The sequence below is a fragment of the Toxotes jaculatrix genome, chromosome 7, assembly GCF_017976425.1.
Source record: "Toxotes jaculatrix isolate fToxJac2 chromosome 7, fToxJac2.pri, whole genome shotgun sequence".
Lineage (NCBI taxonomy): Eukaryota > Metazoa > Chordata > Actinopteri > Toxotidae > Toxotes > Toxotes jaculatrix.
In genome coordinates this window covers 28,846,242-28,990,420 of record NC_054400.1, presented here as the reverse complement: position 1 = coordinate 28,990,420, position 144,179 = coordinate 28,846,242, and the positions used below count along the sequence as shown (strand labels likewise).

General features: G+C 41.6%; 4 protein-coding genes across 6 annotated transcripts; 3 read left to right on the top strand and 1 right to left on the bottom strand.

Moving 5' to 3' along the window:
- The first annotated feature begins 52,574 nt into the window (after nt 1–52,574).
- si:dkey-3h3.3 (uncharacterized protein LOC100144568 homolog) lies at nt 52,575–59,198 on the top strand. Of its 2 annotated transcripts, XR_005894288.1 has the most exons (5): nt 52,575–52,664; nt 54,159–55,154; nt 56,919–57,136; nt 57,415–58,123; nt 58,389–59,198. XR_005894288.1 is itself a non-coding variant. In XM_041041959.1 (4 exons), exons 1-4 carry the CDS (start codon nt 52,659–52,661, stop codon nt 57,482–57,484), a joined length of 1,290 nt encoding a protein of 429 aa, XP_040897893.1. In that variant the 5' UTR covers nt 52,575–52,658; the 3' UTR covers nt 57,485–59,198. The 2 variants fall into 2 exon arrangements, 1 of the variants encoding a protein (XP_040897893.1); XM_041041959.1 differs by having other exon boundaries at nt 57,415–59,198.
- A 1,978-nt stretch (nt 59,199–61,176) lies between these two features.
- Nucleotides 61,177–67,123, bottom strand: golph3a (golgi phosphoprotein 3a). The gene is made up of 4 exons (XM_041041960.1): nt 66,702–67,123; nt 65,224–65,355; nt 64,448–64,562; nt 61,177–62,866 (listed from the first exon to the last, which is right to left on the bottom strand). Exons 1-4 carry the CDS (start codon nt 66,909–66,911, stop codon nt 62,442–62,444), a joined length of 882 nt encoding a protein of 293 aa, XP_040897894.1. The 5' UTR covers nt 66,912–67,123; the 3' UTR covers nt 61,177–62,441.
- A 3,298-nt stretch (nt 67,124–70,421) lies between these two features.
- pdzd2 (PDZ domain containing 2) lies at nt 70,422–105,980 on the top strand. Of its 2 annotated transcripts, none has more exons than XM_041043138.1 (26): nt 70,422–70,602; nt 81,911–82,269; nt 82,965–83,443; nt 84,639–85,146; nt 88,505–88,650; nt 89,364–89,496; nt 89,758–89,910; nt 90,291–90,390; nt 90,628–90,776; nt 91,658–91,777; nt 92,732–92,846; nt 92,940–93,013; nt 93,131–93,353; nt 93,535–93,652; nt 93,770–93,902; nt 94,870–94,957; nt 95,175–95,278; nt 95,846–96,008; nt 96,113–97,047; nt 97,179–97,323; nt 99,849–102,453; nt 102,608–102,725; nt 102,806–102,907; nt 104,535–104,778; nt 104,945–105,079; nt 105,565–105,980. In XM_041043138.1, the coding sequence occupies exons 2-26, from the start codon at nt 82,150–82,152 to the stop codon at nt 105,723–105,725; spliced, it is 7,371 nt and encodes a 2,456-aa protein (XP_040899072.1). In that variant the 5' UTR covers nt 70,422–70,602; nt 81,911–82,149; the 3' UTR covers nt 105,726–105,980. The 2 variants fall into 2 exon arrangements, with proteins under 2 accessions (XP_040899072.1, XP_040899071.1); XM_041043137.1 differs by having other exon boundaries at nt 95,843–96,008.
- A 5,903-nt stretch (nt 105,981–111,883) lies between these two features.
- npr3 (natriuretic peptide receptor 3) lies at nt 111,884–130,594 on the top strand. Its single transcript, XM_041042867.1, has 8 exons — nt 111,884–112,889; nt 125,764–125,886; nt 126,237–126,406; nt 126,978–127,113; nt 128,111–128,205; nt 128,341–128,458; nt 128,576–128,660; nt 128,850–130,594. Exons 1-8 carry the CDS (start codon nt 112,229–112,231, stop codon nt 128,959–128,961), a joined length of 1,500 nt encoding a protein of 499 aa, XP_040898801.1. The 5' UTR covers nt 111,884–112,228; the 3' UTR covers nt 128,962–130,594.
- Nucleotides 130,595–144,179: the final 13,585 nt, after the last annotated feature.

Genomic DNA, 144,179 nt, shown 5'->3' with positions numbered 1-144,179 from the left:
CAAATAATGTCAACAGCGCAAGATGGCTGTGTCGGTTTGTGGGATATTTTGGCTTCAGGTTTGTACAGCAGGAGGAAGTGAAGACCTGTTGTCCATCTTTATATATGCCCATGTCGTCCACTCAACGCCGTGGGTTAGGCCAGCGTGCTCAGGTCCAGTCCTTTTTTTCATGGAGCTTGATGTTGGCTTCAGTTCAATTAGATGCAAGAAACAGATGCAGCCAGGAATGAACAAAAATACTGCAAGGATGAGGGTCATCATTCACTGTTCATCACCTGGATAGAGCATTCATGTGCAGCATGTACACTCTCAAGCACTCATATCTCCACTCTCACTCTCTCTCTCTCTCTCTCTCTCTCTCTCTCTCTCTCTCTCTCTCTCTCTCTCTTTAGTGGCTGCCCTTAGGCCGGCTCATATTAGGTAAGACCCACCCTTTTGAGACTGACTAACCAATCAACAGTGACAAATTACAAAAACTGGTGACTGTGACATTCATTACACAGCTTGAGCTGTAAACAAGCCTGACATAGCTGGAGCTGGAGATACAGTAAGTGATATACCTGATGGATAGTGACTCAACACATTAGGTTAGTTACTAGGTTAGTTTATTACCTCCATCATTGCTTCCAAAAGTATTTAAATCGATCTTTATTTGTAAAACATACTTACTGTCAAACTCTCCCTGGATAATATGGAAATGAAGGTTAAACAGATACAAAAGAAGGATTTGATATCTGTGTGTTTATGTTTCCACAATGTTCCAAAACAGCCTTTCTCCCCTGGATCAAAAAGAACATTCAATAATGCATCACAGTATGAACAATGACCTCAGCCTGTCACTGCTCGTTGTTGTGTTTACATGTCTAGACATTGTCTATATTGGGCAGATCTCTGTGAATCAATATTTCATTGCTGTAAAGACCAAACATTCATAAGCTTGGCAGGTCTGATAATTACACACAGCAGCTAAACTGAGGAGTAAACACACTGTGATATTCTCCACGCAGGCGAGGCTGTTGGTTCGAGGAGATGCTCACTTCTTAGTCGGACGGGTGGCATCATGACATCAAATGGACTCAAATCTGTTTTGCTCATCAGATTAGAAGAGATTTACTCAGCCAGTAAAAGGGGAGGATAGATGGATATAGAGAGTGTGTTTGAGCTGGTTGGATGCTCTTAGGGGTGTGTGTGTGTGTGTGTGTGTGTGTGTGTGTGTGTGTGTGTGTGTGTGTGTGTGTGTGTGTGTGTGTGTGTGTGGTGGGAGGGGTGGGGGTTGGGGTAGCTGTGTTTGTTCTCCGGTGCCACAGCCTCTCAAAGCCTTTCTCTGCTCTGATTATCTGTCTGAGCCTCATGCACCATGACACCCTCCACTTTGCCTGGAATCAAGTCAGAGCTGGCCCAGCAATGTATGTATGAGCTCGCAATTTGTTGGTGGTCAAACAGAATTCTTTAAAATTTAATAAAAACCATACTTCCAAGCAAAATACCACAAAAAAAACACAAGAAATGACTCACTTTTGTTTCTTTTGTTTTGTTTCTTTTCTTTTTTTTATGTACCTAAATTTACTGGGGCCACCCTGCTTGTAATTAAGAAGCCTCCCTATTTTTCAGAGTTGCTCCTCTTGCGTCTTACTCATTTCTTTATTAATATTTAATAATTACTTATGTTCAACATCTAATATTTTAATTTACTCATGATTTATAAAGCAGTCACTGTAGTTACATTTTTAACTTTGGACATTCCCATTCTATTATTTGAATACAGTGTCTCTTCAACAGTTTGTTCTGTTTTAATAAAATGTTTCAGTTATAAAGCAATGTGTTTCTATTTGGAAATAGTATAGCCAGAAATTATGACAATTCATTAGTAAATATTCATGACTTTGTCACTTCATAGTGAGCAGTATATTCTCACGTTTTAAACAAAACGAAGTGTCATGGTACAGGTAGAACTGGAGAAATCAAATGTTCTTACATCTAGGAGACTGTGTTAACATTAATCTTCTTGCTGTATCTATCAAAGACGAGGTCATCATTTATGATTGTAACTTGGTGAAATTAAGCTGGAACGTGACAAAAACATCCCTTTATTCAGAGCCTTTATTCAGAACAGAAAAAAGGTGTTTGGTCAATTAAAAAAACATCAAAGCTTTAAAGTTAAACCCATGGACCCTGGTAACAGAAATCTTTCACAGCTGAGGATTCTGCTCCCTGTGCACTGTAACACTGTTAACACTCGCAGATGTTTGCATGAAGTACAGTGCTGCTGGTGCAGAGCACTCAAAAACTACCTGCAATAGCATAAACAACCATTTTAGAGAGACAACAAAAATAACTATGAAAAAAAAATAACAAGCACTTTCCCACCTGACTACATAATTATCTGAACAGACACATTAATGAAAAAATAAGTTAAACAAATAAATAAAAAATGAAAATATGAATCCCTGCCTCTATATAAAATTAATTAGTAGGCAGTTGAATAAACAAATGAGACGACCTCAGAATTTATTCAAACATATCAAATAGAGCTGGAATTGAGTTTTATGAAACACATCATAATTCATTTTTTATGAACATATTAAGGACATGTACATTTTCCATTTTTTGGTTCCATTGCTGGCAAGAATAGTGAAATCATTTGTATATTGTTTGTTCTGTCCTGCTCTTTAGTCCTGAACCAGTGTAACGGATGAGCCACAGCTGTAAGTTTACAGTCTGTTCATCCCACAGAAAAGCCTCACCTGATCTGATCATTAATAGAATCATGACATCAGTTCTGTCCCACTCTCTGAATATCTGAATGTGTGTATACATATTTTCCTGTGTTTGTGTGTGGACAAATTTTGGTTCTAAACCATCGCTGTGAGGACATTTTAAAGGACTTAGGTCTTGGTTAGGTTAGGGTTAGGGGCCAGGGAATGCATTATGTCAGTGAGTGTCCTCGCCAGGGCAGAAGTACAGAAGTTTACGTGTGTGTGTGTGTGTGTATGTGTGTGTGTGTGTGTGTGTGTGTGTGGATGTGGATGTGTGTGCAGTGTATAGCAGGCGCCAGCAGACTGGAGAACAAACAGATACTCTGCAAAGAACATCCATATAAGTGAGAGTTTTTTTTTTCTGTGAAGCTCTTGCTCTTGAAAATTCTGGTCTCAACCTTTAAGAGGCTCTCAGCGAGACAAGTAGTGTATTATAAGATGTTTCCTTTTGCTGTGTTTCAGCCTTGAGGACTGAGTGAAGAGTTAGGGTACAGTGGAAAAGTATTTTGTCCTAGACACATGGAGAAATGTATGGTTGGATGGGAAATTGTCAGTCGACTGCCAAAAAACAAAGGTGAATTCCTGGGTAGGTAAAAATGATCCAACACCTCCTGAATGATCTGAAGAAGTAATGTTTCCAGAGTGAGTACAGAGAAGTTGTAAAGACTCTAATAACACCTGATTCTATGTTCAGACTGCTACAAACACCTCTTTAGCTATGGCAACAACTCATTTATAGCTTTGTCTGTTTTTAACAGGTGTTTGACTCTGGCGTAAGACAGAGAAAAAAAGTGAAAGAGCACTGAGGACACTTTAGATAACGGTATGAACATCACTCATACTGGTCAAAAAACTGCAGAAGAAAGTTAAACCTGCCATTGTCATTTCCACTCAAGCTGAGCTTTAACTTTCTGTTAATGTTGAGCCTATGCATATTCTGTTCTGTAAATAAAAGTCTACATCCACCCCCACCCCCACCTTTATTAAAGCTGAATCTGATACATGTAATCAGACAGACTGCTGAACGTCAGGTGTTATTTTTCCAGTCGGTGAAGAAGGTTTGAAACTGGTCTACTCTCTGTGCAGCCTGCTCTGTAAAAGGCTCTGCAATGAGTCTTGAATTACAAACCAAATAAGTGCCACGGCAGGTAATTCGATCTGTACCTGTGCTGAATCTCCTGGCGTCAGCTAGCCTGTACCACTCCACAACTCACACATAGATGAGATTCCAGCCGTGCCTTGTTATTCACTAAGTGAAACGGTGCTGGCCTATACCAAAACATGGAGGTATCACAACAAATGACAAGTGAAGGTGGATCCTTGGTCTCTCCATTCCACTCACCGCGCCACAGGAGCAGACTCTGGTGTCCAGAGGAAGCTGGACAAAAAGAAGGAAAATGAGTGCGAACACACGGTGAGCTCAGCTCAGATATTGCTCTGTGTTGCCACTCACATGCTCAATGGTTTTACTTCTGTATCGATGTGTGGGCACATTGTTAAATGTGGAGGTAAGTGCAGGGATTCCACTCCACTTCTTTGTAATCTATTGCTATCTCTTGTCTTCTCATTCCCATGATAACAAAAGTATGGAGTAGCAGAGAACCTAAACCAAACCAAACAGAAATAACATCCATGGTAATTTAAAGACCTGAACTTTTTCTTCAGTTCCTTTTTTTGTGATGCCTCCACAAAGGGAAACACTGGCAGTATAGGTCAGATTCCAAATTCAGACGCCAAAATTCAAACTTGAACAATCAGGCTCACATGATCCAAGCATCTAATTTGCTGAAATACAAGAAGAACATGTGTCCTTTGGTAATGCAGACATTCAAGTTCGTCATAAGTGAATCTCAAACACTTAAGTGAACACGGGTGTGATCCAGATCCAGCTGTCAGACCGCAGCTCTAATCTAAACTGAATCTGAAAGATCAGAGTCATTAACTGCAAACACAGATGACAGTGTCTGTACAGGAATCTGGAATGAAAGATTTGGTAGAAACAATATAATCACACACTGTTCCTCCTACAAACATCAGGTCAAAATATTATGTGCAATGGCTAAATTGATGGCTGATTCAAAGTGCAGCAGAAAGTGAGACTCACTGGACCCAGCAAGAGAGACCACATCTCCCCTGTACTGGTCTCTCTTCACTGGTTACCAGTGAGGTACAGAACTGGTTTGGAGATATGTATTTGTATTTTAAAGCACTGTGTGGACTGACACCAGGTCACATCTCTGAACTCCTCATCCCTCTGTTCCATCTCCAGACTGACCAATCACCGCTCTCCATTTCACGCCCCCACTTCAAATCCAAAAGGTGATGGAGCGTTTTACGCTGTTGGCCCTAAAATGTGGAATAGTTTGTCCCTAACAATGAGTTTCTTCATGTCTGACCACACTCCAGCTTTCCTTTGTATGCATTATATTTGTTGTGTGTATTCTGATTTTATTATGATATTCTTTGCTTTTATTAATTTAGTCACATCCTCTTATTTAGGCCTGTGTTTGATTATATTCATCAGTCAAATAATCCCATAATTCATCTCTCTGTGGAGCACTATGGTCAATGTTTGTTGTCTTTAAATGTGCCTTATAAATAAATTGATTTGACTTGGCATTCAGTGAGGTGCACCCATGCTGACAGTAAAACAAAGCTAAACTTAACAGTTCACTATCAGCCCCCGACACCTCTGATCAGGCCTGTGTTTCCCTTCATAGTCATGCAGTTCAATACATAAGTGGTATATAAAGAGTGAAATAGAGAGGTCTACCTGCCATCCATCAAAGTTTGCATTCCCATACCCAGCAGTGAGCTCTCATCATCCGCTAAAAGGTTTTAACACAAGGATAATGTTTATTCCAACTGCCACCTCACTCCAGAAATGATCCAAATATTTATATGTTCATTAATCCAGAATTTCCCCTAATGCATCACTTACAATAACAGAACAGGCACCTCCCAGGAAGTTCGCTGGTGTAAATGAGCAGCTGAGAGGATGAGTGTGCTCGTATTTGGAAATTTGGTGTCAAAGTTTGGTGCCCCCATCCCCGCCAAGATCCAACACTCACACCTGGATCAACTCAATGATTTCACAGCTCCAACATCCACATTTGGCGGACAGAAACAAAACGTGAAGGCTGGGAAAAGAAAAGAGGAAAGCTTGCCTTAGAAAAAAAAAAAAATCAGAATAGTTAAGTACTCCTGTCAGCTCTGATTTATAGACGCAGCTCAGAGCACATTAGCTATGATTCACCCCAGGGACTTTGATTATTTTTCACCAAAGTGCACGGATAAACACAGGAACAATGGCCCTCATTTATATATTTTTTTTCCTAAAAATTACTTGTAAAACTTTCATAAGAGAAAAAAACAACAAAAAAAATGATTCTGATTTACAGAGGATTCACAGGCCAGTTATTTGTTCTTATCTAGCAGCTTTTATCATTACCCTCAGGGCAGAAGTGTTATCTGCATGTTAACCATGTCTGTGGAAGGAATGTCAAGGAAAACTTGCAAATTTCACTTTGCCAGGTGCATTTTACCACCGTTACATTAAGAACTTTAACATAACATTTTTCCTGCATATAGGCTCCTGAAAGGTGTGTGCACTTAGCAGCTGCAGCTATTTACCTCAGCTGGCAAAAGGATGTTTGTGAAGATGAATGGTGTGTGAATGGTGTCCTGCACACCCTGTTCACCCTGTGTGTGACAAGCTGCACTGTGATATCACTCTTCTCAACTGACAACAGCTAAAATCTAACATCAGAGCATCCGCGGTGACACACACACTCACCCTACTTCATGCGTTTCCTCAAACAGAAACGGGCTAAGTTGGACTACAGTGACTTGATTTCAGTGCCAATAAATGTACATACAGCATGTTGTGCGGGGCACAGGGACTTCAGATACAATGTGTTTATTGACACTAACTTTAACCATTGTGGATGGAAGTCTCTGATGTCACAGTGCTGTACGTTGTACATTTATCATCCACCCTAAGAAAATCTTTGTGATTTGTACGGAGTGTAATGATGAAGGTGGGAAGCAGCTCTTTTGATTTCTTCTTAGCTATCAAGTGAACAAATTCAGAGATTTAAATGGTATAATAATGTTCATATCTTTCTGTTTGGTTACAAGTGAAATTCAAACAGATAAAAAAAAAAAAAAATTCCCATATCTGTATTAATTCCAAACAAGACAGCAGTGAATCTGCATGGGTAATATTAAACTGTCCCCATGCTCTCCCCTAATAGCAGTATTACATCTTTTCAGTGACAGCGAAAAGTGATACACTGAAAACTGTAATTATAATGTCTAATTGGCATACTTTAATAGAATGAAGTAAATTACTACAGCCTCATGAAATAATTGAAAAACAAAGCAATTATGGTCTACAGGCACCATTCAGTCTGATAATTGCAGTGCAGCTTGGTCTGACAGCAAACAGAATTAGACTGGGCGGAGTTGGAGGCTTCACTTCCTGTCCTTTCAGTCAACTTCTCACAGTCTGTCTCTTTTATCTGACAACCACTGACAGAAAAAAAAGCAAAAAACTGAGATTAAGTTACTTCCAAAACACGCATTGTGTTGACTACTTATATTATGCTGACAGAGAGTCAAATTAATCAAAATGTTCCATTTTTTCTGGACTTTATACTGTATTAAACAACTATGGATGAGACTTCAAGGAAAGCTAGATGCTGCCCATCCATCTGTTCATTTTCTGCACTTCTTTCTCAAAGAACCCAAAACCTTGACAAATAAAACTGATGCTGACCATCTGTTTAGATTCCACCAGGGATTCAATGGGAAATAACTTTTTGCCTTTTGAGTGGGTTGACCCTTTAAAACTACAGCAATGGGTCTTCCGTATTAGTTTCAGTGCACCTGTGCAGTACTATGCAGAATTGCCGAGGTACATTATGTTCACATACATGACCATTTGTATTTTTATCTGCATTTGTTAAGAAAGAAAAAAAAAGTTTTATATTTGTCTGTATGATTTTAGTGAGATAAAAACCAGAAATTACACATCTGAGATGTTAATAAATGTGGGAGAACAAAAATAAAATAAAAATCTTGTAATATCAAGCAGTAAAACTGTAGCCAGGCCAACAGAGTCATAGCTCCACTGAGGCGTGTAATCTATTCCTTTAACTCTCTGTAGTAATGACTTCATGAGCTCCTTTACAAATTAAATTGTAACTATTAGAGAGAAAAAAAATCATCACCCACTTCCCACCACAGTGGACTTAGAATTGGCCTGATTTAACTGATAACATAAATGCAGAGCAGGCTCTACCTTCTCAGGAGACTCATGTCGTTTGGATTGTAGGGGACGCTCCGTGGGTCCTTTTTTGACTGTAGTGGCATCAGCCATTTTTTATAGTATGGTCTGTTGGAGCAGCAGCATCTCTACGGCAGACAGGAAGAGACTCGACAAACTGAGCAGGAAGACCAGCTCAGTCCTGGGTTGCCCCCTCAACCCAGTGCAGGTGGTGGGAGAGAGAAGAATGGTAGTGAAGCTATCATCAATGATGGAGAATGCGTCCCACCCCATGCAGGACACACTGACAGCACTGAGCAGCTCCTTCAGTGAGAGGCTGCTTCACCCCAAGATAGTGAAGGAGCGTTATCGCAGGTCCTTCCTCCCTGCTGCTGTTAGACTGTACAACCAGCTGTGCTGAGTAGATCACATGCACACACACACACACACACACACACACACACATACCAGGACAGAAAACTGCAACAATCTCAAATTCAGGTGCAATATGTACAGCATTGTGAAGTAATCCACCTCTGCTTACACTCTCTGCTGTCTGGACTGTCTCTGACTACTGTGCTCATACTGTGTACAGTGGTTCAATATTGTATATACTGCTGCTTTATATTTTTTATTTTTTGTATATTGTGGGTGCCTGAATCTGTTTCTTTGCTGCTGTGACAGATGCAGTTTCCCCATTGTGGGACTAATAAAGGTAAATCTTATTTATATTCAGACTGCTTCTAAACCAGCAACTTGTGTTTTAGACCTCGTTCCAAAGAGGCTGTTCAAGAATGATTTACCTTTAATTAGCACTTCCATGTTTGATCTGATCAATTTATCTGAACAGGCTACACACCACAGGCTTTTAAAGTTGCAGCAATTAATCCTCTACTTTAAAAGCTAACTCTTGATCCAGATGTTTTAGCCAACCATAGACCCATGTCTGACCTGTCCTTTATCTAGAATCCTTGAAAATCTGTTGCAGGCCAGTTGTGTGATTATTTGCATTCAATCAGGATCTAGTGTACACTATAGCACAGAGTTATACCCAGACAGCACCAATTATATTCTCATGGCCTCTTCACTCATCCTGTTAGTCTTAGTGCTGCATTTGACACCATCGTTCACAAAACTCTATTACAGAGGCTGGAACATGTCAGCTCTACTCTGGTTTAAGCCGTATTTATCAGATAGATTCCAGTTTGTTTATATTAACAATGACTCTTTGTGCACACAAGAGTCATGGACTTCCACAGGACTCTGTGCGAGGACCCATACTTTTCCACCTATATGTGCTTCCTTTAGGCCAGGAATTTTATTCTACTGTGGAACCATGGACCAGTTTGGGTCCAGCAAGCAGACACTCTCTACTATGGAGCTGCAGGATTCAGAGCTGCCACTATCCAACACTCTTCATCATTATTATCATTATTATCATCATTATTATTATTATTACTTGGTGCTGATATCATCAGTGCTGTTATTATTAGTAACATTATTACGCCTATAAGTATCGCTATTATTCCCATTATAACAACCAGTCTTACAGAGCTTGATTCATGGTCTCTCTCTCTTCTCTGTCCCCCTCTTTCTCCTCTCTCCCCCATTTCTCTCCTCCCTAGATTCACACTATCACACTAGATTGGCATTCCTAATAAAGTGGTAAGTTGTTGTGGTCATTAGTTTACCCTCTTTCTGCTCTTGACAGTGTTGGTACACCCAGACTACATAAATCAAATGTTCTCACATACTTCCAGTGATATGCTGTTTCTGTTTGTCCAGATCTGTCTCTGTCTCTTTCCAAATGGAATGGAGATAAATGGAATTTCATTTTTGGAATGATCATTAAAACTCATTAGAAACATCGGTAAAGAATCTCCAGGTGTTTTCTTGCTTCAGACACCTTTTATTCAATGACATCCATTCTGCAGAGGGTATGTGCTGGTGTGCCACTTCTACCCAAGAAGGGTTCATCTGCTCACAGCTGTTTCACGCTGCTTCTCCCTCTCTCTGAAACAAACTAGTGTCCAAAAACAGACACAGACCAAGGGGGCATGCTCAGCTGTCCTTTGACCCCCTCAGATGGTACCTGTGCTCTGTTGATGCCCAACGACACAATTCTTGGCATCAGCTTTGGTATCTAACGACTCCATCCTCTTAATTTCTGGAGTGGTGCGGCTCTCTGAGTTGGCAGCTATCACTGCTGTTGACATGCTGCCAGTCAACAGATTTTCTCTAATTGGATGCGCCCACTATGACCACCAGACAACACAGCCTTGTCTGGTTTAACCTGTGCAGAAAGTGCCCCGAGTTTTCAGGACCTAATCCTGAGTCAGTCCTTTAACTGGTATTTCTGAGACTGAGTCTGATCTGATACTTACTTTTACTTAAATGTGATTCAGTTATTTTGACACACTCAAACAAATCAGCTTTAGCTGTCGTCTTCAAAATTTGGTCCACCTAATTTTTCACAGGCTACTTTACTGAAATACTGAAGGCTCTAGTTCAGAACCATTACATTGATAAAAAATAAATAATAATAATAATAATAATAAAATATTACTGTAATTAAGGAATGTTAAACTGAAGTGAACAGCCAGAGAGATGTTGAATTCATCTGTTGGATTTGTTGTTGTTAGTGCAGCGGTGATGCTTCTTTAACCTCACAGTCAGTCTTTGGCAGAGTACAGACACAAACCTGACAGAAGCCAGGTTTTATTCTGGCCTCGCATCAACTTCACAAAAGTAATGTCAGTTTGAGACAGCTGATGTGAACTCCCGCCAATAACATCTGTTATTAAAAAAACAGTGAAAACGATTGTCTGTACCAACTATGGAGAAGCTTCGTCCTGAATGTTTTCTACTCTGCTCTTTGCTAATGAGAAAGAAAGAGAAGAAAGAATAGTTACAGCTGGAGCCTGGCAAATTTTGCCAACCCTTGAGATGGAGCAGACTCACTGTGCAATCAAATGATTTTTCACATTGACACTTTAAATTTTTGTTCTTATATACAGTGAAATGTTTGCAGTGTAGAGCCCAGCTGTGATGGACAAAACACTGTACAGAAATAAACTATTATTATTATTATCCAATCCATTTCTTTGAATTTCACAGTAAACCTTACAGAAATATTTCACTACCCTTTGTATGAACAAGTAAACATTTTTTTCAGGTGGATTTTTTTTTTTTTTTTTTTGCTGAAGGAACAGAAGCAGTGCTTTCTATGGGTCTCCGGAGGTTTTCACAGGTCTGCTGAGAGCTCTGTAATGCATGTGACCAGAGGAGACCTTCATGTAGGTCAGATGTTTTCTAGGCATCTCTAGCCCACTTTACCCACGTACTGGGACCCTCAGTGAGAAAGCCTCTGCTTGTCTGTCTGCCGCAAATCCTGCCGTGCCCTTTCAGGCTAAGGTGACAGCAACTGTGCCTAATTGTTTGGAAGGGAGAAAGTGATGCGGGCCATGTTACTGTGGCGGGGTCACAGTGAGGATGCAGGGTGTGATGTGAAAGTTCAGCAGCAGAGAGAAAACAGTTTTCCTTCACTTTCTATGATGGTTCCTGGTTGCAACTTATCTTTGTTTACTCAGATGTTGACACCTAAGGTCACCGCGTCCAGTTCCTCTGTGAACATGTTCAGTATTTTCTTTTCAAATCATGTTCCTTGTAAACTTTGCAGTGGGTATCATGCAATTTAAATTCGATAGTTATTATGTTTTATCTTAATGTGCAAAAACCAAAAAGAGCCAAAAATAGTCTTCTGTTAAATGGCTGGGCAGGCAGCTGCCTTTAAGCACTGTGAGCTCCCAGCCTCCACCTGTCAGTGGATCACCAGCTTCCTGACAGAGAGGCAGCAGCAGGGGAGGCTCAGGAGAATCACATCCAAGACCTGGTCCACCACTGACGACATTTTATTTTCTGACCAGACGACACCACTGTCACTGTCACTGGACTGATCCAGGACGGTGACGAGTCTGCTTACAGACAGGAGGTGGAACAGCTGGTCCTGTGGTGTGGTCAGAACCACCTGGAGCTGAACCTGCTCAAAACAGTGGAGATGACAGTGGACTTCAGGAGAACCCCCACTTCCCTCCCCCTCACCATCATGAACAATACCAGTACCACCGTCTCCCGGGACCTGAAGTGGACCCTCCACATAGACTCTGTAAGAAAGAAGGCTCAGCAGAGGTTATACTTCCTACGTCAGCTCAGGAAGTTTAACCTGCCGTGATCATTTTTTACAGCGCCATCATCCAGTCTGTTCTCTGCACTTCCATCACCGTCTGGTTTGGATCAGCCACCAAACGGGATAAGACTGGACTGCATTGGACAATCCGGGCTGCAGAGAGGATTATCGGCACCGACCTGCCCTCCATACAAGACCTATACCAGGACAGAGTTAGGAACCGCGCTAAAAACATCTCTGCAGACCCCTCACATCCTGGTCACAAACTGTTTAAACTCCTCCCCTCCGCCAGGCGCTTTAGAACATTGCTCGCCAAAACCAGCCAATACAAGGACAGTTTCTTTCCCCAGGCTGTGGCTCTGATGAATGTGTGACTCTTTTTTCCCCACTACCTCCTTCAGCATCTTTCGTTTGCACAATATTTTCCTCTACCTCATTTCACCGTCTCTTTTTATGTTTGCACTATAACCTGCACTATTTTCTCAATAGTCTGAATATATATTTATAATAGTCTGAATATATATTTATATATATGTAAATAGTTATATAGTTATCTTTTTGCACTACCCACATTCAGACTATCCCATTGCACCATTAGTAATTGGAAAAAAAATAAAAATAAATGTTGTTCCGTTGGTTGTGTGTTGTTGTTGTTGTTGTTTTGTTGTTGTACTGCATGAGAGCAAGAAAAACCGGAGTCAAATTCCTTGTTTGTATGTACAAACTTAAGCAAATAAATCTGATTCTGATTCTGAAAACGGGTTGTTGTTAATATAATGACCTGGTTATTTGAATAATGGATCAAAAAAACTATGGTGGAAGAAAAAAGCTTAATTATCTTAACATGATGATACTGGATTTTAGAGCTCCAACCATGTTACACTAGCTGTGCTTTGAATTATGATAAGACCTAAATTAATATTCAGCTATATATAACAATGTGAACAATAGATCAATGTAAGTATTACTAATAAAGGCCTCTGTGTGAGGAGAGGCATGCAAACCGAGGCTATCTGACTGACCAGGATATTTAGGTCGTTGCCTGCTCTGGATAGAGCCTGGTGCTGAAATTAAGTCTAATACACGCCAGATGAGTATGACAGATAAATAATATAATCTCTTAAAATCAAATACAGTTTTAGTTCAATGGCTGTAGCCTACTAAACCAAAATAGATTTGCATCTCAAGTACAGAAAGAGCTGATTGTTGCACATAAATGGTGATAAAAAAGCATTGTAATCACGTGATTACCCCCCCGCCCCAGCGTCAATTTACCGGGGTCTTGTCACTCTTGCCTGTATTCAAAACTTGAGAGCCCTGTTTTCCTGTAGACCTGACCTGTTTCTGATCAACGTCCCCAATTTAACTCCCAGGTACAACCTTCAGACTTAAGTGTTGGGAGCACCGGTCAGTCTCTTGTCCTGTCATCAAAGAATTTTCCTTTAAAGACTGACTCCAGAACTCCTGTCACCCCGCTTTCTGGGGATTTTCGTGGTCAAAAAAATTCCCAACTCAACTGTTGAGAGACTGAAGCTGACCAGCTCTGTGAGGCTTCACCGTACTTTTAATTTCTCTCAGTTAAAGCCTATGCCTTCCAACCTTTATGTGTAAAGGAAGGTCTTCTTTTACTCACAAAAAAAGTCGTCTCCAGCAGTGGAAAGCAGCACTAGTGTTAACTCGTGCTTTGTTTCTATTTCCATCATTTCTTTTGTTCTACTGAGGTTAGTTGCCCAGCTAACCAGCTAGCCCTTGCCTGTCTCGTCTGGTGAACAGTTGTTAATGCTAGCGTTGGCTATGTAGCAATTGCAAAAAAATATTGCAAATAGTGATTTAGTATTTTCTGACCAGAACAATATTTCTGGCAGTTGGAGGTTTGCATTCAGACAGTTGTTTAGAGAAATATGCAACATGTTTATATATGTTGGTTTTACTACATGTCCAAAGACAAATGAGTGATCTAAACAGGACAGGATTTAGTAGCAGGTTATGGTCTGGATCTAATTGACTGTTGTAAAACAGAGTCTGCTTAGTGAGCGACAAGTGCTGCAGGCAGCAGTAGCATCCTATAACTTACTCACTGCTGGTACTTAATATATAATGCAATATTCTACACTGTGCCATTTGTCATTTGAAGCGAGACACAGATTATGGCTCAGGGCAGTGCATCTGTCCTAGAGGCTGCTGGGAAATGGACTAAAAGCTCCTCCAGCTGAGCCGAGCCAATCACACGCTGAACCCTAGATCACCCTCACTCCTCCTCTTGAACGCTCTAGCCTCACACACACACACACACACACACACACACACACACACATTCTTGCTGTCTTTCAGTCTCTCTCCCACACACACACACCACTCTTAGCTGGCTTTCTCGCCATTTTTCCTTCTCCCTCTCAGTCACATATGCACATTCACCAACACACATAGAGTAAACTGTTCCCTGCTGGTTTATCCTTCCATACAGGAGTTAGCCATTTCCTTTCTTGTAGCACACTAGCCTGTACACAGAGCAGCAGCAGTGCCTGCCTGGCTCAACCCACTGTTCCATACTGGTCTCTGTAGCATCTCCTCTCAACAGGCAGTCTAAGCCTAGTGGGAGTCTAAATGAACCATATTGACATCCTACTGGGGGCAGTCTAGTTGCTTTGACAAATCCTCCCTGGCATTTATCAATCAAGTCGTCCTCAGCGGAGTGGAGAACCTCTAAATCCAACCAGCCCCACCTAGGGAGAGGCAGAGCATTTAGAGTGGCTAAAAACGCGATTCAATTTGTGCCGGGCATCACTGCCACTCCCTTCTCGAACAATTTATGCGCACGTGCCACAAATTAAAATGAGGGGGAGGTTAGGGAATTGTCAGCCTTCAAATGGCTGACATAAGTTACAAGCAAAATTTTAATTAGCCAGGAGGAGTGGGGTGATAATTCAGAGGGGCCCTGTTCTGTCAGGGGGCTTGTCTACATTGTGTTTCTCCTTTCAGCAGGCATCTGGAGGCTCCAGTGAGGCCCCAGGAAAAGGTCTACTGAGGATAAAACTACTTGTGACACACAATGAAATGTAGGGACCTCCTCCACACCATCAGCTAAAGTGATATTCATACTGAGGATGCCTGTGTGGGGACTACTGACTGACTACTGCATATTTCAGCCCATTGATCACAGTCACATGACAAATCAAATAACTGTCTTTTTCTTTTCAAAGTATAATATTGTGTTATATATATATTTGTTGTTCTGCCCAGAATGCTGGCATTAATTCACCTTTCTTTTTTTTTTTTTTAATATTTATTGCTTAGATATTTAGAAAATCACTCTGCAGAGACTTGAAACTTGCATTGGTTTGATAATTGTGGAACAGTGAATAAAAATAATGGAACTTTGACAGACACTGTGATGGATCACCTGACCAAAACAAGACTCAAGTCTGCCAGTAAATTTTCATATTACAATGTAATGAGAATACAGCAGTGGTTTCCTGGACGACTGGAAATCATTCAGTCGGTTAAAGTGAGACAAATATAGCCGAATATATGTTTAGGAGAGATTTGTCATTTTGTTTAAATATAGAAAATGCTTCTTTTTGAAATAAATCCTTTTTTTCTTTTAAAGAATTATTGAAAAGTCACTTCTGGCTTGAAGCATGAGACAGGGCACAAACTCTGACCTCCAGTGTCAGAGTCCGATACTTTGTACAGTGAGTCAAACCATTAATGCTGACTTCCTCGGTGCGACTTCACTGTGATATAACAATGTCCCACTTGCAGCATGCATCCTAACAAAATTAAAGCTGCAATTCTGATTCCTTCAAAATGGATATGCCAGTAAGTGATTTTTATGAAGTGTTTAAATATCTCAAGAAATAAATTGAAGCTGAATTACAAGGAGAAAAAAAAGTGGACGACACTGAAGGTAAGCTAACAGCAAATTACACAACTGCACCTTTATTCTGTTTAGTTTGGAACATTATTTGCATGCTGATATTTTTTGCTGATATTTCTCTGTGACATGTTCACTGATCCTCTGATACGCTGCAGCTCATTCACAACAAAGCCCCCATCTCTGTCATGAACGCATCTTAGGAAGCCTGTGTCACCACTGCAGAAAGTAATCAGGATCATTAATATTTCAGAGTCCGCCCCGCCTTCCCGACTGTTATCCAATCTCAGTTCCTTGTTCCACAATGCACTTTATGTTGCCATTATTTATTTACTGATAAAGTAGGTGGCAAGGTAAACACCCTGCTGGGGAGGCTGGACGAGAGCATGAGGGGGAGCACTGCTGGGGTGGGGCTGGCAGTCGAGGGATATTAGAGATCTGCCCTCTGCCTTCCCTCACTGCCGGCTGTTTGGGGTGGGGGTCGGGGTGTGAAGGAGGAGTCCAAATACAATATTCAGTGAAGCACAAATGTTGTTTTATGTCTTGTGTATGTGTTCAGTGTTACAGTGGAAAAGCTTGTGACTAAAACACAGCTATAATCCACTGAAAACCACATGAGTTTTGCTTTTCCTGATCCACAGACACTAATCCACAGAAAAAGGCAGCTCTCTTTGTCTGATTATTGCTGATCAGTACCTGAAAAGCCACATCCAATCTAATTTGATTTGGTGTTGTAAAACAACAGGAAACCTTCTGTAGGTGCTGTAGTTTGATTCAATTTCCAGCTCAAGGTCTTAGTTAACTGATTTTATATATTTTTACACACTTCTTTGAGTGTTCCAGTGGCAATTTGTTTAATATATCCTGCTTTGGAAAGTCTTGGTGGAGTTACATTGATGGGAGGGAGAGCTGGCTGTTGAGCAGTGTCACACTGATGAGTTCTTTTTGTGTAAAGAAGAAGACACACAGTGAGAAAAGATGGACATGGTGAAAAGGAGAACGTGAACTTGACAGCTTCTTGAATTTTTAATGCTGATGTTAAGCGCCCCACTCAACAATGAGTTGAATGCAAACATCTTTCCAATAAGGGTGGGGGGGGGCAGGAAAACAGGAAAATGTTTTAAATAATTTGTGCTTCATCTGAACACAAATTATTTAAAACATTACTAATATTGTGCTTTCTATTAACACAGATACGCCATTTGTGTCTTCCTCCCAGACTTGAGGTTAACACTGATCAGGCTGCAAAGAGCAAACAAACTCTGACCTCTCTGTGACCATATGGCTGGTTAGGTTCATCTCCCTTCTGCTCAGTTTCTGAAGACCAACTGTGGGCTTTGATTGGAAATCAAGGTCCTTATGAACAACTGTACGAGGCTCTAAACAAAGTAATAACCTGTGGTGTTCACACAGAAAATCTTAATGCTAAAATCTATACCTGTCTGAATCAGGATACATGACCATGAGGGGTGTACATTTAATATTAAGAGGCTGTTTTCAAGGTGTGTGTGTGTGTGTGTGTGTGTGTGTGTGAGTGTGAGTGTGTGTGTGTGTGTGTGTGTGTGTGTGTGTGTGTGTGTGTGTGTGTGTGTGTGTGCGTGTGTGTGTGTATTGTGACTTTTTCTTCCAGTTCCTCCTGCACTGTCACTGCACTGTCAGGTGATTTTTGTTTTTGGTGTAGTGACCATAGTCATGTGACTCCCAGTTATACAAAAAGACCTCTACCCATACACAGTCACTGTGAGAGAAACAGCTGTAAAAGCAGAGAATACACCAAAATAATAATAATTAAAAAAAAAAAAAGGTCCTCCATCTTAATCAAATTTATGCAGATTTTCTTGCCTTCCCACGCCAAGACAGAGTATTTCAATATATGTATTTTACAGCTCCTTATTTTTATCATGAGTCCAGGGCCTCCTATTTAAAGTGGATCCATGGTCAATCAATGTACTTCTGGGCCTTATTTTTAGGTCCTGGAGATTCTCTCTCAGTATCAGCTGTGGTTTTAAGCTTCATAAAACTGTGTTCTGTTCACTTTGCCATTAAAAGAATTTTCTGTCTCACTTATTAGGCAAAAGTGTGATAGAAATCAGATTTAGGCCACTCATAACTGGAGTGAAAGATAGCATAGAGGCGTATTACAGATAGTAAATGTAGTGCATTTCTTTCACTTGCATTTCAGAACGTTGATGTCATCAGAGCGCACATTTCCACGTTTCTCATCTGTACGGTAGTCGCTGCCGGGGCAGGAGATAATTTGAGGGTGACCCTTGTTATCCGATGACAGGAAGTTGCTGCCAAAAGGTTTGCTACTTTGTATGAACACAAAATTACCCATCCAAATGCATAACTGCCTCTGCTTATCTTAATTCCAAATAAATCACATACTTTTGTTCTGGTTTTAAAACGATATTGCTACATAAATGAAAGTTCAACAAAGTAAAATCGGCTGCATTTCCATAAATTTCCCTAATGGAGTAATCCCTCTCAGACAAAGGACAAAATTTGCAGGATACTATTGCGTTTCTGCCTTTCATCCCAAGCTCCCTGATTTTCATATAAAAGTCTTTTTTGGAGGCACTCAGTGACTTGGCAGACAATACAATGCTAGTCAAGAGCAACACTGACTATGGATATTCATTTACGGCTAGATTTTAGAACAGCACTTGGAAAACAATAAAATATTCATCATCAGAATACAAATAACCCGGCTGGAGAAAAAGCTGCTGAATTGTATAGGATGCTCAGGCTTGTGAACTGCTGCAGTGATCTATGTCTTTGCTCTCATTTTATTTGTTAAACCGCTAAATGTCTCCTCACAGGCACCTTTACTCTCACTAAGTCATTTACATTTTTCAGAGACACACAGGAAGAAAGACCTTTGCCTTCCCTCATGAAAAAGATTTACACATTTGTCTGTTTTTTTCATCCACTTTCATTATTTATAATCTCATAAACTTTTTCCCATCATTATGAACAACAAATATAATAGAAATCAGGCCATTACATCTTGAGAAAGTTTGTGATGGACAATGTTTATCAAAGTGAATGTGGCACTAGAGAAAAGGTCACCGAATCATTACAAATTATCCTGTGGGGACCATGAATACATGTTGGAAACTCCACTGCAGACTCTGGCAGGATCAGATAGAAACCTCTGTGCTTGTGGGGCATTTCCACCATAACTGAGCACGGCCCAGTGAGGCAAAGACACTAACCAGCAATATTTGAAAACCAACACTGCATCTTGTGTAAAAAGAGTCAAAAATCTGCATGGTTGGGAAAAATATAGTGTCATAGTGTGGAAAAAAAGCAAAATACAATTACAAAATACAATGAGCAGTTTGTTGTTGACTTTCAAAATGACCTGTGTGAGTGTTTTCTGATCACATGATCCAATCAGTAGGATATTTGTCAGTTAAAAAGGTTCCTGCTTCTTCAACAGTCGTTCTTCATGAGCTCAAACAACAAGTTCTGTCCCTTTTCTGTCGAGGACTGTCCCTGAAAATCAAACCACATGAGCTGTGAATTAGTTTTATTCTGATTATAGAGAATGATGCTCATGTGAAGATTTGTCTGAGCCTTTGAAACAGGACGGAAAAAGTTTAAAAGCCTTGAAATGTGAACTACACAACTGAAGTCACTCAGTTAAGAATTGTGATTTTTTTTTTTTGTTTTTTCTTTTTTTTACTGGTCTAAGAGACTTTTGTAAATTTAACATGTGATTTAAACTTTGATTTCATTCTTATTTCAGATTTTATATGCAAAGAAGAGACAGATTTTCATCTGCTCTCTGATAGAGAAACAGGATTTTCAAATTCCACAGTTTTTACATTTTCTCCTCACAGTGATCTGTGTCATTCAGAACTGTGTGAACAGGTTTCTGCTAATCTGCCAACTAACACGTGGATTTGAGCTTTAAGTTCCATGGGATATCCTGTAAAAATAATCCATGGTACAATCCAGTACAATTCATAATTCTTTTCTTTTTTTTCTTTTCTCTTTTTTTTTTTTGGTTTTCCTTTTTTTTTTCTTTTGGTATTTTCTGTCCTGTTGGTTCAAACCAGACTTTGCTGTAGTGTTTTAGCGATGATGTGGTTTTTGAAATCGTCCATACTTTTCCTCAAAATTGATAAAAAGACCTCAAATCCGTTGTTCCTAATTTGACCTTAATTATCACTCATTCAAATACTGAGAACCTAAAAAGGAACCCTGAAGAGCACAGCTCCAGCCTGCGGGGTTGGATGAAATATTAGCCTGTGATGAGCAGAAGAGAACACGACTATAAAAAGAGGGAGGATATGATTATGTATTCTCTGGGGATGCTGGAAGTCGGGGTGGGTGGAGCGGGGGGGTCCTGGTTAACTAGATTGGGGTAGCACGACGTGAGGGGGCGGGTGGGGGGGGGGTGGTCCAGCTGGAAACGAAACAGATATGTGCACACAGAATAACAGGTGCCCCCCCACCCGCAACACATCCCCAACCTCAGCTGGTGCCACCATGAACCCTGAACCCTGACTTGACCTTGTCTATAAAGGCTTCTCTCTCCTCCTCCCCCAAGGCCTCTTGCCCTCACCCCTTTATTTTCCTCAGTGAGTCTTCCTCAAAGAGCCAAGCAGCACTTCAGGGCAGCAGAGAGACAGAAAAGAGAGGAGGGGAGGTACAAATGTTACTGTACTTGCTGTGGCGGAAACGATTTGAAAATGAATAATGCTTTTTGAGTCCCTTGAGGCACTTATGTCTTTCTCACTTTCCCCCTCTCTCTCTCTCTCTGCCTCTCTGTATTTGTGAGGGAGGTGTGGGGTGAGGCTGAATTAGCATAAAGGAACAAGCACAACAACTGCAGACTCTGAAAGAGCTAACCGGTGGGTGGATTAAGTATGTCATTGAATGGGGTTCTGTTGTAAATGATGGGGTGGGGTGGGACCTCATCCCCATCTGGTCTTTTTAAAGAATACCTTGTCGTAATTACCCCCCAGACAGCATTGTTGAGCGCCCGGGCCGTCCAGCCAGGTGCCTGCAAGCCCCGCTGTGTCCAGCCATTCACTGGCACTGCACGCTGCCCTGCAGAAAATAGACCCAAGGTCACCACCTGATTTTTTTTAGACTCCCACTTTACAGGGTTTTAAATAAATACAAATGCAGTGCAACATGGAACTCAATCCCCAGAACACCAGCAGCAGCAGTTTGGATGGATAGAATTGAACTTGTGAGGGAGGATCCTTCTTGATATTCAGACACATTTTCTGTCAACAAATATCTTCAAACTGATCATAAGCAAAGAAAAAAAACAAGCAGCCTGAAACAAATACTTCTCCCAAACTCACAGCATTGTTGTAACTGCTGCAACAGTGATTATTCAGGGTGTGACAATAAATCCAGGATCTCTTTAGAGTGTCCCTCTAAGCTCCCTGGAGAGCTCTCTGTTAGCTGAGTTTGTTTGGCTGCCCTCTTTCAGAAAGGAAAGTGGCTGCTCACCACTCTTGACCCTCCTAAGGGAGAAGACAAGTCCAGAGAATGGCTCTGATAAAACTCCTGAGGGGGTTCCTCTGGCTCTTTATTTTTTTTTCTTTTATTTCTGGAACCGCTGCTTATGGATATGACAGGGAATTGATTTTATCTCGAGGTATGACAGGGGGGACAGGGCTGCTTTCTTCACCGCTGCTCTATAGGTTGTCTTTCAAAAATATATCAACTGGAAGCTGGAAGGAAATTTTGGCTTATGGGAGGATTCAAATCCCTTTGGTACGGACATCTAAACACTGTATGTGAGTCACTTATAGCTGCTGCTTGAAGTGTTTAATTAAAAGTCAGGGCAATAAAAGGTGAGGTCAGCGCGTTGTTGAGCGTTAATAGATACAGCAAAAAGTGTGAAGTGAGTGAAAACATTAACTTAACCTAAAGCAAAGTAGGGGTAGGCAACTGCATATATTTATAAGGTATATATATTAATAATTAATTAATTAATAATTTAAAAAAAAAACCAACAGGGCCATCACCTTTTTAACTATGAAATGAAAATGTGTATATTTAGTGTAGAAATGTACAGTTATATAATATAATATAATATAATATAATATAATATAATATAATATATGATTTATTCTAATTAACTGAGGCAACATTGTCATACAAGATTTGAGAACTTAGGTTTCTGTAAATGTTCAATATCAAAGAAGTATTAGTATCTGTACCAAAACTTATGAATCATATTGGAAATGAAATGTTAAAAGATGCTTTCTAATCCTATATAGCATACACACCCGCCATCCGTTCGTTCGTCTACCCTTTGAGAAGCATAGACTAGAAATTTGTTTGTAGAGTACTTTCTTCAACAGCCCCTTATATGCAGTGTGTTCAAGGTGAGGTAGTTTAGAGCTGAATCAACACCTGTGTAAGAGGGAGCATGACAGGACAGGCACCATGACATGGCAGGACAGACGGAACAGACCTCACAGTGGCGAGCAGAGAGCTGTTCACTCAGGCCCAGTTTGTGATTAACAGTGCTCCCAGTAAACAATAGGTGCTTGACCTTTGGCTGTGACACATATAGAAGGTCCCCAGGCACTCATCAGCTTTTCATCTTTATTCATGAAGCGAATTGGAACAAATACAGAGCAACAGAGGACCTTAACTGTGCTCCACCAGGGAATAAGATTCATCTGCATACCATGGTGGGGCCAAGGTAATACTGCTCCATTGTTGCTCTCATCCAAGGACTCATTCAGAATGCCTGCTGGAGATTTGAATCACTACATACAGTCAGTGGGCAGTTTATGAGGTAAACACTGATAGAAACTAACAGTCTAATCTGATAAATCCTCCTTCATGAGGGTTTATACTGAAACTGTTTCAGAAGGATGTTGATTCAACTGTGTGATGGTTTTGGAGGACGTAGTTTCTGCCAAACCGCATTACAATACACAGAGACATGTTTCTGTTATTTAGCCTCCCTCACTGATGTCAATGGGGGTAGATAAAATAACAGAAACACCTGTCCATGAAACACAATGGGGCGAGGAGATTGGAGAGCTAAAGTATAACTGCTGCAGCTCCCAGTTAAAAAGAGTCAGTCATAATGGTTTGGGTGACTGATCAGCATGGGTGGTTTCCTCAGTAGCTTTTCCCAACACATCCAACTTGGTGTAGACGCTGGGGCAGACCTGCTATGGACTGGAAACACTTTGGACTGGAGGGAAGGACCACTGGGCCACCTCATTTAGCCTGCTGCAACCATGATGATGCTGCAGACCCTGATAAGCAGAAGAATTGGATGGATGGATGTTATTGCACAGCAGGTTTATATAGGCAGTAATGGCTGCCTGTTTACATGACATGCATGCTAAGAGCGGGGCTGTCTGCAGACAGAGACCGGTCTATAGGTGGCCTCCTGTGAGAAGCAGCAACACTATTGATTCTTTATCACAGCAGATGGGTTCACAGAGGCCGACTGCTCAGAGGGAAAGGTGTCATTTATCTGTTGTGACAAAGTACAGTCACTAAACACTGTCAATGTCCTGCTGCTTGTCCTCACAAATATCTGACCCAGTGGCATTCACCATACTCTCAGGAATCAGCCAAGTGCACACATACAGTAAAGATGAAGAGAAAAACAGGTGCAGACCACCTCGTGATCAAGAAAAATAAACGAAAATGATCAAACATCAGGAAACGAAAATGATCAAACATTTGTTTACATCACTGACCATATCAGAGGCCAAGGTGATGGAGGGATGTGTAGCAAGTCAGGCTTGCATGCAGGAGACTTCTTCTGTCACCGTCCAACAGTTAATATTTGTTTTTCCCCATGTTTTCCGCAAAAACCCCCCAAAAAAAACGTTTCTATTGGGGGAAAAAAACTGAAGGTTATCCAGGGTTTGTAGAAACCTCCAGTGTCAATACAGAGATGGAAATGTCACCATTCACAAAACTGCATGGTAAGACAGTGTCAACCCTGGGGATCAATACAATGTTATATTATCTTATATCGATGTCTTGAGAATCATTAAGCAACAACAATATAAGTAGAATGCTTACTCACTACATGTAACTGTCCATAACCAGTCAGTGACCTGAGACCTTGTACTGAAAAGTCAGACTCAGAAAAGTCCTCAGTGATCTCGCTCCACTACTGACATCTGCTCTTTGATCCTGCTAATGTTCGAGAATAGTAACAATTGAAGGTGATTCAAATGAAGGACACTGTTTGGAGAAATTTGAGTAAGAACCCAAACCTGAAACCATAAAAGTAGGCGGGATAGAAAAGGGATTTTGAAGAATGAGGAGGACATGTCCCTCACCCCCATATCCCCAGTGGAAATTACACACCTTGCTCCCGGGGTCTTCCACTGATGTAGTTGTCTATCTGGAGGGCGAGGCCTGTTGAAACTGCAGGGTTGAACATCAGCAGAGGAGAGACTGACACAGTGAGCTAGTGACCTGCTGTGGAGTGTCCTAACATCTGCCTGAACAGCCCTCTGCGGGGTCCTGCTGGTGATTATTGAGTATTGACAATTGAGAGACATTCCTGAGGGGACAAAAGAGCTGAACAGCGGGAGGGGAGGATCTTAGTGTCATAAATGTGTCAAGGAAGCCAAAGTATGTGTAATTGGTCCCCTTGAAACCATCATTAGCTTCGAAAACTTGTTTCAGTTTCACCGTGGTCCCCCTTACCCAAGGACAGTGCATGATTATGTTTTAGCTCACATTAAAAGCCAGGATCAGGCTTTATATTACTGCACACCATGAACTGGGTTTGATCCCAGCCAGTACCCACCGCCAACAGTCCGTGCTAATCCAGGAAACAAGGTTTTTCAAGGTTGTATATTAATGTTAATGTTCACCTTTTTAACTCTTTACTGTTTCACTTCATTCAAACATGTTTCAGGTCTCTGCCAGCTGATCTATATAGCACATGGAAATTAGTGGCAGCCAACGTTTCAACAAAAATCAAAACAAATTACGATGTGGTGTAATGGTAGGCAGTAATGTACACATGTTGAGTTGTAGAGTCAAATGACTGATTCTGTTTCCACTTGAAATGGTGATGATTTGAACTTTGACTCAGCAACAACAAGCAGAGGCTGTATTATAGCTGCTGTTTGAGGATGAATGCTCTTTAGAGGTTTTGTCACATTTGACCTAACAGCACAAAAACTAGCTGACATTATGACACATATCCATCAGTATCTTTTTTTTATCACCACAAGTTAAAACGTGGTGCTGAAACATCCTCGGAAACAGGTTTTGCTCTTTGCTGCAGCGTCTTCCTCAAAATGCAGAAGACCTTTTGTCCGCACATGATAACCGCTGCATGTTGGTTGGTTGGATGGTTCACAGTATTAATTAACGCTGAAATACTTTTTTTTTTTTTTTTTGCAACAACAGCTGTAGCTTCCCTGATAGAGTGCTATGCACTACGGCGAGTAAAATTATGCATGCACTGCACTTAAAAATGTACAATTATAGTGGCTGTGATGCTGAAAAGGTTGCGTTGGTTACATGGGCTCGATGTAATTAATGTTACTTAAAATGACAGAGAGATACAGCTCTGCCAAGGAAAATGGTTGTGATAAGCAGAATTTATGGGGAAGAAAAAAAAAAAAACAATAATCATTTACATCAGGAGCAGTTCATTTACACAGGGTTAGATTTGTCCATAAAAAGTTGGGTGGAAATGGATTAGCCCACACAGAGGAGAGGAGAAGGGAGCTGGGATTAATGTGCATGCAGTGCGATGATGGATCAGATGTCTGTGTGTTTCAGGCTTAATAACAGTCACATTAACACAATAGAGGAGGAATCACAATTTCCTTTTCAGGTGCTACCAATTTGTTGTCTTTGTTAGGCTGCGGAGGAAAAGTGAAACAATCAGGGCTTAGTCTGGTAGCTCTGTCTGTGCCCTAACAACTTCTTTTTCACAGTGGTGTCAGTATTTACAGCTACTTTCAGTTCACACAGGCGTCTGTTCTCATTTTTGTTGATAAGTGCTAAATCTTTTATAAATGCTAAAATCCCATGAGGTCTCCTTGGCATTTTGCTAAATTTACATGATCATATCTGTGTTTGGTCACTTGGCAAATACTGACAGTAAATAAAACCAGAGGAAGAACTAATGGTTTTGCTCATAGAAACAGGCCATGGACAGGGCCCTCAAAGAAAAAAAAATGTTTGTATTTATCTACAGTTTTACATGATAAGTATTATGTGACAAACTATGTCTTTTATTAGAGCCCTCTCCTCCGTGAAAGGTGCACTGAAGATGCTCCAAGTGTCTGAAATCAGGAAACACATTTAGCTTCAGAATGGTTTAGCAAAGTTATCTAAACATGGGTCATGAGCTAATATTCCAGTAGTTTGATGATGTGTTTCTTATTCAGTAAGATTTGAAATCTGATCTGTTACATGCCATAAAAATAAACTTTCAGCACTTTAATTACATTTAATAATAAATATTTAATATTTATTAAGACCAGCCTCTCAGGCTGAGAGTGATGGCAGGTTCCAATCCACTGTTTTCAAGTTTAGTACTGGAGCTAAAATTGTGCATTGTTCCTTTAAGTTTCTAACGTTTCATTACACAACTTCCCCACAACTAATTAACCTGAATTCTCCAAATAAAATATGATTCCTGTGAGGGTGAAGATTTATTGTGAAATATACTTTGACCTTTGATAATGACAATAATTCAACAGACACACGTGCCTTTTCCTGTCATTACACTTTTTTTTTTTATCAACAATCATGTACATACAGTACACATATGTAATATCCAAAAAGAAAAGAAGACAGAAAATAAAGAAGAATGAAAAGAAAAAGAAAAGGAGAGAAATAAATTCATTTAAATTACAAGTATACAGATATTTATTATTATTATTATTATTATTATTATTTCATTTATTTTTAGAAAAACAGGTTATTTCAACATAATAACATTTATTTCATCAACAGGTAAATCTTGTGTTATTTTATTTTTTTTTTTTATTGTCAACAAATCCCATGAAAAGCTCTGAGCGCTGCAAGCTCATTTTTTTCCTTTTTTTTTTAATGCTGAGTGAGTGATGTATAAAAACAGCTGGCCACTGCAGTTTCTCAGCAACTGTTACTAAACCTTCAGCAGATCCATATTCAGAGTTGTAGTGAGTATTTGGGGCAGCAGGTTGGTGTGTATAGTACTGAACCAGAATGAACTACAGTGTGTGTGTGTGTGTGTGTGTGTGTGTGTGTGTGTGTGTGTGTGTGTGTGTGTGTGTGTGTGTGTGTGTGTGTGTGTGTTTTCATGGTGATGAAGGAACATGTCACCCAGTGCAACAGTGCAGCTCACTGATGTGTTTTTAATAGTTTCTAGATAAGAATGGAGCTCTATGGCACAGAGGAATCAGATATGGTATGATCAGGCTTTGATACACACATTCTCTACACACTCATTCACTTCACCTTTTCATGGAACTGTTGACAATAAGTGGAAATAAATCACCTGATTTATCCCTTAAAGACACTTAAAATAAAAAAAAATAGCTTTTACTTGATCAAAAAAAAAAAAATTCTGATTTCACTTTTCTTTTTTTCCTTTCCTCCTTTTTTGTCAGTCACCAGTCTTAGTTACACACCATGTAACAACTGTTTTACTACAAGCAGGGGTGAAATCTTGATTACACACTGACCGTCAGCCATTTTAACCTTTGATCTCAAGCAGTAGTAGAGGCAGGTTGTTGGAAACACATGCAGGAGCTTGAACCCTGGATAAAGTCACAAGCAGTGGCAAGGAAGGGAAGTAAAAGGACAAAAAAGAAACATGCTGTTCACTGGTCTTTATTGATTCTGGTAGGGTGTTGAAAAGGTCTTTGGTCATGCCCTTACCAAAGGATACTAATTTGCTCGATCAAGTCTGTCGGAATATCGACTGGGAGGAGGCTGAGCGCCTGCCATTGTGTTGGCTTCAGCGGGGAGCTGGTCTGTGAAACAGGATTACTAGAGGTCAGGCAGCCAGTGAAAGGATGTCCATCACTTTCTGGGGGCTAATACAAAGGGGCGGGGCCCAGGAGACGTGATTGAGATGTTGAAGACCAGAGGGGAGGGGAAGCTCCGGCAGCACCCCACCCCCACCCGCATGCAGATTTGCAGCCTGTTAATCTGTACGTTTCATGGTTACAGACACCCGGGAGGCTTTGTTTTCAGCCACAAAAGATACTCAAAGGGTACGAGGTTTCCTCTTTCTCTGAGAAATAAATGTCATGTCCGAATGATTTGAAATAGTGGCATGTTGTTCTTCATCCATCAAATCCAGTTGCTACAGCCACTGACTCTGTGTAGGGTCAAAAATGTACCTACAACATTACAGATCCTGACCATAGCTTATTGTTGGTACAAAAAGACAGTTTGAATGTGATAACTATTTATTTGTCTGTGTAGAGCAATATTCACATTTTAATATGATCACATATTATATATTAAAACATATGACATGCATATTTACACTTATATATACATATATTTCAATCACAGTGACTAAACTCAGACCATGAATAAGAAAGCAGTCTCTTTAAAACAATAAGTCACATAATATTCTTAGATAATCACAAGCGATCATCATGGTTTGTAGAAATACTGAGATTATTAAGTCCAGACTCCTCCAGTGCAGCCCCCACCCCCCAAAATGTTCAAGCAGCCACCAAAAGTGTCTGTGAAATTGTGCAATAATAATGGTTTAAATATTATTTCAAAGGCTCCTCCACTCTGTCAGAGTGTGTGGAGGTCATCCTCTTAATATAGGGAAGAAAAAATATATATATGTATAATTATTATTATTATTATTACATCATGATAACATTATAATTTGATTTTAACTTTTTTCACAGCAGCTGGAAGAAGTCACTTAGATTTTTTTTTTCATTTGTTAAGTAAATGTATTTAATATTTTGTTTTTTTTTAGGAAGTTAAAATGATTTCACTAACATTTAACATTTGATTATTAAGTAAATAAGACTTATGAAATACATTTGTATATTGAGAGATACAGAATATATAAATCAACTGAAATATTTAAAGGGACGCTCACTAAACACTACTGTATGTGACGGACGGCAACATCAACTGAACATTCAGTTCAAAATCAAACAGTTGTGCATTTAAAAAAAACAGCAACAGTTATTAATTCCTTTAAATACCTTTAGAAATGTAACACTTATAAGGAAAATGTGTCTTACTGTGTTTGTAGAACACAGCTGAATTTGATGATATTGACAGTGATGTACACGTGTCCTCCAGGGTGTGTCTGCACACTGTGACATCACTGATGTATGGTCAGCTGACTCTCGAAGCTTCAGTGATACCCTCCTTTCAGCTTTGTGCTGTTACTCTTTAACTCTGTCAGAAATGTTGTTTGTTTGTTTGTGAATGTGTTTGTTTATATTTGTTGTCTGTGTCCAGTTAATTAACTGGAGACTGAAGGCAGGGCTCAGGTTTACTTTTTGAATTATGGATGGTGCCTTTAAACTACAGAATATGTTTTACATTATAATATATAATAAGTATTTTTTTATGTTTATGAGAGTTTAAATTATAGAATATATTGAAAATATTTTTTTTAGGTTGTGTCATCCAATTACGATCACAAATACAATCCTGCAGGGGATGTTTGACAAAGCAGGTGGACTGAGATAAAACTCTTCATATAAGAATAGAATGGAACTGACATGGTTTCAAGTTACTGATGGTTTGCTGGCACACTGCAAAGACGAATCCATTAACAGAAAAAAAAACAATAAAATCGATCACTGAATGTGAAATCATTGTTGGTTGCAGCATTTCATTGTTTTATAGAGTAGAGTCCACTCACAACAACCGCCGCGTGCTCGTCGTACCACTGTACAAACATCTCCGTTTTAAGGCAGCCTTGGGGCACCGGTAACCTCCAAACCACATGAAACCCTAGCCTGGCATCTGAAGAGACCACAGACCATCACAGACATGACCCCTTTGTGGAAACAAGCCTTTCTCTCCATTGAGCAAACAGCCAATTAGCTATTATGGAGACTGACTGCAAGGATGTGTATGTGTGTGTGTGTGTGTGTGTGTCTGCTTTTTTTGTGGATGAGGTTGCAGCCTCTTACCTCTATAGGTGGGACATCTGCTGAGGGTTTGTGTCCCTGGATAAGTACCAGCCGAGCACAAGCCCAGCACCTTTTCAACCTGATCACATAGGTATTTAGCTCTCAGCCCTGGCCAGCGTTTCTGTTTGTTTTATTTTCAGAGCAGGTGTTTTATAATCATTAGCGACTCCATTACGACCCCGGCTCTAAGTAGAAGACAAACAGCGGCCGCGCATCTATTCTCAATGGAACCATCTGGTGGCAAGGAGGAAAAATGGCTGTGTTTGGTGCCAGTGTTTGCCAATGGTCACATAATTGTGTTTCAGAGGAGAGGAGGCAGATAGCAGACAGAATGAGCTGAAGAGCTGTGGGTTTTATAGAATGTTTCCAATGTCTTTGTCTGCTCAGCCAACATCCTGGTGTTTGTATTCACCTGTCTACAATAAAGCCTTCCTTCACTGTCTTTTTTTTTTTTTTAATTTCCAAGAAATGATTTTGTGGACGGCCAATAATTTTCACATTCACAGAGCACACACACACACACACACACACACACATATAAATTTATATGTACAGCAGCTACACTGTCTCTGCTTCCTGTTCTGCTCCTGTTCCAGGTTTTTATATATATATATATATTTTGCTCTTAATTGTGTAAATTACATGTAAATGTTTTATTCATGTATTGCTTTTATTATTTTCATTTCAGCCATCTTCCAATGATTACATGTGTTTATGCAGATGAACAAATATTACATTCATTAAAAGAAAAGAAAGCTCCAACTCCAGTGGTGAAATCTACAAATTCTGGAAAAATCAGCCCTGTTATTTATACAGAAAAACACATAAAAACATAGGAAATAAATTATGTATATATGTATGTATGAATATATATGTTTTAATTTATTAGGTAAATATGGTGGGTTTAGGAACAGTACATGAAGCAGTGGATGAAAATGTGATGAAAAAGTGAACACACATACAGACAGTATATGATAGGACCAGAGTGAGAGGTTTCATTTAAATGAATAATAAATTGTACAGTGTTTAAAAAAAAAACAAAAAAAAGAAAAGCTCTAAGTATAAAGTCACACTGAACCGAACCTAGATCAACACAGAAAATGTTAGTTTCTCTCTTTTTTTTTTTTTTTTTTTTTTTAGTTTCTTGTCAAAGTGTAGCTAACGGGGGGTTCTGAGTTTGTACTAGTGACCTCATTATTTGTAAAATTCAGATTCTGGCCCTGAACCAGGGTCAGCGTGTTGGTGACTACGAGTTTTTATTTGTGTGTTATGTTGGGTCAGTGTTGCTTCTCAGGTGGAGTGTGTTGTTTGTGTTTCCAGCAGCAGTTTGTGTACGCCCTCCGCTGCCTCTCAGGGTTCTGCTTGTTTGTGGAAAAGACTGTCAATGGCGATAATTATTCCAAACAAAATGCTGCACCCACTACACATAATTATGCCACCGATGCTAATTACTGTGTTAGTTATTAACGACTCATTAAACAATTATGGTCACCGTCAATGATATGCTAATGAATTTCACATGAAACATGTGTAAAAGTAACTATCCAGCAAGGTGATGGATGGAGGGCCAACACACTGAGAGGACTAGATAGTCTGTGTCGTTTAGCTGGTCTGGATCTTATCAAGCAGCCTCACATTCTCAGCAGAATTCGCAGCTGCTATAATTACCATTATTACAATTATTAATAACTGGATTTTATTATTACAGCTTATTAGTTAATTCCAGCATTCAGATGTAGGTGACAGAGATGGAATTAGTTTAAACTTTTTTGGGGTGGATCTCTCTCTCTCCATACATGTGTGTATGTGTGTGTATATATGTATATATATATGTATATATATACATATATATACATATATGTATACACACATATGTGTATGTGTGTATACACATACACATATATATACACACACATATATATATATATATATATATATATATATATATATATATATATATATATATATATATATATATATATATACATATACATATATACACACACTCTACTTGTGCGAAAATATTTAATCATCCATACAAAGCAAGATTGGTTGATTCATTTCCCATTTAAATGGGAATTGCACAGAGTGTGTGTGTGTGTGTGTGTATGTGTGGGTTTTTTTTTCTAGAAAAAACAATGGCATACAAACATAACATGACATCTGTGCAATTGCTAGAACAAGGAGAATTTTGTGACATTGGGGCTGAGAAATCCTTTTGTAAATCATTGGCCACAAAAACACAATAGGAATTTTACATAGAAATATTCTTGACTTTGGCTACAGCTACCAGAGGCTGTTACAGCGGATGGTGTTATTTGCATCAGAATCATTTTCATCTAATGATCACAAGAAAAAAAAAACCAATCACGTATGTTGAGATCACGAGATCTTGATCACACAAAAACAAAGTGTGCGTTTTCCTGCTCACACCAGAGTTGGCTTGATTTTTCACTGAGCTGTGGCAGATGATGCATGTCTTTGCATTATGTGCGTGTGTGTGTGTGTGTATATGTGTGTGCGGCTGAGAAAGACAGAGAGTGGAGTGGTGCTTTATATGCTCCTGAGAAGCTGGCACAATGAACTGTTTCATCTAATGGCAAAATATCCTTCTATTTCACGTTCCTAGAGTGAGGACCTCGGTCAAATTGATGTATGTGTCCTCCTCCTCCTCCTCCTCCTTCTGGATCCCTCCTCTTCTTTATCCAGCAGCATTATGGGTGGTTTTAAAATATTAATATGAGAGTGCATTTAGTGGAGAGCAGCTCGTAAGGGTATTCTCTCGTGACTCCCTGTTCAGGTCACCAGGGAGCGTCTGCCTGTTTCTCTGCCTGCATGATTTACTCTAAATGCAACATTAAAGATTCTCTTCCTTTTGGAGGCTGGAGGCTGCAGCATGATGCTGTCTTTCCTCATTTCCCAAATATTATATATACAGAGAAAGTGGTCTCAGACTTTTGCACCCCATATATATGTATACATCTGTATATAAATATACATATAAATGCACAAAACACAGATCAAATTTTGTTGTCCGAGGCATCTGCTCAGATCTCAGTCGAGCAGCTCCTGAAAACACTGATTAGAAAAGACTAGGTGTCATATCTAGTTAAAACATGAGACAGACAGCACCACCCCCAGAGACAAACACACACGAATACATACAAGCATGCACGTTTATTGTCCCTGTGGAAGTAAGCACAGCTGTAGGGCATGCCTTCAGGCTACGAGCTTTTTGCCCCGAATTGTGTCGCTCTGTTTTTTTATTTTTTATTTTTGTTTTTATTCCACACTGAATGGAGTAGTGATGTGAGAGTGATGTAAAGCTGGAATTACAAGGTACGATCAAAAAGTTCAGTCTGCGCCTGTAACAAGAAAAAAAAAACCAAAACATTCCTGATTTAAATCATCCCCTCTGAAGCACTCACCTCTTGGATACACTGCTCCCAGAGCCCCTGACACACTCTGGAAGTCCTGTTCAGTGCATCCCAGTGTGTTATATGTGTTTTTGCCACCACTTGCTGAACTGTCAACTGACAATGCATCACTAACAAGAAGCATACGTTTTTTTGGCTGTACCAATACAATCGTCGCTCCCCACCCACCCTATTTGCGAGATATGGTTGTGCAAGTTCTTCCATTTCTGCAAAAGAAAATTCAAGCCAAAAGGTCGCCATTTTGAGGCAGTGGAGGAGCTCCATCGTGAGTTGCAGATGACCTGACCTGACAGAATTGAACTTCCAGGGAGTGCTCCAAGCATGGCAGGAGCACTGGGTGATTCATATCACTGCATAAAGTCACTACGTCAAAGGGGACGGCAGCCAAGTTTAAAGCAAGTACAGTTTTTGCCTGTTACAGGCACAGTGTCAGAACATCTTGATCACACCTCATATGCTTCTCTGGGCTGAACATCGGTGAACGTGCACAGGATCAGACCAACCTACCAACACGATCTGAATCAACCAACAAGTCGTTGATAACAGGCTGTTATGGAGGTCCATGGACCATCAGGCTCATAGAGACATTTACATGGATCTTTGGAGAAACACAGGTCCAGCTGGTTAGCTACACAGTAAATGTCTGTTAACTATTATGGTATAGGCAACACTGTAAAGAGACAGCACGATACAGTTGTCATTAGTGAATTTTTTTTTCTTTTATTTAAAAATATTTTTAATTAAAACCATATGTTTTATTTTTTTAACTAGTATTTATCTAGGCAATTTCACTAAGATTATTTTCCCGAGAAACAGCAGATACTAGATACTTTTAGCTTTATCTCAGCCTGTGGTAAAGATTTCTATCCACTTGGTTCCTTGCATCTGAGACCAAACTTGGGACCAGAGTCAGTCAGAAAGTTCGTCCCAACACTGTTGCAGATGTTCCCATATGTTGCACTTGCAGGTTGCAAAATTGCCTTTGTACAGACAGAGGGTTTGGAAGTCATCAAAAGAAGCTGACTCACCTGTAGGAATTGTTTGAATTAACTTTCAAGGCTTCATTTACGCCCACTGCTGTAGGTAAACTGGAAGTGAAAGGTTTTTATTTTAAAACCTTGATCAGTTTACTGCTGACCTTAACTGGAAAATGTCTTATACCTGAGGGAATCCGCATAATAAGAGCGGATCTCTGTCAGCTCGTTTTCAGACAGAAAAATGTGAAGCGCAGGGAAAATGACATGTACCGCTGCTCTTTTCTAAAGCAGCTGCTGATTAATTTGTGAGGCATGAAGCTGTTGCCAGTGTTGCTGTCTGGGTCTTCTTAGGTCCACCACATTGTGCATCGTGTCTAATTCTATTTGGATTGGATCTGACCCCTCAGACCCAATCCAACCCAGTCTGTGTCTCTCTTTTTCTTTTTTTTAATAAACGTGACAGGTGTGGATAGTTCTAAAATTAGGGTCATGTGAAGACCTTGATGACTGTAGCCCTTTGGGGGCCTTAGAGTTGCTTAGGCCGCAGTTTTCTTGAAACAAAATTGTTTTTATGAAGTGTTGACCAACAATGTGTCAGTCACATTTGCAGGCTGACAAAAAGGCCTGCCATCATAGAGAGGTGCAACACATGCTAATCCTTCAAATGTGGGTAAAAGCTGACATTTTCAGGCAGTCTCTCCACAAAGGCATTCATGGTGTTGCACTTGATAGTATACTAGAAAAGACAAGAACAAGTTTGTTTGTGAAGAATGAAAAAACATTTTCAAACGCTGCCTAATTTCTGCCTCCATGCCCCAAGGCAACTGATGATTAATATTGTTAAGTCCGGTTTGTAATGAAATTTGATTCAAGGATATGTAAACTAACATTCGATGCCAAGCAGAGTTGTCAAGAGAACAGATATTTAGTTGGAATAACTAAGTTGGAATAACTAAAAATTAGTGCTGTTTTATGCTGAAATGACTGCAAAGGCCGTGATGGACAATAACTGTGTTCAGCTGGAGAAACAGCCGAAACTGGCAACTTTATCCAGCTCCATAATCAGAAAGGAGATAAAGACAGTAACTGACTGGACTGAAGCCACAATGAATGCAATAAGAAACTCACTGAGGTAGAGGGAGTTCTGTCTGGTGTGTAAGCAGGAATAACTGTGTTGGATTGGGGATGGCTCTGTCCCAGGTATTTAACAATCCAACTACAATATCATTTAAAAGTGATGGAATCCAAATATCAATATGCATCAGCTGTATTGACCTGTTATTGAATCTGATTAGATTCATGTTAGACCTTCTGCAGCACATGGTGGATATCCAGAAAGAGAGGGTGTGGAGGACTGAGTGGTGGATTGGTGTGTATCTGAGTGACTGGACATGTTCCGCCAATGTAGCTTTGCATATAGGACTTAATCAGTACAACAAATCTGATAGCCATTCACCGTTGAATTAAGAAATGTAATGTAAACAAAGACCATCCCAAGTCTGTCTGATTTGTTTGGTGGTCAAAGGCATGACGTGTTGGTCACCATCTAACAGTCTGTCATGGTTCTGTCTACAATACACGAAGGCGCTGTTAGGAGAATATGAGAAGAGTGCTGTTATTGATCAGGCTCCATAGATGCTTGTCACCCAGCAGTGACCCTCAGCTTAGTTATGGAGTAAGGCTGAGTCCTGGGTAGGACAACCATGATTTACTAGCAGAAATGAACTAATTATCATACTGATGGTGGAGCATCTGCAGGGTATGGTCAGACCAGTCAATACCTCCTTAAAGACCGTCACACAGAAAGCTCCTGATGATCCATTTCTTCCTTTATGGACCTACTGTCTGACACTGACAGTAACCTCAGCTGATACATTTGTATTATGGTCTGAACACGCATATAATAAATACATATCCCTACAGAAAAAGAAACAAAGACCAGGACCAAAAAAATGACACAACACTGCTGTAACGTTATGAGAGGCTGAGGTGGGAGGAATAATATATAAAAAATGTGGACTCCTGTTTAAAAAAATTCATTCATGTTCATGATGAAGTTTACACAGACAGGGGTCAGTGAGTGAAGGCTTCTGTTGAAGCCTAAAGCCTATAGTACTAGACCCCTATACTTATCCCTGCAGGTGGTGGTCCCATGCAGCAGAGGCTTTTTATTTATGCTGAGGCCAGTCAAGACTCCATGGTTACAGACCTGGTCACCAGTTGACCACTACCAGGCTCCTATCCCAGGCATGGCTCCAGGAAGGGGGCCATGGTCTCCCTATTGTATGTGAGGTTCCTGTGAGGCAGATCCATAGAAGTCTAAGAATCGCTCTGCTGGGTTTCTTCATGTTTCTGGAGATATTGTGTCCAGATGTGGACAATTGGGTTGAGTGCTGTTACCTTTCTGCAGGAATAGATGATGCTTTTGCCCTCATACCCAACCACAACTACTATTACCAAATCATGGGACAGATGAGCATCACATGGGTGATGTTGTGTGATTATTTCGTCCATTGCACCAACAACTACCACCTGGAAGGAGATCTACTTTGATGCAGAGAAATGAGAGTCTATGAAAGCTGGACATAGTCTGCTTTGAGTATTTTCTGCCCACCCTGAGGAGATGAGGGGACCATAGATAGAGAAACCAATGGTAACAGTCATGATTTTATTTTATTTTTTTTTTTACACAAAGTGGCAGAGTGAGTTAGTATGTTTGTTAGTAAGCATTGTTTTATTGGTTCACTCACTGTAATCATGGAAAAATGCAGAATGAGTTTTGGATAACCCCCCTTGGTTGCCCTTTCTACATGGATCCTCAGGTCAGCAGTCTCTTGTGTGATTGTCATTTCTTCTTTTCCAAACTGCACACTTGGCCACAACAATGTTGGGATTACAAGTTTTACCTTTATATCAGTAAGGACATCTTTGATAAGAAACCCTTTATCTGCAAGTACATCACCTGGTTCCAGGAGGCTCAGGTAGCTGACTAAGCCTAACTGACCCAGAAGGAGTAATGTCTATCACTGACTTCAGTGGTGTGGTTCCTTTGTAATGAGAGTATGTAACTGTGTTCAGAAGCTTTAAGCCTGAGCTTTGGATGTTGCTCTCAGTGCAGCCCTTCCCCGCAAGTGATTTGGGTGCATCAGTTCATCTATTGCCTCTCTACGTAACCACACTGGTTGTGAGGCATAAAGTATAGGTAGTTGCCCCATGTTATACAAGTCTTTTTGACTCCAGAGCTGTACACCACCCACCCAGAGTACGGTCCTGTTCAAAGTTTCTACTTTGCTCATGGAGGGAAATGTTGGGGCTCTGTAGATAATATTCTAAAGAGTATGGTCTAGACCTGCTCTTTATGAAAAGTGCCCTGTTACGATTAGCCGCTATATATAAACAAAAATGACTTGACTTCACAATGTTGCTTCATTTGTCTGCTGCTCAACAGCAGATCATTACATGACTTCACTGCCCATTATGAATCCCTGTACTCTGGCCACCTGACATGGTAATCTTTTATTAAACTCCACTTACTTGGCGTGCGGAGTAAAAACGATGAAGAGGGATTTGTAATCTGATATTTCATCTGAATTCCAACACTGCCTCTCACTCCAAAAATCAACAGTAACAAATTGAGATGCTGATAATTGCTGTTATTAAGATGATGCAAAATGAATGGACGCTATACCCAACAAAGAACAGACTGACATATGGTGAAAAGGCAGCATCATATGTGATTTGTGTAAAACAGTGTGTGTGCTATGCACGGAGTGTGTGGTGCGAGCTATTTTAAACAACCACACAGCATCAGGCTAAGAGCTATGCTGCTCTTCAGGTGCTCAATAATTAACTGCATGCTGCTCACAGAGTGCCAGTGGTGTAGTGGAGGAAGTCAGGCAGAAACTAGAAGCAGGGTGTGTATGTGTGTGTGGGGTTGTGTGTGTATGGGGGGTGAGGGAGGTGGTAACATTGAATACACCCCTCCTGTCATATGGCTTACTTGTTGCAGTATATGAAAATTAGTCCCTTGTGTTTGTTACCATGTCCGTCTGATGAACGCTAAGATGGGATCCACACCATCATGACTTGCACAACACCAGGTCTGGGATGCTGATTACGGAGAAAGTCCCACAGCACATCAGGACGGGGGATGAGCAGAATCCTGGTAGCCTTTGTGTCAGCATTAAAGTTTCAGGTCGCGTGGGCCTGTTTTACATGGCTGCTGATTCCCGACTGATGCTGAGCTGGAAAGCAGCCATGGGCAACAGCATGTCAGACATCAGACTGCTGGTCTCCAGGTGCCACAGTGCCACAAACAAGTGTTGAATTAGACCCAGTGGGACTTGAAGTTACATACGCTAACATCACCCTGATGCTGTTAAAATAGCTGTTGTACATGAGGACTCAAAGGTATGCACTACCAGAGCCTGGGACTGCTAAAATGCAGCTACAAGGAGATGCGCACATGTATATAGCTGCAGCTGGGGAAAAACCTCCAATTCCAATTCTGGGAAACTAATATGTTTAAGTCAGGGTCGTGCAATTTCATCAAGTATTGTTGTCCTCTATAATGGTGGCCATGTGTAAATGGCTGTACACTGTATGTGTATACAGTGATAATTGGGTATCCAGTCAGAGATTCCATCATTTATTAAGAGCTCAATTTAAATTTTTAAATCAAAATTTTTTTGTTTTAAACTTCTATCTGCACAATACACCGTATTCTGATATACAGTATATAAATCAATGACATTTGCTTTGGGATAACAGAAGAAATGGATAATTACAAAAGGTGCATGTTACATTCATGATGTGTTATTTGTGCTCATGTTAATTTTGCTCATGTGTGACTGAATTCTTTCAGTATGGTCTCAATCCTTATGAAAATCATTTCTACAAGTTACATAGTACAGTACTCCTTTTGAATAAAGTTTATTTATTTATTGTGTGTGTGTGTGTGTGTGTGTGTGTGTGTGTGTGTGTGTGTGTGTGTGTGTACATATGTTTTGGGGGTTTTTTTCCTCATAGTTGAAATGAGTTTATAATGAAAGTCTGGCAGCCTAAACCCCCATTAGCCTACTTTCAGTCTCTTTCTTTTGACTGGCTGAAACACACACAAACACACACACACAGCAGCACACCCATACAAGTCTGTACATTAATAGAAGAAATGATATCTCTTCATTAAAAAATCATCTTACTGAATGGACAATCCTGGGCTTTGTGAATAGGTCTCCTCATGACCAAAACCACACCAGTGCAATGAAAGAGGAAAAAATGAAACATCCAAATTGCTACTTCAGTCTCCAAGAGCTTTGAAGTGCTGTTTTCATCCCATTTTGACCAAAATAAATGTGTATTTTTATTATAGCATGTGTCGGGAGGTTGCTAATGGGTTTGGAATAAAAGACAACATTTTGATTCAGCTGGGCACTGGTGGCACAGAGACCCTTTTTACTTCAGCTCATTTTAAAGCTGGAGCGCTGCTGCTCCCCTATCATTGGTTGATCAAGTCAAAGATGATGACCCACTCAGTGTTAATGCTTGTCTACAGTTAGAAGTGATCCCCATGAACCAAATCAAAAGCCTGACTCCCCGCTGAATTGATGCACTGTCTTGCTCTGCTGCCTCCAGTTAGGGATCACAGCAACATGTCCACGTGAAAGACTGAGGGTGGCTCGGCCAAGGCTGCTTTCTCCTCCTCAGGAGCAGACTTCACTGTTGCTGAGGGCAAGCTTATTCACGAGCAGGGACAAGTCAAAGCTGCCGAACAAAGCGGGGGAGCCAGTAAATGGCTACTGTTTGCTGCAAGACATTCTACACTAATGCAGCTAAAAATGTCTGCATGTTTCATTGTAGCTGAGACATTAACAAGAAGCTATTTTTTTTATCAAGGTTTTGTTTTTTGTTTTTTGGCAAATTTATCAATTACAACTTCAGCATACAACAGTTAAGTCAGGTCCTTGTCCATCCAGCTCGGTGTGCCCCCAAATACTGGACCATTATTAAACTGGCTCACAGCAGACATTCATATAAATATGTTCATAGATTCACATACGCATAGATAAAGAAGTAAATAGAAATAAAAATGATTACATACATTTAAAAAAGGAGAAAGGAAAAAAAAACATACACATGGGCTGTACAGTTATGCTGGTTGCTGCTGTGCCTTCAACAAAGGTTATAAATGGTTGTCAAGTGGCATAGGACCCTCTAATGGTATGTCTGATGTTTTCTAGCTGGACATGACACATAACCTCTCTGATCCATTAGCCATATGTTGAAGAGGGAGAGAATCCTTCCATTTGGATAGAATAAGCCCTCTGGCCAATAGTAAACGGCATATATGTTTATATTGCACCCACTGAGAGAAGCATCCACTAGGGACACAACAAACAGCAAAATTAATGGAGATGGGTCCAGTGTTTTTCCACATATTCTAAAGAATAGAATTAAATATAATTAAAAATGGATTTCCATAATCTATACAGCTCAGAACATTGCCAAAACTATTTTTGGATCTTAATTCAGTCTTAAGCTTTGATATACTCTTTGGATCAATGGAGCTGGAGTACAATTTTAAACTGAACTACAGTGTACCTAAGGCATGTTGAGAAGGAGGGTCTCCAGTAAGGGTCCCCCGGCTTACATACCCCAATGCTACACAAGCCTACCTCAGAATATGATCAAACATATAACTAAAACCATACCGGGCTTAGACCTTACCCACATTAACAAGGTGAATAAAGGACTGATGGAGTGCTACTGCAACAAAAGGCGAGAGGTTACATGCAACGTATGTGGGAACTATGGATGAGTAGAAGACCAACATCCACACTGACAAAGAAGCAGCTGAAAGCCCAGTGCTCTAACATTAGTAGAAGGAAGCTACTATCAAAGCTGGAGACTGAGAGGCTCCAAAACAATGGGAATACTGCTGAGTTGAACCCAGCTGAGGCAAGCAGTGCTAAGAACTACATGATACACCACCACCGTACACATCCACAGAGCAAAGGACTACTTGCAGATGTTAACGCAGCTCTACTCCCTATCACCACTGCCACCATCATGACAGAAACCAGTGAAACTGCATATACCAGTGCAGCAGTAATCCTGGGGATGCTTGGATATAAGATCCAGAATGCGGCAAGCAGAGAGAAGAAAGCTAGAAGCCAAGATCAAAGGGGCATACTCTTAGCTGCAAGGAAACTGGAGAACAAGGACAGACCTACCTAGGACTGAGACTGAGCAATACTGGAAGGAGACATGGGAGAAAGAGGCCCCACATCAGCAATGCCATACAAGGGTACAGCACCCTCGAACTACTGGCCGATAACCTGCCTCTCCACAACCTGGAAGCTGTTCTCAGGGATCATAACACAAGTCACCATCAAGTACGACATTTACCGAGTTGATTCATGGCCCCTGCTTCTGTTCTGCATAGGCGATGATGTTCTTGCTTTTGCCTCTTGTATGTTTGTGTAGTTTGTCCTCTTTCCAGGACTTCATGATGGAGAGGAGGTAATGTGGCTCAGGTCTGCTGACGACACCTGGAAGTTGCTTGAAGTCCTCCTGGATCATTTTCTTCATATACTGTATGTCTACAGCCTATAATGTTGTCATCCTACGGAAATCAACTTATGTTGATATGTTTTGTGCATGACACCTACTGCATGTCTGTCCTTTCCAAAGTTATGGATTTGAATAAAATGTGACAAGTATAAATCAAAAAATACTAATTTGTTTAACAACAATTACAAGAAAATGATCGGTCAGCCCTCCATTATTATACTGTATATCCAAAGAGAATATGTTTGGATTGTTTCATACAAGCTCACCGAGAACAATGATAACTGCGAGGAGGAGGTTTGCACTGGAAATGGTTTTGCTAGATTACAAAATATAGATTTGTCAGGCATTAAGAAGAAAAAACCCAAAGAGCAGGAGAGCCCTTTTTACTTCATGTTGTCTTTACTATCAACAATCTCTACTGGTATTAATAACATGTAGCAGACCAGACTGGCCAATCACAGTTGACGTTTCCCTCTAAGTTGACAATGTCAGCAGCACATTCACACATTCAACAACATGCACATGCTGCTGTCTGCAGAGAGGCTGATTAACACCAGCTGCTGACAGCCTTCATGTAAACAATGTTCTCTCACTTAAAACGCTGTTTGCCATTTTGGCAGGGAGCACAGACCCAACAATGAGAGCTATTTACACTATTCTCAAAACTTCCTATTTTATCTGTTGCAGTTTCTGAAGGGCTCTTGAGCTCTCACCATGTTTGTTGAGATGAAAAACGGCAGAGAGTGCCTTCCTCAAGGTCTGTACTGGCTGTTGTCTCAATTTGTCAATCTTGGCATCTTTATACACTATCTGGGCCCAAAATGTCAAATGTTGCTTGAAAAGACACTTCCTCTGTTAGACCGTCATAAATTTTGTACCTTTTAGAGGGGAAACAAGTAGAGCATAAAGGACATGCCCCCCCCACAATTCTCAACCCCCCCTCTCGTTTAAGGGATTTAATTTATGCCTGTTTCCATGGTAACTATCTCCTTGGTCTTTGCTAAAGCAGTGACCTAACAGAGGTCCATTAGTAACTGCATTGTCTGCCTGTGCAGGAAATGCATGTGTATCAGTGCAACCAGTCTAGTAGTCTAAACAGGGCATCTGTCAGATTGTCATTTTGCCACCTTTAAGTGATGCCTTTAAGTTTCCTCAGGCAGAGGCTCGGTGGTCATGAAGAATGGCTTCTCTTAAGGCCAGGGGAAACCCTGGAGTAAGTGATGAGAAGTCTGTTTAGTGTCAAGACCAGATGGAGTCTGAAAGCTAAGTAAAACTTAGATTGAAGATAATATGAACCTCGGTCTTATTTTTATATTTGTATAGTTTTGCTGTTCAGATGTCAGACTGAAAATCAGGCGCCAACAACCCACACTGCATTCAGTTTATCATAATCATAATTAATAATAATTATTCAGTCACAGTGCAGTGGTCAAAGTGCCAGAGTTTCTAAGAAAACCAAGTGCTGCTATTCAACACGTGAGGCCTGCTTTACCTGCTGAAGTTCTTGGTGTGGTTTGTTTGTGTAGATAGAGAAATAACTGATCATTGCTTCATTAGAAGAACAACAAGCCAGACAGAAGCTGTTTATTTCTGCCTGCCAAAGCTGAACCACTGTTAATTACCATTCTGTTGACTCATTAACGAGACGTGGTGCGATCTCTTAGCTCCTAACTTCCACTGAGTCAATCAGTGAAATGAGATGTAGCAGAGTGTCAGGAGCCGACAGTCTCTCCCTGCTTCCCTGTGTTTCTCCCCTCCCTGGTGTTTCTTGTTTGTGTCCTGTCTGTCTGTTTTCTTGTCTTTGTGTATGTAGGCCTGGGCGTGCCTGACCTACTTCCAGTTTCCCACCAGTTCTCCTGCTTACCTGTCAGCAGTCTCCTCATCAGACATCCCCTCAGACTGCAGCAGATACGCACCACCGTCCTGCCGTAATGTGCGGTAATGTGCACTTGGGTCCTCTGCTCTGCCTAAATTACAACGCAGAGCTGAATGCAAACTCCATCAACTTCAGATCGGACACCAATGAAGAATCAGCAGGAGCCTCTTGCTTTATGTCTGAGTGTTAGTATCTCTCTGTATCTCTCACAGTCATTTACACAAAAAAAAATGTAAACATAAACTGTTCACAGACCGTGGATGCCATCTCTGCCATGAAACCTGAGACCAGTGTTTCAATATCTCAGTCTCTTTTCAGTGTTTAGAGTTGCTCTGTACCTGTACCAGCATAGAGATTCATGGTAACTTCAGATTTTACACCCCATTCCCATGCAGGTGCCCTGATCACCAACTAGGAGTCATTAGGTTTAGTTAGATGTTAATCTTCATCTGTTTCCCATCTGTTAACACTGTCACTGTCTTGTTTACCTTGCACCATCAGTCCACAACCACCATCTACCACCATAGCCAGGCATGGTTACAGTAATGGGCGAGTACTTTGCCTCACCTCTTGTGCACATTGAAACCATATGTATGATTCAGTTTCAGGAAAACCTTTGTAGGTTGATTATCTATCAGATCAGTCAGTAAGGTCTTGCTGATTCGCGTTCATATAAGGTTTTTATTGGCAGATCTTCCAGTGAAGTTATCCAGTCCAGTGATTAACACATACTGTTAACTGACTAAAACTTGTGGCAGGGAAAGATGAGCTACATGTAGGTCCTTATTGACCACAACTGCATCTCCAATATTAATCTACGTTTTACTGCGTCTCTGGTCACACAGCTTTTTACAGGGATGCTGAGGCCACTTCATTTGCTTGCTTGCATGGCGGCAGCATGGCTTTGTTTGCCTGTTTGTTTTGTTTCTGGCAGCCCGGGGTGTTGAAATGGGCCGTGGGCTGGATCACGTAGGTAAAAACACAAGCCAAAGGACATACTTGACGGTAGCATTGTTGTCAGAGATGTCATTTTATACCCTGGTAACATTCCGTCCTGTTTATATTGTGATTTGTGAAAACACTTAGCTTGCAGTCTTCCAGGCCCCTCAGGGTCTGGTGCCCTGGAGCAGTTGCTCATTTAGTAGTTCAGGGTTAGTAGAGCACTTTGCACTGTATTGTGAAAGACAGAAGGTTTACAAATTAAGGCTTTCTCTCCATCCACACCATCAAATTCTATTTACCATCTCTTCACTTCAGACTCTACAGTTTTTTTTATAATATACATACTGTTCTGTCAACCCCCTGTCCTGTGTTCGACTTTTAGCAACCAAACAGGATACATTTATACATATATATTTTCTTGTTTTGTTTTCATTTTGGTCTTTGCATTGATTCATTCATTCTTCATCTGCATAGATGGAGAGCTTGTTTCCATACAGCTAATCAAGTGCTGAGCTAAAATGAACAACCAAAGATTTTCTGGTACATAAGGCCTCCAGGAAATAGACACATCATCATCCTCTGTCAGCCATATGAATTAAAGCATTTCAACCTTAAATATTGTTACAAACTGCCTTGAGTACTGTGTGACAGAGTTAAGCTTTGTCGCAGTGCAGCGCTTCTTAGCTTGTTAGCCTGTTAGCCTGCTGTCTGTGAATGTTCTCATTCATCCAGGTCATTGTTCTCTCTCTAATTGAATTGAAGGCAACTGGACTTGTATTTGTCTGGGAAATTTGGCCTGCTGTAATTTGGTCACACTGTTAGTATTAATAGTTGTTTTGCATTTTGATTTTAATACTTTAATCATCTCCAGGTGGTTTCTTGATTTCATGAGTTATCAGCTTTATGTAGCCAGCAGCTTTGTATTTTGGGAGGATAATGATGTATAAAGTTTTACTTCTACTCAATACCCATACATCTATCTCTTAGGGCTTGAGGGCCACTAGTCCTCAGTGCCACTGCTAACAGCACACTAACCACCGATGGCTTGTAAACTACAGCAAAAGAAGATATTATAGTCACATATTTCCCTAAAAATATGTTTTTCTTCCTGTTAATTACAAAAACAATTAACAATAAATTTGTAGTAATATTACAAGTAAATGTGATTTCAGCATTAATCCCAATAGATATCCTAAACCACTGTACCAGTGGCAGTTATGTCTCTCTACAAGGATAGATGCTGCATTTGTTCAGCACATCCAGGCTTTTCAGTGCTGCAGTCCAGAGGACTGTGCAGCGTCACGTCACACAGCAGAGCTGAAATCAGCCTCTGTCGTAAACGTGACACCATCCTGATCTGTGATTCCAGCAGTGCCGGGCGGTTTGGTGGGAGAGCACCAAATTTGAAAAACACGTACGGCACTCATGTGGCTCACGCTGCAAACAAACACCTATACAACATCAATTAGTGTTCTGTGAATATGAGTTAATGAGCAGCTCTGAGTGAAAGAGCACAGCCACACTTCAGAATAATGGCTGCTGCCTGCAGCAACAAACAGCAGTCTGTTAGTCGCCCTGTCTCTGTCACCACTGACAAAAAATATATATATTGTTACATAATTGCTAGCGTGACAGCCGATATGTAACATCAGCATGTTTGAGCTGGACATACAGGGATTAAATGTGAATTATGGACATATTATTTTCTTTTCTTTCAAAACATTGAAAAACACACAAAAGAATGTTTAAAGGCACAGCTCATGATGGACTGACTGACTGACTGCCTTAAATACACAGGAAAAGCTTTGTTTACATCAATAATGTGAACAAAGCCTGCAAACCTATATATTGTACAATGTATGATTTTTTCTTCAATCTGATCCTGAACCTGTGAGTGTGTGAATAGTTTGTTTGTAACTACACATCTCCAATCTTTGATGTTGTGACGTCTTCAGTTTAGGTTCAGGTTCAAGTTTATTTTCATTTCAGGGAAACAACATGTTGTACCTCATGGAGCACAGTGCAACATACAGTAGAACAGACATGCAAACCCACACAGTCTTAAAGGGAGGAGTGAGCACGCTCACATTAGCAGCAACAGCCTGGATGATGCCAGCGTACAGATCTCGCTGGTGGGCTGCTCTGTAACAGCAGCAGTGAACTCTCTCAGCAGACATTATGACGGCCACCTCACAGTTGTTATCTCAGTCTGTGGACCCAGCAGCGGCCTCCGAGCACCTTTTTCCCTGGTGATATAAAACACACAGTCCACCGGCACAAGTCCCACCAGACGATGATGAATCCCTGTGGGCTCAGTTCAGAGCAATGTCCAGCTCTGATGGCTGTGTTCACAATGTTTCTGTGTGGCCACATTTCAGTGGCAACAAAGAAGACAGCAGTTCCTCATTTCACAGTGGATCATCTATCATACTCTCTCTGTCAATTTGCAGAAAATCCTGCTGCATAAAATGCGTTTCGTTTTTTTTTTTTTACAGCTGAAGAAAATGTCAAAAGCGCTGAAATATTTGGTCCAAGAGAGGCCGCTGAATCTGCAGGCACCGCCATGGCAACCAAAAAAATAAAAGATTAGCTGAAGGAATGTTCCTTTACAGGAAAAGAAACACATCATGAGCTAAAAACATGCTTTTGAAAATAATTGGATTATAGTTCTGAAGTGTCACTAAGGTTATAACTTTCAATATCAGTGGAATAAACAACAGACAGTTATATGTGTTGAGGCATCTCCTTTAACAGGCCCATTATGTGTTATGATCCTTATTTCATGGCCAAAACAAAAAAACAAAAAAAAAAGAGTCATGCATTTATAAAACAGTTACATAAAAATTACATTTCATTCACTTTATTTAACCAGTTTAGTTATTTGGGAATTCTCTGCTACACCGACAATGACACTAAGATCATCTGAGCTTTGAGATTCTTTTAGGAAATGAAGCTCTGATCAATAATGAGGGGGATCCAGTGACAATACAGAACAACGACAACATGGCCCAATTACAGGAAAACACAAAACAAAACAAAAAGGGCTGTGCAGACAAACACCAGCAAAAAAAGAAAAAAAAAATTTATATATAATGCATTTGTCTTTATTGTATTGTTTTGGATTTTTAGTATTTATGTTATTATTTAAGCTTAAATGGCCAGCTGTAAACTGCCCACCAAAAACTGAAAAATCATCTCAACGTCACTGAGAATACGATGCGATGAACAGGATGAAGAACCTGGTTCACTTCCTGTTTTCCTGCAGCAGCAGAAGTAAATGAAAGTTAATGCAAACAATTCCTACAGGAGCCAGCTTCTGCTGATGACTTCCAAATCCTCTGTCTGTACAAAGACAGCGAGGACACAAACTGTTCCAACAACACCATGGAGCTTTTTTGGGAAGAAGGGGAGAGAGGATGAACTTTCTGAATAATGTTTGATTTGCATTGTACAAAAAACGTGAGGAGTGTGTTCAGCTGCTGCTTAAATTTAGTTCAACAAATGTATTTTTTTTATGTCCAGTTGAATATAGACTAAATTATTGAATTATGTCAAATTTAAAAAAAACAACTAGAAACATGGAGGTGTTCTGAAACTGAATACATACCCATATATACATACATAGATTTGAACTCCTCTCAGTAGGAACCCAACCTCAAAGGCTCCACAACCCCGAGAGGTAATCGAAGGATGAATGTATTAAATAATCCATCCATACTGTAAATGCCTGTAGAACATCACAGTTCAGAGAGTAAACACAGAGGCCACAGGCTGAACTAGGCTTTATTGTTTTTAGTGGACAAAATGGATAATGTGAATATTACAGTAATTATTGGTACACTGTCAGTGCATTATTTATCAATGCTGAAATAAAACTAATTCTAAATCGTGTGGTAAGAGTTACATTCTTGTTTTTCTGAAATTGTGAAATGGTAATTGTGTTTTACTAAGAAATTATAATTTTCAAAAATTCTCTAATTCTTTCTAGTGGGTTTAATCTGTTTGATTTTCACTTATTATTTATTTGTACCTGAAAACTATGAACGATGACACATTCATATCAGTCATGTGTCAGCAGCAACACACTGATTCAGCTGCTGCTGCTGGGAGACACAAACAGGACAACTTCAGCAGGAAGGAAGCTCGGTGAGTGATTTTCCAGAAAGTTTAGAAACGAACCTGACAGGTAGGTGAATAATCTTCAGCTAACCGGAAATGGGAACACCGAGCAAAGCCGAGCGTCCTTGGTTTTTCATGGACTTCAGCGAGACGCAGCTTGACCTTCAAGCTCAGAGAATGAGCTCTGACAGACATCACAGCCAGCAACATCAGGATGTAGAGGCCATTTACTACATTTAAATGAATTTAATGAAATTCAATACGTTTGAATTCAAATTTGATTAAATAATTTAAATATTTTTTTATTTTTATTTTTATTTATTCTTTTTTTTTTGTGCTATCCATGGCGCTTTGGAGGCGTTGTCCTGCCTCCATCTAACTTCTGTGATCAGATTAGAAACTGGGCTTAATCCTCTTTTTTTTTTCTTTTTTTTTTTTTCAATATTACTAATGTATATTCTATTGGCTGAATTTGACAGATGTCTAAACCTCGTCAATCCGACCCTGCCTGATAAACTGACTGCTGCTGCTGCAGCTGCAGCTCGCTCTCCTCTGGATATTATCTGTCAGGGCGGAGAACACGCTCGTACACGGGGGACCACAAATTCGGGTCATAGCCTACATTTTTCTTTTCCCGCCGGTTGTTAATGTACATGAAACGCTGTGTTACAATTTAGGAATCAGTCTGCTTAGAAACCGGAGGAAAAGAGCCGATGACATTTTTATTAAAACTGTAGAATGTTCATTTATTTGAATCCTATTTTATTTTTGGTTATCGATATTTTAATAAATTAAAATATATAAAAAACAAGTACCATTCCATTTATTAAAGTCTTTAAAGTTTTTGACATATTTCTGAATTACAAAATAAAAATTATACATAATAATAATAATAATAACAACATTCTTTTTTCCCGTCTTTTTAATCGTTTTTCCTCTTTTATTTTATAGTTAATTTTCAGCTCTTCAGGAACTCTGATATATAAATGTCACCTCACACCTGTCACACACACCAGTCTTTCCAGTGCTGTTCAGAAACCTGTACAGAGCATAAACCAGTACATACAGTAAACAGGTCTACAGGCTACAAACAGCAGGAGAGGAGAATCACAACAATCCTAAAGCTTCAGCTGTCGATCAAATCATGTCCTATTGACCGTACATACTGTGCTGGGACCGGAACCGGGACCAGGACCAGGACCAGGACCAGCTTCACCTGAAGTCACTGATGAAAAGTCGCCGGTGGCGTCTTTCAGGACCGACGAGATCCAGCCAATCCGCCTTCCTGTGCATTCAGATTCAGTTTACTGAGAGTCAATTTAATAACAAATAAACAAACAAGCAAACAAAGATGTGCAGTGTGATACTACAGAGGAGACACCGTGTTAAGAAAGTGTTTGATTGAAAACTCAGCTGCTGGTGTGTCAGGACGGTCACATGGTGGCCACCAGCGTCACTGCTGTGGGTCTGTAAATGAGCAGAAGATAAAAACTAAAGTGTAGAGCTCCACTGTCCTCTACTGGACAAACACGGACACTACAGCTGCTCTGCTCGGAAACTTCAGCTCTCCTTTTCTTTCCTACATCATTTAGATTAAATTACCACGACCTGATGCTCAGGTAATATCCAGTTTGTTTAGCAAACTGGTTTCTTTCCCTGTGCTATCAACTATAAACATATATTGTAATGATTTTTTTGTTGTTAAAGATTTGAAAGTAACTTTATGCCGCCTCTACCTTTGTTGACCCAGTCTGGCACCAGAGTTAGAGACAGGCTTATAGAGCATTAATATACAAGGCTTTCATTAAAGGTAGAGTTAATTCAGACTATAAATTGACAGTACCCAGGCAGTGTTGCCCCCTCCAGTCTCAGGGGCTAACACTACCCACTGCTACTTGCCAACTGGTGAGTCACCAAGACTTATAGTTTATTAACAGGCCAAGCATAACAAGACTGAATACAAAAGGACAGCAATTAAAGTTAACTAAATAGTGCAAATGCCAAAGCTACGTTTGGGTTTGATTCATCTCTTCTCAAAAAAAAAAACTGTAACACTGAGAAGGCCAGCAAGCACATCATTTAGTAAATGTATGTAATAAAAGTTTTAATTTTTTTAACTTAACTTTTCTAGTCTCATCTACCACTCAAATGGCTTTTATTCTACAAGTCACATTCACCCATGCGCACACACTTTCACACTTCAATTTGAAGTTCAGTGTCCTGCCCAAGGACACTTGGACCCACAGACTGGAGGAGCCAGGGACCGAACCACCATCCACCAGTGAACGACTTGCTCTACCTGAACTGAATAAGTACAAATCACATTTTCACTGATGGCCAAGCACAGGCAGCCGGAGACACTGGAAGCGTGTTTGGGATCGTGGAAGATCCTGCTGCACGACACCCACCTTGAGATCGCTGGTGGGCTCACCATCAGGTTTTTACAAGTCTCTGCAGACACTTGAAAAAGTTGTCTCTTTTTGATTGCAGCATGTGTCCACTTGGTGTCACCCTAACACCATAAATACATCCTCCACTCTGAGCTTTTTAACATGAATGGTTTATGTTCCTATTTTTACCAGCTGTGTGGGATCCTTCAGCTCCTCTTTAACCTTAGCCTGAGTCAGGAGAAGGCTCCTGTGCCATCTTCTCTCTATAGCAACAGACCAGTTGCCCTCACATCAGGAACAGACAGACAACGTCTACAGGAAGGGACAAAGCTGACTCTAGTTCTTGAGGAAGCCTGACCTTGCACTCATGGGAAAGTAGCTAAAGTTTGTCCAAGAAGCTGCTAGATTTGTCTCTAGATGACTTTGTGAAAACTGTCTCTGAACAGCCAATGAGGAAACTCTAACACATGACCAACAGACCAATGGTGTGACTTCATCAATCCCTCTGTCAGCCGATGGTGCTGACTCCACTGTTGCAGTCCAGCCAGAAAGGATATCAAACAACTGATAAATACAAGCCTGTATCACAAATAGACACACACAGAAGCAACTGGCAGTTTGAACTCAGGAAAATACCTATGCATTATGGGAAAGTGTTTGCCAAGAAAATACAAGAAAAAGAACTTGTTATTAAAGGAATCATGTCTCACTGAAAAGGAGAAGTTCAGGAGGTTCAGTGGGGCTTCTTTGCGTGCTAGATCATGAAATGACTGCTAAACAGGCCCTGAAGAGAGACCAAGATGTACTAAGTGGGACACATGAGCACTAATCCATTATGAAGGAAATGTGATTACAGTGAGGCTCTCACCAAGAGTCAGCCTAGGATTGGGAAAGCAGTCCTTGCACTCATCGCTGGGACAGGACCACACCATAGACGCCTATGGAAACAAAATCACCCCGAACTGCAATCTAATCCCAGCCTGTGAGAGGCAGCAAAGAGCTGTGATGCATCAAGAAGAAGAAGAAGAAGAAGAAGAAGAAGAAGAAAAAAAACATCCGGAACCTGAAATTGAAACTATAAAACAGACAGGAGTTGACTGTTCAGAGCACCAGGGGAGCGTTGCTACAGGTTTAGAAGAACTCTGCGTTATGGAGGTAGGTTTCATAAATTCACATTTGAAATGGTGTAACAGGTTAAAGGACGATGAGGTATGACAGCGGGGAGAGGTTTTACAGACAGCTCAGCTTGTGTTTTATCTGATAGTTCATCACTGTTGTTTCTGTCAGTAAGATATAAGCGAATGGCGGCGCCATGTGAGCACTTTCTTTCTGACTGAGGCACAAAAGCAAAGTAAATATAAACATTGTTTAATTTTTGACCATAGACTGTATAAGTTTTTTTTTTTTTTTTAACGTAAAGAAGGACGCTGCGTTGGCCAGGCAACTGTGAAAGAAGACCTCTGGATTGGGCGTGTAACTTTCAAAATAAAAGCGCGTTAATCGACCTTTTTTTTTTTAATTAAAAAAAAAAAATCTATACAGTGCACGAACGTTGTACATATGAACAGACATTAACATAATAAGTAAGAAATAAGAAAATGTATTAGCAAATGCAGCATTGTACAATTGATAATCATAACAGAAGGGAAAAAGAGAAAAAATAATAATAATTTTTGCCAAGATGTAAATTTAAGGTGTACAATAAACGAAAATATAATAGTATTCACTGCTGTTTTAGCATAGCATACCCTTAACTTGCATTTAACTTTCCCTAACATATTTAGGCTGTAATGATGATTCCAACTATAGGCCTGGTTATGGTTTGTTTGTTTGTTTAGTCCAAACATGAACACATCACCACATGTTAAAACATAATCTAATCCTCCCCCCTATTTCATGCAACATAACCACTTAATCATCATTACCAAAATCAAGGCCCGACATAGTCCTAAAGTAAACCAGAAAGTATAAGCTCTAACCCTAAGCCATCATTTTTATACTGTCATTTAGTTTATTATATCTTTACTATATATCTTTACTTATTACATCTATGGGTTAAACTAACCAGACCAGATGTTACACTGTTTCTAACTGTGGTGTTCTGCAATACGGGTTTTAAAAGATATGGTGACAATCTACGTGATCCACACCCAAACCATACATCAGTTGTTATATATGTGGGATAGAAAAAAAAAAACGGTGTAGTTTAACTGTTTCAAAATGTCTGGATCTAATATGTAGTCACATACAGTGGGGCCCAAAAGTCTGAGCTCAGTGGTTTGGATCATTATTTACTGTCATATAAGATGACCCAAGCACTTTGCCTTTATTGGCGGTGACAGTAGAGACTGCCCCCTGACTCTCGTGTTTTACTTAAACTTTCACCTTTCATCTGGGATGTGAAAACATCACATTTCCACACAGTCAAAGAAAGTACAAGTTGCTGTCTTTGTCATAGCTCAGTCATGAAATCCTGCCTTGCCAGGCAGTGTCTCTCCTGCCAGCTGGGTCTTCTCAAAGGTATCAACAGTATGTTAGTTCACATACTAAGTCTTGGATACAGAGTCTAAATAGAAAATGTAGCATACTGCATTTAGAAGGAGGTATTTACCTTATCGCTGACTGTCTTTCTGTCATATCTTTTTGCAGTTTATTACAGACATCGCCATCATCATTGATCAAGCTGAGTACGAAGACCGTGAAAGATTAAAGAAGATTCTTCGATCTTACAGTCCAGAGAAAAATGGTTCCTGCTACAACGTGAGAGGAACCTTTGAGGAACTGGATCACCTGATATCCAAACTGTCAACAGTGAAGCGTCGCACCAGTCCTACCACGCACAAAAGAACCCGTGAGCAAGACAAACGTGCTTCAGCTCATGTCAAACCTGTGGATGTGTCGAGGACTGTCATGGCCTACATTCAGCAAAAATGTACAAAAGACCTTAGTGACATTCAAGGGAATAGTTTTGTCATTGAAACACCTGACCTCAGAACAGCATGCAGTAACCCTAGCAGCACAGTACAGGTGATCATAAGGCCGCTCCATGCCTCCCGATACCCTGTTCGTGCTGACTATGTCAGGCAGAGATTCATCACACTGTACCAAAGAACTGCCTCTGACCTGCAAGTCACAACTGTCCGAGTGAGTGACCACAAAGCCCTGCAGCGGAGATTCCCACGTCTCCTTTTCAAACCCAGCCACAACAAATATGAAGTCACAGTGACTGGGCCTTTTGCGGACATTGCTGGATTGAAAGAGTTCCTTTTACAAAATGCATCAAGTCCAAGAAAGAGTCCAGTGAACAAAGGTCCAGCAGACACTCGAAGCAGCAGGACCTCGGGTCCTCAACCTGCGCACGGTAAAAAGACTGAAGATGAATCATGTCCAATCTGTATGGAACCAATAGGAATAACAGAGAAAGTGACCCTGCGCTGCAAGCATTCCTTCTGCAGAGGCTGTCTGAAACAAGCCTTTGACTACAAGCCTGTGTGCCCGACATGTGGAGAGTTATACGGCACTCTGACGGGGACACAGCCTCGTGGAGGCAGAATGATTGTCAGCAAAAGCTCTTCGTCTATGCCTGGATATGAGAAATATGGAACAATAATCATCCAGTATTACATTCCCAGTGGCATCCAGACGGTAAGACTATACATATAACACTGAACAATTTCAGTTTCACCTTTCCCTGAGAAACTGTAGTTTCAAGATCCACCCGCTAGCTTTTCCTGGAGCTTTCAGCTGCACCTCACAGCCCTCATCAGTGAATAAGTTTATCTCAGTTGTCATCACTGAAAATGGAAGTATGGTCACATGATACCAGTGGACCATCAGAGATCAATTAGGACGACCAGAAGCATTCCGGTGAGACTCTTTCATGGTCCTGTTCAGACCTAGCATTAACATGCGTCTCGGGTGATCCAGTCCCAAGTGGACAGGTTTAACTACAGGTGTGAGTGCACCCAAGACAAAAGCAACTGTGTCCTGGGCCACATTGAAGGACCGCCTACTCAGCTGACGTCCTCTGTGTAAGCAGGTGTATGTACAAATCAGAAGTTGGCCACAGAAAGATCCAGGAGGACATTCACACCCAACACCAGCCTTTCTAGCTCAAATAAGATCATTAATCCATCAAATCTGATAACTAGACTAATGATAACTGGAATGACACTGAAATGAGTCTACGGGAGGTGGAAAGTCAAGTGGAGCTTGTGAATCTAATGTTAGCGTGTACATTGCAGCCTGCTTGTTTTTAGCTAATCATATTAGCATACAGTACTTTAGCCAGTGGTGGTTTGAAGAAGAGAGAGCAGGAGGAGGGAGAACAGAGCACAGTGCAGGCTCCACATGATAATAAGAAGACAATGATAGTACTAGTTATGGAACTAAGAATAAGACTAACAATAACAATAGTAAAACGAATGATAATAAGACTTTATAGGACTAATAGTTAATGAGACTAATAATGGGGCAGTAGGAGGCCCACAGCCACAGATCCAGACTCTGCAGCTCTGGAGGCAGATGAACCTGCAGAGAGCGACAGGAGAAGAGAAGGGTGGAGAGCAAGAACAAAACTACAGGACAGAGAAGAAGCTGAGTGATTAACAAGTATCAATGGGATATGAATGAGAACAGATGGAGGGAGAGAGGAGCTCAGTGCATCATTGGAAGCCCCCCAGAAGTCTGAGCCTATAGCAGCTTAACTAGGGGAAGGTTCAAGGCAAAGCCTGAGCCAGAACTAAAGTATACGATTTATCACAGAGGAAAGTGTTTAGCCTCCTCTTAAACATGGAGAGGGTGTCTGCTTGCCAGGAGAGGAACCTGGTAACTGAAGGATCTGCCTCCTATTTGTGGTTCCTAGAGTCTCCAAAAGTAAGCCTGGGTTCTGTGAGTTCAAGGTTCTGCTATAAGCTCCTCAAGATATGATGGTGTCTGTTAATCTTACTCCCCTTAATCCCTGCCTGCGTGTTTCTGCGATTATTCTTGCTTATTACCGTAGGAATTGTATCAGAATGTCTTGAAATTGCTATAGAAGATGTGCACATCCCATAGAACAAAATCAGGTGCTGGGTCAATAAAACAATGCGAAAAAAGGAAAATGAAGGTTCGCACACTGCAGCTCCCTTAGATGCAGTTTAATGAACCATCCACCACGTCTCGTCAAACCCCATCTGAGGGAACTGCAGTGTGCGAACCTTCATTTTCCTTTTTTTCCCATTTTCATTATTACTAAATCATAAATAATTCATGACAAAAAAATAACAGAATAAACAGCTGTTATTGCCAAAAAGCTGTGGACCCAGAGTCACCTGAAAGCCCCATAATAACTCACTGCCTGGAAGTATATCATTAAGCAGAGAAATCTTTACTGTGTGTGTGTGTGTGTGTGTGTGTCTGTTTCTGCAGGAGGAGCATCCTAACCCTGGTCATACATATGAAGGTGTATCCCGCACAGCCTACCTCCCAGACACATCAGAGGGCAGGAGCATCCTGGAGCTGCTGAGGCGCGCCTTTGACCAGAGGCTAATCTTCACCGTCGGTCGGTCGACCACCAGCGGCAGGAACAATACAGTCACATGGAACGACATTCACCACAAAACCTCAACACATGGAGGACCAACTCAGTAAGGACGCTTTATGTGGCAACATTACATTTCACTCATGTGCAACACACACCTCTAAACTAAGTGTTCCTGCAGCCCCAGCTTGTGCCTTATATGTTATCAGACCATTTTAAATAAGCGACTGAGCAATCTGTGTGACTCCCACCCTTCATTCATGTTACATGTGTGATTTCACACTACAGGGCTAATGCACAATAATAGTGTGAGTGTATGGATTTTCATCAGCTGTGAAACTGCCCATGTGAAGTTACACGTGTTTGTCGTTGTTGTGTTTGCAGCTATGGATACCCTGATCCTGACTACCTCAGCCGAGTACGAGACGAACTGAAGGTCAAGGGAATACAATGAGTGGCTGTAAAGCCAACATGAATCAACTGAAGAGCCACTTTGATATATGAAGTTACACTACTATGTCTAAAATGTTATGTACAAACATCTTCCATTTTAAAATGTACATATAAAGTTGGGTGTAAGAGATAACAGAGATACAGAGGACCACAAAGAAGTAATTTTAATAATAGTCATTTTTAATTTCATTTGGCATTCCAGAAATAATGACTCTTTCCCACTAGTCAACCATATTTTCTACCGTTTCCAATATTTCCAGGTTGTCTTTTTACATTCTTGATTCCTTAAGGGCATTCCTCTTAGATTATTGTTGGTTGATTTAATATGTTTTTTTTGATTATTTTTGTTTGAAATCAATAAATATGGGGAAATTGCTATTTAAAAATGAACAGTCACTTCCTGTTGGTCTTGCTGAGGGTTAAACTTCATCATGTGTTATCAGTCAGATCAGGTGGTTTCTCTGACATATACAGTTCCTTGTGTATCTAGTTTTTTCAGTTCATCGTATCCTGTCATGGCACATTTATCCCTGGTTGAATGATTTGTTGTTGTTGTCAGGTGTAAGGGATCTAATTACCATGCCTTGGGACATGCCAAGAGGACAACAAGAGAGCGTACACAGCTTGCATACACACCCAGGTGAGCTCTGCTTATTCACCCCCCCCCCGCCTCAGTCGACTTGGGTTCTCTCTTGTCATGAGCTGTGCTGTCAGGGACCTTGGTGTTTTGATTTCAGTTCTTGCAGGTTGACATACAGACACAGATAGAAATTAAACCAAAGTAGATCAGGAATGAGGGTTAGGATTCATTGTCTATCATGGTCATAAAAGTTGGTTGCTCACATCTGCAGGATGCTGATTTTCATGCGCCTGTGTCTCTCCCCTCCTCTCTCTGCATCTGACAGGAGGAGGACCACATCTGGAAATGTGGGCAGCCAATCAAAAATGACAAATGATTACATGGGATCATGAAAGATCAGAGACTTTTAGTTTTTAGTGTCCCTGAACATGTGACAGAAAACTGCACATGGCTTCCTTAAGTTGTCTTTCAGTCCAAACGTCCCAATTCTTCATGTTCATTCATTGGGTTCACAGGACTTAAACCCTTTATGGCGATCTATGATATCCCAAGCTGATTGAGGACTGATTCACCAGCAGTGACAAGATTTTCCAGTAACTCATTTTTACAGCACCCATGCATGGAAGCTACACTTTGGTTAAGGGGAACATTGTGGTTACGGTTAATAAAGTATGGTTCTAGTGGAAGGTGACGCATGCTGTGTAGAAAAAGCCAAGACCCTGAGCATGAGTGAGACATGGGCTTCATCTGTGTGAATATGCACTCACTCATCCTGCACTTTATATTTGTAATTAAATTAATAGTCAACTTTTACAGATTTGTTTTCATAAACTCTTATTTGCACCCCCAGATATCTGATGCATTATTTCAAATAAAAAAAAGAGTGGCGGGATACATGTCACCTCATGTACCAGGATAAATGGAGTGAAATTGTCCTCCGCCATTTGTTTTCCACAATGAAGTTAATGTGTCCAACTGGTAAATCAGTTACGCTTTAAATTCAGGAAATCATTTCACCCACACACACACACACACAAGTGCGCACAGACCATAGCCTTTGCCTTCATAAAACCAATAAACCTGAATCCTCTGTGTTCAAAGTCCACAAGCTTCAAATAAAAATGAAGATCAGTTGTATCGGTTGTATCATTAGGCACTTCCAAGCTCTTGGTTTATTTTCTAGGGTCAAAGAAAGTACACAGACTAGAGGTCCCTTTATTTAGATAACATATATAATCTCTCAGATTCAGTCCACAATTTGAGGTGATTTTTCAAATGCATGAACCTGTTTCTTCCACTTCTTCTCCCGCAGTCGCTGCCTAATCACTCCCAGCCCTTTGCTACATACAATATCAGAAGGAGGCTATCTGTAACCAGCAATATCTCTCACAAGGCCCATCACAAGATCCATTGGCTTCATTAGCAAAAGGTGTGTTAAAAACAGAGAAAAGTTAAACAATGTCAAAATAAAAATGCATAAAACTGAGGCAATATAAAGTTAAGAGCAAGGTATGGTTCATAGTGAAAAGGCTTTGTTGACTGTTTCCAAGCAACGTTTTGAAAGACGGTGCAGATGAACCATGGTTTCCGGAAAGCAGACAGTAACTGTGACATAATGTCCTTTCAATCTGTGCCTGATACAAATACAAGTATATACATCAACATCTGGAATGTGAGCCCATCCTCTGATTCTTCTGACGACACTTTGGTAAGTGTGTTTGAGAAATCCAACAGATTTTTTTTCGAAGTTTAGTAAATGTGGTAGAATTATTTTTGAGAACACACAGTAAGACTGTCTGCACGTTACAGCATCGCTCGCTGGACAGTTTAGGAAATGCTCATACTCACATGAGCATTAGCATTAAGACTGGGAGCAGGAGGAAACTAGCCTGTTTGACTTACATATTGTGAGCTAGGTCAAGGACTGGGTTTGTTACCAGTAGCTGGTACAGGACTTGCTGTGGAGATGCTGTGTACAGTCACAGAACACAGCAGGTGTTGGTCTAATGTTCCTTAAAACACGTATTTTTGTTTTTCTGTATGTTTAAAAACAGACAATATATCAGATAAAATGATGTACATGAGAGTTTTTGGAAACTCTGTGAATTTTTTCCCCATGTTCGAAGGAGCCATGGTGGCAGCTCCTGTCTGATCCAATCTGTTGCTTTTGCTAACAAAGGTAGAGGGCATTGAGTCACTTTGCTTTCCTGAGTTTGATCCTGCTAAAATATTTCAGTTTAATCCTCAACAGCAACTCAAGCAAAGACATGTTTCACCCCAGTCAGTATCAGCTGATTCAGTTAGCAGCTATGTCAGCTGACGCGTCTGAACATCCCATAATGTACACATTTATAGAGGAAGTTGTGTTATCAAGGAGGTGCAAGCAAAAACAGAGAATCAGTGGACCCGGACTGAGTGACATCATTCAGACGTTACATCTGGTTTATACGCTCCTATTCTGACAGCGCATCTACAGATTTAATCCCAATGCGAGTCCTCCGTCAAAACTCATGTTTCATTAGGAATTAATTAAATTTAAAAATTAAACTACTGCTCAAGAAAGTGTGACCTGTTTTCAACTATGTCAGAAAAAGTTTCATTAAAGCTACACTGTGTAACATTTACATTTTTTTTTTTAAAGTTGAAATAGGCTCCAAAAATCTTTAAGCGTAGAGGTGCTGTCAAAACCTTCTGTGAGCCAGACTCAAGCCTCGCCCTTCTAGCCAATCAGAGTTCAGGGGTTGGAGCTCACAGCTGTCAATCAACACATGAAGGAGCCTCAGGTCCAACGCTTTCCTCTGGTGCTGAGGCTTCCAGCCAGTATCGGCTGCTGGAAGACGTCCCTGCGTCTGACTCACAGGCTAGCAAACTCCAGATTCCTGCATCAGCTGAGACAGTGAGCATGAGCAGGATGTAGGGGGAGGGAAGAGCAGAGGGGGGTTTTTGCCTTCGAGTCTCATGCTAGTGCAAGTTCGATTTCCAGGTCTTGCATGCTGTAGCTTTAATATTTAGCATATTTATTTTTCCTTCCCTCATCATATCATGTATTTTTATCAGCCCCATCAGCTTTTACATGTTTTCGGAACCAAAGGATTTGTATTATTTCAGCACTATTTTTAGCAGAATGCCCTAAAACAAATCTGTCTAATGGTGTTCACCATGTTTTGGCTTTTCATCTTAAAAGCTTTTTTTTTTTATATACAAAATATTAAATAGAGCTGAGGTCCAAGTAACGAATAAGGGAAAGTCATACAAGTCAGCACTCTGTGTTCCTGGAACTGCACAGTGATACAGCTTCCATGCATGTTTGGGCTATTTGTCCTGTTTACACATGAACTGAACTGCTACACCACCGTGGGCCAGGAGGGTTGGAATGTCAGACCAGATCCAACGGCCAGCTGAGGCAGCTCTCTGTGTGGGTTTCCCCTCCACAGTCCCCGAGACCGTGACCCATGTAGGTCAGGTGACCTATAAACTCTAACTTGCCTACAGTTGTGAATGGTTGTCTGTTTCCATGTATCAGCCCTGTTATATTCTGGCAATGTGTCCATGTACCCCCCCCCCCGTCCTCCCCTTGGCCAGTGTGGGTTTTGACAGACCCCTCCCCCTGAGTCCCTGCACAGGATAAGCTTTTATATATATATCTTGGATGGATGGGATGGATTAACAGGCATCAACAGAGAAGAAATTTTGGATCTGATAAGTAGGTAGGGAACTCAGGCTTTTGGATCTGACCACAGTTGCCTCCCAGTAGCTGAAAAGTCAAAGAATGCTGTGACACCAAATCCATCATATCCTTACACTTCACATTTGGTAGAAGATATTCATTTGAAGACTTGTCAGGATCGTGAGTTAGCCTTTCATTCCTGTACAGCGTCACAGCCCGGTACATGGGTTCATACATGTACATCACACTGGTAATTGTATGATCAGGTGTGTCAGGATGGCACCTCGAATCACCTCTGCCATAAATACTGTGCCTCTAACTGGTTCAAAGATATACTCAATAGAAAAGAAAGAGGATATGAATCGACATCTTGATTTCAGCCTCACCCATATTATCAACCACTTCATTTGAAGTTCCATAGTATTATTATTATTATAATTTTTTTTTTTAGCAAAAGTGAACACATAAATGACACATGTGGGGTGGGGGGGGGGCATGAAGGATCAACAAGGACAGTTTATCTTGGAAGGAAAAGAAAATGAGGAGGGGGAGAGGAACAAGAAAAGAGGGCAGCCCGTTTCTAAAAGTCCAGGCAGGGATAATCTGTAAGTCAGTCAAGTCACCATGTTGGGGTCAGTACTGTGATTCCTACCCCAACGAACAATGCCACTTGAATGCCACAACTGCTTGCTGTCCTCTTTGTTGGCAGCCTCATTTGGTGAAGGCGGCCACCACGGCCCATAACAGCTCATTGGCGTTGCCCTTCATGCTCTCTCCCTCGGGCTCCAGTTCCAGCAGCTGCCGCACTCTCTTCATGGCCAGGTCGTATTGGTCATCTAGCAGCGGTGCGAAGGCATTTTCCAGGACGTCAGAGGAATGGGCTAAAAAGATGAGCGCAAGCAGCCGTTTGTCCATTCGATGGGGGTCATTCACCCACTTTTCCAGTACGGCCTCCTGGACCTTCTTGATGAGGCGCTGCTTGATGTTGTTGTTGGTCAGAGGATGTGTGGTCATGTCAAAGAGCAGGAAGTTCTGCTTCTCGGTGGTGAGGACGCCTTTCTCCACCAAGTTTTTGGCCAGCCGTTCACGGACGTTCCGCAGCTGATAATGAAGCTTCAGGGGGTTCCATGTCTCTCCTAAAGACAGAACAATAAAACATTAGACACTTAAACAGTCGGGAAAAGGTGACATGCGTGTCTACATTTATAACAAAAAGACAATAGAAAGCACAGTGAGTACCAGCAAGGCTCTACAGTGCGAGCATCTCACGCACATATGGGAGTAAAAATTGGAGTGACAGAGTGTATGAAGGTGAAAAATGATTTGGGCACACTGAGGTCCAAGGGAAGCTGGTTGTAAACCTGTTCTAAATTTATAAGGACCAGGGTAATTTCATCAGTGCTCGAAGACACCAGTAAGTGAGCTTAGCAGATCTGAAAATGTGGTTTTGGTGTTCTTGGTGCAGCAGCTTCTCCTCTCTCACTGTCCCTCATCTCTGTTTTGGTGTTTGACTGATGGTGGAGCTCAGCTCCTCCACACAGAGTCCACAGCAAGGCAGAGAGGTCACAGAGGAGAAGAGTGCGCTACAAGTGCACGTAAAACGTATTTCTCCTGCTTATTGTACATGCAAAAAAAATCATTTGAGAGTAAAAAGCCAGTAACAGTAATTTATCAAAACGCCTGTTAAACAGAAAATTGATATCTCCAACTTTTCCAGCAGTCTCCACATCCAAAGTGACTGTATGCAGCCTGTTTACCTGCATATCAAACAAAGCTGTTGTTTTTCATCCTCTATCAGTCTGACTAATCTTTATGTTACCCTCCATAAACTGCAACTGGTTCAAAACTCTGCTGCCCGTATCATCACACGCACCCCCTCCATCCAACACATTACACCCATTTTGCAACAACTCCACTGGCTCCCCATCACATACCGCATTAACTACAAAATACTTCTCCTCACCTTTAAAGCCATCCACAACCTCGCCCCTCCATATCTCTCCGATCTCCTCCATGCTGCCACACCTGTCCGCACCCTCAGATCCTCTTCCTCTATCCATCTCACTGTCCCCTCTGCCCGCCTTGTTACCATGGGGAGCAGAGCATTCAGTCGCTCTGCCCCCCAGCTCTGGAACTCTCTCCCACCTGACCTCCATAATACTGACTCACTTCCACATTTCAAATCTAAACTCAAAACTCATCTGTTCAGATTAGCTTACTCCCCCTGACCACAACTGCATTGTCTATTGTCTATCTTAAACTGTACTGTCTTTTTTGTTTTTTACTGTTTTTTATTGTGTATGTTTTTATAATGTAAGGTGACCTTGAGTGTCAAGAAAGGCGCCTATAAATAAAATGTATTATTATTATTATTATTATGTTCTTTCAAATTCACTGCAAATGCAAACAAAACGGATTTTAATTCCCTGTTTAATTCCTGGGAATCCTATATTCCAAACGACAATTTGGCCACAAAGGGTTTTATTGTTGTTGCCACAGGTTGAGTCTGATTAATTTCAGAATTCATAGGCTACCTATGCTATAACTGCAGACATGCAATTGTAAACAGTTTGCATTTTCAAACCACATGTGATGTAAAGCTCACAATTAAGCTGGGTGCAGAGAAAAGGAGGCAAAGTGGATCTGATTTCTTTATAGATCTCTTCACCATATGCCACCAGAATGAGACTGTGAGCCGATGAAGCAGCTGAACTCACCACTGAGAAGTTCGATCCAGCTCTGCACGGTCTCCGGTGGTTGGGTGTCTTTGATGTGTTTTAGGGCTTCATCCAGGAGCACGTCACCTGTTGGAGCATCCGACTTACAAATGACCTGCAAATTACATTCAGAATGATGATAGCCAGTTACAATGAGTTATCAGAAGACGGTTGCTGAAACCGATGCTGCAAGTGGTTGACAGCTAATTTGTGTACTGTGTGCTTTGCAGTCCCCTCATTCAAGTAGGACTTTAACTAAAATTATCTTTCATTGTTCCTCAATTTGTCAATTATGAAAAAACTGTGAAAAATACTTTGTTTTGTTCAACCAACTGTCCCGAGCCCAAAGACATCAGTTTACGATGACACAGAACACAGAAGCTGCAAGCACAGAATGCAGGTCTTTTTTTTTCATTGATTAAAATACAAGCCCTGTTATCCATTAATTGTCTGTTGATGTGTAGACATTATGAAAATAAATGGAAAATTACTTTGGCCCAAAGCAAATTCCCTCACTCTCTTCCACTCTGCACTTCACTGTTATGTAGCCCAGAATAATGACAGAGTATGGAACAGCTGTTATGACTATGTTGCAGTTGGTTATGCCTTTTTGCAAATAACTGTACAGGTTGATGCTTCATGCTCATGTCCTACCCAACGGATAAGATAGTGGCAAAAAAAAAAAAAGAGCACCAGCAGGGTGAGAAAGGTGAAAATAAAAGAACTTCCCTGAACAATTTATGCAGTGACAGCATAAACAGAAACATGTGTCTTACCTTCCTTGCCAGCAAACTTTTCCTCCTCATGCCACAAGCCTCGAGCTGGAGGCGTCCACGCAGGGCCAGTTCAATCAGCATGCACCCTCGCAACCCTGATGAAATGCAGTCATTCCAGAACGAGGTGTAGCCCTACAACGTGGAAACACGTCAGAATCCTGCTTTATCAAAAAAACTGTCAAGGAATTACAACAAGAGTACCAGAAGAACTGCTGACAATCAAGCTGATTGGTCCAGGGAGTCAGGCCAACATGCTGAGTGAAACAAGTAAATCAAAAACAACACCTGTAAGATGTTATAAGCACCTTCAACAGAAATTATAATAACACACTTTGGCACCAAATCTCTACTCACTGGCCCAAACATTATAGCTGATGTTACATTCTGACAGCATCACCTTTATGTGTGTGTGTGTGTGTGTGTGTTTCTTTTGGTGTCTGACTACAGACTGAATATAAAATGGAGACAAGACTACAGCATGTTAGAATGCAAGTCATGGCCATTCATAAATGGCTTAAAAAAAAAAAAGAACCATCAAACACACACATAATACTTGATACTGACAAACCAACAGCACATAAATGACAACAGTAAGCCTCAGGTCCTCTCTCTGGAGCACTGCATCTGTCTTGGTTGTAAGCCAAAACCGAGTCGGTCACAATTTAAGAGAAAAGGATGTAAGTAATTTAACTCATTGGTACTGTCACTGTTTTGTTATGAACGTTTACTTGTCTTCTTGAAGTAGTAAGGAAGGAAATTAATCTGCCACCTGTTGAAGTTTACACACCCTCAGGTATGTAATGTATATGTATCATACAAATACAATGCATACGTGGCTGAACACACATGATCTCCATTCAAATGGCAGTAAATAACTGGGTGCACCTGTGATGATTCAAATGTATTTCATCTGACAAGAATAACGTTAGAACTAGTGCCAATGCTTTTTTAAGTGTACCTCTTTCTCAGTAGTCCACTGGTTAATCAGCGATATGGTCACATTACAGAACGACCTTAAAGCAGCATGTTAATAGTTCCTCTGTGCGACACCGTTTATCAAATTCCTGGATACTAGAAACTATTAAACGTTGTCTGAATTTCTCTAACCACTGTAAATCGTTTTCTTTCCATCCTGTTTAACTTACTAGTATACTGACAAGCACAAATGTAACAATAATCACTTTATGCCATAAAATAATCTAATTCACTGACCACAGCTGTTGACTAAACGTAAAATATCGCTTCTCGACATTACCGACATTCGCCAAATGATAGTAAATAGTACGATGAGCACCGATGAGGCCCATTATTATTGTTAGCTATAGCTAGCGTTATAGCAAACAAGAATGCTAACGCTCACTAAGGCTATGTCGGTTAGGAAAATATAAGCTAACGTTAGCTTGAGCAACATCCTATCGTCTAACGTAAAGGTTTACCTTAATTTTACAACGTAAAAAAACAGGATTATCTGCCATTACCTCTCGGTCCTTAAGTCCTAACAACAACACTTCTTCCATCAAGGTGAGACGTGTTTCTTTGGAGTCTCCGGTATCGTCGTCCTCCTGCTCGTCGCCCCGTCGGGGCTCGTGGTCCTCGTCGCCGGACGGACGGTCTTTGTCAGCGGCGTTGCGAGAGGCTTCGGTCCGCCTCTGCACGAGGCCCGAACTCCGCTGAGTCAAGGAAGTCATGTCTGCCGGCAAGTTAGCTAAACAACGACGAAAACAAGACGCCTCGGACGACGCTGCCCGAGATGTTTGATTCGGCTACTCGTTGTCAACCATATAGCAGTTATCTTGTGTGTTGTGCAAACTGACTACTACGACCTGAGTACCCTTGTCATCCGGAGTACTGATCCCCTTCTTCGACTTCGTCCGCAGCAGTATAATGTCTATCTAATATGGCGCCGTGTGGCAAGTGTGGTACCGAACTTATCCAGCAGGTAGAGGCCGAGATAACCTGAATACCACGTAACTTTAACTTAGATTTAATGCTACGTTTCAGGCTAATTTCATTAACCGATAACTAGAGTTACACTATTGTACTGAAGAACCTCTATTCTTCGCCATGTTCTCTGTTAGTCGGTCACATGTTTATTGAAGCTAATTAGTTCCACACAGAACTATAGACTGTAATTAAAAAGAATTGAACCCTGCTTATTGTCATCAGATTACTCAAACAAGAAACTTAGTTTTTTTTATGTACAAAACATCTTAACCCTTTATTCACACTTTCGCAGTCACAAATATTCAATCATAATGTCATTTCTTTAAGGCTCCCAAATTACCCCCACAAGCTTTTTGAGATTTTTAATCCTTCTCTAAGAAGAATTTCTTGATGATTTTTAAAAATTACATTAAAAAAAAAACATAATTTATGTGTTTATGTGCAGTCTATGCTTCAGTGCAGTAGTGTAAGCAGTGCCCTAAATGACCAATGATTGGCGCCCTTGCACTATTCATTCTGTTCTGGAGTTCAGACTGAGCACACTACAGCTGTTTTTAAGGTTGAATGTTGAAATTGTATGCATTTATTTATTAATGTCCAGTATCATTTCATTTAGGATATATTTTCAAACTTTAGCATTACCCTGAGTGAGTTTTGTTCCTTTAATTGCCCCCCAGGGGTAAAATAAAGTTCTTGATTGATTGATTGATTGATAGACATAGGGAGTGGTGGTGCTGTACAACCTGTTGGAAAATGGAGGATAGTCAGTGATTTCTAAACTCTACTGCCACCATCAAGTGTGCTGTGTGTTCAAGTGAAACTGACACCTGTAGACTTCACCTTCTCAGCCTGTGCAATTTCATGACGCTCATCAGCTGGACTGTGCTCTCAGTGCTAAATGCTTCTTCTCATTCTCTGTCTTACTGTTTGGCCCGTTTTATTTCTGTAGTGTAAACTACCCTCACTCCTACATCACCAGTACTGGTCACTGCGTTTCTGTACACAGAACGACACATGGAACCTTAACGTAGATGGACTACGATGAACAGAGACATGAGGCTGCAGTGCACACAGGCTCACCAAAGCTGGGCAGCCGAAGACTGGAAAAACATAGCCTGGTCTGATGGATCTGGATTTCTGCTGAGACTGCAGATGGTAGGGTCAGAATTTGTAGCTCATAATTTGGGCTTATTTGATGACAAAGTGTGATCTAAACTGTGTTACACACCAATTAGTCAATACTAACTGCTCAATAATCAAACTGAAACACATAGAAATCATGAATTCACATCTGCAGTCATGGTTGTGGTTGTGGTATTCTTCAGATTTTCATTCACATCACTGTAACATTCCCCATGACCAGACATGGATGTTTTTGGATGTTATGTGTGATAAATTCATGCACCTCAGCACAACTACAGTCATCACAAGTGAAGTCCATGACCATGTGACATAATTGTTGGTAGACTTTTCATCATCACGTGGTCCTCTGTCACAGCCTATGTGTCAGTGTGTGTCCCGCCTGTCACTACCAATATCAGGTCAAACATGGTCTTTCCTGGGAAACAGTGTTGCCATGCTGGCTTCGCCCTTCACCCACAGTCGTTTGTTATTTTGTCACTTTTCTAAAGTGTATCAAAAATAATACCAGGACCTCTAAAGAGAATGTACCAATCATAACTGTTATTACAACAAATTATAACAGTGATGCTGGTGGCCAGGTCTAGGTAACACTAATCCTGACTTGTACTGACCTGCATGCAGTATTGTGTTTCAAGAACATCTAAGATCTTATAAAACACTAACATAGATGGAGACAGCCCAAGCTATGATTCACCAAGACAACCCAGCTGCTGAGGAGGGGAGGAGAGAGAAAGGGAACAACAGACCCTGTGAGCCTCGACTCACTCCTGATCCCATGATGCTAAAATATGCTATTATATAAATATAAATAAATATGCTATTATTTCTTAGTAAAAATATAGGAACAATAGTGTCTCTAGGTTAGGACTGGGCTGCTCAGGATAAACACTATGACTGTGCAGTCAGACTCAATGAGCACATGAGGCTGAATGATTTGTTTAGATGGTTCATTGAAGGGATTAATGAATTAAAGGCTTTGTCCCTGTGATGGCACGGCAGCATGTGAACCTGAGAGGCTGTGGTGAGGCTTTCACATGCATTGAGGGGGGTGCACACAAGGCTGTGATGCATTCTAGGGAAAAGGAGACGCATGTGAGGGAGGATTCACATTGAGAAACACTACGTACGAGAGGCAACGTTCATTAGTGGTGAACGACACGCTGACTTGATCTGCAATGTTAAAAGAGAGTGACACAAGTTTGCGTAAGCAGCCGAGTTTGGCCTGAGGCTCAGTGGTCTGGGAATCAGAATTAGACTGTGAAGGCTGGCTCAAAGGAACTTGTAGCTGAGGTTTAGGTCTAGGTTTATGGGTGGGTGGCACTGAACTGCAGGCCAGATTGGAGGTGGAGTTCAGAGACTCATGCTGATTCAAACTTTCACAAAGTTGCTGCACCAAAAACTGTCCAACTTAACATGTGTGCCCAGCAGGACGTGTGTGGAGGACTGAGCAGAAGTAGAAAAGTCAGCTGTTAGTGCTGAGCCATCCAGCTCATGATCTGAAGTCTGCATGGAAGGTGCAAGTTGGACCGTCATCTGTCTCAGGTCAGGTCAGGAAAGACTTTGCACCTGATCCTCAAGTGCTTTTATCAGCACCTCCATTCAGCTACTAGCTTCTACTGCTGCACAACAACAACAATAACAACAACACTGCTACTACTAATAATAATAACAATAAGTTGGTATAGTATAAATATGTATTACACCTGTAATTGTATGTGTGATGCTCAGGAAACCGTGGACCAACGCGGGAGTTCACATCTGTCCACTGTTGTTCAGTAACTGGAGGAAGTGGTGCCTGGGAGGCGGAGTTCAGGGCAAAAACAGCCGTCTCAACAAAATGTGGACACTGAGACTCCGCCCTCCGCCTGCAGCCGAGAAGAGGGCGGCCGAATGAAAGCTCATCAATCCCCTAAAGCACATTATCCCTGCCTGTGGAGAAAGAACTACAGTACAGTACAATCAATGTCTGCACTTTAAGAGAAGTTTCCTTTCTTGGATGGAGTTTTGTTTTCCTGCAGTGGGTATCCGTATCTGTTGAATGGAGTTTTGAAGTCTGGAGCCACTTTTTTTTTTCCAAGCAGAGCGTAAACGCAGCTTTGCGCTACTTTATTCTTGCACGGATTTTAACCATGAAGACGCTTTCAGAAGTTGTGAATGTGTAGCTCTGGGAGAGCTAGTTAACCTCAGTATCTAGTTCATCTAATTAAAAACAAAACCCTGACAGCATGGAATATTCTGATGTTTGGAAGTGGAATTAGGAGCCATCGAACTCCGTGACCATAGAACCCAAAGGTACGGTGTTTTCTGTGTTCTGTGTTAATGTGCTGACATTTTCTGACATGTTGGAGTATATGGTATCAGTGAGCACTCTAGTTCGGTTACTCTCAGTGTGTTAGAGGTGTTGTTTTCACCGGAGACAGCTGGATAACGGTAGGACAGCATATCATTATAGTCACGACGCAAATGGCACGAATCAACCATCAGCCCAAAGGACGGGAACCCGGTTGGTTCCTCTCTGGGCTCAGGACTGACTTTTTCTAACCAGACATTTTCATTAGTTGAGTTCATGGAATTCCTTCTTAATGGGAGAACAACTGACTGAACTACGGCTAGTTGCGTTTGTCTGGCAGTTTACAGCCAGAGGACTTACTGCCACTGACCACATCTCCAGTCACAACACACTCACAACAAACCACTTACCATCACAACCACGATGTGTTGAGATATATAAACACACGCATATATATTCATACATATCCATACATATGTACACCATTCAATTTGACAAGACATACATATGTTTGCATGAAATATTACTAGTCACTGTGGGGGATGTACAACATCACTGTTTTCTACAGAAACTGAAATATAATATTACTAAAATCTACTTAAAAACTATAAAACACCATTAACAAACACACAAACTAAATAGTGTTTGTGTGCTGTGTAGAGTTGTAATTATATATATATATATATATATATATATATATATATATATATATATATATGAATGAACCTGAATAATCATGCATCAGTTTTTAAGACACTTAAAGGCAGAAAGCACCTCAGATAAAACATTTATCTACTTATTTATTTAGTCTCCCTCCTCTTTGGTGCCTACAAAAGGGTCCACTTCATAGCATTTATTTGTCAGACTCTTTGATTTGTCCTCTGTCATGATGAAAATGAGTAATGAGTACTGGTATATCCTCTGTCTTCGAGCTGAGTCAAATCTCTGCTCTCTGCAACTCCATTCAGTGCTTTTCTCCAGCTCTTTCGACTACAGTTTGGAAATGACCTCACTATGAAATAATGTGATAGCTTTTACATCTACAGGCTGCCATCCAGACTGCTCTGATCATTCCCAGCTTACCACCTTCAGCAACCAGACTGGGGGGATTTACAGTTTACACTTCACTTCTGGATATAAACACCGTATCTCTGAGCCGTCTATCTACCAGTGTTGATGGTAGTTCCAGTAACTGTTTGTATTTATTCTAATATTTCTGGTCATATCATTTCCACTCTCTCAAACTGACTCAGACTCCATGTGAGTGTGATGCACGTTACTACAGGAGAGGATAAAACGTTCCGTAGGGCTGCAGAGTTTGTAATTTGTCACTGTGAGCAAGACCTCTGAGTCACTGTCTTTTCAATAACAGCTCAAGTCTTTTAGTGCACTGAATGTGTTTTCAGGCTTTGACTGGTCTACCCCCAGGGTTTGTGTGTGTGTGTGTGTGTGTGTGTGAGAGAGAGAGAGAGAGAGAGAGAAATGGAAAGCGAGGGAAGAGAGTTTGAATGTGAAAACGTCTGCTTCAAGATTCTGCTGAAAACTTTTAGTTGTCAGGACCAGGACCAGGCTTAGGCAGAATGAATTGGGCTTTATTTAGGAGAAGAAATTCCAGTTGAGAACCGGTTCCAAACAGTCTGAGTTTATCCATTCCTTTTGTTGATGCCTTAGTTGCACATTGCAAACTAAGGCATCAATAAAAGGAATGGATAAGCTGGAAAAACTGGAAACCTGGAACAAGAAGGAGTCATGGCAGAGAGGAAGAAACGATCCAACATGTGGCATCATTTCTGAGACATACTGTAGGCCCTAACTGGGTGAACCGCCCAGGTAGGTCAAAACAACCCCTTACCCCTTAATTCACTCATTTTTGGCCAAGTGTATTCTTTTAAAACAGACTTGGAAACAAGACTAGGCCCAAAGCCTACTGTATAGCTGGACTTCTCTTTGTTCTCACATATACAATCATTTAATTCAACTGAATTCACAATAAAGTTGTACTCATTGACATGTTTCTCTGTAAAATGATCAGTCAGAGACAAAGTTCGAGGATCATTCCTGTCTATGTCAGCTGCTGTGAGGTCAGTTTAATGAGACACATAGAAAACCTGACCTCGTGCTCGCAGGACAGTACTGGAGACTGTCTTCTACAGACAGGAGCTAAGGTCTGTCCAGAACGTTGCCAGATTTGTTGGCAGATTTTGAAAGAGCTACGACCAGTGTAGTAGTTCTTAGAGGGAGGGACAGTAGTTGTTTCCAGCTTATCATCGTAATGCAAGTTTTTACAGGTATACAGGTCTTAAACGTAGTCATGTCTGAACACATGATCTGTTTCACATGATCATGTTAGGATCCACTACTCTTATGAGTTAGACACAAGCATGTTCCCTGTATGCTTTTTCATGTATTCACTTACAGTCCTTTAGTTTGGAACTTTCTGTTGTGTTAACAGGGAATTGGATCTTTTAGAATGAGTATTAGGGACCTGCAGTTCTGACTGTGGCCACAACATCTCCATTCATCTCCGAGCACCGTGCCATTCTTGCAGGTTCATACATCTGTTAATTATTTTCAAACTTCCACAAAGCAGTTCTGGCAGAGTCAGCTGCACAGACACAAAGAGTACAGGAGCACAATGAGCAGATTCCACCACACTCACACCACCTCACATGTTTCTACGTGTTGGTCCTTGGAGATTCTGGATGCCTACTGAACGCAAATACACACAGACTCGCCCCAAGGAAACACAAATGAAGGTGACGACAAGGTGGCTTAGGGTGAAGCATTTTCAACTTCAACTTGATTCAACTTGTTTCAGCTCCTCAGGCTGTATGGGTGTGTGACTCCACCTGATGAACAGAGCACGAGAATAAGGGAAACACTGGGAGATGCACACACACACACACACTCCACATATATACATACACACATGCAGCTGGTGTGTGTGTTCTTGTAGTAAGTGTCTGGGAACATGGGCTGTTTGTGGTAACAGGATGCACACTACAGAGAGGCTGATGAGGTCATGTTTGTATGAATACAGTGCGGTGAATCAGCCTGCTCTGCTCTCTCTCTCTCTCTCTCTCTCTCTCTGTGTGCATACCGCTCACAAACTGCTGACAGCAGCTCACCGTGGCCTGAAACAATAAATATCTCTAATCCCTGGCATGTTCCAGTGCCCCTGTTCAGGCTCAGAGCCCTGAAAACGGTTTCACCTCCGAGCAAACCGGGTCCTTTTACAAACCAGCTCCTGGGTTGCATGCTTTAGAACAAACACTTGAAGAGGAGAAGACAGGAAAACTAACTTTAAAGTTAGTTCATCTTGACGCAGACTCTTGGATGAAACGTGTCTCGGGCTTATTGCAGCACTGGACTTTTTGTGGGATGACTTTTTCCTCAGGCACCTGATCCAACAGGTTGATTAAATTAAGAATGTTTTCTTATTATACCCTGACATTGGCACGTGCTGCTCTGAGCAGTCATGTAAAGTGAATGTAAGATGATGATCTGTCAAGTCAGTGTCACCTGCTTTGAGATGGCCTTGGCTGTGTCATATTGGGTCTTTGAATTTTTCCCCTGCAGGTTAATGAGACATTTAATTGAAGAGTAGTAACCTAAATTTCTTTTGATGACGGTGGTGGTAGTCTTTGTTTCAGGAGAGGAAAAATGAGGCTGATGGTGAGTGTGAACTGCGAAGAGCAGGAAAAACTAAATGTGTTGTTGCTCTTTTGTCATTTGGTGGATCATCATGCTGTTGTCTGTGTTGCTGCTGTCATGGTCATGGCAGGATTGGCAGCATAATCTTTGTCTTAGTCGCCCTTTACCTTTAAACGTATTCACAGGTGCCTCAGGAACATCAGATTTCCTGGTTATCAGCTGGACCGACTGCTCCCCAGCCACTCAAATCGCGCAGCTAATCAGAAAAATTAAAAAGATTGTGGACAAATTTGGGATGATAAAACCAGAGGACATACCAGTGGAATGGACACCACCAGTGTCTGGAGACCCAGTAAGCTGTTTCAAACCTAATGCAACAAAACAGTTAGATTTAATGAAGGAAGCACCATCTTCATGCACGTCCACGTCCACTTTACTGGCTATCAGCCGGACAGACTGACTACAGAAGGTTGAAAACATGTTTTGAAAGTCACTGTCTCCAGCTGATTGACGTGTCTAGACTACAGTGAACCACATTAGTGTTGTCCCTTTTATTCTGTGACAGTGGGACGTTTCAGATCTACTGAAATGGGGCTTTTTCTAATCTTTGGCCATATGGTGCCGGAGGAGAGGAGCAGGGTAGAGGGAGCAGGGGAGGAGGGGGAGGGGTCGGATGAGACATGTAGGTCAGCCTGAAACCCAGAACAAAGAGTGGGAAACTAATCCTTGTCATCAAACTGTAAAGTAGAGGAATTTGTTCACCCCAGCAGTAAAAGCACCTGGACCATCTGAGTGTATACACCTCGATGGTGCAGCATCACACTTGGAGAGTTCTGGAGGGTGCTGTGTAAGTCTGAGGGAACGATGGCAGGGAAACAGACTTCTTCTTTTGCATATATACTGAGAGATCGCAGTCAGCTACAGCAGCGCTCCTGTGTACGTTATTCCGCACAGTCCAGCACAATATCAGCGAGCAATGGCAAGTCCTGCACAGACCAGAGTGTGGCTTGAGCGAGTGTGTAGACAGTAATTGTGGACAGAGTGCATACACCCACAGAGGACACAAAGTGTTGTGTTTCCAGTGTAACAGACTGTTTACTGTGGTTAGCTAAGGTTATTGGGCCATAATGGTTTTAGATAAGGTTTTTTTTTTTTTTTTAAGTCTACTTCTACTGCTTTGTGACAATGACAGGAGACAGTCCTCTTTCACACTGTAATGTGTACATACATACAGAATATTTCTATATTAAGTGAATATACTGTGTGACGGTACAGAGGCAGTTGTGGCTGTGAGTGCACATGCATCCAACAGGTGAATGTGTGTGTGCTAGGTCATATGATGCATGGTGTTTACATCGGGGTCGGGACAAAAGAAAAGGGAAAGGGCCTCTTGCCAATCAAAGCGATGATGATGATATCAGTGACGAGCAGAGGCTCCTGTGCATGACACTGGAGTCCTGCTGTAAATCTGTATCAATACAGACTGAAGGTCTTAATTCGGTTCCAAGTGTTGAGCCCGAGATTATATTCAGAGGGGGAAGGGCTCCATTTAGAGGGATTTAGGCTGTTGCTGGAAATGTCATGTTAATGCTGTTGTTATTTAACGGATGTGTGTCAGCGGTCTGTTTCTCTCTGTCTCTGTCCTGTGTCTGAAGATTAGAATTGAAAGCCTTTATGAAAAGGCCTCATTTCCTCAAATCACGCTCAGGTCAAAGTTTCAGGCACCGCGACACAGAGCAGTGCACCTTTCGAGAGACTGTCCTGAGCCTCCTGTGCACTTCTTGCATCAGAGGAGACTGATTCAGCCAGCAGGGGCTCATGTGTTGCTCCCCACCAGCCACAAAGCTTAAGAAATTATTAAATATTTGAAATTGAATAGTTTTTGCTTTTTAAGCTTTTTAATATCACTTACAAATAGTACGAAATGAAGCACAAAAATTAGTATGTTTTGTATTTTCTTCATGAAAATTCATGACTGTAATGTAAATAATTACCAATCCTGACAGCTTTTTGCGTCTGTGCTCTGTTTCCTATCATAACTGTAATCTGCTGAGCACACAGTATCTGTTCTCTAATCTGAATGCTGGCCCTCTAACATTGTTCACTGTCAACCCTGTTTGTATTATGTTCTATATGCTGCATGTCCTTCTCCTTCTCTCCTCCACCATATGAGCCAGGTTCTGCTCAAGGTTTCTTCCTGTTAAAAGGTGAGTTTTTCTTGCCACTGTCGCCTTAAGTGCTGATCTGGGGTCAGGCTCTGGGTCTCTGTAAAACACTTTGAGACAATTTTGATTGTGGAAGGCGCTATATAAATAAAATTGAATTGAATTAAATTGAAAAAAATTCCACAATATTCACTAATTCACCATCAGGGTCCCCTTTCCTCCCACCTCCATCTAGTTCAAGTAGATGGGTGTAAATACAGCTCTGTCAAAAACTGTAGCTTATGGTCTAGAGAAGCTTTTAGCCATTCAACTATTGAATAAGGTCTAATATTTGTGCTATGAATACTGGGGGAGCACATTTTGGTATTTGGAGCTCTGACTGACTATTGATCATCATCCTGTTTATGTCTCGCCGTTGTACGTTAGGCTCACATATCCATTAGGACTTGATAGATTTGATAGTATTTTATCAAATCTGAATCCAGTTCCAAATCTCCTTATCAAATCAAGACGTGGGGAGCAAAGACATCGGCCAGTTAAAAGTATCAAAACAAATTTCAGCTCTAACACATTTAATCCAGCTTCTGCTGGAATCACATTATCGTGCATTTGGTCCTTTTTAACCGTGATGTGTGCTACATGGTTGTATGGGTTTCACCATATACTTATTCACTGCTCTGTGACATTCATTAACCTGTCCTGTGAATGTCGGTCACTTAAATCTCTAGTGTTTTGAATGTAAAATGCACTCTAACATTAGCTTGTTGTTGCACTGCTACAGGTCACAGAGTCTGATGTTCTGTCTCTTCTCCCACTTCTTCTCTTCATGTGATATAAACATAATGACCCATAAATAAAGTAGAATTTTTATATTAACATACAAAGACGTCACACATCGCATGTTGGTAATCACAGCCACACATCTACCTGAGTTTGAATTAAAAACCTGGAGTCTGCTCCAGGCAGACTCATTACAAAAGACAATGATGTATTCAGCCGTTGCCCTGGTTACCTGGTGTTTTGGATAGATGCAGTGGGGGAGGACAACCAGGAACAGACCTGGTTCTGCTGTTATTAGAGGAGAGAGAAGTTTTAATTAATCAACCATTCTTCTTAGGGCTGAGTATTGATGAGCACATGAGCACGAAGGTTTGTGTGGTCATTTTGATTCATTACTCCAGTTGCAAGACTGCAGATGCAGCCTGCTGCCTTCAGAGGTCTGTAAAGAGTCAGTAAAGGAAAGGCCATGAAAATATGAAAGAAAGTACAGGAAGCTCAGAACTCATTTTATGAAACTTGAGGAAGTGTTATTATACCAGGGTGGTGCAGTGTCCCTGTTGCCTCACAGCAAGAAGGTTCTGGGTTTGAATCCACCAGTCTGGACTTTTCTGCATACAGTCTGCGTGTTCCCTCTGAGCCTACATGGGTTCCCTCCTGGTTCTCCAGCTTCCTCCCACAGCCCAAAGACATGCAGATTAGAACTCTAAATTGTTCATGTGCATGCATGTGCATGTGAATGGCTGTTTGCCTCTATATGTATGCCCTGTGATAGACTGGAGACCTGTTCAGGATGTACCCCGCCTCTCATCTGCAAAGTTGGCTGGGATTGGTTCCAGCCCCCCATGACCCTTAAGAGGATAAGGGGTATAGATAGTGCTCACTCTCAGATAGCTGTTCATGAACCCAGTTGTAATCCTACAACTGGGTTCACAGGAATCAATATATGGTAATACATTGATCAAACCAACAATCAGATAGTTACCATCCAGCTGGTGAAGATCAGAAGAAAACTAGAGGAAAAATGTCAGTCAGTGGAGTTATGGTCAGATCAGTTAAGTACAGTCTGAACTTGTGAAGTGATGCAGATGAATAAAGTTGGGCTAAATTGAATTACACTCAGCAATATTTGAGTAAATATGGTCTATTTTGATGCCACTCTGCTTTTACACTAACCAGAAGTGAGTGTGTCTCTTCTTGACTTTAAGGCTAAATTGGCATAATGAATTTTATGCCGTGTATGTGCAGTCTGATCAGCACATGTTCCGCAGAGCTGATTGCAGAGCTGGTTTCCTCTGCTTCCCAGCGATGGGTCCAAGCTGCTGTGGCCCACAGTCAGGCCGAGCTGTTAAGGAGTCATCTTAAAGGAACAATTGTATGGAAATCCGTTTCGTTTCAGGAAACCTTTTAAACTGAGCAGCAGCACCGCAGGCTGTCAACTTTAAAATAAACAAAAACAAACCCTGTCTGGTCTCCAAAGGACCGAACCATAAAACTGTCGTGGGAGAAGAGACAAGCGGTGGAATCGGAGGACAGTGAGACTCTCGACTCGACTCTGAGGACCCTAATTTGGGGTCAGCCATAATAGTAACATGTTGTAGCTAAGTGTTTGTTAGTCTTCTCATATGTGGTGTTTGTTTACAGTGCGTATAGAGGCACTGTTTGGTTGTATGTTAATGGATCCTCCTGGCTTTTATTGCAGCTTACTTTGCCAGCCCAGTCTCTGCGTCCCTTCCCAGAGGTTCTCTAAATAAAGGGAAGGAGAGTAGTTTGCCAGCTGTCTGTGGTGATGCACACTCAGCTGAAATTTCTGAACACACCCACGTCGGGATTGCCACCCCCCAATGCAGCCGCGACAAACAACACAAACAGGAGATCTCTTATTGTTGCAGTGGAAGCACAGGGACAGACACTTTTACTGAGCCAGCTGGTTCACAGCTGTTTATCTTTGGTAAAAGCTTGTGTGCTGCAAGATTTCCTCAGCTCATACAGTCAGGATGCTGAGGAAAGTTGGACAAACTGTGAGACAGCACAGTGCTGATCAGCTGGAATTATATTACAGAGTAATTTGATGTTTTGGGCACTGCACTTCCACAAAGCTTGGGAACTTTGCGAGAGAGACATTAAACAATAAATGACCCAGACCCCCCCCCCCCCGGTGGCCTAGAATTTAAGGTGCCAGCTATGAACTACAACATCTACTGTTAGCGTCTGGTTGGAAACCTTTATTGCTTCTCATCCCTCATTGTTCTCTCCACTCATTTCCGCCTCATTGTCGTCTATTTACCTGTCCACTTGTCCAATACAGGTGTGATTGATTTTAAGAAATGAATGGTCAAAATAAAAGCTGACTGCATCTGGATCCTGTATTTACAGTGCAGCATCTCACCTCATCAGGGTTATCCTCCAGAGCCTCACAGGCTGAGGATTGACTGACCGTGATGAGTTGCCTTTAAGAATTGTACACATTTAGCAAAACCTAGAAAAGCTCCCTTCCTCACTTCCTCCCTTTATTCACAGATCACGTGATTGTAACTGAACTTCTTTGCTGCCTGATATAGTGTTTTGAAAGCTCCATCCTCCCGAGATTCTTCTTTACCCTCACCTCCGCAACTTACCATGTAATCCCACACCTCCCGTTCCATCCCACGGTTGAGCTCCGGCTAGAACAGGGCAGGCCCCGCTCGCCCTCAGTTGGAGTGTACAGGAATAGTAGAGACAGATGGTACCACAAAGCCCAACAGTTAATTTGAAGCCCGAGCTCTGCATAGTCATTTCATTGTGGTCTCATGGCAGCCTGTGTTTTTGTCTATATCTGCCACAGATGTGGCTCTGCTCTGCTCTGCTCTCTGTCTGTAGTTAAAGTGTGTAGATGAAGGGTCAACCCAGATTCTTCACTTCACATATGAGCACTCTATTATGAACGGGGCCCCTGAAGGACTCTGCTGGTTTAGCATGTTTCAGACCATTGACAACCAACGTAACATTGCTGTCAGCCATTCACAAGGCTTAACTTTTATGACTGATAGAAGTTAAGCAGAGGTTTGTGGACAGATCTTTATCATCCAGCTGCTCATTTCTTGTTCTTCAGGTTCAGCACATTCAGGTTGATATAACATAATGATTTTACATTAAAGTGCTAGGTCTCAGCTTTAATTTGAGCAGGTTTACATCAATGTAGATAGAACTGTATAGGAGATATAACCCTTCAAACACACAGTTCCCAGAGTTCAGGGGCTCAGAAGTAGCTGTGCTGATACACATGAAATCAAACAAAAATCATTACGTTTAATATTTTGTGGCAAATCCTCTGCAGTCAGTGACTGTCTGAAGTCTTTGGACTACAGACACCAGACAGCCAGCTCTTTGGTCCCTTGTCCTTGCTCGTGTGTTTAGCTGCATTTGGCTGAATCTGATCACAGGATGCTCCTGTAGACCTCTACATTCATCAGCCTGAGCTGTAACAGAAGTCAATGGAGGCTTTCACTCCACACTTTCCCCTTTCCATCATCTTATAGACGTTGATTTTTGTGTCATCGGTCCGTTGATTGTCTTTGTGTCAGAACTCTACCTGTTTTTTTTTTTGGGATGTTTCAGTGAACTGCAGCCTCTGCCTTTCTGTTTCTGAGCTTTACCAGGCGTTTGCATCTTCTGCTGAATCCTCTGAGGTTCTGGTCATGAAGTCTTCTCTGTGTCTTCTGACACAGAAACATGTCCGTCTTCATCCTGGAGAGCATTCTTGACTCACTGTGCAGACATGAAGTGGTTTTTCTTCACCATGCAGACAATTTTCTGTTCATCCAGGAGGCTTGTTTGCTTTTTTTCTAGGCAATGACCTGTTTTTTTAGAACTGACTGATATCAGCAAATCAGCTTCCTTTGATATCTCTGATAGATTGTTGCTTTATTTATTTATTTATTTTGTGTTTTTGAGCCTTTACAATGTTGAACTGAAAACAAATCAAGGAGGAACCGTAAACAAAACAAAAGCACAGTGTCCCCATCCACCTCTACTGTACCTAAATACTGTAGCTGTGCTACTGTGTATGTATATACACACAACCAGTGTAGACAACAAGTGTAGACAGACCTGAAATATGAGCTGACCCTGTAGCATAAGTTCAGCCCACCAGAATAACATATTGTGTTAACACGAAAACACATCAGACAGCACTGAAAACTGTTTTTTTTTTTGTTTGTTTGTTTTTTTACTTTAACTAATTACCTAACTTTACCGGAGTGATAGATAATTTAATTTAACTGATAATTCAGATTTTTTTTTTTCAAAGGCCTCTGTGAGATTAGCATTTTGTATAAATATTTAATTTTATTAGCCTTGTAAAGCATATAGTGCTTATTCCAGATGGGGGTGCTGCAGAAAGCATAGCTAACTGTTGATATATGTTTAGTAAAGTTTGTATTAATCTTAATAAAGTATTAATCTTAACGCTTAGTTAAATTTTAACAGTCACAGGTTTGTCAAACTCTGTAAATGTGTTTGCAATGTTATTATAAACACTTATTATCCAAAAGTAAATGTGTTTCTGATGCTATAAGTGAGACTTATTAAGTCAAGCAGGGGTTGATTATGACTAACAGAATAATGTGACTGTACCTGTTCGGGTGAATTAGAAAAAATTCATCTTTTATTTGTTTTTTGTTTTTTGTTTTTTTACCTGCTGCTTTGATGTGACGTGTAACTGTGTTCTCTTTAGGGAATGAGCTGGAGCTGCAGACACCACAGCAGAAATATCCTGCCTGTAATCCCAGGTCTTCCACCCTGGCTCGTCTGGAGCTCTCAGACTAGAGTTTGCACAGTTTCTCTGCAGCCGGCCTCTTTCAGAGATGGATCGGGGGCCGTCAGCCCACGCTGGTTCCTGTGCCTGTGCTAACCTTTCGGAAACATCAGTGTGGCTGTCGGTGAGAGACCCACCAAAAGGCCCATGATGCCAGGATGCCCATCACTCAGGACAACGCCCTCAGCATCCTCCCATTGCTGGAGGACTGGCAGGGGGATCAGACCACAAGGTCACAGCAGGACCGCAACCTGAATCAGCACAGTACTGGCTGCAAGGTACTTCATCCACTTCACCCACCCAGTGTTTCTACTTAAAGATGGAATATAATGTATGTAACATTATGGCAGCATATTGCTGCCACCATGACAAAGAAACTTCTCCGAATTGATTCTGTTTTTACAGGAAAGGAATATCACTTGATGTGGTTTATTTCTGGCTGAATAGACACTGTAGCCTAGAACAATCACACAGGATAATGTAGACATGTTGCAGGTACTGCTCGGGTTATTCAATTTGAAGTGTAAACAGGAAGCCTCATCGTCCAGGATGTCTATTTATGGAAAACAGACCCGTGCACAAATGTTGCCTGAAAGCACACTGACTGGACAAATGGTATCACAGTGTGTCGTGGATGATGTATATGTGGTTGTCTGAGGAAGGACAGTTTCTGCAACTGCATTGAAAACACTTGGACATTTGTCCTCTGGTTTTGTGCACACTGTGTTTTGTGTCCCCTGCTCAGTAGTTTTGTGTGTAGTGGGTTTTGTGTCCTCGTCTCCAGTCTCCTGAAAGTTGCACTGATGCACATGCTGAACACATGTAACTGCAGATGTGGGCAGCTGCACTGGTTACAATGGAAACATAACATCTGTCCTGTCAGAGAGACAACTGCAAAATGCATCTAGAATGTTTTCCATGTACTGTAGAGGAAATGAACTTCATTCACTGGTCCCTCCTCTTCTTCCTCCAGCATGTGGATCAGGACTCCAACCAGAATGGGGAAGGGGACAGTGTGTGCAGTAGCAGCAGTGTTAACAGTGTCCACGTGGAGGACATGTCCCTGTGTCTGGCTGCCATTCAGAAGCTGGTGGAGTACATTAAGTTCAACTTCATGGAGGGTGACGTGGCCCCACCAGCCAGCCCGTCCTCCTGCAGGGAGGAGTTAGACGTGGAGATTCATGCCGTCTTCCTCAGTAAAGACGAGGACGATACCGCTGAGTTTGGCCTCAGCTTCGGGAACATCCCTATCTTTGGGGACCCTGATGGAAGAAAGAAGGGAGGCCCGAGGAGGAGGCGGGACCAGGGCCCCATCATGGATGTGGGCTGTATCTGGGTGACAGAGGTGAAGAAGAGGAGCCCCGCGGCCCGCTGTGGGAGGATCAAACTGAGAGACGAACTGCTGTCACTGAACGGGCAGCTGATGGTGGGAGTGGATGTCAGTGGAGCCAGGTAAGACTGATTTCATGAAAACTAAACCCAGGAACCAACTGTGTGAAGGGACAAATGATTCTATGATGAACTTGTTTATATACTGCAGGCTAACGGCTTTGTAATTTGTCTATTTTATTGTTATTTAAGGAGCCAGAAACAGTTTGACTCTTTGCTTATCATCAGAACGGTTAGAGATGAATTGGATCCCTTTTTTGATCTGCTCTCTTATTTTTGAGAATGAATTTTTCCATGTTGGGTCAGTGAAGACATTTAATGCGAACCACAGCTGCTAGAAGCTACAAGATCCAAACTTGGCTGGAGTGCTAACTTAGAGCACGATGACGAGTTAGACAGCCCCTCAGAGCAGGCAGCAGGCAGGGTACCTGCTCACCTCTCTCATGATCTGACCACCGGCACCAAGAAGAAGGTTTGACCAGGCAGCTGGTGCCAGAGGTGGATCAAAGATCAGGATTTCGTGTAATGAGTTTGGTGAAGGGATGTGGTTCAGATCAACACAGATCAATGTCTTTCTTTGTGGCAAAATCACCTTCTTGACCAGTATGGGCCTACATGGGAAGCAGCAGTGTGGACCTGGTCCAAGCTGGAGACTGGAGTGTTCCCGGTGTGTCGAGAGTGATCCTGCACTATTACAGACAAACCTGTGATCTGACTACAGTTAGTCATGGGTGATGAGGCTCACTGCACCAGTAAGAACAAACAGGATTATCACAAAGTTCATTCACAGGTTTCCCAGTTCTCCTCAGACCTGAATACAGTACTAACCACAGTGGAGGTTAGTATCCATCTCATCCCATCTCACAGCCACACCCCTCTGAAGTCAAATGCAAAACTGACTCTTCAGACTGAGAGATCGTAAGTGTACAGCAGGTTAGACTGTAATGTTTGTCAGTTAACAGCTGTTGAACCAGCTTAAGATGTTTTGCAGTGGGTCTGGGTCTTTTTCAGAGTTTATGCGACTCATTTCCTTTGAGCGTCATAAACCTTCTCTCACTAGCTTCACTGCTGAGATCCAGAGATGCTGCTGTGACACCATCAGTCCTATGATGTACAGTCAACAGAGTCCACATTTGAACCGTTGAACCGTGAAAATGTGGGAGATTATTGACCTGTGGATGTAAGGACTGTAGTTTTCATCGTGATGTTTGAACTTTTAGGTAATGACAGCATCATCCCCTCAATGCTTTGTGTGCAGTTACCTGGCTGACCAGTGCTGGAACGGAGGCTGTATCTACCTGATCATGCTGCGGCGAGTCAAGCGAAAGGCCCCTCTCCCTCCCTGCGATGTCAATGGCGGTGTGGGTACCCCTGTGTGCAGCGACAGCAGCGAAGACCTGCGGCAGGGCAGAGCTGCCCGTGAGCCCCCCGACGCATCAGCAAACTGCAAACGCACACGCAAGTTCGGCGTCATATCACGATCGTCCTTTAACCGAGACAACAGGGACAGCTCGGACTCAGAGCTCCAGAGCTGTTACAACGGCCACAGCTCTTCTGTTCCCGCTGATTTGGAAGTGGGTCCTCCGGGAGATGACTCAGGTTACACCCTCTCCACACGCACATCCACAGAGCAAAGCCCAGACACCTTTCATCAGGTGAGAGCGGCTCCCCAGCACAGAGGAGGCACTGCCACCCTGCCTGCAAGGAGCCACAGTCAGCTGTTAGAGTGCAAGATGGATTCCTTCAGCAGCGAACCTTCAAGCCAGGTAAGACACACTGCTGACTGATTTAATGCACTGTTACAGGAGACAAGTGAGGGGTCAGACTAGCCACTGTCTAACTCCCATATTCACTATATACTGAAGAAGCAAGGCCACAGTGGAGACAGGGAATGAACAGGAAGCTAAGTGAAGACCTTGAAGCTGATGTGATCTGATCAGCTTGTCTCTTTCTAGGTTAACGTTCTGTCTACAGCATTTGAAGTTGTCTGTAAGTGGCCTACAGTCTTTTAGGTAGACCGCTGAGGACAGCACTCGCCTCACAGACTGGATCAGAATTCAGTCTCTTCAGATGAACATGGCTCTGGGACTGAAGATCAGCATCAACCAGTTTCCAGCAGAAATCAGGTTTTCAGGAGAGAGGGATACATACAGCTGAGTGCTGTTACTTCATAAGGCATGATTATCTCCAAACTATACGTAATCTGACTAATACAGCTGCATGAACAGCTACAACTGTTCATGACTTGGCTTCCTCCCAGGAAGTGACATAGTTCTTCCACATGCTGATCTGCATATAAATGTGCATTCTTCCAAAATGCATGATCAAAATCAGCCAGGATTTATGTTAGTTCATTATTCTGGTGTTTAAACATGATTTAGCTGACTCCCTAAGAGTTCTCCTGAGACAGAGATGAATAGACAGAGTAAAGAAAGAGAGAGAGGCAGCCTAGATACTCATACATGCGAGAAACTGTTGCCGTGCACTGTCAGCAGATCCTCCGGAGTCATGGGCACACTGTCAGAGGGGCAGGTAAAATTATACCTGATCCCACCTTTCTTATGATCTGTTTCAGCCTCTGCCCTGTGGGAGGCACTACAGCTCTTAGTCCACCTAACCAACTCAGCTTGAGAACAGCTGCATGTAGAACTCTGTAGAGTTCTCTGTGTACTCAGTGGGTTTTTTTTTTCCATGCTACACTGAAAACAAATTCCACCTGGTTGTTTGGCTGCTGAAAGGAAGTGAAGAGCTCCCACGTGAGGATAAATGAGAAAGAAGGTGGCTGTGTTTGGACAACTGGAAACCAGAAGACGCTGCTCCCTTATACAAACTAAAAAAAAACACTCATAGAGGGTGTAACCCATCCAGGTTTTCCCTTCTCTTGCTTTGTTAATGTGTTTATGTGTGCCCACTGCGCATGGTGCACCAATCAGAGCCGTTGACTCTGCTTAAAGATAGCTTGAGATGAAGTAGACAGGCTTTTGCGACACAGCATCATGTGAAGTTTTTGCTCAAGTTTGCATCTTGCATCTGATTTTGTGTGTAATAGCGCTGCAGGAAGAATTTGCTTCGTGTTTGGCCTGAACACATCTTTATGAAGCTGGAGTCTCTGCTAACAGTGACAACCAGGGATGAACCTGACTGGACCTGTGTCACCCACATGGCTGCTGTATGAAATAGGTTATCACGTTAATAAACCCAGAACAACCTGTTTCAGTGGAGATGACAGATCTGTGTACAGATGTCTGAGAGGATAAATGGGATCACCACCCTGCAACAACTGGTGCAATGAAACCAGAGAGAGCTGGGACAGTGGTTTAAACATGTGGGTTAAAGGATTGAGAAAGACAGCTGGTGCATCATCCCAGCACATCAGAGGGATTGTTGATGGAGAATAATATCTGCATGCGGCATGTTTGTGCCCAAGATGGAGATGATCTCACTTATATAAATCCTTCCATGTCCATGAGTCCTCAAAATGGCTGATAAAGCCGTGAGCAGTGGTAGTGCAGAGGTTAAAGACTAAGAGCCCTATTTTAATCTCACCAGAACAACATAGCAGATCTTGGCTGCACTTACTGTGTGGGCATCTCCAAGCATGCCTGCTATTTTGGTTTATGTAGGTGCAGCAGTGCAAAGTGCAAAAGGGCTGGATGAAGTGGAATTTACAGTCCAGACCCAAAGTATTTGGACAGCTGCTCATTTCCACTACTTCAGGCTCTGAGCTTCAGTGTATTCAGAATAAGGATAAGGATTTACGTCAATATAGAAGGAAGTGTGTGGGAGATATAAAACCCTTCAAAGACATCGTTCCCAAAGTTCAGGAGTTCAGAAGTACCTGGACTGATACACATGAAGTCAAAATCATCACCATATTTATATTTCTCTATGAGTCTACGTTAGACTCATCGTATCTTCTCTGATGATGCAGCTTCCTTGTTGTTGTGGGGCCTCTAGTCTAGTGCTGATTGTCGTCCTGCAGAATGATGAAATGAGTGCGTGATCACAGGATGCTCCTCGTGTGTTTCAGTGAACTGCAGCCTCTGCCTTTCAGTTTCTGAGCTTTACCAGGTGTTTGCATCTTGTGCTGCATCCTCTGAGGTTGCTGGAGAGAATTCTTGACTCGCTGTGCAGACATGAAGTGGTTTTTTTCTTCACCATGCAGACAATTTTCTGTTCATCCACGAGGCTTCTCCCCAGTCTGCCAGCTCTGTGTGCACAAGGCCGTCTGTGAACAGTGTGTCAGTCAGTATCTTTACATGCACACTAGTCCCTGTTAAGTATTAACCTGGTTTTACGATATAGATCATAACCTGATTATTCACATTTCTCTTCATTCAGTCTGTGTGAGTTATACATCTGAGACTTTGACCTATGGCTGTCCTGACCACCTTTTATAATACAACCTTTGTTTTATTTGGTTTTTTTCCTTGATTCTGCAACTTTCAGGTCACACTTCAGGGTGTGAATCTTTTACAGTAGGAAGGTCTTCACAGATATTAGCCTCAACATTAACGAAAGCACAGGGAGCACAGCAGGGTGATCTGAACAGCTGTCGTTCCAGGAACAAACATCTGGTGTGAATTCATAGCTGATTGTCTGTCTGTATCAAAATACATTGATCTGCTGCCTCGTAACATCCTACTGAAACAAACCTACTGACTCACTAACTGACATGACTCCAGCTGAGGACACATGCAGTATTATCTGCATCCTGATTATGATTCATAATCAGGCTGGTGTGGATGATATTATAATGTCTGCATGGAGCATAAATGGTCAGACGTGGTCAGCCCTCAGCAGTGTGTCCCTCCACAGTCCGTCTGCAGTCTCCTCACAGCAGCAGGTGTTTTGTGTAATGTGAATAGTGTAAGGGGAACACTAGATCAGGAGCAGTTACAAAATATTTGTTCCTTGTCTTTGGTGCTCCTCCAGCTGGTCACACCCAAAATGTCAAACTGCACAGGTGGTCCAGAATCTTTGGAACTTGGCATTTGGTTGTTTTGTTTTGTTTTTTTCCAGCATCATTTTGTGTGCATATAATTATATATAATGATATTTTTTATCTGAGCCCTGCATGATATATTGCTTAATGAGTATTTGTTTGTTTCTGCTCTGTTGTAGCCCAGAGAGGGCAGCCACATCTGGAAGATGCATATGGTGAAGGGTCAGGAGGGCTTGGGCATACAGATAACAGGGGGGCGTGGCTCCAAGCGCTCTCCTCATGGGATCATTATAGCTCACATAGAGGAGGGGGGCGCCATTCACAGGTAAAGTCAGTCCTAACAATGTGTACGGGTCTTTGGTACTGTGTTTGTGCCGCTGTAGCTCATACCCCATCATCCATCTCTGCACTCCTCCGTGAATCTAGAGTCCTGTCAAGTTTTGCAGTACATGAGCTTCTCTCTACAGAACATTTATTATCTGTTTTCTGAAGTGAATTATGAAATCACGTTATATATTTGCTGTAATGTTGTTTTTGTCACTGCTTTTGTATTTTCAAATCTTTATTTACAAAGGAAGACATTTACAGAGCACAAATACTGTCTTTGGTAGGACACATCCACATATCGTAGAGCTACGTATGTTTTATACACCTTTTTAATGGACAAAACCACCGACACTTACATTTGCTCTTACACTTACATATCAGATACATGAGTCCTGATTTTTTTCTATACGAAGCTTATATTTTCAGTCTGGTCTGTTTGTTTTTTGGATTGTGAAATGTCTTAAATTTCATTAACAGATCACAGTTAAATTTGCTGTAAAGTCCAGTTTTTGATTCCAGATGTGTCCTATTTGGGATTAGAAGAATTAAAGAAGTACAGAGTGCCAGCTCATGATGCCTCAGATGGAAAAAAAAAAAGTGGTGCTTTTTGAGTTAAATATTACCAGTGTGGAGAATAGTTCAGCTTTAATTTGTGTGTGTGTGTACAGTACACTAAGTGTTTGTGTTTAAATCTGGATGTGTGTGTTTCAGGGACGGCCGTCTTCATGCTGGTGATGAGTTGCTGATGATTAATGGTCAGTCTCTGGTCGGTCTCACTCATCAGGAGGCTGTTGCTATCCTCCGCTCTACGACTGGTCTGGTCCAGTTGGTGGTGGCCAGCAGGGTTAGTGACACACACACACACGTTTGCTCCACTATCCCTGTGGGACACACACACACACATTGAAACCTAAACCTGATTCTTACCTGAACACTAAAACCAAGCCTTAACCCTCTAAACAGCAGTATCTACCCCTGAGGACCTCCATTTTTGTTCCAGTGGTGACATGAGTCTCCATGTGTAATAATGTGTATTCAGGTTCAAGTCCCCACCAGGAAATAACAACAAACACACAATACCTTAACGTTCATTTGGTCCCTGTAGGAGGAGTCAGATGTGGGTTTCGAGCGCTTCCCATCCACCAGCCTGCCGGACCTGGTGAGCACCTGCAGTTCCTCATCCTCCCTGTCTCAGACGGCTCTCCCTCGCTCACCCCAGGCCTCCAACAGCAGCACAAGTCTGCACAACCCGTTCCTGGTACACACATGATAATGTTGTACATGTTTATGTTTCTGTTCTTGTGTGTGTGTGTGTGTGTGTGTGTTAGCGTGTTAGTCTTTGTAGCATGGAAATTGATCCCGCTGGCAGCAACCTGTCTCACAAAGCAGAATTAGTGACCACCTGGAGGGTAGTGAGTGTTATTTGGGCAAAGGTTGTGATGGCAGCAGGCCACCCACTACAGATGGGAAGTGTAATCCCTCCAATGTGGTCTCTGTCTGACCTGGTTAACCCAGATGGGGATGTTAGGCCAGACCACCCCAACAGACTCCTTTAGTACAACAGAGTCATAACAACGTGTTCATCCGGCAATAATACAGTCTTTAATTCTAAATGTCTGTGTGTTTTTGACCTCGCAGTCGACTAACCTGGAGAAACTAGAAGAACAAAGTCAGGTAGAGGTCCCCAAAGGATCCTGCAACAACCCCACATCCATGAAGCTCTGCAGCCGATCCCAAGGTTGGTACTTCACAAAAACTGGCTGTTCATTAGCACTAACATTCTTAAAGTCTTACAGTAGATAGAATGAATAAATGGGAGGTGATACAGGGAGCTCCAGTCGGTACAAGCAGCTCTCCCAGAGTTAGTTTTTTTTCCTGACCTTATTCACTTAGAAAAATTTGACATCGACAGTGACACAAACTGAAACAACTGATTCTGTGCAGAGGAATGAAATGATTGTTGTTCCCGGATCAGGGGGGAGCAGTCGCCTGGAGTCAGTGGGTGAGGACGATGAGCTGTTCGTGGAGAACGGCGTGAGCGGCTGCGAAGTTGTGGAGAAGCCTCCACCTGGCCGACGTAAACACTCTCTACCTCAACAACTAGACTCTGCTGGAGTGAGACAGGTCAGTGAACGCTTCACCTCCTTTTTTTTTTTTTATACAACCAAAGCTCTAAAGATTCACATAATGTGATCTGACTTAAATATTTTATCATGTTCACCATCGCAGCTGAAGAACCATGCAGATGAAGGCACATTAGTCAGGTGTTGTTCTGACAGGCTGTGTGATCTGGAAGCAAAGAGCTTTTTAAATAAAATAATAATAAAACATGTTGTATGGGAAACAAACCACCATCCTCTTCATTTGAGATATTCAGTTGCATGTGCGTGTGCATATTAACTTCCTTACATGTTCAAAGAAGAGATCATACGTGCACGAGGTGTGGAAGGCACATTTCAAGTAGCACTCCCACATGCACGCGTATTAAAAGTAGGCTTCATACAAATAAATATGTGTGTGTGTGTGTTGTATTTTGATCATTGTTATCACCTCATACACACTCGCACACAGATAGAACCAGATCAAAGCCTGGTCGCTCACGCTGCCCTAACTGTCATGACAACAATGACAAGGAGAGCTGCACTAATTGCTGCGTTAATGAGAGGTTAACAGAGAACGGGAAATAAAAAAAAGAAGGAGAATCACAGCTTCTTACTGGCTCTGTGGGTGAAATCTCTGCAAACTACTACTACACAGCAAAGTGAAGTCATTTTCCATCAGTATCTACAGATCAAACCTTAATGAGAGCACGACAGGGGAAAAGACAGGAAAACACAGATGTTATCCTGAAGTATACAGGAATAATGGGAATGAGCCATTAGAATAAAAGAGAAACAAAAAATCTCATCGCAGTATAAATAACAAAGTAAGATGAATTTGATTGTTTCTTTCTTTTTTTTTTTTTTTTTTTTTTTTTTTGCTTTTTCTGTCCATCAACCTTTCAGGAATATCAGATAATTAAGAAATCAGCCCGCTCCCTGAGCACTATTCAAGTGGAGTCTCCATGGCGACTGGCACAGCCATCTATTATCTCCAGTATAGTGCTGATGAAAGGCCAGGGCAAGGTGAGTGCACTCCTTTGACATGTAAGCGTGAATAAAGCTCAGAGAATGTACTGTGTGTGTACATGTATATGTGAGTTCACAATAACAGATATACGTGTGTGTGTTGCTACAAACTCAGTCTGGTTTGAATTGTATCCCCACATGATTTCCTAACTCTTACTTCAGTTGTGTGTTTGACTTTTAAGCACAAATGTAATGCTGCACCATCATTCTGCTGCCAAAATAAGGTTCATATCGGTTTGCCTTTAAGAAGAGTAAAATGTGCAAAAACACGTACAAAACTGCTAGTAATATACTTTTTTTAAATAGTAGATAGCATGGAGTTAGACAGTAAACGGAGACAGAATTAAATTCTTGGAAAATGGAAAATATGTTTCTGATGCCATTTTGTATCTCATTTCATAAAACAACTTATTTAACAAATTGCAGTTTTTGTGCAAAAAAAAAAAAAAAATTGAGCCAGACATGAAATCTGATAACACTTTGTATGGTATTGGTCCTAGTAATAAGCATCATAGGTAAGAAGACGCTTATAAATCCTTATAAGATGCTTATTAGCATTATTATGTGTTAATAAATCTATATGTTAATAATAGCATCATAAACATGTTTAAGACATTCATAAGAAGTTATAAGAAACTTGTTAACAGTTCATAGACTGTTTAAGAACATTAATTAAAGCTTTATGAGTTTCAGTAATAGCAGTGTATGCCGCATTCAACTGGATCTACACCAAAATTTTATGGGTTCTTCCCTGACCCAAACCCGATCCCTCCACAAAGTAACCAGTAACCCTGCTGACACAGGACAGAACCTGGTTGGTGGAGGTAATTATCAAACCAAACCTGCGTTCCACTGTGTGCGACATGATGCCACAGTCTTCGTACTGTTTGTTAAGGTGTGAGAGAGGCAGCATGCTATCTGACATTCACTGAGATCTGTCTTTTTACACAGGGCCTAGGGTTCAGTATTGTTGGCGGGCAGGACTCAGCACGAGGTCAAATGGGGATTTTTGTTAAAACCATTTTCCCTCACGGAGCCGCAGCAGCCGATGGACGTCTGAAAGAGGGTAACCACACCGTTTCAACTGACAGAGCACAGGATATGTTACACTTGTGCTGAACACCCTCATCAGTCTAATTCTGTTCTTCTTCTCACGTAGGAGATGAGATTCTGGAAGTGAATGGAGAGTCTCTCCAAGGACTCACACACCAACAGGCCATCCAGACCTTCAAGGTGCACTGCATGTTTATGATGGGCTCTGTCTAACAGCGCTGTTTTCCTTCAGACAGAAGAATTCCTTGACTAATTCATCAAAGTTTCTTTTTTATGCTCTTATCATTTTCCCACCAGCAACTGAAGAAAGGTGTAGTGACACTTACCATTCGAACACGTCTGCGTAGTCCCAGCCTGACACCCTGTCCGACCCCCACTCTCCTCAGTCGGTCCAGTTCTCCCAACTCCAACGTCAGCGGGGGGACACCTGTCCCCTCAGGGTTTGAAGAGGCTGATGGCCGCAAGGGACCCGGTCCTGGTCCAAAAGACTGCATCATCATGGAGGTCACACTTAATAAAGGTTAGCTGACTTGATAGAGAATTACCCTCACTGGGAGTAAGGGGCCTGAACCAGGATGCACAGACCCAGATAACAAATATGTCACAGTATGTGGACAGTATGTCCACATACTTTGATTTAGGTCCATGTGTCTGCAGTGATAGAGCACCTCTTTTCTGATAGTGAATGTCGGTTTATTCAGAGCCTGGTGTTGGTCTGGGGATTGGAGTTTGCTGTCTGACCCTGGAGAACTCTGCTCCTGGCATCTACATCCATAGCTTGGCGCTGGGATCTGTGGCCAAGATGGATGGCAGGCTCAGGTACTGATGGACATCTGAATGTTGCCTCGTGAATGTTTATGTATGTATTTATGTTGGTGTCTGTACAAAGCGAGGCCTTCGACAGTGCTCTGTTGACACCCGTGCCTCTACTTGCAGTCGTGGAGATCAGATACTGGAGGTGGACTCAGTCAGTCTTCGTCATGCTGCTCTCAGCGAGGCGTATGCCATCCTCAGTGAATGTGGCCCTGGACCAGTCAGTCTCATTATAAGCAGACACCCTAACCCCAAGGTAAGAGGATGCCCGCTTCCATTCATATAAACTGATTTATTCTCTTTTAATATATTTAACATGTCTCCAGTATTAATATAGGAGAACCTGAACTCAACAGTAAGAATCCCACAGACATTCAGAGCATATCAAAGAAACCATCTTTATCCTGGACAATGTTTTTGTTCAATGTTTGTTCCCGGTCCCGGCCTTATGTCAACAGTGGAAGCTTCCATGTTGACATAAGGCCATATGTAGGTACATATGTATAGATCGTTCCATAACCATTTTACTGACAAAATTTACAGTAACATCCTTTAAATGCCTTTAAATTTATAATTAAGTTTATAATTAAATGCTAGAAAACAGAACATTTCTGTAGAAGATTTTTCATGTCACATTCAAATCAAATCAGGACTCTGTAAGCACAGTAAGAGGTCTATTGCATTTCAGTGATGTCCAGAAGAGGGCAGTGTAGACTTACCAATAATAAATAAATGCAACTGTCATTAAGTTTTCATGCAGAAGAAAACACTTCAAAGATGCTAAAAACTGTCAAGTGTCTTGGACCAGAAAGTGGTCCACAGCAGATGATGTCATCTGTCATCACTGTCAAAAATGGACACCACAGAGCTTCTTCTTCATCTTTGGGTAGAAGTAGCAGTCTGAGGGGCCAAATCAGGTCAAGGACCTCCTTGGATGATGAGCCCTTGAGACGGAGACAGCTGATGACTGCATGCAGTCTGATGTGTCCGTCTTCTCAGACAGAGCTGACTGTGAATTTTCAATTACCTGAAACAGAAAAACCATAGTTACTAACTTCAGACTCTCTGCAGAATCACTCAGAGAGCTGAACTGTACGCTCATGTAGAGAGCTTCTACCTTAGGACACAAAGTCATCAATCACCCTTGTGTCCATACATATTTCTTTGACAAATAAAAACCTGTGAACCAGTTTGAACTCCTTCACTTCCATGTCTTCTCTCAGGTATCAGAGCAGGAGATGGATCACATCATAGCTCGATCCACACACAGGGACAAGCTGAGCCGGAGCAAACACTCATCTCACTCCCAAGGTCTGAAACCTTTACCTTCATTTTCATTTGGCTTTCCTCATCTCTGATTTAGGTTAACTGTCATTTCACAGATGTCCATGTTACAATATCAGCACCACAGTTCAGCTAAGTGTTAAAAGAAGTTCAGCAGCATGGCTCTGGTGCCACAAATCAAATGTTTTTTTATACAGAATATTGTGATCTCTCTGGATTTAACTGCCACGGTTGTGATCTGTAGGCCTGTCCTGTAAGAGTCCCTGCCCAGCAATGAAGGACAGGCAGGGAGACGGCTCCCCTGCGCTCAGCTGGACCATGAAGAGATTCCTTGAGCCTGCCAGCAGAGTAAGTCTTCATTCACTGTTCATGTATCATTGTTCATTTTGTACAGACACATTTCTGGGTTTTATTTCATTCTTTTTAACTGTATCAGTCTGTCACACAGATGGTCACTGAGGCATTATACAGGCGGGAGGCTTGTTTTTTTTTTTTTGTGGTTATTGTTGATGTAATTTACGTTTCATTTTATTCTCACCACAACACACCCTGTGAATCCCTTAGGCCTATCAAACATGTTTTGAGGTTTTCCTCCATATGAAACATTTGCAAAGCCATAATATTTGCATTGTTTACAACCATGTTCACATCCAACAGTCTTCTTCTTCCCTGCCTTTTGCTGGTTTAATACTATTGTTCTTACTGTGAGTTGAGAGCTGAAGGACGTCATAAACATGAGCTGTGACCATCTTTTCTTCTTAGTTGTGTATTTTAGGTTCACTAGGTCATTTTCATTGGCAGTTTTCCCAACAAGGAAACGCTTATTAAGGAGAACTACTTCAAAAAAGCTGAGGTTGTGTTTTTCATCTTTCTTCCACTTGATTCGACCTTCCATTTCCCCCACATCTGAAGCAGGGGTCCCTGAGCTCAGAGACAGAGTTATCTCAATACTTCTCCCAGGACGTCTCCAGCCACTCGTTCCTCTCCGAGTCCATGCTGATGGACCTGAGCAGTGACGAGGCTGTCCACCAGCAGAGCTGCATGACCTCCATGGACGACACCTCATCACAGCCCCATGGTAAATTTTCAACCTTATAGCAGCAGATTTACAACACCATATCATCTTTGTTTTTATTTGGCCATGAAAAGTGACTGTCTCAGCATTCACCCCCTCCCTAACAGAAGCGGAGAGTGGCCCCGTGTACAGCGCATCACAAGACAAGGCCCCCGTCGCTCTTAATCACCATGTAGAGACGGTTTGCCAGCCCATTGCTGTCTCCAGCCCCACCTCGGTGCGAAGCCCACTTCTCCGTCAGCGACGGGTGATGTGCTTTGAAGATGAGCTCAGTGATGATGAGGACTCAGACAACACAGGAAACACTGGGCGCTTCCACAGACCAACAAAATCGGACTCTGTTAACACTGATGCTCAGACACCCCGTATCTCCAGCACTGATTCAGCAGCTGTAATTGCTACATCTGCTACTTCATCGTTAGATGTAGATGGAGACAGTGAAGACGGTGGGGATTTGCAGAAGTGTGAAAGCAGTGACGTGACAACACCACTCTGTGGTAGCTTCTCACATCGTGTTGCCGATAAGTCTGAATCACCTGGCTCTGAGTCACCCTTCATGCCCATCCGCTGCTCCTTTGACTACAAAGCAGGGGGGGCAAGCAGCGTGGGCTCTGCATCCAGCAATCTGACCATTGTTAGTGAGAACTGTACAAACCAAGATGATGGACAAATGGAGTCGAAGCGCTCCCCGAAGCTTGAACATAAAGCAGTGACGCGGGTCAAAAGTATGATGAGCATTGAAGCGCCAAACCTGCCCCAGCAGCAAAAGTCTGCAAAAGCTGATGACCCCTCTCCGTGCACGGCCCCGTCCCAACCCCCATCATCCCATCCCACACTGTGTGGAAGAAACCCCAGGACCACAGGTGGGTCAGCACCCCACTGTAAGAAGGGAGATACCAGTGAGCTCATGGCTGTGTGTGCCATCGACACCGTGACCCTGAGGAGATGTGAGGACGAGTCTTTTGGGCTTGACCTGGAGATTATGTCGTCCCCTCTGAAAGTTGTCATCATTGGGTTAAAGCCTGGCGGTGCAGCAGAAAGGGTACGTCTTCATACCAGTCCAATATCAGCGATTGAATCAGTTTGAATTCTTTAAAGAATAAAAACATTGAATGCTGCTTGTGTCTTCAGCCCCGGTTCAATTTTATCTCCTTTGTTTAATTGTATTTCCAGGAATCTTCAGCCAAGCTGTGTCCTGGAGATGAGATTGTAAAAATTGGAGAAAAGCTGGTGTGCTCGTCCAGCTACCAGGAAATCTGTGAGCTGATGCACAACCTCCCTATGACTCTGTCCTTGGAAGTCAAGAGACCAGTTTCAGGTAAGACTCTGATTTAGAATCATTTTATTCTGGAGTTATAGGTGATCCATCACCAGTGTGGATGCTGCTGTTATGATGTGGTCCTTTGTGGGGTTACGCTTTGATGTGTAGACCACTGTGCTGGGAGAGCAGGGGTCCTCCAGGGTCCTGAGAGTCCAGCAAGAAAAAAAAAAGTTTGGCACCAGTGGAATATGATATTATCCAGCAGCATCCTTTGTTAGTCAGTCAGCAAACTTAGAACATAACAGTATATTCTTAAAGGTAAATTCTGGCACATGTCAACCTAGCATATGATTGGCTCAGAACTGCAAATACATCTGTTGTAACTTAGCTACACAGCTGGGCTCACTCTCTACATATATACACATATGGATTTTCTAAGTCTGGCAGAATTCTTAGTGGCCTGGCCAGCCGATTGGCTGGTTAGAATATCATATCAGTAAAAAAATTCAAAATGAAACAAGTAAATGAAAAGACCTGCAGCCCTCCCACCTGGGTTTAACCTGGTATGACCTGGTATGCTGTACTACAGATTCATTCACAAACAAGGGCCCTCAAGCCATCCTTACAGTGTTGTAAACCTTTGTGTTTCGATGTGTGTTAAGCCTTTAAATTCATAGCTCTATTACTGTAAGTGGGATCAAGATGTTGTCTATTTAAAGTCCAACTGCAATCTAATTGCGTGTATTTTTGTCTGCTCCAACATGCATATATCCAACATATGTCTTAGCATTAACTTGTCAGAATATTGTTAGTTGACCTGTCCACTTAGACAAGAGAACTTGTTTACATAAATCCAATCAAATCTAAAATCTCCTCCTTAACTTGCTTACAAACACATCTTGTCCTGCACCTTATCTTGGTGAGCAAGCCACCGACCACAGAAGAGTTAGCACTGCTAACGTCAGTTTGCAGGTCGGACTGTTAATTAGCTGCTCAGCTGCAGCACATTACATGACAGCATGTAAACGTACCTGCAAAAAAAAAAACCTTTTTTCTTTTCAGATTCTGATGTGTGTCACCCCTCCAGCTGCTGTCAATCAAACACAGACACACCCCTCCAGCTGCTGTCAATCAAACGCAGACACAAACGCACCCTGCAGCTGCTGTCAGTCAAACATAGACACACCCTTCTAGCCAAAGATAGGAAACATTTCTGATATTTCCCTAAAGACCATTTTTCTTCCTTTCAATGATAAAACATTATTAACAGTGATGAAAAAAAAAACCACATAGACATTATGTCTGACTGCTAAAGGAGGTGACTAAATATGATTTCAGTTGGGCTTTAAATAAACCTGTGGTTTGATGAAGCTGGCAGATGTTATTCACCAGTGCTGTTTTCTAAAGCCTTGCACCTACATGTGATGTGGTGGAGCGTAATTATGCTTGTTCTAATTTGTGTTTACAAGTCATTAGTGGCAGAATGCTGCTCAGTATGCCTTTAAATAGAGCACCGTGTTTTTCCCTTTTATGCCAACCTAAGGTGTAGGATCAACCCTCCCTCACTCACTTCCCCAAAGCAACCTGCAAGCTTCTGGCTTTCTATCCATGGTGACTATCTTATACAGTATATTTTACCTTTAGTTATACTAGATTTACCCTGTAGTTTAACTACCCTGTATGCTTTCTATGTAGTTTAATAATTGCTGGTTTTAAAGTAGCATAATGAACATTTTAATTTAGTGTAGTAGAGACATTGCTGTGGATCAACTGTTTCTCTGTCACCAGAGGGGAGGAGTTATTATGTTACAGTCTTTTTGTAAAAAAAAATGTCCAACATCTACCTGTTATTTATAAAATTTGGAATTGCTGGTGAATTGTAGTATTTAATTTAATAGGGATTCATAGTGATTTTCCACAGTGAAGATTTTTATCTCTCCTGTCAATTTTTAACTCTGTAGTTGATAAACTGATGAGTCCTCCTCTTTACCCTCCTCCTGTCCTAATCTGTAACATAAGAGACAGCAATAGAATAAACACTCAGGTGACATCCTGGAGCAACCACAGCAGTGTCTCCAGTTAAGTCGTGTAGCGTCGTTTAGCATCTGAATAAATATGAAGATGTGTAACTAATCTTTCTGAACTAATCACTTATTTCTGTCTACCAGACCATTGTTGTATTCCCACAACTACCGTTCAGTTTTTTTATTGTTCTGATCCAGGGATATCAGTTTGTCAACCCTCTCATTGATGCTTCTGTTGCTCCTCATTAATGAGGTTTTGAGTTTGTTTATTATCAAGACATCACACGGATCCTTTTCATGGATTTTCATGCAGTGTGTAGAATATTTTCAAGTGCGATGCCAGTGGTTCAGTGTAATGGTCTCCATAGACTTTCTAGATAAATAGTAGACTAACCAAACTGACACTTCATAACTGAAAAACCCTCACCCTGCATATTCTTCTTGTGTTCATTTATTCTAAGATGTGTGTGTAACTTCACTGCCTTCTTTTTGTTTTTACGAAAAACCTTCACATGTCACGTCTAATGATTAACTCAGCACTTTCATTTCTGGTTCCAGCTGTAGATCGACTGTCCAGTTTGATAATGTCATCAGGAAGCAGTGACGGGCCCATCAGGCTGAACACAGCCAGAGTTGTTCAGGGGACGTCTGATGAAGGACAAGTAATAAATGCAAATTCAGGAAACTCCAAAAACGCAACCCAAACAGACTGTGACTTTCAAATACCTGTCACCAACATAGATGACATTTTGGTAGATGTTAGTGTCTGCAGCGATCAAAATACACACACCGAATCCCCCTACAAAACATCATCTGATGAGCCTGTATCCGGCTCTTCTAGCCAGAATACTGTTACCCCGCCTGAGGAAGCTGGGGTTCAGGTTCCAGTACAGTCCACTTCCCTGGACTGCTCTGTCTCTACAGAAAATGAAAAGTGTGTGACAACACCTGTGAACCAGACAAAGGAAAACACGGGTTCTAAATATATGTACCCCACAGAAGATGACAGTGATTCAGACAGTGACTCCACCACTGACAGCAGTCTGGTGGTCAGTAAGGTGGCTGACAGTGGTGGAAGTCTTCTTGAACCCGCATCAGATGAGGAGGAAGTGGAATTTTGTTCTTGCGATGCCCAGAAAGCTGCCGCTGGTGGACAGTCACCAAATGGGTCTTTGCCTGCCAGAAGTCAAGATACAGACCTGGATCAGACCTTTGACCTGATGCAGGTCTCCTCGGAGAGAAAGAAAGAAAACTCTGTGACAACAGCCCAGCGCTTGCAGCTTTCTCAGTTGTTCAGTGTCTCCTCTACGGAGCAACCATGCCAGTTTTCCAACAGCACAACACCTGTGTCTTCTGCAGAGTGCCACTTTAGCAGTGCCAGTGAACCCTGTGACAAAGCTGAAGTATGCATGGCATCCAGTCCTGGTTGCCCGTCCCCACCAGATAGCCACAGTGTCACACAGGGTACTACTGCCAATCTGAATGCAGATGCCTCTCTGACCTCAGATTTACTGAAGCATTTGAATACAAAAACACCCCTTTCACCTCCGGTGGAATCAGAGACCTCAAGTTCATGCATCAGCAGATCAGATACCAGAGAGTTAGCATCAGTGATAAACAAAGAAAAAGTCTTAAAATGTGGAACCAATTTAAACTCCAATGCTAGCTCCTCACTGAAGCAGAAACTCCTTGATAATTCCGACTGTCCTGTGTGGAGCAGTATCTTTAAACATCAGGGTGACTCTCAAATCAGACCAAACACTAGTGTTCCCAAACTGAAAGGTCTCAGTATTAAGAGTAAGAGCAAACCACAGGAAGAGCCTCTCCAAGAACCTACCAGGAGTGAAAGTCCAGTTCCTTCAAACACCAATGCTGCCTTGAACCAGTCGACAAAATCATCACCAACCCATCCACCACCGACCACCTCCAGCTGTTTGAAGACCAGCAACCACCCTGCTATCAACAGCTGCCTTTCTTCTCCCAAAGTATGTGACAGAAGGCAAGTTACACCTGAGCACAGGCAGACAGGGGGCACACCACCAACTGTGCAACTGGCCAAGGAGAAGAGCATCCATTTAAGTTCCAAAGCAACAGCCAAATCACAGAGTCCGTCACACCAGCCTTCCACTCAGAGAACATTTATAGAGGTGCAGCTGTCTTCCTTACCTGGTCCATTATCGCCAGCTGTGGCTCACTATGACACAATGAATTCAAAAGACTCTAAACACACTCAGAGAGGCACAGGTGCAAGATTATTCTCTGTGCTCTCTCCTGCCACTTCCACTGTAGAAAAAACCAATGCTGTGGTCCATAACACAGAATTACATTCACTGTGTTCTACTAAAGACGCTCATCCAACCGTAAGTAATGTGGTACCCAGTGCTATTGTGGAGACAGGTGAGACCCTAAAGTCCAGCACATCTCGGATGTACATGAAGGTGATGGAAAGGCGAAGCTTCTCCTCAAACCTTGCCTTGTCTGCAGACTACAATCCCTTCTCTGTCCGACATAAGATAAAATCCTTTGAAAACCTGGCTAACGTTGACAAGCCCGTGGCTAAAAGCAGTGACATTCAGTCCTATGCTCTGGCATACAGAGCCTCACTTAACCAAAGGATCGCTGGTTACATGGGCTTGGTTAACTCTGTTGACTGCCGGGCACGGCAGAGAAGTTTTAGTGCTTATGTGGACAATCTAATCCCTACCACACCCTGCTCACCTCTTCTTGGTAAACCCCCCTCTAACGTTACACTGATGAACCTTGAGTTTCCACATTCAAGCTGTAACACAGCTCCCCTGTTAGAGGACAATCCTGAGGCTCAAGTTCAAAAAGCTCCAGATGGGATTACGCCACAGACCCCTCCGGTGCTGCGGAGGAAACACGGAAAACTCCCCCGCAGCAGGTTACAGCAGCTCCGGGCTCTCAGTATGCCTGAACTGGAAAAACTATGCACAGAGGAATTTACCAGAGGACTAGAGAAAACTGAGACAGACATTCAACCCGTATTACTCACAAAAGCCACAGGGACCGAGAGCTTTCCAACCTCTGCAACCCTGACAAAGGTGGATGTGAACAGGCTGAGCCAAGGTGATCCTGGATCCACTGAAGAGACCCCTCAGAGAACCTCAGAGACCCATGGACAGCAGCCCAGCTGGTCCATCAGGTGGGAAGTTCAATGAAAAATGACTGATTCTGAATCCTTTCTCTCCTTTCACCCACTGCTTTGCTGTCAGTGCTCTGCTCTGTTAGTTGATGTCACTTCCACGACACTGTGTTTTGTGTTTTGTTCATGTCCTCAATTTGACTTTTGTCCACAGTTTAAAGGAGCTGGCTTCTTCTCCTCTGAGTCAGTGTAAGCTGCAAACCCTGCTGTTCTCCCCAACGGCTAAATCACACGTGCTGACCCTGCTTCAGGAGGCCAAGGCTGTGTCTGAGGTAAGGCCACACCGACACACACACTCACAAAACCTGCCTCACATTTCATTTCAGTGATTGTGTGTGTGAACTGTCTGCAGGTTAAGGACGACACTCATCTGGTTGTCCTGAGTAAAGAGGAAGGCTCAGGGCTTGGTTTTAGTATTGCTGGTGGAGTTGACCTTGAGCAGAAGGCAATAACTGTAAGTACAGTATGTAAATGTTCAGGAACTTTACTACAGGGGCTTAGACTCATAATCTATAGTATGAAGAAGTCTTTCTTAGAAAATGCTGCACAATAAAGACATTAAACTGTCAGATATTTAGAAATTTGAATTTCTATCATCTCCTTATTTTTGATGTGACATCTGTTACCAAGCATCAGAGGTGGGACCAAGTCATTGTTTTGCAAGTCCCAAGTAAGTCTCAAGTCTTGGCCCTCAAGTCCCGAGTCAAGTCCCAAGTCAAGACAGGCAAGTCCCGAGTCAAGTCCAAAGTCAAGATTGACAAGTCTCAAGTCAAGTCCAAAGTCCTACACTTTGAGTTTCAAGTCCTTTCGAGTCCTTTTAACCACACAGCAATAATATATTATGTAAGAGGTAAGCATATTAAACAGATGTCAGAACATCCCTTATAGCAACACATGAACTGTATTGAAACTACTCTTAATTACTCATATTATTAATATCAATCTTAACATTGTGTGATAATATATTTTGTATTTTAGTGTGTTACGTTGCAGCACGTAGACCAGCAACTCACGTGTGCAAGCTAACTTGTTTTTTCGTCAATGGACTGCTAGAGAGTAAGAGCAACGAGCAGTATAACTTTGTTTTCCTGTCAGAAAAATCCGTCTGACAGCAAGCTAAAACGGTACACATATTCTTAATATAGCGCACATTTAAAGTGACCTTGATTTTATTAGGTTTGCCTCTTTGTAGGTGGCTAAAATATGCGTTGCTGCTAACCGCCGTCTACTGTGTGATACCTTGACTAATGTTATGTATAAGTACCTCAACCATAGCCCTGTTAAAAAAATACTTAACAAAGGTATGAATAAGGGAGTGAACTCGCAGTAGACGCAACGAATTACCGTGTTTGCAATGATTTAGCTACACAGCAAAGAAAAATTAGCTACTTAGCCAATAAATGTAAGCTTTCATTCAGAACTTACCTTTCTTTGTGCAACTTCAGATGTCGAACGAAGTTCGAAGTTGTTGCGTCTCCATCTGTAATCTTCGAGCCACGTTTTGCATACTGCAATTCGTTTTTTATTGACCACCTCGTAGTTTTTATACCCGAACGAAACTATCTTTGGTATCATTTTTTCCAGCTAGCGCGCTGTTTGACAGTCCGTCTTCATTGGTTGTCCTGCAATTTGATTGGATGGATGCTGTCGGATCAAAACAACGTTGATCTAATTTGATTGGATGTTGTGCCAACAGCACATACACACACAGACGCACACATACAAAGAAAGATACAGAGCGTTCCTTAATAACATCCTTTTTAATCTTTGGGTTTTTGAGGAAAGTAGCAAGTCTTGTCGAGTCAAAAGGCTCAAGTCCAAGTGAAGTCACAAGTCATTGATGTTAAAGTCCAAGTCGAGTTGCAAGTCTCTTTACATTTTGTCAAGTCGAGTCTAAAGTCATCAAATTAATGACTCGAGTCTGACTCGAGTCCAAGTCATGTGACTCGAGTCCACACCTCTGCCAAGCATCTGTTTTGAGCTGTCCTATCAGTCCAAATAAAAAAAAATCTAATTAAATCAGAGTCTGATTTAAGCTCTTGTCTCTGTGGTAAGACTGTAACATGCACCTTTGTGTCCAGGTCCATCGGGTCTTCACCAAAGGTGCAGCCAGCCTCGAAGGCACAATCCAGAGAGGGGACAGCATTTTATCCATAAATGGCACCAGTCTGGAGGGTAAAACCCACGGAGAGGCTGTGTCATGCCTTCATCAAGCCAGGCTGTCCAATCAAGCCTTAGTAGTCATTAGGAGAGACAAGGACAGTGAACTGAGTGTCTCTGATAGATATGACTCAGCCAGCAAGAAGTCTTTGGAAGCTGGAGCAGGTAAGACCTAAGCTTACTTCCAATAATATTTCCATTTATGTTTAGCCTTTAGAATTTAACCTTTAAACTTTACCTTACCTTTCTTTGACTCGTCACCTGTGAAACTAATTGCAGAATATTCTGATCTGTGTTAATAATATCATTCTGGGTGTTGAATATTCCCCAGGGGTGGACATCAGCCCAGACGGTGCTTTAACGGTGGAGCTTCACAAGACTTCTGCTGGCCTCGGCTTCAGTCTGGAGGGGGGCAAGTCCTCAAGCCACGGAGACAGGCCTCTCATTGTCAAACGCATCTTTAAAGGTGACCTTTTCTCTATGAGTCTCTCAGAATGTACATGTTAAAGGTAAAGTGCTCATCTAAAATATAAACTCAGAGGATTTGTAGTGGTCTGGAGTGGTGTACCTGTGGTCCTCCTATGATTCACAAGGTACATTCACAGGTACAGAAACCAAAATAGTTCAGGGAAGATGGTGACCATATATTGTCCATCACAGACTCAAGAAAAGTCTTTTGTCTTCACTGTCCTCTTCTTCTACTCTCACCTCTCTGCCTTCTGTGGGACGCTCATACGACATAATACCAGCCCCTGTAAGAACATAAAACAACAGCCCATAGTCGTGACCGTCCCCACCACCATAAACTAACACTCTCATGAAGGAAAGGTTATTTATTATTTGCCCACTTTTGTAATTTGGGGCCTAAATGAGGGATGAATCATACATTTGAATATGTTGGGATACAACAGTTAGGCTGAACTCTTACTTTGCTGTACTCCTCTCCAACAGGAGGTGCTGCAGAGCTGTCGGGGCTTATTGAAGTCGGTGATGAGGTCCTGTCTATCAACGGCTGTTCTCTGGAGGGCCTCATGCACCACGATGCCTGGAAAATCATCAAAGCCACTAACGAAGGGCCCAACCACCTCCTCATACGCAAGCTGAGTACCTGACTGCAATGAGCGAGAATACAGAAACCTCCTAGGGGGGGCATGTGAAGCAGTGCTCTCAAACCAGGGTATGGACGAGCAGTGGAAACGAGTTTTTTTTTGTTTACAAATTTTCTGATGGACTCCTTTTGAGATTGTGTGTTTTGTCTTGTAACGTGTTTGTACTTATAAATAGATCAGATTTGATAATGATTTATTTCTGATGGGAAGCGCAGTTTGTTTACAGTAGATTTACTTCAGAACACTAAAGAAAACAATATTGTTGTGGTCATTTGTTCCTTTTTTTTTTTTTAAATAAAGTCAGTATGTGAAAATAGCTGTGGCTGGTTGTGGTTGTAGCATCCATGCTAAGTTGTTCCTAGTTGTCCTGGTCAGGACCCAGATCAGGTCTGGTAGGGTCTTGAAATTCACAGGGCTGAACCCAGCACAATGTCCCACACAGACTATGAAAGCTGTTACCATGGTCATACATTTACAGACATGACGGCTGGTGTGAACATGCAGAAGCTAAGTGACGTGAACACAGGCTGAGTTTTGTTCTCAGACACGAGACGTGGGGATGTAACTGACCATATTGTGGAACAGAAGTCAAAATAAAAGTGGTCAACAATGCAGCTGTTGCAAACAGAGGCAGACACAGTTTTGAGAAGCAGAGGTTGGATGGGCCAGCAGAGATGTTGCTGGCGCGTCTTGGTAAACATGCCATCAGTGAACACTTTTTGGGGTGAGTGTGTTTTGTCCTTCGCCTGTGAGGGAATAGTAGCAGTGCTAGGAAACCTCATCTCAGGTCAGCACATTGCTGCTCATTTAGAGGTGACAAGCTGATGACAAACATTTGGTTTGAGGAACACTTGGACATCCAGCACGGTGAGGAAGAGGTGCTGTGTTTGTGCGACAGACTAAAGACGAGAGAGAAGAGAGAAAGTGTGGAGCCTCCACATCACTGCTGTCTCTACTAGTGACTGCAGTGACTGCTGCTGTAAACAGACTCTCCAACCTGTTTGCCTCTGAAATGCAGTGACTCACACGAAGCAATGTGAGGTCATGGCTGGTGAAGATATGCAGATGAAAGCAAATGAAATGTGAAGCCCCTCACCATTCACATCCGACACCATGAGCTGCTGCTAAAACAGCAGTCAGAGCACGTGAGAGTTCAGTTTAACCCCGGGACATATTCATTCAGATTCATTATGAATCAGTGTTTGTCCTCCATTAATGGTGCTCTGTGCAGTGTTTGATGAATGTGTGCTGCTATCAAATATTCAAGCAGACTGTCTGTGAATAGGGAGCTTGCAGTGTGAGTTTCATTTCATAGTTGTAAACAGTACTAAATCCCCTCTTCTCTCCTGTCTCCTAGTATGTTTTATTCAAAGTGTAAAATTATTTATTTTCCAATATAAGTCATTTTCCATTATCGAGTCAGTCTTTCCTTGTCTTTCCTTGTTTCTTGGGGTGCACCACACTGATGTCCTTGAATCTGACTCCAAACCTCCCTTGAATTTGCATTAATCAGACTGAATATATTTACCTGCCCATGCTGCTACTGTTTTACCCTGTTGTATTACCTGCTGTTTTACCCTGCTGTGTTTTTACCCTGTAATTCTACCCCAATGCAACTGAAATTGAGACTGTTACATAAGAGAACTGTGTGTGTCTCACCTTAGGTAAACCTGATCCTTCTCTCTTTCTTAAATATACATTTAACTTCAATTCATTTTTAGTCTTCACTTTCCCCATTCCCAATAACAGGTGGAACATAATATCAAACATGTTAGACCACATACCTTAGAAATGGTTATAATAAAAGTGTCCACGTGTGAGAAATGACCACTAGATGTCAGTGCAAGCACACAGACATGAAAGGACCCACTCTGACTCACTGTTTAATGTTAATTAATGTGGGAGCAGATTATTTCTCCACCTTCATCTACCTTTGAACGTCCCATTTATGAATCTTCACCTTCACTTTACACTCACTGGCCACATAAAACAGACCTGTGTAGTTACATCATTTACTGAAACGCTGAGAGAGCTCATTCTGCTTGTATCATGTCCTGACAGACACTGATAGGAGCCCTGTTACTGTTAGCACTCACATGATGCTTGATTTACAATGTTGACACTGTGTAACAGTAAAAGGGAAACTGATAGCATCACATTTTTATGGTCTGAGGATCCATACTGCTCCACAGTGTGGGCAGTGATGACAGCCAAATGGCTACTTGCAGTACAGACAAATAAATTGTGTTTCTGACTGAAACACAGTGAGTGGATGTAGCTCTTTGTAAACCTGATTTGACAGCTGGGTCCATATACTGATCTAGTGAATATTGTAACTAAGCCTAATGTACTCATGTGCCTTTGTGAAATCCATGAATACATTTAAATGGGGAGATTTCAAATAGACCTTTCTGATGCTCTGTAACATCTGATAATTAATGCACACAAAGTGTCACTCATGAGCATGTAAACTTATAGTACTTGTATTAATGAATGTTATAAGATGCTGTGGGTAAACAAACTTAGGTTAGGTTTTCTCACTGTGCTGAATTCACCAAAGTTTCCCATCAACATGTCTTCACTGTCAGAAGAAAACCAGCCTGTTGCTAGGGAGCTGGGGTGTCCACCCTTATTGTAAGAAACAACGAGGTGTACCCCCCAGTCATAGTCAGACTGACCATCAGGCACATGAGGACAATTGCTGTGGACTGCCACATCAGTGGACCGTAAAAAAAGTTTTCAGCGGCCCTCTCTGTGGACCTGTCATTGAGGGAGCACATGAGCGTGTGCTGTATGGGTGTTGGGGGACTCACTGGCCAATCCCAGTCAAGTTTCAACCCTCATGCTCACATTGAGCTAACCTTAGCTTGAATTAATTTAACCTGAGCACAGACCAGTTGTTGACATGTTGCCAAACCTGCGTGGATTTGGGGAATAATGCTTTCCACACAGGTTTCCCCTGCAGTCTGATTATGTAACTGTTGGGTTGTTTTCTTCAGTTATTGTTAAACTGACAATGAAGATTTCACTCACAGTCTGCTCAGTCACTGAGACTGGAAAGGCTGGCAGGAGAAGAGGAGGAAGGTGAGAGAGAGTTGGAGCAGCTAGAGCATCAACAGCTCAGCTTAGGCAACAGTTACTACTTCTTCATCTTCTCATGTTGAACGAGGGCAGACTGGATGTTACAGTGACTCACCATCACCTCACTATCACCTCCTGTAACTACTGAGGCATTACAGTAGTTAATATTGTCAGCCACTTAATTAAATGGCAACTTGTTGAGGTCATCGCTGAACATGTGATTATAATGCCATGGTCATTAATGTGATGCAGCCTTCACTCTTCTGGTTTAAGGCTTTCTAGTGTCTGGAAACCTGGCTGCGGGGATTTGATCCCATTTTAGCCACACAAAGCGGGTGGGGCACTGATGCTGGGTGAAAAGGCCTGGCTTCCAGCCAGCCTTCCTGGTCATCTCAAAGGTGTTGGATGGTGGTAAGGTCAGGACTCTGCAGGCCACACCACGCTAGGAAAACCATTTCTTTATGGACATGGCAGTGCTTTGACAAGATAGTTTTAGCAGGCTAGTGTACATGAACACATCACTAAACATTAATATGGTGTAGTCATCATACCAGAGAGAAAAACAAAACTCAAACTCTATGTAGTCTGCACAGAGGAAAGTCTCTACCACGACCAGACTGAGCTACAGCTCCAGCTAAAATATGTCATTACATGACAAGGTGTTGAGTTCAGTTTAATGACCGTAATTGCAAAAAATATCTCCAAGTTGTGCTCATTGGTCTAATTTGGACTTTGCAGATAAAGACAGCACAGAATTGTGCTTCACATCCAGTACAATACTTCACCTTTTCATGTAATGATTTAATGAACTTAAGTGTAATGAGAGCTGTGGAAAACATTGGCATGTACGTCACCAAATTCCACTCCACTTGCCAGCAAAACAAAATGTGTCTTCTGAGAGACTCGGTAGATGAGTCATTAGCGACACATGTTAATGTGCCACGATAAGTGCAAGGCTGCTAATTGAGCGGAGGATGTGAGCTGAGGCTGATGTTGTTTTTTCATGCTGGAACTGCACAGACGTCGGTCACTCTGTAAAAAAAAAAAAAAAAAAAAAAAAATGAACCTCTGTGCTGTATAGAAGCATTGCTCTGTTTGGTGTTCTCAATAAAACTCTTCTCAACATTATTCCGCATAAAGTCAGAACAAGTGCTGCTGGTACTAGATTTACAAAGAGACCAGTGCCGGAATGTAACTAAAGGACATGAGTACAGTTCAAACACTGCTTGAGTATTTTTATTTTATGCTCTACTTGAGTTTATTTTAGATGGTAAACTTTCAAGATTCAGACAACACAAACAAGCTGTGTTATATCTTAACCTGTATATTAGTAGTTCAAATGAGCACCCCTTTGCCTAAATAGCCCTAACTTTTGATTAAAGCCGCATTCATTTGATTTTTAGGCCACTTGGGGGCAGCACAACAAGCTGTTGTTAGCGAAACAGTGTTATCATTCATTTGGAGGGAGGTTTATGTCCACCTGATGAATGTCCACCAGCTGCTCTCTGACTGTGTCTGTCCTCTGTCTGCTGCGAGAGGCTCTGAAGAGTTGGTGGGGGTTCTCTGAGGACACTTGTCGCTGGTGACCCCATTCACATTACACAAAGTCATTTCATGCATTGTTCTTCTGAAAAGATGAATAAGTGTACCTCTGAGCTCTATTTTTACATGTTACATTTACACTTTTGGAGTCAAGTATCTATACACACATCCTCCACCGTTGAATGAGACAGTTCTTTCACAGCTAAACAAAACCACAGGCTGTGTATGACATGTCCAAGTGTTACCACATGTAACCGCAGTAGCAGCGTCTGTGGACATTTTACAAATTGTATTAAATACAGAGATACATGCAGAAACTTCACTATAGATCAAACACACATGTAGATCTGATACACAATGTAATATATTTACTGGTATATCAATTTATGTAAGCATTATTAGTCCACTTCCTGTTGGATCCAAATTATATTTTAAGGTTATACACTTTCACTTTTTCAAATTTCGTAATGAAATCTTTGATTTTTGTGTAATGAGACTTCTTTGCTGGACTGGAGGGATGAACAGGGAAAAACTGTGAGTCTTGGCAAATTTTAACAATAGTTATGTTAAATAAGCAACCTTTTCCACAAAGGAGGTCCTTTTTTTTAATTTGTTCTTGTGCTTGAATCATTTGTAACATTCATCCTCGTGAACTAGCCCCTTACAGTGACAATGAAACAAAGAAATTAAACATAAATACAACAAGTTGCTTCTGACCTCTCATCCTCTCAAGTGTTTGATGCATTTTTCTGCATTAGCCATTCAGTGTATTTATATTATGTAATGAACTTACTGTGTAGTAGTATATATACACTGTTATACACACCAACAACATGAGTTTGTGTTGCTGCAGAGTGAACAGCAGCTGCTCCTCTGCTGTGGCTGTGGCTTTAACCAGCACTTAAACAGAAGTCAGCTATGACTCAAATCTTCAGGATGACAACTTCAACTGACTCTAATCAGTCCATATTAAAATCCAACAAATCCAAACACAGTTTCTCCTTTAACAACATCAGAGTCATAATTGGTGAAGTGATCAGAGCAGAGCCATGTGAACTCTCAGGGCTCCCACTTTACAAAGGGCTCTTCTTCTGGAGTTTTCTCGCAAACCACAGAGATTTAAAGTGCAAGATAAATCTGTCTTTTTTTTTTTTTTTTTTTTTTAAATTGAAGGAACGTGATAACATATAACTGTGCCTTTCTTCTGCTCACGCAGTTTTGAAGTCAGCTCTCAGGCGCAGTGGAAAAGATCTCAGCAGTCAGTGTTATTACATGAAACTCCAGATGGACTTATATAGCAGCGTGTTTTCGGGACCCCAGAATGAAAATCCATAATCTTTCTAATGTCTAACACCAGCTCGCAGAGCCATGATTCCCGTGAACTACATGAAGTCACGCTGCGTTGAAGTGGCCCATTGTGAGCCAGAGCAGCAGTGTAGCTTTAAGAAGAAGGTGGGCAGCGCTCCGATGACGCAGGAGCGATCCTGAGAAGATGCTTCAAAACTCCAGGCCGGAGCCAGCGTGTGAGTGAGTGAGTGAGTGAGTGTGTATGTGTGTGTGTTTGGGGTTGCTGGCTGCTGGCTGAGCTGGAAAGGACCTCCGAGCCTGGCAGGAACTGTTGAAAGAATTTAGAGCAGGTTCAGGAGCCTTCGGAGGAACTCTCAATGCTGAATAAAACACGCACATTCAGGCAGATTCGCTTCTCTAAAAAGACAAATACAGTTATTCACCATTAAGCCATTTACTCACGGCGGCGGGCTTTCTGTTTGCAGCTCTATGTGCACTGCCAAGTGGAGCCAATTTGGGGAAAGAAACATTTGAAGAACATCTTTTCTCCAACACTGTTTCTCATTTATCTGAGGTGGGACTCGGAAAGTCGCGTCATGCCATATTTCAACACACTGTGTGTGTACTTTTTGATGCTCCTGAACCCAGTTATGACAAACACCATCACCGAGGACATAGAGGTTTTGGTATTTTTGCCACAAAATAACTCCTACCTTTTTTCACACGCACGAGTCGCGCCAGCGATCCTTTACGCACAGCAGAGGCTGAAGGCAGACGGGGGACCGTACTCCGGGTTCCACTTCAACATCCAGTTTGAGAACTCCGACTGTGTCAATGATGCTCTGTTTATGTTAGTGGACAGGTCGTGCGGGCAGAAGCCGGATCTGATTCTGGGTCCGGTGTGCGAGTACGAGGCGGCGGCGGTGGTGAGGCTGGCGTCCCACTGGAACATCCCGGTGATCTCAGCAGGTGCCCTGGCCGCCGGCTTCAGCAACAAGAACACCGAATTCTCCCACCTGACCCGCATCGCCCCGTCCTACGTGAAAATGGCAGAGACCTTCACCGCGATGTTTGAGCACTTCACCTGGAAGACCGCGCTGCTGGTCTACGAAGACGACAAGGAGGAGCGGAACTGTTACTTCACTCTGGAGGGAGTCTACCATCTGATGGGTGACTACAGCATTAAAACATACCCTCTCTCCCAGGAGGACCGATTGGACACCGACGACATCCTCCAAAACATCTACGACACTGAAGGTAATGCAGTTCAGAAGACCCCTAAATGAATTAGATGATTTATATATATATATAAAGTACTTTTACTTAAAATGTGACCTATATAAGTAAAAATATTAGTAATATTAGTATTTTGAACTTGTAGTTTGGCATCAGATGCCAGTGTTGGTTGTGTTGATGATTATTTATTTATTTATTTATTTATTTATTTAGACTGTTCATCATATTCAACTGTGGGTTCACAGTCAAATGATCTGCCCACTGGAGCTGAGAATACTGACCCATTAATCCACAGTAATCAGTTCCAGGTTTGACAGTCAGCTTCTAACCAGCAAATGTCCAGCATCTGTAACTTGTCTCTTGCTTTTACATCTCATGCTATTAGACACTGAATTCAGGAGATAATTAACTATTATTTTTATTATGAGTCCATCTACCGGTTATTTTCTCAGTGTTTGGTCTGCAAAAGTCTAGCAAATAGAATAAAAACCCTCAGGTAAGGCTTTACTATTCCGGGTCTGATATTGTCCTGATAGTTTCTTGGAGGTTTCCCTGGAAAGAAACATGTAGTTGGGTTATAATTACAGAGAAAATGGAGACAGTGTTAAATATTTTAGTTCAGTCAGTCGTGTTGAGTTTATTATTGACATCCGGGTGAATCTGCACCCCAGTGAATATTTGCTACTCTTTTGTTTATTATTGGCAGCTTTATTCTTCATCTGTGCTGAGCTGTGTGTTAGTATGTGGACACATTTCACTGTTACAAATACTCACAGGCCCACATGCACATCAAAAGAGTCATTGTAGTTTATAAGAATACATTTTGATACCCATCACTTAGATTGATTAGAAAGGATCTGTTCAGGGTTAGGCCTGAAATGTGGATCTCTCCTTTTAAGAGACAATAATTGTTTGTCCATCAGAATGATTCCTGATTAGTTTCCCATCCACTGGCCAATGGATTAATCAACTAACTGAGCCACGACTCAGACAGGATCAGCGATGTGAAGATGCCACAGTGGGCAATGATAATAACTGGACATTTGTTATAATACTTATATATATTCATAGTATGTAGTCTATATATTTAGACTAAATTAATAGTTGAAAAAAATATTTGATAAGTTAATAACAGTCATTAGATGCAGCCCGACCATCCACCTGTTCCCTTGCAGAGTTGAGTAAAAGCACGGTCTGAATAAAAAGTGAAGCTGCTTCATCCTTCCTTCACCCAGCGGGAGCTGACACTGACAAGAAAACTGGTGAAGTGTTTTTTATTTGTCCTAACCCCCACCCACACCCTCCATCACCAAGACAGACTTACATAACATCCTGCATGCTATTGGCATGGAACATCCAGTCATGTGTGTGCAGGCTTCAGAGACGAGCCACATGGCTCGGTTGCTTGAAATTGTTTCGACAACTTGAGAATTGTTTTGTGGTCTAAACAGGATGCCGTCTCTCTCATTGTCTTATCGTGCACCATTTTCAGGACATATGACAGTCTCTCTGATCGGATAACTATGTTTGTTGATCAAAATAAATCGCTCTTGGATAGAAAGCAAGCCAGTTTAAAATGTCCCATGAGCTCTCCAGTGAGAATCACTGACATATAAAAGGTACGATGGATCATTGTGACCCTCAGAACAAACTGGCATTTTTCTGTTAAAGAGGTGAAACCCAGACTGACAAAACTGCCTCTGTTATGAACACAGAGCTCATTTTGAATATTTAACTTTTTACCTAACATGAATTAGTAGCAGAAGCAGGACTGTTATCATTTTCCTACATGAGGCCCACAGTGTAAAAACAAGGCTTCTGTGCTCATGTAGTTTCATGTAAATGCACATATATTTGCTGTGTGAGAGGCAAACGGCTGCTCTGATTTGTTCAGCACATTTCTTCCATTTTAAAGTCAAATCAGATGAAAATACTAATGCTGAAAATAATAATGTTAAGGCTCTCTTCTAGGTTGGCTCTTCAGCACTGATGAGCAGCTTGTTGGCTGTGATCCTCTGGTCATAACAGTTTCGCGGTTACATCACCTCATATCGCAGGCTGTTGTATAAATTAGCATATATTATGCACGCTAAATGCTGAAGCGCCACAAAGAGCACCTGATGGCAAGAAATTAGTATTCCCGGCATGTCAGGTGCTTAACGGAGAGGTTTGAAGGGCTTCAGCAAAGATTGTACAGCTTTTCAGCACAACTGTGCTGAGAGGAGAGGCAGGCCATCACGGCTTACTCCAGCTTCTCATACTGGGGCAGGATTCTCCTGTAGATATGTGTAGAAACCAGTGTGAATGTTACATGAATTTTTTTCATAGCTCAGTGCTTTAATGCCTCAGCTGCACATTCGGAAACTTAAATGAAAGATTTCACGCCTGACCATGTTGTTGCATTTCTCAGCTTTGCCAACACTAATCGTGTAGACAGCCTTCAGTGCCCCCTGGCCTTCAGATTATATGTGACTGTGCAAGCTCCCTGTCATCAATCATGCTGTCACTGTCGCCTTTCCAGTCCACGATCTACAGATACAGAAAACTTTGGCAGGATTCAAGGCCAGAAGCCCCGGGTTTCCAAGAGCACAGAAACTCTATGAATATATGCATCATAAAACGCTGTATGGATTCTTGTTTGACACACATCTGTCGTAGGAAAATTGTGCTCATGTGCGTGAGCCTAACACAACTGCCAAAATGATCTTGTTAAACGATGTCCTTGGCCTGTTGCTGGTAGTGTACATCAGCAGCACAGTCTTGTTACACGCAGCCATTCTGCATAGCTACTATTTTACAGTCTGTATTGTCATGGCCACTGAAAATATCTACAATCTATATGCTTTTTCATTTGTGTTACCGTATGTCCCCTCCTGAGAATTACAGACCATTACAGGACAGTTTTCTTTTGACCCAGTCTGTGGTTCTTTATTTAGCAAATTCTGTATCTGTGATGAAGCTGCTTTTCTATCTCTCAGTGAACTAAGCTTGATGTGATGATTCTGCCTGATCGTACTTTGGATAAAACTGATCCAGGTTGTGCAAGCCGTTTCAGAAGTCCATGCTCTGCCCCCTTAGAAACTTTTCATCCAACCATGATGTGACACTGACAAAGCAGCTCTTTGCTTAGAATAGCAATCTGACTTCTGACACTTTCACCTAGTTCTGATGCCACTGTTCCCACTATCACAGAGCTACTTAATGATCAGTGATCTGCTGGAAACTTATTTCTAACAGGTGAACACTGGCTGCAGGTTGAGTTAGCTGAAGGAGCCTCTGAGGAGTAGATGAAATCTGAATCTGAGTGTCGTCTGAACACGCTTTAATAGAAGAGACACAACTCAAGCCAATTTGAGCTGAAAGAGGATGAACGTTCCTGATTAGTTATCAAACAGGCGGTTGGGTTTCTGTTGACATCAGGTTTTTATCTTTTTGTCAAACATGTAGATGTGAGCAGAGGTGATGTCATTGATTCATATTATATGTGCTGTCGTCATGGCTTTGTGTTACTGTTCCATTTTAAACATGCTACACGTGGTGTTGGCTTATCACGAAACAGAGTCAAAACATCTTGGAATGAAACAAACGCCACATTAGACCATGAGGGAAATTACATTTACATTTACTCATCTGGCAGATGCTTTTTTCCAAAACAAGTCAGGGACAACACTAACTCTGCAGAACAGTAGGACCTTGAAGTAAGTATTCAGTGGGACAAAGTGCAAGGAGATCAGGTAAAGAAGTGCACTGAAAGTGAGCAGCAATTGCTTGTGAGGCATATCCGGGTGTTAGTATTAGGAGAGGAGGTGTTTCCCTTCAGCAGTATTTTGCCACACATGTTCAGATAGGGTTAGGGTTACACATCACATTTACTCTGTGAAAAGTCGATTAGACTATCTGATTGCTATTTAATGGAGGTAAACTGGAGGAATTGGTTCAATAAATCCCTGCAGCTGTCTGAAGGAAGATCGATGTACATGTTGATAAATCTGAGGCCTCTCATTGGTGAAGAGCTGTGCCAGGGCACAGTGCTGTTACACATTCTGCCATCCACTGTGTTTACCTTGATTAAATCACATGCAAATGAAACCAGGGTGCTACAGAATATCACCCCACACCTCTGCACATATGAGTTTGAGTCTGTTAGAAGTTGGTAGCTTGACAGTTTAAGCAGCAGATGTCAGATTACGGCGTTCCGATTAACGTGTCCTCCTTTTTGATTTTCAGCAGGTTACTGTTCATTTCTGTTGTAATTGTACTAATGAGCTTCCATCTGAAAACCATCTGCCTTTAGATGCACGTTTGTGGTGCTGTGTGTTCACGTCATGCTGCTCTGCACAGTCCAGACAATCACATTATCATTTTCTGGAGAAGTCAATTTATTTGTTGAGCTGTTGTTGTCATGCGTCACTGCAGTTGGATCAGCTTTTCAGAGCTCTGACATGTGATTGGGGAGAGTGTGTTGATTAATCACCACGCCTTCAGATTTATTTTCCACCTCACCCAGTCCATGTGCTTTGTGCTGCTGCACATACCTATGATAGCAGGTGCACTTGGAGAAGCCCATACAGACTGTTTTGTACATGTACTAAAGCTTGGAAGATTAACATTCATATTAACTGAATTACTAACTAAATTGTCCATAGATTTGAGTGGTGGGTTTGGTGTGTGTTTGTCTCTATACATTAGCCCTGTGACTATTCACAAGATAAACTGCCTATGCATATGAGTGGTGATCCCAGCCCAACACCACCCAATAATTACAGTCAACACACAGGTGTTCACTACAGACTTGACACATAGTTTCCCAATCACACACTCAGTGGCCTACAACATACCACCAACTTTTTGAGAACTACAGGCCAGACACCCAGCACCTCCACCACGGGTAGCTCATCACCCCAGTTTAAATTCCATGCAGCTTCACAGGGGAATAATGAGTTTGCTGACCTTGCTAGATACCTGGCTAAGAGAGATTTAGTTACAGAGAGTCTAACCAAGTTCACTGATAAACCAGAAGATTATAGGGCATGGAAGGCCTCATTCAACAACACCATCAAGGAGTTAATTTTAAATTTAAAAGTTTAAAGGAACATTTTCCAAGACTCTTTGATAACAATTCACACAGTATTGGAGATTTTGGAGATGTACCATACCCTAGAGCCAGCTAAAGAGGATGGATACGTACCAGGCCTATTGTATCTGGACTTCCCACTTGGTGTTGCCCCAGCTGTCCTCCATTTAATCTGCACAATAAATGGATGTCAGAGGGGACTAAAGATGCATATACATCATGTCAGCTTTCCACCATATTTCTTTTGCTGCTTCATAGGAGATGAGGCAAGAATGAGAAATGATCCCCTCTTGGAGTCAGCAGGTTTAGCATCCACACCATGCCAGTTACAGAAGACAACCATTTTGGAAGGTATGGAAAGTCGAGAGCTCCTTGAGTCCATTGAATGGGAGTAGGTATAGCAGCACATAAGGAAAGCTCAGACATCTGAAGCCCCTAACAAGCAGTGCCGATCTGTGATCTGTTTTTCAGCAAAGAGAGAGTGACAGAAAACTAGCATCTTGTCTAGCGGACCAGGCTATGATACAGATCATCAGCTTTACCACCCTCAAAAGCCAAGCAAGATAACTGTGGTATGCACATATTTGGTAACAGTCCCTCGCCAGTCGTCAAAACTCTTCTGCTTTAGGGGAGTGGTGCACCAATCTGCTCAAGAGCTCCTTGCTGCCTCCAATTTGAGACTACACAAAATATCCTCCAACAGTCCTGAAGTGATGTCCTGAAGTGTGCTAAAAGGAGGTTGAATTTGTGTTTGGGAGGGCCAACCTTGCACCAAAGCCCAAGTTAACCATTCCTAGGCTTGAGCTGTGTTCTGTGGTCCTGGCAGTAGAAGTTGCAGGTAGCAGGTTTCCTTTGAGTTGGTCAATCCTGAGGTGGAAAGGAAAGTCTGCCTTTTTCTTACATCAGGTTCTTAAGCTTCATACCCCTTTTAAAAGACTAAGAACCTTCAGTACTTCTCAAGCTGGCTGTCATTTAACAGAACAGTTGTGAGACTGGAAGGGGCAGAGTGGGACTGTCAAGGGCTGACACGTGTGACGAAATTATCATCTCAGATTTTCAGATCAGGCTAAGGTGGTCATAAAGGCTTTTCAACATGAAGCCTTTCCAGAAGAGCTGAGGTGAATTGAAAAGGGGGAAGATCCTGTTAAGGGAAACCTTCTTGAGAAGCGTTTTCTCTACCTTGAGAACGAAGACCCACCTATGGTTGGGGGATGGCTGTCCCACTTAGACCTTCAAAGTGAATAAAGGAGCTCTTTCATTATGGCCTGGCAACATCAGGTCACCTATCTGTTGATACAGTGCGACCATGAAGACATTCAACCTTGAAGAGTTCTGGATCCTTTTTGGGGGAAAAGAAAAGCAGCCTCAGTAATTTGCATGTAACCTGTCGTAGGCTCAGGAGAGGAACAGAAGTTGGCAGACTTGCCCACAAAATGCTTGAGCATTGAACCACCCTTGCTACACTTAAGGAGGACTTGCAAGCAGCAAAGGGGGGGCAGTGCTGTCCATCTGCATGAGCATGAGAGCCATCCATCTAGAACTGATAGAGTCCATGGGCACGTGTTTTAATCAGTTATCTCTGTAGGTATTTTTTTTTTCAGGGGCCCTGTGAAACAGCTGAGGTCCACTTGTGGGACAAATTTTGTGGGTTCCTGCAAAGAGCTTGGATTCAATACAAAGACCTCCACTGAACCAAGCATGATAGTATTCCTCAGAGACAGTGGCTGCACTTGGGTGTTCAATCCACCACATTCTTTATACATGGGCGGAAGCTGAGAGCAAATGATCAGAGTTGCACACTGGATCTTAGACTTGCTGCTTGGCTTATGTTGGACACAATGCCTTATGAATGAGGTTCTAACTACATTCAACTAACTATATTGGTTCCTGTATCCAGTTACCTGGACTCTCCACCCATTCTCACACCAGCTACACTTCCCCCCCAGAAGGATGCCGTATCTCCTACTCTTCATGGGAAGGAGGACCCCTACATACATCAGTGGAGACAGGTCCAGAATCTTGTATCAAATTTCTCTGCACAGTCAGCACTTGATAATCCAATCCATGCTCAAAACAATCTAAATATAAGATAATCTCACTTGCACATAGTGTTTTGTACTTACCAGTTTTTAAGTTGCTCATGGATATGTCAAATAGTTTACCAACAGAAACACAAATAAAGGACACACGTCATGTAGGCACATTAACTGCAGTAGAAATACAGAAATCACGCGAGATGTGCAGGTGTAAAGATAAGTTTCAGCATTTTAGCAACTGCATGTCAGCTTAATGACAACTCTCTCTCTCTGTCTCTGTCTCTGTCTCTCTCTCACTCTCATATTACATTACATGACATTAAATATGGCAAGAATATATGGCAAAACAGTGTATTCAATATCTATAATGGGCTATGAGAAAATTATTTTTCATCTTCAGTGATCTTGTTTTAATTGTGTCCCTCAGTTTGTGACATTCAGTCACATACTGTGCAGCTATGTTTACTGCGTGTCCCTGTCCTGATAGAATCTATAGCTACTCACTGTCATCCAGCTCTGTGAAATGTGGGATTAACAAATCAAATTTCTTAAAGTATTCTACTCTGATATTATTTGCTACATTTTAAGTGAAAGCACATTTCTGTCTCTGTCACTGACAGGAAAGACATACTCTACCTGTTTATATTCATAGTTTAGGCCTAGATATCAGTTAAGTTTGTTTTGAGTTTTGGTTTGATTTATCCAGTGTTCCAGATCATCAGGCATCTTTTGTTCATTTAATAACTTGGTTCACTCTGATTAGTGGTGGTAAAGCAGTGCTGGGCTTAGTTTGAACAGTCGTGGGTGTTATGTGATCTGTTTCAAGTCCAGCTGACAGGAGGGACTCTTGTCCCTCAGCCCCTCTGTTGTTGCGCTGACATCCTGAATGTCAAACCAACAATAAAAGGAGTTAAGGTCGGTGCCTCCTCTCTGTGGTTCTCTTGGCGGGGTCCTTCCCATTGAGGATAAAGAGGCCTTGCCAGGCCTGCCTCAGATTGCCACTTTCAAACACGGCCTCCACCCGTTCCCCGTAGCGTCCTTTGGCTGGAGCTGTCTCCCTCTGTAAAATACTGTTTGTGAGTGTCCATCAGTGGAGGTTCTTCACTTGACTTGAATTACTCTTTTCAGGTGAGCTGTGAACCATGGTTTTGTGGGTATCAGCGTACTCTCATGATATTGGATGTATGACATCAATGCTGTGACAGTCTGTGCAGGGTCTGGGCTGCCTCGCTGGACCACACTTGAACAGTTCTCTGTGTCAGCTTCTCTTGCTTCAGCTTTTGTCTGCAGCAAAACACTCTGAGCTGCCTAAAGGTGGATCTATAGGCCTTCTTTGATGTTGCCGTGACACAAGTCCAGCTGCTTCTCAGAGTTTGGTTTGCAGATTTTGGGTGCATGAGGGGGAGGCAGTTTCTAGCTTTTCAGTACATTGACATATTGTCTGAGAAACCCTAGCTGCATTAGCTGATGATGGAATATGATAGAATATAACTAGGGGTCGCAATCACCTGCCCAAATTCTCTGTGCAGGTAAAATGAGTGCAGGGAAGGAGACAACAGTTCCAGCTCTCCCGTCTCCCCATTCATTAGTATAGAAAAGCAGTTATTATTTTAGGTTGGCGTGATCTCTTCTCTTTACAGCAATTAACGTTCTCGGCATCTGTTCCTCTCTATGGATCGTTAACTGAAAGGTTTCTGAATGTGGCTGTTAGTATCTCCACCAGCTTCTGTGCAACAGGTCTGGCAAAAGCAGTGCCTGAGGCTGCGCATTTATAATTGCATTACAGGCGGACGTGTGGCTGAGCTCAACAACATGATGTGATCAGAGCAAACTCAGTTTCAGTTAAACTGGACAGCGGTGGGACAGGAGACAATTATTAAACAATTGTTTGGAATTGAAAAAGGGTTTCGTTAGATTTAACCAAAACCACCATCTTTCTCTAACCTTAACTTAAGTGCTTCACCCTGGATGTGAGCCATGTCTCGTGTGTGACAGTTGTCACCGCCCACATAGACCACGACTCTGCTGCCATTAATAAAATTAGCGCCTTTATGCTGTGACAGTTTAGTTGTATAGAAATGTTCTTTCTTGGAGACTGGATTTGTCGGTGTGCGTCATGGTGGGAAACACACAGGCCTTACAGGGAATTAGAGGGGATGATGTGATGGAGCACAGTTTATTCCAGTCCCGGTCCACAGCCACCTGTATCTGCTGTCATAGACAATAACACACAAGGTGTCTTAATATACAAGAAGGAGGTGAAGAATACATCTCATCCACACGCTCATTGCTTTTTTACATCAGGACACTTCGGACCGTGGATGATCACGCTCACACCATGGACACTTATGTCACAGCCATGGTTACACCCATTTCACGAGTGAGAGTCCAGCCCCTAAATTAATGACAAATCCTATTTTCAGAGATTGATTATATCATATTGATGGCCTCATAACTGTGGCACCTCAGGTTGAATTAATAACCGCGTGTGAATTGCAGGTATGTCACATCCTGCTCACCAAAGCTCAGATACGTTTAGGATCTCTCTACGTCTGGAATCCCGACCTGATGAGGCAAACACTGTAATGAGCATATGCATCATCAGGTTTATCGAGGAACAGAATTAATTTAATGACAGTCTACTAATGATTGAAACCTTCACCCTGGAGTGCACCCATGGCTCATCTGGTTTGGCACATACCACATACCATAAAGTCCTTATCGCAGCAGCCAGGGGCCCTCTGCCTCTCCCTCCCTCCTGTCTCTCTACACAGGGTGTCAAATAATTTTAAAAAATAATTAATTAAAAAAAAAAAAAAAATCACCTCCTTCAGTCTGTAGAGACACATTTTGAAGCAAATCATTACACATTACCTGCCTGTTCTTTAGAAGGAACCAAATAAAGATTTTCAGCTGAATCTGCACTTAACTCTTCCTCATGTCCTCTTCTCCCTGTCAGTTTATCAGCACCTCATAAAAAAAAAAAAAAATCCCCTCATCAGTTTGCTGCAGATTTTTGTACCATTAACCACACAATATTACAACATGTAACAACCACTTAGGAGGGAAAGTGAAGCACCTCTCGCATGATTGGTCCATTTCTGATGTTAATCCTCCCGAGACATGCACTCCCATCCTGAGTCTGTATGAAGTCTTTGTGTTTGGAGAGAACTCCCCTTGGGCTCCTGCATAGTTGTAAGGCAATGACTCGCTCTTACTGTATGACCACAAATGTCTTTAAGGCTCAGCCTGAAAGGGCAAAGACATCAATATGTTACCAAGGACAATACTGTTAATAACAGCAAACAGGGCAGTCATCGGTCAGCTTATCCAGCAGGCGCTCACTCAGTTTCCTAATCAGCTGTATGTGTGTGTATATGTCGAGGTTTGTCTCCATCCAGCTGAGACAGAATCATTTTAAAAGGAGCTTTTCTTGTCTTTATGCTGTACACCTCTCTGACAGACGGATCCAGCAACATTAATCCTTGTTTTTGGAGTAATGGCATTACGAATTTGCACAACAGCCCCCTATTTGCATATGCTCTCACTTTTCGAGGTTTATGGCCAACACAGGGCACTTGAAATACACTGTGGGCACTCAGTAAGTGCACCATGTGCTGCCCCATTCCTGAGTTAATTTGTAACTAGCATCAGTGCCCTAGCAAAAAGGAAAATCCAGAAGTTTTAAAATGTTGCTGGCTGCAAGCGCTGCCCCATGGAATGGCTTGCAGAGCATACACAGGGCCAGTAGTGTGTGTAGAGCCCAGTGTAATTAAAGGGTGCTATAGTGCTGGCAGGACTGAGGTGAAGTTTGTCCCACTGACTCAAGGGATATTTCAGGAGGTGTGTTTAAGTGACAGAGTTGTGAGGAATGTTCCAGCAAGACTCTGAATCTTCCTTATTAACAGGGACGCTGGGGTTACTGTGTTTTCAATTGCAACCCTTGTTTGTTGGTTTATTTATTTCCAATCACTGGAACACCAGAGGAAAATGTTTCTATTAAAGCAGTGACAGAAAATTTTACAGAAAAAATAAAAAAGTGATATTTTGTGGCTCGCTACTTTTCGCTCACTGCATTGCTTTCATGTGTTGTTTATAACAAATAGAGCTCCCAATGAGAATAACTTCAGCACTGCAGGATTTCCATCACTGGTCACACAGCTAGCTGTGTGTCACTGCACTGCTCACTCTCCCTGAGACCTTTTTGGAAGCACATGGATAAATAAAGGGAGAATTCTAACTGTGAAGGGTATTAGAGCTGGAGCTGCTTCTCCCTCTGTCACTGACTCGCTTCAGCATTTTTTGTCTGTAAATCCCATGAATGTGAGGAGTAGGAGATCCTTCATTTGCCTGTGATCAGAGCTGGGCTTTGTTTAACTCAGACAGATTGTATCAGAATAAAATGAAACACTTATCTGACCTGATGCACAACACGACCACGACCTGTTTTCATAGATCTGTTGTGGATCATGTTTGTTTTATTTTTATATTTTTGGTAAACGTGTCCCCCATAATAATCAGCTGTCATCAGCTAATCTCGATTGATTGGTGTTTGACATCGTAGGCTCCATTTTCGTGCAGGCGCACAGCGGAAAGCACAGCTCTGAGTTGGCAGTGAAATGAAAAGCAGCACGTCAGTAGCTGCAGTTACACAGCAGGCATCGACGGTTGTACCTGTTCTACCTGAGTAGGGGCGGCTGGGGGCTCAGGAGGTAGAGCAGGCCATCCACTAAGAAGGTTGGTGGTTCGATCCCCAGCTCCTTCAGTCCACATGTCGAAGTGTCCTCGGGCAAGACAAATTGCCTGATGTGCCCATGAGTGTGTGTGTTAGTTAAAATGCTGTATGCTTAGTAAAAATGCAGTATGAATGTGTGTGTGTGTGTATGAATTTGTGTAATATTTTTGTCACTTTATTTGGCCTGTCGCACTCCTACATGACCCTCTCTGAGGTTGCTCAAACCTTGTTATCATGGTTTGTTTATCTGTTGTGCTTTCATTCTACGTTCTGCAACCAGCTGCCATGTGAGCCACAGAGACCTGCATGCTTATGCGCACACCAGACATGTTGGTTAGGATTAATAATGATGAGCAGGTGTGTTGGAGACACATCAAAAACAATCACAGGCCATTTAAAGCGACTGTGAACTGTGAAATATCAGGACGTGGTCTGTAATAGGCACGGACGTTCAAGAGGACAAAGCCAAAAGAGAAAAAGGACAGAAAACTCATTCAGTCAAAAGCCTCCATCCCCCCTTGGAGTCAGAACTCAGTCACATCAAAACAGACATGAAACTCATATTGATAACATTCAGTGTGACGTACACGTCCCAAGGACATCATTATCTCTGATGTCCACTGTGGACAAACGGCCATAATTTGCTTAAAAATCTGAGCAAAAAGACTTTTCAGAACTTGCCTGAGAATGATCATGTTTGTAAGTTTGCTTCAGTTTCACAGTGATCCTGTGATAGTTCTGTGTACATCCACAGCTACATTGCAAACAGGAACTGAACATCAGTATTACTTACATCTACATTACAAAATTAGAAGTAAACTCAAAAGTGAAAACTGAGTCAAAGATAAAAATTCATAGTGTGTTTATTTAGTCCTCCAAAGTAATTACAACAGTTGTCTCTTCGTTATAAACCCTGTTTGATGATTATGCTTTAATTATGAAAAACTTCCCTTGATGAGTTTACTTTAAGATTTGAGCTCAGTGGTCTTCATGCAAACTGCTCATTGTCATGTCTTTAACTGCACCTTTCTCTGTGCCGTTGTTCTGCAGTGGTGATCATGTGCATGGGAGCAGACAAAATCCGAGAGATCATGCTGGCTGCACACAGACGACGACTGACCAGCGGCAACTATATGTTCTTTAACGTTGAACTCTTCAATGCCTCTTCTTATGGTAAAGTTAATATCACATTACTTTTAAATGTTTTTTTTTTGTTTGTTTTTTTTTTCATTTTTTTACAAACTGAAGTACCGTAGTAATGATTTTGATGAATGGGCTATGACATCTGGAACATCTGGGACATGAAGTAATGTCTGGGTTTGAAGTGCTGCTTTGAAGACGTTTTACATCCTGATATCTGGTCATTTGGTAATGAATGTAATTCCAGAGTAAACTGGGCAGGGTTTTTTCTTTTCTTAAGTCAGTTGCTTCTGAGTTTGTGAAATGTTTTGTTTTAGGGACGAGTCTGTCTCAAACAGTATTGTTTGTCCCTTATGATCTGTCCCTCTTAAATTAAATTCCAGGCAATGGCTCGTGGAAGAGAGGAGACAAACATGACAATGATGCGAGACAAGCCTACGCTTCTCTGAACACGGTGACGCTGCTCAGGACGGTCAAACCCGAGTTTGAGAACTTCTCCATGGAAATGAAGAAGTCCATTGAAAGAGCTGGACTGCGTGACTGCAAAGACTGTGTACGTATGAGCGTCTGTCTCACGCTTTGAACACATCTTATTCAATTTCTCTGATTGGTGTGTGATGGATTGGTCAGATAGTTTTAGTCTGTTTTTAATATTGACTGCACCGGTAAAACCAATGAATGGCCACTGAAACAGAGCAATATCAGTAGCATCTTAGTGAATCTGCTTATCAAATCTGGCACCAAGACTTATCATTGACTGCATGCCTGTTGGTCATGGTGGAATACACTGAGTCCACATGCAGACAGAGAGTACTGCCACAGAGTGATGCTTCTTCTACCTCAGAAATGTTCTTTAACTGAGCACAGACACACCAGCAACAGCAGACATTTCATTTCAAGTCTCATTTTATCCTGTCGTCAAGTCCTGTAGTTACTGCTAATTATCTACAGCTAATCTACAGCCAGTGGATCTTTGTCATGGTGACCAGTGAAAGCAACATGCAGTGACAGACAGAAACAGGGAAAAGGTCACTGAGGCAGCAATGAAATCTCTAATCTAAAAGCTCCCAACCACCAAAAACAGTACAATCACTCTGTCTTTGTGACCACATGCTCCATTTCAGGTCAACATGTTTGTTGAGGGATTCCATGACGCCTTGCTGCTGTACGCCATCGCCTTGCATGAAGCCATGAAAAATGGATACAGTAAGAAGAACGGAACAGAAATCACCTCACGCATGTGGAACAGAACCTTTGAAGGTAAAAACACGCTGCTCGCTCTAAATCAGTGACGCCGCTGTGATCAGTGTTTGTAAGAGTCACATGATGTCAAGTTTAATTTATATACATCGTAACAGAAATGATCTCAGGTCAGGTCTTTATAATATTATTTACAAAGTCCCATTTACCCCATGAACAAGCACTTGGTGGCAACAGCATAATCGTAACTGTGGGTATTGAGCAGGTATCATGGAAGCAATAGATGCAGAAAGCGACAGGAGAGAGGGAGGGAGGTGAGAAAGAACAAAACTACAGGAGAGGAAGCACAGTTAGTAGCATGTATTATCGGGATATGAATGAGTACGGATGGAGAGAGGGAAGAGGAGGAGGAGCTCTCTCAGTAGAGAGAGATTAAAGAGATCCTCTCCACAAAATCCACATTGAAGTCACAGGACAGCGTAAGTACAGACGTAACTGGATGTCTCAGGTCTGTCAGTCAGTGCTCAGGCCTGTGGTGTTGCCACATCAGAAAAGTGTTCCATTCCTATGGATCCATTCATTATCTCTGGCAGCATTAACTCAATCCCTGTAGCTTTCCTTAATATTTGGGGCCCCAGTATAGATGATCTGTTATTTTCTGTTATACACGACTCTTTGTACATTACTGCATTTCAAGACTTAAACAGGACTGAATTGACACTTTTGCAGAAAAGAACATTAGAAAGGAAGCAATGAGGCACAGGATTGAGAAGCTGCAGTAAACCAACGTGTCCTGCATGAAGGTGTGATGTGTGTAGAAGTGTGGGTGGCTGTTTTGTAATAGCCAGGTGTCATTTTAAGATGATTTAATGAAGGTAAACACAGTTGAAGGCTGTGTGTAATGTCTCTGTGCTCTGATGCAGCGCCTCACAGATCAGAGGCTGCAGATTGATCAGCGTGTGTGTCCTGCTGCCTTCACATGGCTGCAGGGATTTAATGAACTGAAGGAGAAGCTTGATACTGCTCTCACATCTGTCTGTTTCATGATGGTGGACAGGAATCGCTGGCCAGGTGTCCATGGATTTTAATGGTGACAGAAATGGAGATTTCTCTTTGATGGCTATGACCAATGTGGAGGCAGGAACCTATGAGGTAAGAGGATGAAGTTCAATTCCGACACTGTGAGGAGTTGTCCCAGAGGTGCTAACATCATCCCTAACAGCCAGGACGTGGTAGATGTACTTGTGGAAATTTAACTGAATGAGAATGTGCTATGCTAACTTACAGGTGGTGGCCAACTACTTTGGTGTAAATGGAACTTTTCAGCTGCTTCCTGCCTTCAACGCTGACCACTTCACTCTGAGGGAAAGACATAAAGCACACACAGAGATGCCCGACAAATCATGTAAATGGGCACTTACTTACTTACTTCACTTAAACCTGTGAAATCTGATTTGGAATTTTTGTTGTATGAAGATGTGTATGATGAGTCTGTGTTTCAATCAATAACTGCTCCAAACAGGTGGACTAGGAGTATCAGCTTTGACTGGAGTCATAGTGGGAGCTGTTCTGGGAACTGCAATGCTTATAGCATTCTACTTTTTCAGGTAAGTGCAGCTGATGTTTATCTTCTCATGCTAATATTGTAATGTTGAATCCAGGGCAACTGGACCTGGTTGTAGATGCCTGGAGACGTTTCACCTCTTCATCCAAGAGGCTTCTTCAGTTCTGGATGCCTGAGAGTCCTCACAGACACTGAATAACCAGATTTTCCTTTGTGATTCCTTCCTCTGCAGAAAGAACTACAGGATTACCATTGAGCGTCGCACACACAGTGAGGAGGGCGACACCAGGAAGCACCGCCAGCTGCGAGAAGACTCCATCAGATCAAACTTTTCCGCCGCATAATATGCAGCAGTGGCAGTCCCTTCACAGAGAATCACACATCTGAATGTGACCAAAGACTGAGATATTTTGTGTTTGTATCCTTCAGTGTTTTCATTTATTGTAACTCAGGACAGTTGTAACAGTCACAAAGCACCACTTACTTTGGATGTTCCTCCATACAAAGGTATATGATTGTATTGGTGTATAGAAAGCTTTGGCCATAATATACTTTTTTTTTTTTTTTTTTTTTAATATTCAGATGGTGGATACCATGACTGTGAATGATTCAGGACGGACAGTGTATGTAACACTATATTGGCATGCAGTAGTAGGGTGGGTGGGGCCTACTGTACTCCTGCCTTTCAGGTTGACTAATAGAGGCCTCATGTTTAAGATAGTAAACAATAATGGCAGAGCAAAACTTGATACAGCTGGAGTTAACTGACTAAAAGGGATATAGGCTAGATCTATATCTACATGTATAGGCTATAAGCTACTGATATTAAGCTACTGATGTTGTAATGTTTTTCAGTTCACCATAACCTTGTTGAGATCCATCAGCCTCCGTACAAATCAAATTGCTAATTCTTAGCTTAGCACATGGCTCATGAAATGAAGAAACACTGGGTCACATACTGGCTCATTTACAGTGTTTCCTCTTTCAGTGTGTCTGTTTTAGAAATCCAGGTGCTCCCTGCATTAAAAAAATGTTTGTACTACTTTCTGATAAGGCATACTTTACAAAGTATACTTTATAAATGGTTAATACAAGCTTCACTAAAGCTTCATAGACCAGTTATAAGAGCAGCATGGCTCCCAATGAATTAAGAGAAAACTACGATTTGTTGAAACGTGGTTGTTTTGTTTGAATCTCTGGACTTTGGTTATATCAGTTATGATCATGTGACCTGTCTGATCCTCAGAGTGCTCATGTTTGTTGCCCCGTTAGGGTAAAATAACAGTGTCATCATAACTGATCGAACCACTGCACAGAGCTGCAAAAATAACCGTAAAACAACAAGAAGATGATGATATGAACATATAAAGGAAGTTTCCTGATGAAAGATAAACAAAAGTTGTTTATATTCATGGTTTGTTTACTGATACATTCATTATTAAATTATTTAACATTACCAAAGACATGTTCCAAATGATAAACTCTTTATAAATATTCCTTATCAGAAAGTGGAACAGAAAATCAGATTGAAGTGATGTTCGTGACAGATAATGCTTCAGTGTAAGACAGTCAGTGTGAGATGCGTTCCATAAACAGTAGAGACTGCATGACGAAAAAAAAAAGGCTTTCACTCAGCATCAGTCAACTTTCCATTTTTCTATGAGTCTCTGTCAGTTGGGTTGCTTTATTCATGCAGGATTTAAAGACAAGGTTTTCTTTTTTATAGAAACAAAATAAAGACAATGAACTTAGTACATAACCTTCCCGAGCCTGCTGGATTCAGTTTGTGTGTTGAGGAAAAATGTTCTAACGCCGAAAAAGAGCACTACATTCAAATCAAATCAGTGTATTTATAGAGCACGTTTAAAAACAACAAACATTAAATGCGTCACAGAGAGATGAATTATGGGATTATTTGACTGATGATTACAATCAAACAAAAACACAGACCTAAATAAGAGGATGTGAGTACATTAATAAAAGCACAGGATATCTGGATACAAAATCAGAATACACACAACAATTATAATGCAAATTCTACATTTCAGGGCCAACAGCTGAAAACGCTCCATCTTTTGGATTTGAAGTGGGTGCGTGAAATGGAGAGCGGTGATTGGTCAGCAGGTCTGAGAGGTCTGGAGATGGAACAGGGGGATGAGGAGTTCAGAGATGTGACCTGGTGTCAGTGCTTTAAAATACAAATACACATCTCCAAACCAGTTCTGTACCTCACTGGTAACCAGTGAAGACAGACCAGTACAGGGGAGATGTGGTCTCTCTTGCTGGGTCCAGTGAGTCTCACTGCTGCACTTTGAACCAGCTGCAGGTGAGATCAGGCTGAATGACTGATTCCAATACAGAGAGAACTGCAGTAGCTGAAGGGGCGAGGAAGTCAAAGTATGAACTAAAGTCCCCAGATCTTTAATGGACATGAATGATTTTAATTTTGCAAGGGATCTAAGACAGAAGATGAAGCCAGTGCTGACGGCTGTTTATCATATTTGAAACCAGAGTCAAAGGTAACACAGAGGTTTCATGTGTGAGAGTTTAGATTCAATGACAGATGCCAGAGGGCGCCCAGTTCTTTATTTAATGCTCTGTATAAACTTAGTAGAATGACTTTTGGTATCTGATAGGATTTAAGGTTTAGGGTTTGACCTTTAATGTAGTTAAATTATCTTATGTTATTTATAACATTTATGTTTTAAAATATGTTTCTCTCTGAATTTGTAGCGATTTTATTAAACATGATCTTATTTGGTTTCTTCATATCATTATTTCGTCATCAAATCTTAAATTACACATACTCTCATGTTATTTGTCTCATTCATGTCGTGTGTGTGTGTGTGTGTGTGTGTGTGTGTGTGTGTGTGTGTGTGTGTGTGTGTGTGTGTGTGTATATATGGTGGAGGGCTGCAAGCAATCCTTTCCCTCATGGATTAATCTGCTGATAATACTTGATTAATCAATTACATTGAATGTTTGGTTTGTAAAGTTTCAGAAAATACTAACACCTTCACAGAGCAGCTCTATCCAACCAATTGTCCAAATCTCAAACTCATTAAAACTGTATTATTATTAAAATAATACTAATACTAATACTAATAATACTAATAATACTAATAATAATAATAACAATAAGCGCTTTGAGGGATCAAAAAGACTAGAAAAGCTAGACTAGACTAGAAAATTTACCATTTACCATTATTCCAGGTAAAAACGTCTCTGTGAATTACTTGCCATCATGGTCTTTGCAGCGGTGCGGCTGATCAGTGGCTCTGTAGTGGTCTGTAGTGGTCTGTGCTCTAAGCAGGTTGAACATCTTCCCGTCATTATCATTCTCTTAATCTGTTTGTTCATCCCAGGCCAAAACAGGATGTCACAGGCGCTCTGTTTATACTTTTTCAAGCCCATATGGCAAATGTGAACGTGTGATAGCATTTCTGCACGTAATGAGGCAGGAACACCATGACATTTATTACAGATGGTTCATCTCTGTGCTTCCACAGTGTCATCTCCTCTCCTCAGATCATCCCTTTTAGCTCTGTGATCTGAGAGGTGGAAACACCTTTTCCAAATAAGTTCTGACATAGCGAACATTTAACTCACATGACTGATCAGCTGTTTCCACTTTGACAGAAGAAGGGGAAGAAGCTGTTTCTTATATCTTCCCAGATATTCCTACAAAAAGTGTGAAAACATGGCTGGTGTTAACAGATACATGCGGACTAGTGAGGAAGCCAAATTATTCAGTCTCGGTCTCATCCGTGAAAAAAAAAAAAGAAAATCATTCCTATTTTAGATGGAAAACAGCAATGGAATGATCAAATCCGCCTGGAATAACGGAAAGAAATGCTCGAGAAACGAGAGATGTCTTGAAGCGCTGCTGGTTGGATGTTAAGTTCTGTTTTTTCCACAGAATGGAGGAAATTTCTTTCATCATTACATCTCTGTGCACAGGTTGGTATGAAGTAATTTTTTAAAAAAAATGTTTTAAATGTCCATTTTCCATCCATGCTAATGTTGTGTTTGCTATATAAACGAGAGTCTAAATGCTAAAGAAATTTTATTTTTATTTTTAAAGACTGTGTCAAAACCTGTTTGGTTATATATACGTTACTGCACAATATGCGTAATGTTGTCTTTATTAAAAATAAATGAACCTTGTACTTTAGAGTAAATTATCTGTTCTTCTTTTTCTGTATCCAATAATTCAGATGCTGGAAATATGCTTGTCTTTACATATTACATAAATAGAATCGTCCTACAAGCCAAGAATTCATTAGTCCAGCTGCAGCAGTATTATATCAGTTCTGAGCTGAACGCCATTCAGTTATAAGACCACACTATAATTAAGGAGCTGATGAGCCCTGAGATGAATGGCTGTGTCTGTGAGAGAGTCTATCTGTGCTTGTCCTTACAGCTTTAGGGAGCTGCAGGGTAAAGTCTATGAGCCACTTGAAGGACAGAGACATCCCTGACTGCCTGGATGTCTGATGGGTTAATAATCAAAGCACTGATGAGGTGGCTGAGGCTAGGGAGGGTTCCCAGGGCACTCCACAAGGCCAGGTGTTAGCTGCTGCTTCTCCTTCTCACACATATTGTGTAACACACAACACTCAACCTCAACTGTTGGCATGAATGAATGGTGCATATCCTTCCGCTTGGCAAGGATACGCCATCTCGCCTTTAAGGTGCCTAACTGTGCGCTCAGCCTTCACACGAATAGCACTGAGACGATTGTTGAAAGCCTCTTCCTCCTCTGAGAGGTTTGGACCAGAGAACCCTCTCTGAGTCATGGGAATAGCTGGTTGTAGCAGATAGACTGGGTCTCTGGCTGTCAATACAGGCACCTGCACCCCCTCTGAATCAGTGCTGGCTTGGAGATGTCACTCAGAAAATCTACAGAAAACAGAGTGAAACACACACATTGATTGTTTAAAAGTAATTTAAAACTATGTTTAAAAGACAAAAGAAGTGTGACCATACTAACTCATTCACTGAAATGTTTTTTGCCTTTGTGGCAAATCGGTAAAACCTGGATGTAGCCCATGTTTTCCTACGTCATTGCTACACTCTGCTGCACTGTTTGAGCTATAAGAAACTATAAGTATACAGTATGTGTGAACTGATGACCTTTAAGTTTGGAAAATAGGCTAAAGCTCGTCTAAAGGTTGTCTTGTAGTTTTTGTTAGGGCAGTGTCGCTTCCAGCCTGATCTTCCTCAACCTCATCACACACCTGTCTCTGCCTGTTTCACTCACAATTTTTCAGCCAGGCTTTCTAGTCCTGGTTTTCTTTTTCTGTCTGCCAGATTCTTGTTTCTGACCATGTTTTCCTTGTTTTACCACAATTTCCTGCCTGGTTTGTTACCTGCCTCAGACATTCCTGTAATGATTTGTCATCATTGACTCTGGTGTGTACACTATTTTTGGGCTGTTTTTCAACCACTGTGTAGTTTTCTCACACAGGTCAAAGTTTTAGAACGTGTGCATACATTTTAGAAAATTTTAGAACAAACCTTCAGCGTTCTGAGGACGTTCTTCGTTTGCAGGGAAACAGCAAAAAACAACATATTACACAACAGTTGGGCTTGGAAGCTGACAGGAACAGGAGAAAGGCGTCTATCAGTATCCGTCGTGATGGATGTTTCCTGAGAGCTGTGAGCGTATCCTACAATGTTCTTGTTTATTTATGCCCACCCTTAACAATCCACACTGAGACCACAGCTTCATGTGAAGAGATACTCTGTAGTTAAGTGTTAGTGAGGGAAGAGCAGTTTGAGAAAGACTCCAAATGTAGCTTCACTAAAGCAGGAAGAAAAATCTGCTAAGCATCTGGAAATCTTCTTACAGTGTTACTGCAACTGCTGGTTCCCAACAAACCCTCTTACAGCATGTTTGAGTACCAACATTCAAATCTTAAAACCCTTGAGTTTAAACCTCTAATCAAGTCTTATTTGCCAAATTTGATGGCATTTTAAAATCGAAACAGCCACTGAGTTAGTACGCCATGTTCAAAGAGTCATGTTTTAACAAAGATTGTGACAAAATGTATTTGTCAGCAACCTTTTTCCCATAATGACAATGAGATGATGAAGACAAAGCTGAAATATCACAAACTTTGACATGCATATATTCATTGTCAAAGAAGGAAGTCTTCGCTGAATGGCTGCTCTGCGCATTTCTCTTCCTGCACACCTCATCTTCCTGCTGACTTTGCAAAGCAGCAATGCACCCATGAATGCACCGCTAGCAGTGCTAACCTGGCCCTAGCTACTGTATTCAATTCAATTCAATTCAATTCAATTTTATTTATATAGCGCCTTCCACAATCAAAATTGTCTCAAAGCGCTTTACAGAGACCCAGAGCCTGACCCCAGAGCAAGCACTTAAGGCGACAGTGGCAAGGAAAACTCCCTTTTAACAGGAAGAAACCTTGAGCAGAACCTGGCTCAGATGGGGGACCCTCCTGCCGATGGCCGGGCTGGGTGAAAGGAGGAAAAGGAGGAAGATAGGACAGCTAGGAATGGAGGAGAGGGGGAGAAAGACATGCAGCATAATACAGACAATGTGGGTCAGTATTTACATTACAGTTAGTGAACAGTTATTGGATAATGTGTGCTCAGCAGATTAGAATTATGAAACAGAGCACGGAGGCAAAAAGCTGTCATGACTGGTAATTATTTACATTACAGTTTGCAAAGAATATTAATCAAATATTTATCTGTAGCAGAACGGAACATTAAACATGTTAGAAATAGATCATTGTAAACAATAAACAGCAGCAGGTGGGTGGAGCCAGGACCATAGGACATGCAGCTCCGGAGCCAGAGGTACCTGCAGTAAGGTACAGAGAAAGAGAGACCAGAGAGAAACAAACACAGGACTACGGGACAGAGAGGACACAGAGTTAATGACATGTAATAAAGGCTAATAAATTTGAGAGTGGGTCTGAGGAGAGAAAGAGAAAGAAGAAGAAGTGCGCAGTAAATCATGGGATGTCCCCCAGCAGCCTAGGCCTATAGCAGCATAACTAGGGGATGATTCAGTTGCCTGAGCCAGCCCTACTAAGGGCTATATCCTTAACTGTAACAGTGTCTATAGAGATAATTGTGACTAACTATAAGTTTAATAAATAACTAGGACTGTAACTACAACTAATTATAAGCTTTATCAAACAAGAAGGTTTTAAGCTTCGTTTTAAAATTAGAGAGGGTGTCTGCTTCCCGAACCCAAACTGGCAGTTGGTTCCATAGGAGAGGGGCCTGATAGCTAAAGGCTCGGCCTCCCATTCTACTTTTTGAGATTTTGGGAACCATAAGCAAACCTGCATTCTGGGAACGAAGCAATCTGTTAGGATGATATGGTACTATCAGCTCTTTGAGATATGAAGGAGCCTGGCCATTGAGGGCCTTATATGTAAGGAAAAGGATTTTAAAATCAATTCTGGATTTTACAGGAAGCCAATGAAGAGAAGTTAGTACAGGAGTAATGTGATCTCTCTTGCTAATTCCAGTCAGTACTCTCGCTGCAGCATTTTGGATCAGCTGGATGCTTTTTAGAGAGTTAACTGGACATCCTGATAATAGGGAATTACAGTAGTCCAGCCTAGAAGTAACAAAAGCATGGACTAATTTTTCAGCATCACTCAGCGACAGAATGTTCCTAATCTTACTGATATTGCGCAGGTGAAAGAAGGCGGTCCTAGAGACTTGTTTTATATGTGAGTTAAAGGACAGATCCTGATCAAAAATAACTCCAAGGTTCCTCACAGTCGTACTGGAGGCTAAATTAATGCCATCCAGAGTAACTATATGATTAGATAAACTGTTTCTGAGGTGTTTGGGACCAAACAAAATAACCTCAGTTTTGTCTGAATTCAGAAGAAGAAAGTTACAGGTCATCCAGGCCTTTATGTCTTTAAGACATGCCTGAAGTATGGTTAACTGATCTGTTTCGTCTGGTTTCATAGATAAATATAGCTGGGTATCATCCGCATAGCAATGGAAATTTATTCCATGCTTCCTGATAATATTGCCTAGGGGAAGCATGTATAAGGTGAACAGTATCGGTCCAAGCACAGAACCCTGTGGAACTCCATGACTTACTCTGGTATATATGGAGGGATCATCATTAACATGAACAAACTGGTATCTATCTGATAGATATGATTTAAACCAGCCTAGTGCTGTTCCTTTAATCCCAATAACATGTTCCAATCTATCCAATAGGATATTATGATCAATGGTGTCAAATGCAGCACTAAGATCTAGCAGGACAAGTATAGAGACGAGTCCATTATCTGATGCTATAAGAAGGTCGTTGGTAACTTTCACCAGTGCTGTCTCTGTGCTATGATGAACTCTAAATCCTGACTGAAAAACTTCAAACAAACCGTTCCTATGTAGATGGTCGCACAACTGAGTTGCAACAGCCTTTTCAAGAATTTTAGAATTAAAGGGGAGATTGGATATAGGTCTATAGTTTGCCAAAATGTCAGAGTCCAGAGAAGGCTTTTTAAGTAAAGGTTTGATAACTGCAACCTTAAAAGCCTGCGGGACATATCCTGTAACCAACGAGAGATTTATCTGATCTAATATGTGAGTGCCAATCAAAGGCAACACATCTTTAAGAAGTCTGGTCGGGATAGGATCCAAAAGACATGTTGATGATTTAGATTTAGAAACTATTGAAGTCAATTCAGCTAGATCTATGGGAGAGAAACAGTCTATACACTTTAACACTATGGAGCTCAGACATATAGCGTATAGTGATGGGGAAATGAACATGATGATGACATGATGTTCACATGATAACACAGGATTCAGTGTGAACATAATGTCATCAAGAAAAACTGCTACACTGGTTGCAGTTGTGAAAAATCAGTAGCCTGTCAGCTAAGTTGGCCAACATTTGGTTAAGTTTCTTTTTAGCATGTGTTAAACATGCTAATCATGCTAAAGCACACACACAACTTAATGACCTTAATGACACTGAGTGACATGAGTCCATGCCAGTTAAATGTAGTCTATTTGCCACATCTACTGTTATTAAAATGCACAACATGTTATGTAGAAGGGAGGACAGTCTGGTGACCAGCAGCAGCTGTACCATACTTAGCTTGTGTTGTATGCAGAGAGGTTTCAACTGTTTTTCTACAACAACACTACGACTAAGAACATCCTCCCTCTCTGCAAAGCTGCATTCTTAATCACACAACCTGTCATTTTGATGCTTATTTTCATTCTACTTTTCTATTAGGCTAAAATCATTTGGATGAAATCTTATTTGACGGCAGTCAGCTAAAGTTGGGATGAAATGTTAATTCTTGGTCTTGACAAAACCAACACTAAAACATTCAACATTTTTGTCAACTAATCCTCTGATGACAAAAATAGACAAAAAATGTAAGTCAGTTTTTTTTTTCTTCAACTAACACTAGAAGGGTACAGGCAGAAGCACGTGAGATGTGACAAGGACCAAAGAAATCGCAAATCACAGGTTAGATCTTTGACAATGTATTTTATAAGCTTTTTGATAGACAATCTTAATCTGAAAAGAAACTGGTAACACTATGCTTGATAATCTAGTAGGGTAAAAACTACACTATTTCCCCCAGAGTTGTAGTGGGGTAGAGGTAAATGGTGGAATGGATTGGAAATCCATGCATGAATGCATCAAAAATGTACTTGGTTACTGTCCACCAATGGCTTTGAATGACCACCCACCTTGACCATCTCTGTTCATGTAGGACTTAGAAAACATTGCTGGAGAAGTTGTCTGTCCAGTCATTCCACTGCTTTAGTGTCCATCTCATTCATGATGTTAGACATCAAAAGTCAGTTCAAGCTATTTTAGTTTTAGAACTGCTACCTGTTCAAATGGCACCCAGTTTTTTTTACAGTGTTCCTGTGTTTTATTTTTTCATTGAAGACTGCATGTACAGTTATTAAAGAGTTTAGATCTTGCAGAGGAAGATAAAACTCATATGTTGACATTATGCAGTTGCATGTGAGGTTGGAAAACAGTGGCATCCAGGCGGGATGTTTGGAGTGATGCCTGAGTTTTGATTGGCATCAATGCAGTAAACATTACAAAGGGAGCCTCAAGAAAGAAAGCTCATTTTGGCCATTTCCCTATTACCCTATCAGAAAGTCTATGATGTTGATTTGGACATTATCCATCTGGATCTGTTGACTTGGGTGACGTCAAAAACCTTTTATCAGATAGAATTCTCACACTCTGCATGGCCACGTTGACAATTTGCAGTGGAATGCATCCCCTCTCAGCTTTGGAAGAAATGTCTTCCTTCCTTCTTTACTTTATACTTCCTTTCTCATTAGTCCCGTGCAAGCCTTATGGTTGTTTTACTTTCCTCCTGCATACCATGCTGTTTTTGACTTAACCAAATCAAAGGTCTTTATTTAATTTTACAAATTAGTTTACTTATGTCTTTCATAAAATAATTGGTAAAATATTGTCATTTCAAGATGTTTCTGAGACAGTAAATGAATGCAGCCACCTTGGAGTTTGGCTGTTTGTATTCCATGTCAACAATGAAAATATTTAAGATTTTAAGACCTTACACAATCTTGAAACCAGATCCTCAGAGTCATCTTAGTGATTAACAGAGAACTTTTGTCATGACTTTATTAAATATCACATGCTGAAATTCTGCTTTGCAAACCTGGCAACCTCACTGTGACAGGAAGTTATGCTCAGCCACTGCACCCGACTATTGTTCACCCAGAAATAGTTTTACCTTCAGGTCCCACCAAACCCCAAAGTGTGGTTGTTAATGATAAGCTAAGCTAACCATGCCTTGAGTCAGTCTTATTACACCGCGTTCCAAATTATCATGCAAATGATATTTTTCTATGATTTTTCTAAATAGTCGATGCAAATGACAGTCAGCATAATTTCAAAGTCATTAATCGTTAGGGTCTAAATGGAATGTTATTGAACAAACCTCCCAATGATAACAGTATTTTTTTCAAAAATAAAAAACTTAAAATGCACTGTTCCAAATTATTACGCACAACAGAGTTTCAAAACATTTTATAGATTGTAAAGAATTGAAAATGGTGATTTGTTGAATTTGCAGCATTAGGAGGTCATATTTACTGAAATCAAAAGCTATTTCAATCAAAAACATCTTAACAGGTCAAGTTACATTTTAACATAGGACCCCTTATTTGATAGCAGCTTCACAATTCTTGCATCCATTGAACTTGTGAGTTTTTGGAGAGTTTCTGCTTGAATTTCTTTGCAGGATGTCAGAATAGCCTCCCAGAGCTGCTGTTTGGATGTAAACTGCCTCCCACCCTCATAGATATTTTGCTTGAGGATGCTCCAAAGGTTCTCAATAGGGTTGAGGTCAGGGGAGGATGGGGGCCACACCATGAGTTTCTCTCCTTTTATGCCCATAGCAGCCATTGATGCAGAGGTATTTCTTGCAGCATGAGATGGTGCATTGTCATGCATGAAGATGATTTTGTTACAGAAAGCACGGTTCTTCTTTTTGTACCATGGAATAAAGTGGTCAGTCAGAAACTCCACATACTTTTCAGAGGTCATTTTCACACCTTCAGGGACCCTAAAGGGGCCGACCAGCTCTCTCCCCATGATTCCGGCCCAAAACATGACTCCGCCACCTCCTTGCTCCTAGCAGCTGCTCTCTTAATCCAATGTATTTGTCTGGCAGAAACCTTCCTCATTGTGCCTATATCTGCATGAACCCGTGTGTGCTCTGAATCAGTCACAAATCTCTTAACAGTACGATGATCACCCTTAAGTTATCATGAAATATCCAAGGTTTTCATACCTTGTCCAAGGCATTCAACTATTTCACGCTTTTCAGCAGCAAAAATGTTGCTTGAAAATGTTGGTCTGCTTAATAATGTGGAACATCCTTCTTCAGTAGTTTTTCCTTTAATAGGGCTCTCCTGGCAAACTAATTATCACAGGTGTCTGAGATTGATTTCAGTGATCCAAAGAGCCCTGAGGCACAATACCATCCATGAGTTTAATTGAAAAGCAAAACATTTTATCTCTATGACACTTAAATACAATTTGCATAATAATTTGGAATGCAGTATATTTAACACAGAGACATGAATTACATATCCTAAGTGCCATATAAATAATGGCGTTACCCACACTGAGTCATACAACAACACACTGAGGTTTCATTTCAACACAGGTAACAGACAGGTAACAGACAAGTAACGGACAGGTAACAGACAGGTAACGGACAAGTAACGGACAGGTAACAGACAGGTAACGGACAGGTAACGGACAGGTAACAGAAGTGGATGGTGGTGGATGTCAGTACACCTGAGAAATTAACTTAAATCAGTATAACAACAGTCTCAAGACTCAGTGCCGACCTACAGACAGATTACAGATATCACTAAAGAACAGCACACAGAGATGCAGCTTGGTTCTTTTCATGATTTAAATAATCTTTTTGTAGTGAAGTGAAGTGACAGCTGAAATTTCTGTATAAGTTCTCCCAGTAAAGGTGCAGACTGCCTGGGATGGAACTTGACAATGAATAGGCGTCCATGTAATTTCTTAAACTTGATAAATACGGTGTTTGTGTAGGTCTGCATAGAGCACATGACTGTCAGATATGTAGATGTAGGATTTTTTTCCAGGTGTTCATTTCACATTAATTAATAGTCAGATAGAAGCTATCATCTTAAAAGTATTGCAGAGTAAAAAAAAAAAAACACATTCAACATGTATTTAAAATTTTTAATTTTATGTTAAAGAAGACTGGGGCATGAATGACTGAGCCTCCTGTGAACTGCAGATAAGATCAGAGGCTGAACAAGGTGTGGTGATTTGCTGAGTCATCAGTCAGCTGTGATTGTGGTTTTTGCCTGTTACTTGTTTGCTGTTCAATAATGAACAAGTTCAATGGCAAAATAATCATAAAATAATGAAAAACAATCTGATGTCTCAAGTACCGTGATGACTGGGAACTGGGAAGACCCAAGTTATTACCATTTATCCTGTCAATCAATGAATCAATTAAATCTTCAATATACCAAATATTCCAGCCATTCATCCAGTCATTTACAATGTATTTCGCTCATATCACAACTTTCAAACTCATGCTGGGGCTAGAAGAGAAGTCAGAAGGCACCATCCTCTGGAGACCTTAAATATTTGTACCAAATTTAATGGTGATCTATCCTGTAACTTTACTGGATACAGGTATTTCACTCAACACTAAAACTTTCAACCTGTTGGTGATTCAATAATAAAACTCAAGATTCAATAATTTATTGCAATTTAACATTTGATTGGAATTGGTCTCCATGCGCTCAACAATGGCAACCAGCCACAACAGTAAGAACAAACAGGCCGACAGGTATAGCTATGTATGGATATACAAGAACACTTCTCACATCAGCCAATCCTGGAGATGCAGGTCTGGACCTTCAGTTACTGTTTACATCAAACATCGGAATAGAGAAAAAATATGATCACAGTGAATCAGAGGCCTCCTCAGTCTCCAGACCTGGATCAGGAGATTGGTGGCTTGAATGATGTGATGAATCATGTCAACATGGAGCAGTTTTGCGTGATGTGCTCTAATGAATGACAGAGACATTCAGGATCTTTTATTCATTTTCCAAGTATCTCAACATCTTACGTATAATTGGTTTGTTACTAGCTACAGCTGAGTCTGCCCTTTCGAAGCTGAGGTGAGATATGAGGTGAGGGATGATACAATTGTGGAGCATGCAACTTAATCCTGTTTAAACCATGACAAACTGCCAACTGTCAGAACTCGTCGGATTAACAATATCATTTACTTTTCTTACTCCTTTTTTAATGCGTTTCTTCTGATTTATCTACCATGGAACAGACTCTGCTGAGGAAGGTCCACTGGTTAGCCTCACAAAAACTAGGCTTGCAGCACAATTTGTGTACTCAGATATGTGTCATCTCATTAATACATCAAAGTCAGATGAAGTGAAATGTTTACCGTGTTAATCTCAGAGTGCATCAAGGATAAATTGCTCCCTCATGTTTTCCAGATCTGAACATCAACACAACAGCGCTGGCTGCTCATTTCCCTGCACTTAACATCTCATGGGAGGAGTGAGGAAAGGGAAAACAAGCAGTGCTCTGAAGCCTTATCAGTGATTGCCTGACTAAAACAGGTAGCAAATAACCACAGTGTGACACTGCTGAGAACAAAGAGCTTTCTCAGCCTTTCCTCTTTGCTATTAGAATTTAATAATGATAAATAAAAACTTTACATGATACTACAGTAAAAAAAATGATTCCATGTTGACACACATGCCCTGTGTACAAAGATACCTTGTGCAAACAAACCAAAGAGGCATTTCTACTCCTTCTAGACTGCATGCTGAATGGTCAGACCACAGCGACCACCCTGTCAGGTACTGTACTTTTCTCTCTAGACCAATTTTTTCATTTGTTTGCGACACTTTGTTTTGTGAACAACTGAGTGCAGCACTGTGAATGTCTCCCTGGATAAATGTGAGATGTTATCACCATTTTTAAACAATTCCCCCCCCCCCCCCCCCCTGCATGGTGGCCGGCTTTGCACTCCGCCTTCCAGTGTGGCTGTTCCAAAAACTATAAACACTTGATTTCCGTTGTGATTGGACGAGTAATGAAGCAGATCTGAGACTCTATGAAACTGACCTCACTCGATGCGTTGGTTTGTGCCACAAGTTCCGTTCATTTCCAGATTAAGTGCTGTTCTGTATTTCAAGAGGAGCGTGTGCTGGACAAATTTAATGGACTCTACTTCCTGCAAAAGGATGCAGATATAAACTCGTGGTGTAGGTGCATGTGGGTGTAGGTGCACGTGGGCACAATCAGCACATTTTTGCAGTTTTGGTGATCACGGGAACTGGAGCCATCCAACTGCAGCCAAACGTACCTGAGTGCAATAATATGAGAGACAATATGTTCTAAAAAATTATATGAAAAAACATACCTTTTATTACTTCCCTTTAGAATAACACACAGAACCATTTGATTTGGTGCATAGGAGTCAAAAGAGTATGTAGTAGAGTCAGTGTATTTTTTTTATGACATGGTCCTTCTTATTAAAGACATCACAGCCATCTCCTTCTCTCATCTGTGTAACAAAGCTAAAATTTGGTCTTTTCTGTCCGTGGCAGATGCAGAGGCCTTAATTCACACCATTGTCTCGTCCAGACTGGATTATTGAAAGACTTTGTTTTCAGGGCTGTCACGTGAAACTCTGACCATGTTTTAGCTTCCCTTCACTGGCACGTAGTCCACGTCAGATCAGACCTAAAGGGGCTTTTGATACAAAATCCTCAAAGGGAAGGTCTGATCTAATGAAACCTTATATTCCATCCATTGGTCTAAGAATGCAGGGGTCCTGTCTGTCTCCAGAGTTCAAAAGAAATCCACAGGCTGCAGGGCACACACACACACAAACCTCTGGAACAAGCTCCCTGCTGACATCAGACTGTCTGACTCCACTGAGGCATTTAAATCCAAACTTAAAACTCATCTTCATGTCTTAACTGTCAGTGA

Excerpts from the sequence above, each read along its gene's own strand:
- pdzd2 (XM_041043137.1), top strand. The coding sequence starts at position 82,150 with ATGCCCATCACTCAGGACAACGCCCTCAGCATCCTCCCATTGCTGGAG. Across the intron at positions 88,651-89,363 it reads GAGGGGGGCGCCATTCACAG|GGACGGCCGTCTTCATGCTG; the intron begins GTAAAGTCAGTC and ends TGTGTGTTTCAG. Across the intron at positions 95,279-95,842 it reads TCCTTGAGCCTGCCAGCAGA|CAGGGGTCCCTGAGCTCAGA; the intron begins GTAAGTCTTCAT and ends CCACATCTGAAG.
- npr3 (XM_041042867.1), top strand. The coding sequence starts at position 112,229 with ATGCCATATTTCAACACACTGTGTGTGTACTTTTTGATGCTCCTGAAC. Across the intron at positions 125,887-126,236 it reads CTTCAATGCCTCTTCTTATG|GCAATGGCTCGTGGAAGAGA; the intron begins GTAAAGTTAATA and ends ATTAAATTCCAG. Across the intron at positions 127,114-128,110 it reads GTGGAACAGAACCTTTGAAG|GAATCGCTGGCCAGGTGTCC; the intron begins GTAAAAACACGC and ends GATGGTGGACAG.
- golph3a (XM_041041960.1), bottom strand. The coding sequence starts at position 66,911 with ATGACTTCCTTGACTCAGCGGAGTTCGGGCCTCGTGCAGAGGCGGACC. Across the intron at positions 65,356-66,701 it reads TAGGACTTAAGGACCGAGAG|GGCTACACCTCGTTCTGGAA; the intron begins GTAATGGCAGAT and ends TCCACGTTGTAG. Across the intron at positions 62,867-64,447 it reads CTGGATCGAACTTCTCAGTG|GAGAGACATGGAACCCCCTG; the intron begins GTGAGTTCAGCT and ends TTCTGTCTTTAG.
- si:dkey-3h3.3 (XM_041041959.1), top strand. Across the intron at positions 55,155-56,918 it reads TTCCCAGTGGCATCCAGACG|GAGGAGCATCCTAACCCTGG; the intron begins GTAAGACTATAC and ends CTGTTTCTGCAG. Across the intron at positions 57,137-57,414 it reads ACACATGGAGGACCAACTCA|CTATGGATACCCTGATCCTG; the intron begins GTAAGGACGCTT and ends TTGTGTTTGCAG.